We start from the raw sequence: 144,179 nt of genomic DNA, 5'->3' as shown, positions 1-144,179 counted from the left end.
CTACAGGGGTCAGAGGTCAGACAGAGAGAACGAAGGGTGAGAATGTTGGATAGCAGGAAGAAATGTATAGAAATGTACCCACTGTATCTAAGCATTTATATTTAGGTCAGTATTGCATGTCAGTGTTGTGAATTTGTGGCTTGCACACAATGTTGGTCATATGCTCATTAAGGCTGGCTGTTGGCCTGTACAGGATGCCATACAGCACAGCAACCGGAAACTATTCAGTATGGACATAAATCATTCTTTCAAAAGAGGGAAACAGTAATTTCCAACGCACGGCAGCACTGGAAGTTCTGGAAAGTCATGGTCTGTCTGTTTCCCTCCTCTAAAAGCATAATGACTTATGTTGGATATCAAATGAAGCGCTGGCTCAAGATGTTTGCTTGGGCCAACTTATGCGGTTAGCAGCAATCATTTTCGGAAGAGTGAAGCAGGGTGTGTTTTTGACTGAAGTGGCCAGGCCAGCAAAGAACATTTTGCTCTTGGAGCAGCTTATATACGAGACATAAACAAAAACATTTTTGCCTAATAGTGGTAAAACCCGCCAACAAACAGAACAAAAAGAATATTTAACATTGTGTTCCTTTATAGTGACTTAGTATAACTTTGTGTTTTTTACTCACATAGCCACATAAATTAAAATATGTGTGTTGTTTTGTAAGATGCTACAAGTTTCCCACTGAGTTGTAATATAAAAGCTATTGGTTTAAAAAGATTGGTGTACAGCAAATATCTAAGGATTTATTCTAAACATTTTAAAATGCTATTTAAAGTCTGTGACACACCTGTACGAGGATGTGGCCTGCTATAGTGAAGTTGGTGTCTTCTGCCACGCAGAGCCTCTGGATAAGTTTCTGAGCCACACCAATACAGTTCTTGTCCAGCAGGAGTCTGAGTATTGCACTGTTTCCAGAGAGAAATTTCAGAGTCCCAACACAGTACAACAGAGCTTCTCCAGATGTAGACACATCCTCATTGCTCAAAATTCCCAGAAGCGAGTCTAGATACAGACAGAAATTGAATGTTAACATCCATATGAGGCACATACTGCAATCTGTAATGACCTAGCAAAGGGGTTCAAGTAGAGCCAGACAGCTAAAATTCATTCCAGGCTTGACTGAAGAGGCCAGGCCAGCAGAGAACATTATGCTCTTGGAGCAGCTTATAAACCGGACATAAAAACATTTTTAATAATAGTGGGAACATTTACTTAAGCCAACATGAAGAAGAATATTGAACATTGTGTTCCTTTAAACTGACTTTATGTAACTTCCATGAAACCTAGTGTTCACCTATGATAGAGTTGTTCTGGAAGAGGATGTCGTTGCTTTCACTGCGGCTGATCTGGAAGATGAGCTTACAGATGTTGAGCAGGTTGTTTCCACTGACAGACAGCTGGAGAGAAAAATGTAAAAAACTTTCTTTTTCAACCTTTGTATCAAATGCCCAAGTGCCCGCGATACCTTTTTGATAGGGATAGGCAGACATGCTGACACCCACATAGACACAGATGACTCACAACGAGGCACAGCTTGCCGATGTGCAGGTTGAGCTGGGCAGAGTTGAGGTCGATGAGGCGGAACAGTGTTCGAAGTATCCCTGACCTCCTCTTACAGCGTCGGCCGAGCATGTCCGCTTCTGCCAAGGTGCCATGGAGACCGTCACACAAATCACAGAGGCGGTCCACCGAGCCCTCAGAACTGCCTGGCATTGCAGCAAAGCAGATATTGCAAAAAAAGAAAAAAGATGTCAAGTTCAGGGCAACATGTCAAACATTCACAAAGAAAGCAAACATCCCAAAATGAAAACACTCACTTGTGTGTGTTGGCAAGTGTGCATCCATATAAATACAGATGAGTGATACTTTGTGTGTGTTACGGTATGTGCAATATACTTGGGCTCTACTGCATGGTGTGCATTTATCATTTGCATGAGGAACTTGAGGTTAAATCCTCAACATCAATAATACATTGGTCAGCAGTAAAATAACATTCTCCTCTCTTTTCTAAGAACCAGTTCTTAGTTTCTATGGTCAGATGCAGGGGAACACTTTCTGCAACAGGCAGCTACAATCTTTAGGCAGAGGAAGACAAAGGGTGGAGTCTTTTCCTTGTTTTTGAGGTAAAATAAATGTTTTCCTTGCATAAATAACTGGGTTTGGCCATTTCTAAAAAAGGTTGGCTGCAGTCTCACACTCAACACTTCACTGCAATTTCCCACTGAATCTGAAAGGTGTTTTATGCATGAGCCAGAAGGCACTTGGTACAATAAATATTTAATATTTATCTTTCAAATGAATTTTCCATTAAATTTGTAGAGTGTTAAAATATTTACAGCCATAGATTTCATTTCATGGCTGCCAGACTGCAGTTTCAGACTAAGACAATTCTGTATGGATGCCAAACATAACACTATTTTGTTTGCCTTTCTTCAGTGGCTGAAATGACAGTGCTTTTTCATTTTGTGAGACTTCATGCATGACTATCTGACTAATTCTAAGAATCTGTTTGCCCGTCTGCTGGTTGAAAATGAAATGTAGTAAGGAAACAGAGAAATGAGGCACTATAAAAAACCTACTGTAACCACATTACATTTTAGATTAGCTCCAGAGACAGTCTTCAACCCAACATGCCAAATGAAATATGTGATGTGGTGAGTGGAGTAGGTGATAGAAACTATATACTCTTTAGGTCAAATGAATGCATCCGGTCAAGACTAATATATGTCCCATGTTTGCACTTTCTTATTGAGTTATTGCATTGCTCACACTACCTGCAGCCACACTTTCTAGTTGTTGGAGAAGAGGAGCAATGGCATTATTCCACACCAGTGACTCTGCATCCTCCTCCTCTGTGCTTGTGGTGTTTTCTCCATTCCCCAGCTCTGAAATGCGAAGAGAGAATTGCAGTTAGCCAATTACCACCGCCAAACCCAGACGGTGAACATGAGCGGCAGGCATGGTTCACAAGTTCAGTGTCTTAAAATAAAACAGCAGGAAGTTTGATGCCACAATGAAAGGTCACCATCCTCAACTTCACTTCCTCTGATATCTGTTTGTGCTGATGTGAAATAGTCTGTGTATCAGCATGTGACGTGCATGTGTGATGAAAACACGTGTGCATATGTTTGTGCACGCAAATGTCTGCAGCCTCTCACAGACCATGCATCTCTTTTTGCTGAACATTTGCATACCCCTTTGCTTGGTGTGATGCAGGAAACTGTGGTTGCTCAAACCAACAGCTCTCTCAGCTATTGGCTGGCTGCCTCTCATGGTGGAAATTAAGTCCCTTAGCAACAACACCCCAATCAAAGTTTGACACTCAGAAAGGGGTGTTCATTTACTGGGAGAAATGTGTGTCTATGTTGTTGGCGAAACATTTATGGGCTCATTTCTTATTATATTTAGGCATATTTGTGGATTTCAGTTTGGCTTTAGGCATCTTAGAAAATAAGCTACATTTGAAGTAAAAACTGTGGTTGAATGGTATGTTAGGAAGAAGTTGCAACAACATTTTTCTTTTACATGGTGTACAAAATGCACCATTCATGTTTAATATGTAAAAAAATAGCAATGAGGTTCATTTAGTACATCTGGACAAACCTGTTCTCCATCCTACTCTGCACTCTGTGGGTCCAACACCTGAGTCATCACCAGGCTGCATTATTCTACTGTTGACACAAAGAAACACAAAAACACAAAGAGCCTGGTTACATCAGATTTTGGAGATGAGACATACAGTATGGGACTATTGACTAGTTTACTTTAATTTAATTGACTTTGGGAGATTTGGCTCATTTGGGCATTAAAATAATAGTACATACTATTTTTTGGCCTTTATTTGATAGAGAGAGATAGACAGGAAAGGGGGGCAGAGAGAGGGGATGACATGCAGCAAAGGGCGCAGGTCGGATTCCAACCCACACTGCTGCGTAGATGGGTCACCAGCTCTACCGACTGAGCTAACCAGACACCCGTAAATACTATTTAAAAAAAAACCTTAACTGAAAGAAACAAAAAAGGTTTAAAAGATGAGTTTTTGTGTCAAAGAACAAATCTCCATGAAAAGTTGCTGACTTTATACTCTGTCAAGGCCACAGGTGTATTTTCATAAACTGCCACTAGGTGTCTCTCTTGCAGCAGAGGTTGAGACTTGTGCGCAGGTGCTGGTATCTGTAGTGTGTGCATGCATCTGTGTATGTACATTTAAGCTCATGCAGATACATATGTGTGCGTGTGTGTGTGTGTGTGTGTGTGTGTGTGTGTCTGTATCTGTGTGTCTGTGTGTGTGTGTGTGTGTGTGTGTGTCTGTTTGTGCGTGACTGTTTGTAAGTTTTTGTGTGTGTGCCGTTGTGCATCACAAACTGCAATCCCCAACAGACAGGAACTAAGATCTTAGCTTTGTGGGCAGTCTGGTTAAAGCTGTTCATGCTTTGTCACTGTGAGCTGTCTCCACAGTCTCACCGCCTGTGCAGTAACCGTATAGTTCTTCCAAAAACACGCCCCTTGTCATGCTATGCTCTGTGTTGTGGCTTGCCCTCTCCATGTCACTGCTAAATCTTACTCTCTGCACGTCTCTGTCAAGTCTGCACTATTCCTCTCACACCCAAAGAGATTGACTACATGCTCCAATAATTTCTGTGAAACATGACAGGTAGTGTCTCTAATGACTAACTGCTATGTGAACAGCTGAAATAATAATTATTAATGAGCAGAGATAAATACAAGCAGTATATTGAGTCATCAAATCAGTCAGGTCACCTCTATAACTGCAAGATTATGCCACAAATCTCACACAAAAGAGTGAATCAAACTTACATGGAAAAGTGTAATCACTCATGTTAAAGACAAACATTATTATGTTATCAGGATCATCTGAAGCTTTTGCCATGACATTAATACAAAAGCTCTCAGTTTGGAATATTTCTTTAAGCTTTTACTCTCAAGTGGGAGTAAAAGCTTTATTTCATGGTCTTGCTGACAGTTATAAGACAGAAAATGGCACTCAGTATTGTAAAAGAAATTCTCTTTTCCATTTTACTGGAGCCAGAAGGCATTGTGACATTGACATTAATATACAACATGTGGGTGCTACTATAGAGTGCACTTTTACTTTGATGGAGATTTAGTGATTGGTGTAAGCTGGCACACAGGGCATATGCAGCAGGGAGTGCTGGCCAATGCATGTTGCAGTGAATGTCAGAGAGGGGGCTTTGGCTCTGTATGATAGGATTAAGAGCCTGATAATAAGGCCTCTTTGTGTGATACTGCATTCTCTGAGACATGACCTCATCCCTGTCTTAGGCCTGGCCAGTGCACTGCAGTCACAACACACGCTGCTGCCAGCCTTGCCCAGATGGGCACCCAAATCTAATAGAGAGCCATTTGGAGCTATAAAGCTCCGGCTTATTGGAGAAAAAGAACCTAGTGGATGTCTAATCTCCCCTATCTTTATATCTCATCCAACTCATCACATTAATCTGTCGTGCTGTGTCTATTTCCACTTGCAGTCAGTGTACTTCTGGCTTGACTAGCTCTGTGATTTTCACTCTGTTTGTCTCTATCTAATGCACCTTTTATGTAGTTCCTTGCAACACTAGAGAAGAGTACTTCAAAAACTCTGACCTAACACTAATCAGGAGGGGATTTCTTTGATCTTATCCTCTTAAATCAAAACTTGACCACAGTCTCATCTCTTGGGACCTTTCTTTGTCAGCAACAAGTTATACAAACATTGTGTGTTAACTTGAGTTGCGAGGGAGGAGGTGAGGGGGCTTTGCTGCCAGCAATACCCAGATTTCTGTGTTTTATGGTCTGTCCCCCCTCTACAGTCCCAGCTGCCCCACCCAATCAATAGGCGGATGGATTGTAACGACAGCCCCCAACCTCACGCGCAGAATTATACCCCTCGTGCTAACACACAGCTGATGAGGTCGGCAGAAAAAATCAGAGCTTTTAGCCTTTCTGCACTGTGAAGGTGTAAAAGCTGACACATGATTGTAAAGACGGATAGAGGCAGTTTCATTACGAATGAAACTTGCCAAGAAGCTGGATGTAACTGTGACCAAGATATAGTGTATAGTAAAGTATATGAGGGTTTAAAATGGGGTCGAGTGTCTCAAGTTGAAGAATTCGTTCTATCTATTACTTAGTGATACCTTTGCTGGTCTAACTGACATCATATGTTCAGCTGTCAGTGCTGGTAGCTGAATGTATCTAAAAGGTTCAGGCCCTGGATCAAGTAAATCATGGCTTTAAAAGCTGCTTGCTTTGGGAAATGTTTATGGGTAATACAGTTTTAATTAAAGGTACGTACAATATGTAATTTCTGCCACTAGGGGGCTTCTTACATTAAAACAATAACAAAAGATAAAGTTTGGTGATGTTGTGAAGTCCTGTGGGATCATGGGAGTTGTTGCAGTCAGCTTCTCCCTGCAGAGATCTCTTTAAAAAACGGTAGAAACACTGAATAAAGCAGAATATATGTAGTATACAAGACATGTCAGTCAATTTGAGTTTCTAGGCCTGTGTTTTCATTAAAGGACCAGTTTCTAGGATTTAATGGCATCAAGTGGTGAGACTGCAGATTGCAACCAACTGAGTCGCAACCAAACACGAAGGAGAAACAGATACAGTGGCTGTGAAACTCAAAAGGCCCTATATACAGCCAGTGTTTGGATTGTCTGTTCCGGGCTACTGTAGAAATATGGTGGGTCAACATGGCCAAGATAAAAAACGGCTCATTTTAAGGTAACGAAAACAACAACAACTATTGTATTCAGGTGATTATACATTAATGAAAACATACCTATGAATATTATATTCTATTTCTGCCAAAAGATCCTCCTAAATGTTAAACACCGGATGTTTAACATTTAAATCATGGGCATTTAAGCGCAAAACACAAACAATAACAGTAATGTTATCAGCCTTACTAAGGTATTAGTAATTAATTATTAATTAATTTTCTGTTCCCTGTAGTCTAAATAGGTTATGGACCAAAACAGGGGCACAAAAAGACATTAGAAACTCAATGAATTTGTCATACTGGGGCAAAGAGAGAGGCAAAAAAGCAAGGAGCAGGCTGAGAAGGATTTCATGAAAGGCGAAAATGGGAGGCACAATCACCTCCATCTCGAAATGGCAACCACTGCAACCTTTGTGTGCCTATAAATCTTCAACTCATTGTCGCATTGTCACTTTGGTCAAAAAGAGGGAGCTGGAGAGGGGTGGGGGGGCAGATGAGAGAGAAGGACAGATCTTGCAAGTCAAACAGAGGGATAGAAAGCGTACCTTTCACTTGCTGTTCTGCGTGGGCCAGCTTTGTGGGGACCACTTGGGACCACAGTGTGATCTGTACTGGGGAGTCGTTTAGCTGACGGCTGCTTTTGTCCTGGGCCTAGATTCAATCTCTCTTTCACTGCACACACAGAAAGGATGTGGCAAGAAGTTATATACAGGTTTCTGTTGTATGCTGCAGTAACATTTCTACTTGTCCTGCACTTGTTCTGTACACAGTCACATACCGTATACATACATATACGTATTCAGATCCAAATTGAGTTTTTTTTAACATCCATGTCATGTATTTTATTGCTCCACATAGCAGATTCACAAGAAAGGGTTTGAGAAAGAGTGTACTAATTTTCCACTCAAAACAGCAGCAGTAAATTCACCAAGCCCAACAACAGAGAATGTAAATCAGGTGTAATGTCAGCATGTGAATGGCTCCATTCATTTCCCTTTGAGAAAACTGCTCCTGCACTAGTGCCTACACAGAAGATTTACGGCAATGCAACAGGAAATGAATGGACTACTGGGTTTCTTTTTTAAATTTTTTTTTTTTAAAACCTGTTTCACAAATGCACAAATGTCTGACGAATCACCATTTTACTGAAAGCACAACGTGGATTACCTAATCATAATTACTCTACTATATGTCACACATTCAGCACACTTTTAGTTTTTTCTTTTATCTACCGTCTTTTCTGCCTTGATCCAGGCTTGCAGTTTTTTCTTCCTTACCATCTGTGTGTCCCTCTACAGAAGGCAACATGGTGAGAGATCCAGCCCTGAGCAGGCGTGCCCGTGTCCTTGCCAAGCCCCTCTTCACTTCCAGTGGGTCAGTGGGGGGTTTGGGAAAGGCCTTGAATGAATCCTCAGCCTCGCAGGGGACTGGAAACTTTGGCTTCTGGTACCACAAAAACATATTAGTGGCATACGATGGTGTTAACATTGAGCCAGAACTCAAATCCACCAATGAAACTACTTATGTACACAAAGAGATTCCATTATTTTGGTGATTATTCATATTTTTGATCTCATATATTAACATTATAATCCTATTTATTAAAACCAGATAAGCTTTTATGGTGGCGTACAGAGGCGTGTATATTCCTTATCCTATTTTTCAGCTTTCATGGTAATATAACATCATAATATGCAAATATGTATTTGAGCTTACAACAAATAATACCATAATTCAAAACTGAAATACCTTTTTTAACTACAGTATATAGGTGTGTGTTAGGGAACATACGTGGTCCAGAGGAGAGAGGCGAGTCCCTGAACCTGGCCTGGAGTCAGGAGCATCAAAATTTTGAGCATGAAGACTGAAAAGTAAAAAAAAAATGTCTCATTACTTCTACAAGTTACAGTTGATCTCAGAACCTGAAGGACATTCAAGTGGAGTTTGTGACTAACCTAAAGGTCGATGGAGGCCTGTTGTCACGGTCTGCACGAGCAGAGCTCTTTCCAAAAAGTTGCCTGTGTCCATCTCTGGGGGTAAATGGTCGCTGGGTGGACTGGACTCGCAGGGACTGTCTGGCTTCACTGACAATTTCTGCACTCGTTTTCCTCAAAGGGCTTCGCCGTGGAACGAACGGGCTGCAAATCTCATGTTTTCTCTCCATAGAGGCCACTTAGGCCTATGTGACATTTGCCAAGACAGTCTGCAAATTACTTCAGTGGTTTGATTTCATAATGCGAGTGGTTACAGGATGTCTCACTGACGAGAAGCAGCTAGAAAAAAAACCAAACAGAAAATAAACTGTAGGTGTAAAATACTTCTGAGGCTGCAGGGAATAACATTTAAAGCATGGCGAGCAGTGGTGAAAGAAGTATCCAGATCCCTTACATAAGTACCAATACTACAATATAAAGATGACTCTATCACAAGTAAAAGTCATTCATTTTACTTAAGTAAAAGCATGTCAGTATTCAAAATGTACCTTAAGTCTGAAAAGTAAAGGCTGTCAGTGGTAGAATATATACTAAATGATTGCATTTAGAGCCAAGAACTAACTAAATATTATTTTCTCCATAAATCCATTAATCTTTAAGTTTATAAAATGTTGGAAAATAGTGAACAATGTCCATCACAATTTCCCAAAGTTTACAAATCCATATGTAAAATCTTAATCTGCAAAGTAACTATCAACTATAACTTTTAAATGAATATGCACAAATAAAAGTAAAGTTTATTGAAATTGTTATTGAGCTTACATCTCACCACTGATGGCAAGATAGTGTTTTGTCTTTCATGCACTGGTCACACACTGTGTGTAGGATGCTACACTCAGTCCAACAGTGGGACAGTTCAAATACACTGTTTCTATTGCAGATTGCAAGAAAACCATCCTAATAATAGTTAATCACTTTAGATTTAAAGTGCGAAAAACGACCAGCATGTGGCTAAATTGTTGTTTGTGTCTCTGTGGTTGAAAAAACACAATAAAATTTAAGCAGTAATGTTTTTCTAGCACAACTTCTCCATGTTATATATTTGGTGGATTTGAAGACTTTTATGTGCGAGTGAACGAGGAGTCCCTCTGCGCGTTCACGCTCCGTCTCCATGGTGACCAAATGCCGCCGCGGTAGCTCCAACAACAAACCCAAGAAACAAAAAAATACCCTTATAATAGCATTAAAGAAACAAAAATAACGAGTTTATTAGCACTGTTCCCTGCAAGAGCAGTAGAAGTTGTTCTGTAGTAAGTGTACCCAGCTTTTACCGGGACCACACGCAGAGGTGATGAGAAACAGGAAGGTATGAATGACAGTTAACCCCCCCATCAACGGTTATTAAAAAGGAGAAAAAACTCACCGTTAACCCGGGTAAAATCCTCTGTGTGTGTGACAGCGGGGACGGTCCTCATTCCAACTCTCACACCCGGCTTCAGAGGACACAACAAAACAAGCATGACACCTGAAATTTGTTGAAAGCTGTGAAGTTTTTGCAGCCTGCAGCAAAGTGGCCAAAGAGGGAGACCACGTGCACGAGCTTCACTTAAGGGCAGTCTCGCGGGAGACGGTGACGCGCGTGTATCCGGTGGATGAGGGTGCACACTGATTGTCCTCATAAAGTAAAGCGCTGCATCCAGGGATGGAAGAGGTGTTAAGGTGAGTGAAAATTAGATTAGTTGTCATTAGGATGCCATATTAGATAAAGCAGAACATCAGCTACTCGGTCTGGGGTCCACACACAACATTAAAAAACAAAACAAAAACATGACAATAGATAAGACACTTACATAGGCCTACAAAACACCACATATTTAAATGCAGCAGAAAAAGTCCTGCATTAAACAGTAGTATTAGCATCAAAATGTACTTTAAGTACCGACATAATAATACTCGTTTTGCAGAATGACCAATTTCAGAATCCTAAATGTAATATGCTGTTATTAAAATATAATTAGTAATGCATTAATGTGTTCATAATGCTACAGCTGGTGAAGGTGGGTCTAGTTTTAATTAGGCTTCTTTATGTCCTGCTGGCTAGCTTGACTTATAATACATCATAATTGATTAGTTGATTTGTTTTGAGTTAATGATCGGATCTGCAAAGTAGCTTGTAAGTAAAGCCATTAAATAAAGATAGTGAAGTAAAAAGTACTGTATTTCCTCCGAAAATGTATCATAAAATGGAAATATTCAGGGAGAGGACCTCAAAACAGTATGAGTAAATTTACTTAGTTACATTCTACCACTGCCTATACATAATGGATAATTAAGTTAGTTGAAACTTGAATTCATTTAAATGATTTTGAAGGAGTTTAAAAAGGGCGTTTCCAAAGTATTTTGTATTTTATGGAAGTCCTTGATAAGCTGGAGGGATGTGGAAATCTAGATAGAAGTCCTGGTCCTGGATGTGGAGTACACTGGAGGACATTAAATAACACACAACCACAAAAAGGTCATGGGTGACACAATATTATAATATTTCCACTGTGGTTCTTGGTGTATGAATAGTAAAGATGCATATATCCATTAATAGTCAAGCAAAGAAATTATTGTTGTTGTATTATAAAAATGTCAAATAATAACTACAATGCTAAGATTACACTTCCAAGATATAAAACATTTGACATCTTAAATTATATCCAACTTCGAGTCCATGAAAACACAAAAAAAAAAACTCAAATCAAGGGGGAAAAACTGTTACCTGACGGTTAACAGAAATTACACAATGTTGAACAGTGAATTATGCATCATAATGTGCCTCCTACACTCATAAACTAAACTGAGTACAAAAAACATCAATACCACAAATACAGATAAGTGCATTACTCAACCACACACCCACACACACACAAATACAGCACGCACACACACACACACACACACACACACACACACACACACACACACACACACACACACATATCTAATGTCTCCTTATATGAACCTTTATTTTTTATAACAGCATATGGATTTATATTGCTATACTGAGGTAAAAGTTAGTAAAATAAGTTGGTATGATGTAAAAAAACAATCTATAAATAATAATTATCTCTGACATAATCAAAAGGAAAAGATGTGAGAAACTGGAAAGCTTATTTTTTATTGTCATTGTCATATGTTTTTTTCACAATGTCATATATTTAAAACATTTCTAAGACACATTTTCAAAGGTTACAGTAACCAGCAGAGAAGAGTATAACAGATGTTTATTGTGATGGGTGAAAGCTAGTGAAACACATTCAGTGTCACAATGTGGGAAGAAAACAAAACAGTTTCAATGACTGAAAACAAAAGTGAGAAATTAAAGTTAAGCGTTACTAGTTAAAAACATTGCTTACCATTACATTTTTATTCAGTAGCAACATAAAAACCGAGTGTAACTGAGATTACAAATTACTTTACAGAGAAAAGGTGTGACTTGAATATCAAGATAATTATTTATTTGCTTAAATGAGGTTTATTAAATTCACAAAAAAACAAACAAAACATCTTTATTTACTACTTTTTGACCAACATTCGGACGCCTCCAGTCAGTGTGGTTCTGCTGTTTTCATGGTCACGCTGTAGTTGGGAGCAGCGGTCATAGCTGTAGCCTACTTTCACCTCTCCTCTCATTCATGTTAAAGCCACACAGGTCATTCTCTATAATCCTGTAAGCCCTATCTGGCGTGCTCTATTGACATGTCCGCTCTCTGACACAGACGGATGTATGGGAAAATAAGTGTAAGTGTAAATAAAAAGCAATATGTAAAAGCCTTCATGTCAGTTCTAGACAAATGTAATGCATCAAAACATACAGAGAAATCATATATTAGCAGTACACACAAAATTATAATCTACAATCGGAAAATGTTAAATATTAATTTACAGCAAAACTGTTAAAATTTGGTTTTGAAAATAATTTGCCAGCCCGGCATTCGGATTCGTCCGCCATTTTGTTGTCACAGAAAGTATGACGTTTCAAAAAATGAGTGGACACAAAATGGCCACGGACTTACGCTGCGTTCGTCAGCGCGAGTTTCACTCTGTAGTTGTTGTCCACCGCAAGTTGGTCTTGGATGCAACATTCCTGCTCCGGGTTGCACCATGAAAGACCAATAGCTGGCTGCCCCCACTGACAGATAGTTGTAGAGGAGAAAAGATCTCCAGGTTTTTTTTTACTTCCACTGTCCATTTGGTTTTAACCATGCCATTTCCCCGCTCTCTTCAAGCTTCACATACTGCAACTCAAGCATCAGTGCAGAGGAGTTGTAGGATTTGATCGATATTCATAGATAAACTCAGGGTTCAGGAGGAGTACATGATGCAGAAGTTCATTCATTCAACTCACGCTTCGCTCTGGGTCTCTTTAACCCGTCTAGATAGGCCGACCACTCTAAACACCAATCAGGTCTGTCTGGATTTGCACATTCGTCCACTCGTAAACCTTTTCCCCCTAGCTTTTTATTTTTTACACTGTGAAATATACATCTGAACAATCTTGTGAGTCTCTGGTTGGATTTAAATAGCCTTACATGCTTCAGTCTCTTGGATACAGTGAACCTGATTGGCCGAGAGTGCATGCTGGGTATGCCCAATCACAGGGCATCACCATGGAGCTTACCAGCCAATGGGAGCAGGAAGATGGTCTCTGTGATTTCATTGTCACTAAGGGAGGAGGAAACATACTGCCAGGACAGTTGGCACTAACATGCCAAGCAGTGGACTCTATTATAGTGAGAGCATATATGTTTGAGATAACCTGTGGAGCCAGATCCAGGGTGTTGCTAAGGAGGGGAAAGCACAAGGCGGGTCTAAAGACGAAGCTCCTCTCACCAGGAGCAACACGGTCCCATAGCACACAAGCTCATAGTACACTCACGTCACTGTTATCGGTGCCGCTCACGTCACAGGAATGAATGGGTTGATTTGTGAGAGCCATCGTCCTGCTTGAAGGTGGTGTGTCTCCTTGGCAACCAGCTCCATCTCTGGCCAGAAGCTTAGACTGACAGAGAGCACTCAGCTCACAGGACAGGGGCTTCTTTGCTCTCCCTCGATCGCCTTTCAGTCCTGGTTTGACCCCTGAAGAGTGGTATCTCTCCATCTCTCCGTCTGTCCTTTTGTTTTTTTCCTGTCCTTTGACCTGTTTTTGCCTTAGTATTTCATTTTTTGACAGTCATCCCTCTCAAACCCCTTCATCTCTGTTTATAGTGGGGATGCAGTTGATTGTTGACTATTTGTTTTAGCTTTAGCTTATACTTTACAATTAGTGTGCAAAACATACACAGATCTTTTTTTGTCCAAGAACTCGTGCTTACTTTTTATTTTATTTTTTATTACATTAGAAAAAGTAAATTGTGTTTCAAGCTAAAATTGGCTATATGTCAGGTACACTGAAAGTGTAATTAATAGCACCCATCCTCTTAAAGCATTTGATATCTATCTTTAAGTCTCTAAGTCGATGTCTATTTTTTTTTGTCAGTCCCAAAACAGTACATAATTGCAAAGTGGCTATTAAGGAATGGAAAAATCTTAGACATTGTTACTTAATGTATTACATATGATGAGTTTTCTCTTTCATATAAGCAAATAGGACATTTATTTTTAAAATAAAGTCATCACTTCCCGTTTTGTCCGTTGACTCATAAGGTCGTAGCACTCCTAATGAAACAGAGGTTATTCTGCTTAACTACAGATCTCTACTTATCTTTTAGCCTTTTTATAACTCTTTTAGTTACTCGTCAGCTTTTCCAGAAGTGATGATAGTTACCGCCTGAGTGAAGTTTTTATGAGCCAGCAGGTTGACGTTGGAACATGACAGAAATTAGTAGTGAGTCGTTCCTGGGTTTTGCTCTTAGTCAGCAGCTTGTTTCTGACAGATGTGGTGAGTGTGCTGTGACACACAAAAAACTACTCCTAACTTTTCAGCTCTGTGGCTTGTTGAAGATTACAGATTCAGCTTTTGTACTTAGACAATCTAAGATGAATTAGGTTCTTAAAGGGAAGTTTGTAATAAGGAGAGCTGTCTCATACCGGAAGAACAGGGCAGAACAGTGTGTATTCTGCATATTTTGTGGAGATAAAAGGATCCTACAGTAACTTTTCTTACATGACAGCAAGCACTTTCTTTTAACTTTATCAATGCTGGCTGTCAGTTTTATTAGGCAAGGAGAGGTAAAAAGAAATACAGGAAATAATCCTGTACAGTCAGTACATTTTATCCATGCAATAATTTTCCTTGGCACTATACATATATTCGTGTAAATGTCATGTCATGAGACTGGAGCGTCTTTCCACACTAAGAGCCAGACGCTGTAAAGACAGACACTGTACACAGACATTCAAATAAAGCAGACATGCCGGGCAGACAGTCGCCGTCTTATCACTCATCTCTCTTTGTGTGCATGGAAAATAAAATATCTCACACGCACAGCTTCATATTACGCATAGATGAGCTTTTTAAGAGCGTCACCCAGGCATAAAGTCGACACGCACACAAACACTTGAACATATGGGCATGCAGGTGTACAGTACAGCGAGAGACACCGTAAAATAGATATAAAAATGTCAAGATATCACTCTATAACAACTTAACTGTTTTATAATAAGCCAGAGCTTCACTGGAGGTGGGTTTGGTTGAGTGGAAGAAGACAGATGAAGTAGATAGTAAGACAATCTACACTCACTATGACGGTATGGTCTAAATATTTACACCAAAGGGAAAAACACCAGAGAAATGGTTAAATCATCACCAAAGATGTGTCCTAAATCCAAGAAAAATTGCAGATTATCTCTTTATTATCTGATGTTAGTATATCTGACAGTATCATTTGCTTCCATGTTTCTAATGCTCAAAATGTTTTAAAGCTTAAAGGAATTGTTGACATTTTGGGTCAGTAGTTGACAGTTAAATTGCTTTCTTGCCAGTGCTACTCTCATGTATGTCTGTTAAATACAAGGCTAAAGCTATAGCAGCCAGTTAGCTTAGTTTAGCATAAAAGACTGGAAACCGTTTGTAACAGCTTGCCTGGTTCTGTCCAAAGATAATAAAACCTACCCATCATGTCTAAAGCTCACTAATTAACTCTTTATGTCTCGTCTGTTAAAGGACCAGTGTGTAGGATTTAGTGGCATCTGGTGGTGAAGTTGCAGATTGGAACTAACTGAACACTACTCGCGTCTGTATTTGACTGTATTTGAACTGTGAAGTGTACAGTGGCAAAAAAAAAAAAAAAAAAAACTTAAGGCCCTATCTACAGTCATTGTTTGGTTTGTCCATTCTGGGCTACTATAGAAACATGGTGGTTCAACATGGCTCAATTGAAGGCGACCCACAGTGTCTGTAGATAAAAATCTCTCATTCTAAGGAAAGAAAAACGCAACAGTTCCAATATTCAGATGATTATACACTAATAAAAACATACCTATGAATATTAGATTCCATTTCTGCCGATAAATCCTCCGATAAAGCTGAGCTAACCAGCTGCTAGCTGCAGCTTCACATTTATCCTATTGCACCAAAACGCTCTTAGTGAGGAGTAAAAATTCATATAGGACCAGGAGGAACTGGTTTTTGTTTCCCCCTGAGATTGCCATCACCCTGACAGATCCCAGTGAGGCATATCCATCTCATTTTGTATGCAAATCAAAATGCAGGTGACTCAGCCCTATCTTATGCTGGTTTCTATGAATAGATATGCGGGTGCGGGTGCTGACCTGTCTGCGTGTGCTTCACCATGTTCCTCCCCTGCATCTGTCCTCGCAGCACTTTTCACCAAGGCCATCTGACCACATTTAAACATCCTAAAACACACATATCCATTGACGCACTCTAACATGGCAGGCCTAATTCCTTTCAGTATTTATCTATTTGTGAAGAATTTACAGATGCTGAAATGCTAATGTGTTTGTTCCCTCCTCGTGATGTTAGGCCTGGGAAAAAAAAAAAAAATTCAGTTTATAAAGTGAGCATCAAGGTCTGTGTTCGGCGCTCTCACAATAGGCTTTTCTCAACAAGTACACACGGGGGCTGGTGAAGGCCATCGGTGCCTGCCTCGCTCTTTTACAGATTCTGTTCTTTTTCAGGCTTTGGTGTGTTTATCAGGGTCACACTTTTCTAAGTGCATGTGTGTGTCTTTTTGCATATGAGTGACAATAACTAACCCTCTCCCTTTACCTGAATGTCTTTTGCTCATTTATGTTGCACAACCAATGGTGTAATCATGCTTATTTGGAGCAAAGAAAAAAGCTCACAAACCATTTCTTGGTTAGCTTTCATAATTCCATGGCCATTCATCAGATTATGGGAAAAAACATTTCTGATCTGCTGTTTTCGTTTTTTTGTTTGTCACGGAGCAGTTGCCTTGATGATGTAAAAAATCCCCCAGTTGAGTTTGAGTACTGTGATTTACTCTAAAACTGTTAATTTTTCTTATCCTATGGTTCTGTTTGAGGATCTGGAGAACCTTCTCTTTAACAGCTCAAAAAAATACATATGATGTTTTATCACCTTGATACTTCATGACTTTTCCTAATATTACGAGAAATTCCTAAAAACATTAATTTGAAATAATTAATTTGATTGTTTCAGATGTCTATGACAAAATTACACTTTTGTTTAAGGTCTTTATATCTGTGATTATCTGTGATACAGGTTTTTTTTAAATTACTTTTTGGCACACAAAACAAACATATATTTTTTCATGGACAGCCTATATAGCATATAAAATGTGTAATATTTCCACATTTGGTTTAATAATAATTTGGTGCGCTTTATGGTTACTATTTTGTCACCTTTATTAAATGTGCTGCCTAGTTCGGAAGAGTTCAAACTTCATCACTATGTTACATAATTTGTTTTAAAAATGTTAAATAGATTTAAAGGAAAACACTTTTTTTTACATAAACAGCAGTGGGGTCTATTGGACCCTAGACAATGAAGAAGTATAGGAAATTTCAGCCAAACACAAGGGTTTAATTCCTTTAAATGTACTAGGTCAAAGGCAACTTGATTTGCTATTTTAGTTTGAAGCTGCTGTTTCTCTCTTGAAATACTTGAACAAGAATTCTCTTTTTAAAGAAAAAAACAAACATTTGAAGTATTGCAATTTGGAAAACTATGCATTTTAGGTGCAACATACTTTTAGTTAAACAATAAAAGCAACTGTTATGGTTACATGGAAATTGGCCTGTGAGATGCACCATGCATGCTTGGTCACTGTTGTGAGTGAAATATATTCGGTACATAGGTGCATACAAACCTTAGGGAAACAAATGCCAATATAGAGTCTTCTTTCAAAGTGTACTGCAGCAGGCTGACAGGAGTGTCTCACATCGTTTCTCTGCTCATTATGTAGGAAAACATTCCCTTTGACCCCTGCTGTACTGGCAGATACACACAGAAAGGCTGAGCCAAGTGGAACACAAAACAGGAAAAAATACAGGACACAACATTCCCTTCTAAACCACATGTGTCGGGCCCAAACCACATTTTTTAACCCAAAACTAAACATCCAGTAAACACTGTCAACAAATTCCAAAATATTGCATATCTAACAAACAAAAAAAAAAAGACTGAACCCACATGCACTAGATGACCTCCTGTAGGACATTCTGCAGAGCTCTTTATGGAGCTCTATAGTAACCTGCACTATATTAACTGCCACACACACTCTATATAACCATCATCGGTGAGGTCTTTTCGTCCTGCTGTCACCCCTCCCCCAGACCTGATGTCCTTTGTTCCACTGTGAGGATCATCCATCCCTCTTGGGTGATATCTGCCAGTGAACGACCACGGCCATAGCTGGCCTTCTTCTAGCACTGCAATAAAACCTTCTTTCTTTCCCTGCCTCTGTTTTTTTTCCCCTGCTGTATATCTCTCTCCCCTAAATCCTGTCATGATCTCCCTGTGATTAATGGTGATTGACTTTTCTGTGTCTGGACTTGCTTGGATCTTGCACGCACATGTAGACGCAAACAAACAAAAACACAACGTTAGAATCAAACATTTAATCAGTTAACAATCTGGTAAGATCTCCTAATGAAAGACAACAAAGCACAGAGTGGAACTGATCATTATGTGTGTGTGTGAGTGTGTCTGTGTGTGTGTGCAGGTTTGCATCTTTTGCTCTCATGCAAGGGGTTCTGCTGCAGTCCTAATAAACAAAGTCACAAGGCAAAGCCACAAGTTTTACTGTACATGGACTGACACATGCACAAGCAAACACACAAACACACAGATGTACACGCCAAAGCCAGAACATACACTCATAAACACATATGTAACACAGATGAGAAAGAGGCCTTCAAGAGAAGGGTGGGGGAATTTTTCACTGTCACATAAGCATAAACACACAAACATGACAATGACACACACAGATGCAAGACAGACATGAAAAGAGACACAAGAAGCAAATTAAAGTCATCAGAGATCATTTTTCCATATTTGACCAGGCTGATTAGAGCCAGGCAGCGCCTGGTCTGTAAAGTGGCGTGCTGGTCACATGTGGCGTGTTAGCATTAGCCATCTTGGTGCAGTACTCATGTAGGAGTACTGCTTCTTGAATCATTTGGACATTCTGGAGATATATTAATGATAAATAAGAATCTACAGTGTTAGATTTATGTCTGATCGGACTGCTGACTTCACCTCCCTATCGGCTCATTCTTTATGGTAGATTAGCTCCTCTTTGTCTCGCAAACCAACACACCACCATCACTATTACTTAACGCGTGGAGAAAACAGGGGACGGACCGAGGGAGGAAGGGAAAGATGGAGAAAGGGAGTAATGAAGCTATGTATGCGCTTTCCCTGGTGGTTTTAATGGTGAGTGCAGGCCATAATTCACTCCAACGCACACGCATGAAGGCACAAATGAATGCACATACACAGACGCCCAGAGCAATACTTTTGACTCTCTCTTTGTGTCTTTGTGTGTGTCCTAGCCTCCATTTAGGCCAGTGCAGAGAAGATAAATTGATGTGTGGAACACAGTGACCTTGACATTCTGTGTGTGTGTGTGTGTGTGTGTGTGTGTGTGTAGGATGGGAGTGGGTGAGGGTCTACACTGACTGTGCACCAAAATCTATGAATTATAATGGCACAAAATAAATCCACAATTATACCAAAACATTTAGTATATGCAGTAACATGCCTGCCACAGCAAGTCATATTTTTATTACTAAGAATTATTTGAACTTATATTTCAATTATTGTTATTATAAATTAGGAGATTTATATAATTGTGTCAGTTTCTTTATGTGTTAAGTCATTTGTTTTGTAACTACCTTTGAGGTTGATCTTAAATATAGAATTAAACACTTCTATCCATCAATTATCTATAAACGCTTAGCCTGCTTCAGTTCAGAAACATTCAGCTCAGTTTAACAAGCTTAATGTCAAAAAAAGTTGAAGCCCTAATATTTGCATTGTGGATTAATCTGTTTGATTGATAACTTAGGATCCAGACATCTATCTATCTATCAATCTGCGGCCAGCACCTAATGAAGTTTAACACTTATCAACACATCTCTTCCGCTGTCAATATTTAAACATACTGTATATATTCTTCTCTCTGACCATGTAGAAGAACGTCATGAATCTCATGAGGGCGTTCATATGGAGGACAACAGCTCGGGCATTTTAGTCACTGGAGACTAACCAACCAAGAGGAGTAACGTGTAAAATTTCTGCCACACACACACACACACACACACACACACACACACACACACACACACACACCCACCCACCAGAACAACATGTGTTAGTTATTAATCTAGAGTAATGAACATGCACTATGCAAGATAACACATTTCCATGTAGGTCAGTGGTGGATGACGCAAGATGTTCACACACCTTTACAGTATGACACAGACACTTCTCACTGCCTCTTCATCTTCAGACACTTGGATTGAACTGTTCCATAAAGGGACTTTTCAGGGAAGAATCCTCCAACATAAAAAAAAGGCAGCATGTAGACTACATTATAATATACTGCGCCCTATGACCCAGTGCACACACGTAAAGCAGTCACATGCAGCCACATGCTACAGTGGGAGGTAATGCTCTCAACCCAGAGGGTGGTGGGGGATGGGAACACATGGGGTTAGTGGGCTTATACAGCAACAGGATTGAAAAGCAAGCCGAGCATGATGCCCCCTCACATGAGGAAATAACACAGACTAGGTACTGTGTGTGTGTGTGTGTGTGTGTGTGTGTGTGTGTGTGAGGAAGAGATGAACTCTATATCTACTGGCCTGATAAAGGAGGAGGAGATGAGGGTCGGACAGGCAGCTTTTCTGTTTCCTGCATGATTATTCCACCTCAGCTCCCTCCCTGCATCCAGCCCAGCATCATCCTCTCTGTTTCTCTGTGTGCAGCTGTTAATTGAAGAAAAGTGGGGTTGACAGTGGAGAAACGAGAAAAAAAACATACTGAGAATATATATAAGAGGTGTGAGAAAGAATGAAGGGAAGGTGAGAAAAAAGAGCAGGAGGGGGAGCAGAAGCTGAGGAAACAACTGTGAGGGGAAGAGATTTTAACCAGATTTTATTGTGTGATATACGTGTGCTTGTTTTGCATTTGCTTGAATTACTGAATAAATCAACAGATAAACAATAAAACAAAACAGGTTTGTCGCATGTAACTCAGATTACATCACATGCTCACAAGTCCAAAACAAATCAATGTGACAAATGAAAAGCATCAGTCAAAACAATGATTTCCCCTCTTCTAACAGTTCACTCCCGCACTGCTGGTGCGTGAGGTTATCCAGTTCAGTCCCATCAATGGTCAAGCCCCCATCGATTGAGACAGAAAGAAAAAAATCATTTTGAATCCATATCGATGCTTCACCGAGGTGGATAACAAGAAAGGGAGGGAACATCCATCAGCCTCTACTGCTCCCCCCCTCTAAACATCTTATCCTATTTTCAGTTTCATACACACTTCTTTTCTCCTCACGTGTGATTCTTTCCCACCTCTACCTTCATATATCAGGCTCTTTTATGTTGGGAGAGAGAGTGGAAAACTACAGAGAGATCAGCGAGTGATTCAACAAAGCAAGCTACAGAAGAAATATGCAGAGAGCATTGCAAGGGAGACATCATCCACTTACACGGGCTGGAAAGACATTTTCTGTATTTGATGTTACATTCCATGATGAGACATTAAAAACACTGAAAATATTGCTTCCTTTGTGAAACTAATTAATGAAAGTAAAACTCACGTTGGAAAGACCTTTCAGTCATTCTGAGACTTTCACCTGCCGAGGGGAAAAAAACGATTGCATTAATATTCTCAAAGCACTCTACTAGTGTTCAACATGTGGCTACTTAAGGAATAATGAGTTTAAATAATTGCCAAAATCAGACAGTTTTAAGTTCTGCTTGAGGTGTATCAAAGGAATGACCCTGTTTGGTACCTGCTGGTAATGCTGCATATATATTAGTGTCGTTAATCCTTATCCCTCTTGATTTTGTACCTACGTTAACTCTTATCTAAAAGCTAATACATGTGAACAGAGGGAGGAAACACTTCTCCACTTCACTTTTCTATCAGTATTTTTGATATTTAGACAATATTTTGTGGCTGTTTAAACACCTGGGTGCATAACTGTTTTCAGTAATAATTTATCATTTGTTTTCTAACTAAGACCAAAATTAAGATAAATTCAAATTAACCAATTTTCTACTTGGGTTATTTTTTATTATCTTTTCTGAAAAGTTATAATGTAGGGTGGTAATAAATGGATTTAATTGCTTTGACACTTCACCCACTAGAGCTGAGGTCAAATTTTGAAAGTTCATGTGTTACCTTGGAAATAGTGATTTGAACAAAAAACAAAACATAACTCAAAGCCTGTTTACTAGCCTGTTTCAGAGCTTTTAGCCACCTCTTATGGTCTCCATCAGTGGATGGAGTTTGCTCAGTTGTTCAGTTACCATGATGTATCCTAACCTCTGTCTTTGTTCAAGCCACACATGGGTTTGTTGTGTTAAACATACAAACATATATTTTTTTATTGAAGCTCTATTATGTAATGTTCAGAAAGTTAGTTCACTTGAACAGTTTTGATGTTCTATAACTTATAACCATTACAAGAAAGCACAAAACATTATGAACCCACAAGGGCACTAAATTAACACAGTGGAGGGTATACAAGCCCCCAAAACAACCAAACAATCAAAAGAAAGAAAAGAAAGTTTAAATCATCAGAGAGAAATTAAACATAAGAGAATCACAGAAGTAAGTGAAGATGAAAGATAAGTTTTGAAATGACGCCACAGACTGCAGTGATGCTGCTGTCCTTCTAAAGTCTCTCTCTGATGTTGTGTTGTGGGTTTTTTGTTGTATGACTAAGGGCAGCCAGACAAGGCTCAGGTGTTCCTTTATACTAATGTACATATTTGACTACAGCACTTAAGTTGTAGATTTTATTATTTCAAAATATGTCGGTTTCAACACCTGCCACATCTGACTCTCTCTTTCTGCTAACCCAACCATTTCTTCTCACTTCCTCTCCTCTATTTGTGTCATTTCATTGCACCTCACCTCACCTCAATCACTGTGCATCACATCATCACACGTTTGTACTTGTGATGATGTGATGCGCCCATATGGAGCCACACGCTATAAATCTCAGAGGAAGAGAAGGAACTGAAAATCCTGTGATTATGTCGGTATACATTCGTCCCACATTACAGCAAGCAATATGTGTGAATCCATGATGAGGATGATGATTGTTTTTCTGTCTTTCGGTACATGTACATTGTGTATGTGTCTGTGTGTGTGTGTGTGTGTGTGTGTGTGTGTGTGTGTGTGTGAATCTGCAATTACAAAACGTCTGTGCAGTGTGAAGCGATCTGTCGTCCCACCACAGGCTGTGATTCTGAGCTATAATCTGCCTCGATGACGCTGATCACAGCCTGTGAATGGAGGTGCTGCGGGACAATGCTCAACCGCTCTCTGCCGGTGTGCCATTACAGAGATGACATCATTCCACTGCAGCACTTAGCGCGCGCATGTACACACACACACACACACACACACACACACACACACACACACACACACTCTATCACACCAGCACACACACAGAAGTATCATTTACGACTGCTCAGTTCTCAGATCCCCCCCCCCCCTTGCCCCAGTCTTGGATCCGTCCTTGTGTGGGCAGCAGCAATTAGTATGTGTGTTTGTGCATGTTTGTGTGTATGTGTGCAGAGTTCAGATAAGGTATAGAGATCAGGCGAGCTATTGAGATTAAGAGGAGCCCTATACCACATCCATCAACAGAGCAGTGTCAATGCTGGGGGAATGAGAAGCCCACTAATGGCCATATCTCAACAGATCCATCACATCTCCATCGTGTTTACACTTTGAACCCCACACCACATATTGATGACTCACTTCTCATTAGCCAGTCAGTGCATTTGTGCATGGCATCGTGTGTCTCCACTCGTGTGTGTGTCTGGAGAGAAAAGATTAACATGCAGATAAATAGATAGTGGAAAAACACAACAGTACTACAGGGTGTGAAGGCATGGCACGAGTACACACACACACACAGACACTTATTACGCTTTGTTGTTTTATCTTCATATAAGAACCAACTTGTCGCTCAACCTGTCATTATGACTAATATCACTGGAAGCCAGAAGCCACAGTGACTCCTCCGGTCTGGCCAGGCAGTGCTCTGTCTTTTTCCGTGTTTAAATTGCAAAGTTATTAATGCTTTAGCCTTTTGTTATGGTTCAAACAGAGTTTGACCACATCTAACAGTCAGCTTGGTCACACAGCCAGGTTGGCCGATTATAAATGGCTAAACTCAAAGGTGGGGTGAGGAACTGTCCATCATTAAGCGGACTGGGATTAGAAGAACTTAGTCATAGGTCATGAGGTTTGAGAGAGGATTAGAGGTGAACATATTACAAGAAATTATGATGATTAATATGGCTGTATACTAGCTTAGAGGTTAAAATGTATTTAATGTTTTTTCTTCCTTTCTCATAGTAAATTATGTTTAATTGTATGTGCTGTGTAGAGTATTTATACTGTCAGTGTTGCTATTATAATGAAGTGACCGACAAAAGTCCACCTCAGTACAATAAAGTTGTATTCTGTTGTCTTATTGTGTCTAGAAAATACATTTGCCATTGTTAACATTACATTTTCTGTTGACAAAAAGTTGCACACATCTGAATGCGGAACAAATACAATTGAGTGAGCCACAAAAGAAGTTTCATATTTCCAATGTCAACCCACCCACTAGTGGTGGCGAAGAGTGTCAAGGTATCAGAAAAGCAGTATTTTCAAAATATTACTTCCTCAACTGTCATATACCACCTTCTGTATACTGTGACTTCTTTTGTCAGGTCTCTTCTCTTCTTCTGTGGTCTTGTAGCTCTTACAATGGATGAAGCTATGAGTCACAGTCCCGGCTCTATAAAGATAACATTACGTAATACATTACCTGGTGAGCCATAGCTGAGGACATTGTTCACTGCCTGAATCACTGCCTGTTTGTCAGATGTGTTCAGCGATTCAAATAGGCCTGGTGTTTTTCTACAGGTTACAGAAACAATTGACCAAACAGAGCTTAAAGGTCCAGTGTGTAACATTTAGGAGGATCTATTGGCAGAAATAAAATATAATGGGAGGTGTTTTCATCAATGTATAATCACCTGAAAATAAGAATTGCTTTTGTTACCTTAGAATGAGACGCTTTTATCCACCATGTTTTTACAGTAGCCCAGAATGGACACACTAAACACTGGCTCTAGATAGGGTCTCTGCCCACACATAGTTTCTCCTTCATGCTTGGAAGGCTGAGCTGTATTCTGTTGTGACTTCGCCGCTAGATCCCTCTGAACCCTACACCCTGGCCCTTTAATATTGGTGCGACCATCTTCTTAAATGGCTAAATTCATGAAAAAAAGTCACAGAAAAATGGCAACAATCCTGGATGAAAATGACGCAGCTGTGTACAAGGTGTTGTAGATCGACTTACAGAAACAGGTATTTCTTAAATCATGAATATTCTTGGATAAATGTGGCAAACATTAAATGAATTGCTCCTGCCAAACAGATTCTGTGTCAACTAAAAATTAGATTAGCAGGACAAATATGTCACTCGCTACTGACTGGCTGGAGCAAGACAAAATAACCCCTCTCTCAATAAGAAATTGACTAACATGAACACAGACTGAATGAATTATCAGCGTAGGAGACAGGTAAGAAATCTAATGAAATAACACATAAAAGACAATAAATCCAAATCACTTTATGTCACATAATATAAGATATGATTTATGGCATCAGTTGTGTGTTAAACGTTGTTTGGCAAACACTACATGCCCTTCATGGTTTCAATGGTTTAAAGGCTTTTAGTGTGAAACAGCTGCAGGAATGTTATGTACAGTACGTAGAATGCTGACTCACGATATAATACACTGCACACTATGAACAATAAATAAACACAAAGACACATGTGTCTATGGAAAGAGTCACATGACACACCACTCCCTCTCAGGTAGAATTACATCCCAGTCTGACACACAAAAAAAAGTTTAAAAGCACCACCTGTGTCACAGACTATCATCCTAATCTGCACAGTCACAGGTTTATATAGGTTAGAGTTACTTTACACATATGAAATATGAATAACTTTTAAAACACAATGCTTTGTTAAAAATAAATGTACCACTACAGTATATACATTTTCAACTATTTTCATAACTGGTTAGCCTAATTATTTGTAATTTTCTATGCAGAGATTTCATTCTTCAGCTGTCACTGTCAATTAAAAGCAATAAAAGCCCAATATTTATATATGTATATAAAAAGGTCATGGTTCAGGGTTTCAGTTTCCTGAAATGTGACAATTTGATACACGCTTTTCTTTATTATGGCTTTTCCCCTTTATTAGATGCGACAGGTGAAGGTAGACAGGAAAGGGGGAAGAGAGAAAGTGGTTAAAGGTTGAATTCAAACCCACGGCCGCTGCCGCAATGAATCAACACGGTCAATGTGATGTAATAAAGAAATTGGCTAGTTTAACTTAAAATAATTTGTAACCTGGCTGCCTTAACATTTTAAGTTGGACAAAATTGTTGAGTTTTGCAAACTAAGTAACTTAAGTTGTTTTAACATGTATCTGAGTTTCTTAAACTAAAATAGTTGGGGTGACAAAGGTGAAGCTGTCAAATTAGTCCCATCAACTTTAGATTTTAAGTTTAATCAAGTTTTTTTTAGTGATAAAAACAAGATATTTCAAGTTGTACAAACCTAAATCCCAGTTTAGACAACATAAAATGACCAGTAAAACCAACAAACCTGGAACGATATCTTGAGTTGTACAAACATAAAATAAAGTTGTTCAAACTAAGCATGTTGTACAATTAACTTAAATTAAATTAACAAGAATGTCTTGTTGTGTAAACATAGTAAATCTGACATACCTTTAACGTGGTAATATCAATGTTTGTTGTTGTTTTTCACCATAATTAGAGTTTCCTATGCCAATGAAATTAATTCACACACCTCACAGACACAGACGAAACTTGAAGGATCCTCCTTCAGGTATTATGGAAGTCCAAGCAAAGCAACTGCTCTTCTCTTCTGATTTGAAGTCTCAACACACAACAACAACAAAAGAAGAAAAATTGTAATCAAGCATGCCCATGTCAATTCTGACAACATTGGGGTTGCTGCTGTGTCACTTAGCGACAAATTAAACTGTGGTTTAGAACAGATTTACAATCTGGTACATGCTAAATGGGACATGGCAGCTCTGTCAAAATGACACTTTAAGATTTTTAACTGTTTACGTGACATTGTAGCATTATAAAGCCTCATATGTCATAACACAATGCTGCTACTTAGCACTCTGTTCATTTCCAGCAGTCTCAGGACATATTTGTCCAGTCCATCAAAGAAAGACTGGTGGAGTTCAGTCGAAACCAGTCGCAAAAACTCTGCACTGATCTGTAAGGACAAAAACAATTATTAGTCTTATCAGTGGTTTCCTTACAACATAAAGTACATTGAGAGCAAAGAGGTCAGCTTTGTCTCTCACAGGCCAAAAACTCAAATCTAGCAAATCCTGATTATTTAAAAAAAAAAAAAAAAAAAAGAGTGAGACATCATCTTTCTAGTGTATCTCATTTGTCTTTAGCACTGATACTGGACAACTGAATAAGCCTAATGATTAAGAATTGGACATACATTTTGTACTGTAAACTCATTCAACCATACCAGGCTGAAAAACAATGATGTGCACTGTCTAGCTATAACATGGCTCATGACTTATTTAGCTACTTGCAAAAAAAAAATTCCGTTCTTAAAATCATACATTCATACATTTTATTTTCTTCCGTTTTCTTGTGATTGTTAGTTAATTTAATTTGTTTTCTCGAGATAACGGGATAATTGTCCAGCGATCTTGGGATAATAAGACTTTGCTTTTCTGGTGTTAAACTTTGCTGCTTGGCTGCCAGACTTTGAATCACTGTAGCCTTTTATTTAACTGTGTATTGCAACATACTGTACATTTCTTTCCAACCGAACTCCTACTGCTAACCTGCTTTGTTGCTTCGCCATACACACACATTCACTCCACACTCTCAGGCCTATTATATCTGATTTGTTATCTCAAGATCTCGAATTAATTATCTTGTTATTTTAGGAAAACAAAGTCAAATTAACTTGTTATCAATCGAAATAAAATGTATGAATGCACAACCACTTACGGCCTCCCTAACACACTCATATATGGTGCACAAATATAAATCCATAGTTGAGCTACTGTTACTACTACTGTTCATGTTACTAACTACAGCAACTAAAAATTACACAAATTCTAAAATTCAAAAAATGTTACTAAAAACTGCTGCTGCCAGGTTTAATTTGACAATCCAGTGTAACATTTATCTAATTTATCTATCTAACAATACTTAACCAAGCATTAAACAAGCATTTTGATAAATACAAGCAGGCTAAAAGTGTGTTCTTACCTTGATCCTCCTCATCCTGATCCAAAAAGGAAGTTTATTGAGGCACATGGAGGTGTATAGCCCTTGTGGCTGTGTGGGGTTGCATATGCACTTTTGCAGGGGCCACACGTACATAAGTTGAGTCAACTAAGAAATGTATGTTGCCTGAACGACTGTGATTGAACTGATTAGTCAGTCGCAGAAAAACTTGATATTTCAAGTACACCACACATTTTAGTTGAACTGACTGAAGGAAATGAGCTGAGGTAACTAAAACCTCATATCCTTTTTTACAGTGTCCTTTTTACTTGTCTTAAATTAAAGTAAACCGTTGTCTGATATAAAGATACACACGATGAAGATTTCCCTTTAAGCTTAGGGTAATTGTGATGGATAGTTCTCATACTCAGACAATAAATGAATTGATCAAGAAAACAATCTGCAGATGAATCCATAATGAAACATAAACCATATAAAATAATGACAAATTAGCTCCACTTCAGCATTCAAAAGCAGCAACATGCTGCTTAAACATCAGTGTAATGTAATAATCACCATACATACTTTTACTTGTAATAGTGTATTTTTATTGTGTGGTATTGGTACCTATTAAAGTAAAGGATTTCAATACTTCCTCCACCTCTGAACCCAGAGCACACATACAGCATGTTGCTGCACGTGAAAATGTAGATTAACAGTACATTATTGCACACTCCACACTCAGTCACTTGTTTACATGACGAACTCTGCTCAGTTGAATCAACCATGAGCTGATTTCTGGTGGTACACAGTTAGCTCTGAGTACATGGGTTAATTGCTTCCTGTATTAAAACAAAGATGACATTTACAAAGTAGGAGCCCACTGACATGGAACAAAGCAGAGGCGAATAAAACACCAAAATGTGGGTGGAGATGAAGACGGCGGGCAAACAAATAGACACAGTGAGTGAGCTGACATGACATGAAACCAGACAGCGAGGCAACGAGCAAAAACAAGAAAAAAACAGATGGGTGCTTATTTTGCTGTGCATGAAATGACATGAGCATATAGCTTTGGAATGTTTTAACTATACAAAAGTGAAAATCTTAGAGCCAGATTTAGTTTTTATGTCAAGTTAAAGCTAAAAATAATGCCGATCATCATGCTAGGGTAAGGATGAGACACATAGTTTGGCTCAAAATCACTAAATCTTAACTCTAGTTTGTAGTTGCTCTAAAAATAATTGAGAAAATATGAAAAAAACTTCAGAAGAGTTTCCAGCCAAACAATAACCCCAGTGACCTCGTGCAGACTGGTGTGACTGCAGCCAGGCCAGACATGTAGTCAGTCAGGTGACCAGCTGACTGTGAACTGCTATTGAAATGTGGGTTTGGTATTTAGAGTTGTGGTGAGCCTGCTCTCTCAGTCATAAAGCATGTTTGAGTATTTGAGAGTTTGCAGTCAACCCTGAGCTTTGCAATGACTGTTTGGGGGAGCACAGTGTATTTCTTTTTCTTTCATCCCTTCTAAAATGTCCCCTCGTCATGAAAGAGGAGCTTGAAGATACCAAGCAGACAGAAAGGACTTTGTGTTTGTTTGAGGTTCTTTTGTATATTTGAGTACAAATGAAAGGGCCACATTGGTAGACCTAAAGTACCTGATGCATGTCTTGGGTTTGGCAACGATGACAAACAGTGTGGTTATGAGTGTACCATACTGTATATGACAACACAGCTCGGGTTTCATAAATCATTCAGACTGGTTTTTACTCTGACAAGGACTGAAGTCAGTGCAGTGCTGAGAATATACAGTACTTTGACTGTAATTGTATGTTCACAATATAGAGGATACTATAAATGTGGGTGGTGGCAGAGTCTCTAAAGCTTTAAAGAGCAAATGTGTTTTTGCCACTTCGGTGTTAATGTTTATAATGTTGTGTAAAGTTTGGTGACGTACAATCACTTTGTTAACAGTAATTATTAGCTAGCAAGTCTTGATTAGAAACATTGAACATATTCTTCCAGTGCAGCCCCAGAAAACCCTGTAAAAGTTATAAAATAATAATAAATGTTAACCTTTTTCATGTACAGTACGGAGATATTTTATCTTTCTACATGAGGACCCAAATGCAAAATTTCAAAGGATTCTTTACGCTGCCAGGAATATCATTGTGTTGGAAAAAACACTAATTAAAGATACTGACTATAAGCCTTAAAAAAAACCCACCATGTGGAAGTTTTCTGTAACTGAAGGATGTGAACTCCAGGTTGTAATAATCCCAAATTCCCAGAAACAATACCACAACATGACATCAGTGCTCTAAATAAAAGCTGTGTTCCTTCTGATTATTGCACCATTAGAAAATTACTAAAATCCACAGTGATGTATTTCTGTGTTCACACCTTTAGCATTTCCAGCAAAAGCTGCTAAAAACCTGGAAGTAATGACTAAAACAGATCAACTTCTTGCCCATGTTACACTGTTGAAATTACAAACACAAAAATCTGCTTTATAATAACTGGTCTACATTGTAGTACTGGTCAGGAAGTTCTCTGGTTTAACTTTTAATGATGTGTTGATGATCTTATTTACATTATGATCATTGTTATACATTGTTAGTAAAGATGTAAGTGAAAAAAGGTGAAGTCATTTTGTAATTTATCTCTTTTGTGGTAGTGTATTCACCATATCTGTGCACTTGTCTCTGTAAACGTCAGATGAGATAGTGGGACGGGATGTTTTAGACATTCGCTAGACGTCCTTTGCTCTCATGATAATCAGATGTTATTACTTATGGTCATTTAAGTCCTCTCATGTGCAATCAGTAATTGATTGGAATTAATTGAATGAAAGGCTAAGCTTTCATTAGTACTGTCAAGATCAATACAATTTCTCTAAGAAGATAAAAAATACATTAAAGTTCTCATAAATGGCGGAGCATTCTTTAAAAGGTTCCTAGAGAATCTTTCAGCTTTGTGGACGAGGAACCCATAGAGTGAACCCGTAAAACAAACTCCACGCACAGACATACATTTAAATTACAGGATAATCTGAAATAATCTTTTTATGATAACAGGCTTGACCTCTGGTAGAGGGGGGAAGTGGTCTATTGGCTGTTCTTAACAGGGGAGGAAACAAGGGGGAATAAGGAGAGTATCAGCAGAGCAGCCCAGCCAGGGTCTGTGTTAACATTTGGCGCAGAGGCCTGGGGGAAATTTCCGACATGCAAGTGACCCCCATCTCTCACGGTTCCCCCTTTCCCTTTATGTTTCGCAACAACCGAGGAAAGGTACCCAGCCCAGTGGTATCAGAGGGGTGCTGTACGTCTGCTCTCGTTTAATGCAGCTTTACACAAAACAAACATTGTGCAAGAGGACTTCCAGGAACTTGAGAAGAACATGGAGTTGTTTTGCTGTTCCCTCCAGACTGACATGAGAAAGAGATTTATCTTCTGGAGGGAGTGTGAGGTTAAATTTGTTCATGCACAAGCGCTCAGACACACACTGTTTTGGAAAACAGTTGGCAAGTTAACTTGTGAATTAACATCACATGTAAGGCAGGCGAGGGCTGTAACAATTTCCTCGCTGGGCTGGAAATTCCTCTCGTGGCAACATGAGCTGTTAACAGCGGCCCTGTGCTTCCACAGCACTCATGAAATTGCAGTACTTGTAATACTTTCATATTTTTACAGCAATAAAATGAGCTAAGACAAGGAGACAGAAAGGGTGTGGAGCCTCACCAAGCTTTATTTACATGCGCACCATTTCTTATACAAACTAGATTACAATTCAAAATGGAATACACAGGAAAAATACCCACTAACATCAAGTCGAGAAGAAGCAAGATTAATAAAGGGAGAAGTTCAAAGGGCAAAGTTCAGAGGGCGTATGGAGGGAAGCTGGCCTGGGCCTCTAAACAAGGATGGAAAAGGTTTGAGAGAAGATAATGAAAAGGAAATATCCAAGAGGTGATTAAGGTATCTAGTGGTATGTCTCTTCTATTTTTTTTGCTTCTCTTAGCTTTAAATTTGCACGTGTTGTGCTGCAAGTGTGTGTGTGTGTGTGTGTGTGTGTGTGTTGGACACAAGAAGAGAAAATCTGTGCCTGAATGAAGCAGTAGCACTGAGTGGTTGTGTGGAAGGCCTGCTCCACTATGACTAAGTGTAAACTATCTCCCCGAATAGCCAAAACATTTTACACTGAATGTACAAAATGTAAGGAACACTTTCCTGCGATTGAGATTTGCAGTTTATCAAGGATCAGTAACCCCTCTTTAAATAGAGAGGATTACACAGCTCCCTGGATTCACCTTGTCGGCCTTCTTCACAGGAGGAGTAAAGCACCCCTTAAAAGTCCGTACAGTCAGTGTGGATGAATTTAAATGCTTAGCAGTTCAGGTGATGGCTCAGGATTCCCCCTGCCAAAAGACATGTGATAATGCTCTGGAAATTTTGACACGGTGTAGGAAATTCCAGCTTGTTGTCAGGTGACGCTTTGACCACATCAACGTTAAAACCAAACGCTCACTGAGAGCACCAGGACGTGAACCTACTGTACTCCACATGGAATAAACGAGTGTGAAGCCGAGGAACGTCCGTTTAAAGAGGCTTTCCCTGTGTCTGCAACGATGTACACACACACACACTCGTAATAATAAACCCATTAATATGGGAGGATGGTGCAAGTGCTGCACTGCGAGCCCTGATTTTAAAAATAGAAAGTGTGTGTTTGAGTGCTAAAGACACAGGGTTCCTCTCTGTATTACAATTTCTGTCGCAGGACGGCACCATTGGAAGGGTCGAGGGGGGTACAGCTAGGTCATGCACTAAACCTCAGATAGCACAGTAGATCATTTTAGCCAACCATGCACACACACTCCTCTGCCTTGGCCTCAAAATGATATACACACATCTGTACACTATTATACACAGCGGGGCATACACTCCATACACAGAGAAGGGATACCAGGGTGTCCAGATGCTACAACAATGGTGCTTTCTACCATTTTTAAAAATCTGGTTCAGTTAAATCGCTGGTAACAGTGTTCCCTCCCACCTGGCGTGTAACGTTGTTCATTATTTCTTCAACTTTACCTTCAGAGGTATCACAAAATCCAAGGGTCAAGTACTACATGAGTATATAAGGACATACAGCGAGTATATATGCATTTCACACAATTCATAATGCATAAATACATACATGCATACAGTCGTCTGTGCTGTATGCGCCATGAGGGATAGTGAGGGATTTACACATCCTCGTGAGATTAATTCAACAGAAATAAACTCCACAGATAAACACATACACACACACAGACACACACACACATTAACATGTACTCAGGAGATACAGGAAGTCACCTGCAGGAGCACCAGGCGTGTCCATGAGGGGGTGTGTGTATGTGTGTCACGAGTCCGAACAAGAGGAAAAAAAGCTATGAAAGCAAAAACCAAAAATAACAGACCGCATGAAGTCTTAATCCTGACGTTTATCTTCCTTCTTCCTCTTCATCTTGACGACCAAAAGTTCACAGGTTACAAGTTCACAAACACAAAGCATTACTGTTTTTATCAGAAATGTTAAAATACCATTAGAATGTGACTTGATGTTATTCAAATTCCCCCCTGAGTGATTCTATATATGCATAACAAGCCCCACAAGCTCATGACAAGAAAACAGCAGAGCTTAACACAGATCCCTGGTATTATTTTTTCTTTCTTTTTGTGTGTGTGTTATGTGTGTGTTCATGTGTGTGTACTGTATGTGTGCTGTGATTTGGCTGCCAGCATATCCTACTGTTTGTTTCAAGTAATTTGGCAATATACAGAGATAGCTTATTGTTTTACTCAAGAAACAAATGGCTTCTAGAGGAATGAGCCTACAACCCTGATCCCACCCAAACCCCACTGTCCGCCCACCCACCCACCCCTCTGCTGTCTACAGGTTCAACCTCGCCGTGCTACAAGTTGCTGCAGCTTTGGGCTTCTGCAGGTGGTTGAGTAAAAACAGAAACAAAACGAACACACAAAATGCACGGCTTGCTCTCAGGGCAGGATTCAACACTGTTTACATAGCACCTGTTATGGTGTGGAAATGTTCACAACCCTAGGACACAGGTATTCATTTTGGCTACATCATATGCAGTGATAAACAACCTTAACAGAACTCACTAGAAGTTAAGAAATCTAAGAACACACAGACAAGATCTTTCCCCCGGTTTCTTGACCTTTCCACTGCCCTGCACTGTACAAATACCCATGATAAAGATTTTCTTCCTCTAGTCTTTTTTCTTCTTTTTTTACAGTTAGATATACACAAAAGATAACAAATATTTTTTTCGTAATATTCAGCTAATTGTAATGAAACACCTCAGTATACGGCATTTCATTTAATTCAAGCAATTCATTAGAACAAAACTGGAAGTGCATGGCATTAAGATGGGAATCTTAACTTCGAATGGTGTGTTCAGACCGAACGCATAATCTGATTAAAATGTTAAAATGAGTTGAAAAGGTTTCAACTTGAGTGTAAAATTCATGTGATGCTGTCTATCGTGAGAGCCTATCAGTGTTGAGATTCTCCTGACGTCACAGAGAATCACAAGTTGATTATTGTCACTGTCTGTGGGCAGTTGGAGTTCTATGATTCAACGTCTTTACTGTGTAGAGACAGAACTACAAGGTAAGTTCTTAGAATATATATTTGTTACTTGATACAAGCTATTGGTTGTACTAAACTAATACTCCCATTGGCTGTTCGGGAGATTATTCGCAGGTTGTGAAACACTCCAGCTGCCATAATCGCGCAGGTAACGGCTGGTGAAATTTTGCTTCGTTTTCAGTCTGAACACACCATAAGGGTTCGGAGGTTTTGCAAAACTGGGGTGAAGTGTAAGTTTGTCTGTTTGTGTGTTTGCATGTACTGTATGCATGGCCAAGATACTCCATTTCCATCTCTCCATTTCATCAATAAACCAATTCTTTCTGTACATACATGTATGAGGCAGAAACAGTTATGATAAAACAGAAAATCCAAAAAACAAACACTGAACATTTAAAATCACTAAGTGAAAACAGAGGGAAATTCTTTTTTCAACATAACACATCCCAAGAAACCACTGGATCAGATTTACATCACATCACTTCTTGATTTTTTCACTTTACACTTTTGTCTTTTTTGTCTTCAACTGGAACAACTGCACCGTGCACTCCTTCAATCCTCGCTTGATATTTAGTCCTTGTATTCCACCTGAAACCCCCTCTGATAAGCAGTGTCTCTTTGATATCAACAGACTGAATGTCAAAGGAAAATTGCATAATTCTAAGATTTGTGAGTTTGACATAGCTTTCTTTTTGTTGTTGTTGTTGTTGTTTCACAGGAGGCTTTAAGGGCTGATGTGCAGCATCTCTAGAGTCTGTCAGTTCGTTCATGGTTCACCAGTGTGGGAGCGAAGGTAAAGCTCTCAAGAGGAAGTCTTCTTCTGTAAACACAGGGTTTGTATTTTACGTTGTGCTGATGGCAGGTTTGGCAAAAAGGATGTTGTGTGTCTGATCTTCTCTTGCACTACATAGTTCAGACCTGGAAAGATAAAGGGGCGAGATAATTATGTCTGAGTAATAGTAAGTAAAAAAGAAAGTATTTATTTTAATGTAAAGGTAGTGGTCGGCTTTTTATGGTGAAACCAGAAGTGTTTACAGGAACATTATGTTTCTACTCACCAGTAGATAAAGACTTTTTTATGACTAGGACATCATTTTAAAACTTTGCTTGGATGTAAAACATTCTATCACATGCTGAACAAATCTTGATAAATGAGAATGGCCCAGGAAACGAGGACTGACAAACAAACAAACTTTCAGCAACTGGAGAATAAACTATTGGGGCAGCTACTTTTTTTAGCATCATTGGGAAAAATGATGAAGCGATGCACAGTTGAAGTGGTTTGGTGAAGAGACACAGCAGCATGTAATTACGTTGAGAGAATCTTTACCATATGGATTCAGATGTGGGGATTAGAGCATGGACTCCGATTATGGTTTATAACAGCATCTCAGTGTTTTTTTCAGATCTGTTCTAACCTTCTAAGCAGTATATATATAAAATCACAAACCTAGAAAGCATGATGGTATATGAACGTTTCCACCAATAGTTAAGAAGTGATCTTGCACACTTCTTCCATATTTTTATATTTTGAAAAAGAAAGATCTGATCTGATTTTAGGTGTCAGAATCAGTATTGGGGGAGAAAAAGTTCTAAATAAGATAACATAAAATAATCCTTTATTATCCCACAATGGGGAAATTTAGTTTGTATATGCTCACCTTTGCTCAAATACCACATGATATACACCTCTACACACTCAAACATACACACCTGCTCTGCTCCTTCCCGGCCTGACCCTCTCAGCCGGGTACCCAGCTTTGAGAGGTCTGCTTGGTGTTCGTGAAGTTGCCGACTCCGTTCATGTTGGCCAGAGAGTCAAAGTTAAAGTCCAGACCATCTGCGTCCATCAGCTCGCTCCTGATGATGGAGTCCATATCACACTCCAAGCTGCTGTTGAACATGTCCAGGTCCAGATCTGTGGGGAAACGGTCCTGGCAGATCCCTCCACTGCTGCTAACGGTTCCATTTAGAAAGATCGAGGTGTCAATCTGCATGGAAGAGGAACCATTTCCCCCCAAAGGTGAGAGCAGGAGCTGCTGCTTGGCATTAGCCAGAACGTTAGCCTCGTTGGCTAGGTTCAGGCCCCCGTTTAAAGACCTCAGGGAGCTCTGGTTGTGGTTGTTACTTTGCAACATCTCCCCTTGGCTGCCCTGAAGTCCTCCAGTGGTCCCAAAGGTCATTACGGGATCATTACGGAGCATGAGGCCACGTCGAGAGTTCTGGGAAATGACGGCGGCAGCGCTGGCCTGTGACATGAGTGGGTCAGACTGGGTCATCATGACATCACTGTGGCTGTGGCTGTCAGAATTGAGCAGGTCTTGTAGTGTCTGACTGCCAAAGCGAGACAGGCTGATGCTGGAGAAGGAGGTCTGCTTGTTCTCCTGGATGGTCTGCATGGGGGACGGACGCAAAGAGGATCCCGTCGTGTGGGGGCCAAAGATAGAGTTACTGTAACCATTAACTCCACCATTAGGAGAAGGGTTGGATGCGGGAGAGGAAGTGGAGGAAGGTGTGCCTAGCACGTTGGGTTTAGACCCAAAGTTGAATCCTGAGGAACCATTTGTAGCTGGCTGTCCTGTAACGGTTGGCACCAGATTGATGTTATCCAGCAACTCATCCATCAGGTCGTCTGTGAGTCCGTCATTCAGGTTCATTGTACCTGCAAGGTCTGCCAGGCGGGGCAGCTCAGTCGGCACAGGCTTCCCGTTGGTCGTGGCATTGCCGGGAGACAGTGCTCTGCCAGGGCTGGAGTAGAGCATCGGCGAGAGAGGAGGCTCGTCATCTGGCACCTCGTCTAGCTCAGGGTTGGCCAGAATGGGTGAAAGGCGACCGCTCAGTGTGCTGGCGTTGGAATTTGTGCGTGAGCGGAAGTCTGTCCAGGCGTCTAGGTCCTCACTGCTGCGTGACGTTGGGCTTCCAGGCCACTTGGAGAGACCTGAAGGACTATCTCCACCCCCTTCGCCGGCAGCAGCTGCTGCAGCTTGCAGGGCTGCCTTCTTCTTGGCAGCACGGCCACGGGCGGACTTGGTGTACTTGTTGCTATTGTCCATGGAGACAGCACGGCGGCGAGGGGCCTTTCCACCCTTCCCTCCCTCTGGGTTGATCATCCACCAGGAACTCTTCCCTGTTCCCTCGTTCTGAACGCGGATGAAACGGCTGTGGAGGGAAAGGTTGTGCCGGATGGAGTTCTGTAACACAAAAGAGAAAAAGAGACTATGTTAAGTGATGTGTGTAAAATCCAATTACCCAAACAATGACTGTCATCAATATTGATTTGTTGCATTCTTTCTTTCCTTTTACCAATACAACTTTCAATGAATACCTCTCATTAAGTCCAACACTGATCCATAAACCACCCACAACTGCTGATTCTGCAGCGATGTAAACAGTTGCTCTTGGTGACTAGACACACAAACAAAGCCAAAATCTTGTTGTCTCAATTGTTCAGAAAATATAGACAAGAAGACATTAACGTGCAGCAGCAGCACTTAGTACTGATGTCTGTATTGTTCCCACTGTAGCTTTTGTGTCATGGGTATAAAAGAGAAAAGAGAGACAGTGGTCTATAATCAAGCGTCTCCTCGATTATGAATGACACATACAAAGAGCCCCTGTGTTGCTTGAGGAGCGCATTCTGTGTCTGATCATGTGTGTTGGTGCATGCCTGTGTGTGAGTCTTGGCTGGTGCGTATTGATCAACTCCTTCCTTGTGCGAGCCCCAGAGTCTAATAGTGAGGGAATTGGTGCACATGACAGCCCCTGGTAATGATCAAGAGTTTTATTCACGACACAGAGATGCATGTATACATTAAAAGCCCAAACGGCTGCAAGACTGTTGAATCACATGTTGCCTCACTGCTTGCTTTGTTTACATCTACGCTTATCAGACAGGCATTCTTTCTTTTATACACTGATGCCGTAGCAGTTGTACACACGTTTTTAGTTGCTAGTGGCATGACTCTAGAGATGGCAATGTCTATTCGCTGGTCTACCACTTTGGTCCAAACTGAGACAACATCTACTGGATTGATTTCCCTGAAATTTTGTAACAAGATTCATTGTCCCCAGAGGATGAACGTACTGACTTAGAGTCAGCCACCATTCAAATTGTCTAGTACTTTGTTTTATGACTAAATGCTTCCAAAAGATTGATGTCTCAATGTTGGGTTACATTTAAACCACAAGAAGAAAGACAAAGGCCAGAAAAACATTTTGTTTTCATAAAACCCAAGCACCATTTAAATAACAGTAGCTTTTAAACGTTTATAAAACAGCATTTTAAGGAAACTGTTCCATTCTGGATAATTAGTATATATGGTTAAGACCTTTTTGACTTGACTTTTGTCCTTTTACTCCTCTTTTTGTGCCCCACAACCTACCAAAGGTCTTGTTCAATTCATTATTTTGCCTCAGTCTCCTTCTCTTTCCATACCCTTTTCCTCTTCCGCAGGTTCTGTTGTTTCACAAACACACAGCTCTTATGGGCCCTGAGGGACTCTGGGGCTATGCTATATCCTCTCATATAAACAACCCAACCGCCATCCACAACATGCACGCATTTTTCCCTCTCTGTTTTCCTCCCATGTATATTTTTACTCCCTAAAACAGAACAGATTTCTCTGTTCCAAACTACGAGGGCCAACATTTTCGAGTTTTGTGGGAATCACAATATTGTTTTCCATGAAGCAGTCCCGTCTGTCCTGGGCAACAGTTTACAGACAATTTGGTCTGGATTGTTTTTCTGGTCAAAGGCGGTTCAATCAGAGAGGAGAAAAAGCAGGCTTAAGTTACGAATTCTGAATGCTACATTGGCAGAGTAAGAAAGTTTGATGTCTGGAGGCCAAACTGAACCTATGACCCTCTGTGAGTGAGTGTGTGTGTATTTGAGCATGTAGGTGTTTTCAGAAGTTATACAGAAATGCCCAGTTTTGCATTTGCAGGCTCTTGAGTGTTTTGCAATTGTAAATGTTTTTGCAACACTGTGTGCTTTTTGTGACCGCTGCTGTGCATTAGCAAATCCATAAAAAGTTGCATTTAATCATGAATGGTGTGTGTATGTGAATGCACGTTCCCAGTGTGTGTGTGTGTGTGTGTGTGTGTGTGTGTGCTTGTGTGTGTATTCTGTGAAATGAGGTAAGATGAGAAGAGATACCAGTGAGACCAGTGTTTATCCTCTGCCAGCATCTCTTGAGGCATGACGTAATGCTGCTTTATTACAGAACATTTTACAAACACACACACACACACACACACACACACACACACACACACACACACACACAATACACAAACACACACGCACACACACACACACACACACACACACACACACACACACACACACACACACTAGCTGAATGCTTCCAGCTGCCAGGGAGATGTAAATAATGGCAGAAGATGGACTTTGTAAAGGAAAAAGAGAACTTTAGGAGGGACGAATGAGAGCAGAATGAATGGAATCTCCCGCTGCTGTAAACATTTACCTGCCAGCAGCTGACACTTCATCAATCCTTCTCCCTCACTTCATCCTACACCACCTTTATCCCCGCACCTCCAAACTCCCTCCTCCAAACGGAGCCACTTGTTTAATGTTTCTCTTTTCCGTGCCACTGCTCGTATCCTTCAAATGTCAGGTGAGATATTTCTAACTCGGTGTGATGGAGCAGCAATAAAAGGAAAAGGGACATCTGCAACCGAAGCACGGACAGTGATAAAAAGAAGGAGAAAAAAATAAAAAGTTGGGTGCCGTGTAAAAATGTGTGAGTGATGGTGAGAAAGAGGGTGAGAAGATGATGACTGCAGAATAAAGAAAGAATAAATGAGCCTGCTATGTATCAGTATTACGTGTGATGTATGCGTGTAGTACATCGTAGTAGTAGATCCTCCCACACACTGTCCAGCTTATACATGTTAGTCTGGATAATTCATAGATTTATTATATTAGAGATATATTTATATACTTTATTCACCTCCATTTTACTGGGATGGAGCAGAAGCCTCAGTTACAAAGATCTTGGCAGATAAAACTAAAACTATCTGCTGATACACTTGTGGTTCTGTGAGTGGAAAATATGTTTTTTTATTATTTCAGTGGACTGACCTTTTAACCATTTATGTCTGGTTATTTTCTTTGCTTCACATTTCATGTAGACATTCAGTCTCTCCTGCACACCACAACATCTTATTTCTGGCTACCATGAGTCTTAATGTATTTTTCATATAATTTAACTTCCCAGGAGTTTATTAAACTGCTCTTAAATCACACCTGAGTTTGGTAACAGCATTTCACTAAACCTGACAGACTTTTTGGGGCAAACAAGCCTCAGATGTGGAAAAAGAGTCTCCGAAGGCTCTCTGCGTACAAAGCATTAAGAAAATCTTCATAATACACAGAGGGAGTTTCTTCTTCCGTGCAATGAAAATCCCAAGTCCTGTATTTTAAATTCAACATCCATCATTAACCCGTTTCCTCCTCCTTCATAACTGAAATAGATGTAATAGCTGAAATCAATACTGCATTACAGCTCTTTCTTGGAATCCTTTGTTCTATTTCATTTACTGTTGTGCTTTTATTACAAAATATCGCCATTGTGAAGCCCTTTAAGGCAGCAAGTGTGATTGAATAAGCATTTTATGGTTTGTTATTTGCAGCACTCCATGGGTTTGTGTGTGTACATGGCACATCGCTGTGTGAGTGGGATACTGTATGCTTACTACCGTACAGTTCCTCTAGGGTATTCCCAAAGTCCATTAATAAAAACAGCTCACTGAGACAGCAGCTCTGATTCATAACTCCTGCTATGCAGCCACAAGAGCTAAATAACACACATACACTAACACAGCATGCAACAACAACCTTCCAAGCGATAATGATGCTCTTGACACTACCCGGGTAATTTTAGGGATTTTTGGGGATTTCTCTCTCGACTAATTATTCCCTCCATTTTTCTGTTTTGTACCCTCCTCATTCTCTCTAATTCTTCTCTGACAAATGTCTTTACTTTGAAGGAATAGTTTGACATTTGGGAAACATTCTTTTGAAGATTGATTATATGAAGTTACAGCCAGCGGCCGGTTAGCTTAGCTGAGCATTTAGCCTGGAATCACCAGACTAATTGGTAAATGCACAGCAAATGAAACATCATGAGCTTGGCAGATTTGTCTGGTTCCTAGGCTAATAAAGACTGGAAACTGGTTGCCTGGCAACCTTACGGTAACAGCAAGACTCCAGGAAGTAACTGCGCCTGGCCAATAAATATTTTTTTTGTGTGAAACAAAACATTCAAGATATAATGAGTTAATTAGTGAGCTTTAGACGTACTGGTAGGTGGATTTTAAGGTTCATATTTAGTTTACAGACATGAGAGTGGTATCGATCTTCTCATCAAGCTTTGGGCAAGAAAGCAAATATTTCCCAAAATATTGAACTATTCCTTTTGATCATCATGAAAACCTGCTTTGGGGCTGGATATCCCACTGTAGATATATGAAAGTATTTATAACTAATATCTGGTAGCTGTTAGAGTGTAGTTTTTAATTATGAGTAACATTTATTGTTTTATATCTGTATATCTGTTTATATTCTAACTTAATTACTTCTTTTATTGTAAACATTTATTCCTTATGACAGAAGAATACAAATTACCCACTTTTAGAGCAGACTACTGGGCAAGGGTTGTCAATTTATTTTATAATTGAATCTTACCATTATCTATGATTGGTCTGACATTATAGACTCCCCCTGAGCCAATCTTGAAAGCTGCTAGATCGACGGAGTAAACTGTCCAAGAGGTCGATTATCCAAGTTCAACAGTGTTACATTTCTGAAGCAAACTAACTCAAAGATAGCCTGACGAAGCTGAACTTGCTTCGTGAGACAGGCCCCAGCTGTGTGTGTGCGTGCACCAGCTGCAGCCAGAGCTCAGGAACACAGAGGCCTTTTTGTCCGTCAGCAACATGTGGGAACAATTAATCACTGTCAGCAACCACGCTAGGAATCTCTCTCTCTCTCTCTCTGTCTCTCTCTCTCTCTCTCTCTCTCTCTCTCTCTCTCTCTCTCTCCTTTTTCTCATTATTCAGATTTTTTAAGGTGCGTAGGTGGGGACTCATATATTTGTATTTATGTAAATCTGAATGTAGAAGGTGTGTGTGCATTGAATTTGCATTTTTTAGTTGATTTTCAGTCTACTGTGTGGGAATTAGATCAATTTATTACATAGATGCTTGTTTTAAATGTATATAAATGAATACCTCAGTCCAGTGAGTTACCCAGAAAGCAGGTTCCTCTGATTGGTGCAGATGATTCTAAGAGTGCTTTCTAATTGGTTGTAGCCTCAGCAGTGGTGATTGGTGGAGTGAAATTGGCTTGCGTAGCCAGGCAGTACAGAAAAGGGAGGGTCTGCATGGTATTGCAAGTGTATTTCATCACCCAGCTACAGCACATATCTGAACTCAAATGTATGAACTGGGTCAGTTCCACTTTGCTGGGTTCCTGTACTCTGTGTGAGTCTGAGAGAAACATTCTAATGGTCAGCCCAACCCAGATACAACCTGCACACAAAACCCCCCACAACACACACACACACACACACACACACACACACACACACACACACACACACACACACACACACACACACACTCCAAGCTCTTCTCGTATTGTGCTGCAGGAAAGCATTGGGTCAGAGGGTTACAGTGTCATACAGCCTGGAGACAGGACTGTGTCAAAGTTCAAAGTGCCTCATACATGTTAGCCCCGCCCCCTCAACCCTGCTGCCACTGCTGTGATTGGACCAACTCTGTGACCTGAGCCTCACACCTCTGGTGTACTTAACCACCCACTGACAAAGTGTGTATGTGTGTGTGTGTGTGAGTCCTGGCCAAACATAACCACACGTTATCGGCCATTATGTAAACCAGCAATAATCTGAGTCTAATGTCAACAGTGACCACTGCTGGGTCAAGCCAAACAACTTGCTCAACATAAGTTACCATTTAAGACGAGGAACTGACAATGGGCTGTGGTTAAAATAATGCTTGTCTTTCCCTGAAGTGTTCTTTCTTCAGAGAATGCAAACAAAATTAACTTTGTCCAAACAAGCGACAGGTAGCGTCCTAGCAAATGAACGACAGACAAATGACGACTATAAAAAGTTAGCAAAGCAAACATAATAACTAGAACGAGACGGAGCTCATTGTTTGTTTTGTTTCAAGGAGAAAGAGCTAATGAAAGCAAGAAAGTCTGTCTGACTCTGGCACATGTAGAGGTATGTGTATTCATTTTCAAGAAACAAACAAGAGCCTAGGCCTAAGGGTTTGTAGCCACAAATACTATTATTTGTTACTAAATACAAGTTTGAGTCATATTTTAGACATGTGTAACATGTATGTGGAAAACAGCAAATGACAAAATGGTATGAATTTGATCATCTTTAAAAAATAATTTAAAAAACAGCTTATTAAGAACAGCAATGTATTTCTGGAGAAAAGGGGAATGACAGAAAACAAAATAAACATTTTGATGGCACATCATCTCACACCCGCTTAAAAAATCAATAATCCCATCAATAAATTTATTAAGCTTAATTTTATGTAATCTTTTAAATACTAAGTATAATAATAATGATTTAATACTTTACAAGTACATAAGGTGCAGTGTTTATAAAGATATGTAACTATTCTGTATTGGACATACACTCACTTCTGGAGATGGGCTTTTTTATGGTATAAATACTATACTAATTGTATTGTACAAACATAAAAATATACAGGACGGACTGATACAACTATAATAAGGGTTGTGCGTACGCAGACACACACACACACACACACACGTACACTAGAAAACCTGATGGTGACCACCTGACAGTGTGAGGAAAAGCTTCCTTGTTTGTGGTATTTGGCTGAACAAGCGTCCAGTTCACTCATCACGCTTGTTGTATGGACAGCCACAAATTTTGGGCTGACCCTCACGGACTTCACAAAATATACTTTATGCAGAGGTTTCACAGCCACACACTCACAGAAACCACGAACTGGTAAAAAGTAGTAGAGGAGAGCAGTGAGAGTGTTGCAAGGTAGTGCGAGGTGGAGGCGTAGACAACATGCAGGTCCTTGACACGTATAAGACGGTTTATAAATAAACAGCAAGGCTGGTCTGCGCTAACACTGCCGAGAGAGGACGGTTATTTATACTGTGACCCTACAATAACACACACACACACACACACACACACACACATTGGGTCCAGGTTCCAGCTGCCCTGAGCTCTGGACTGCAGACAGAACATTCCATTCTCTTCAATCATATGTGCGTTTCCCGGCCAGCGGCTGGGTGTCTCTCTCAGCTTGTGTGTGTTTTAAGTTGTATTTTGTGTGTGTGTGTGTGTGTGTGTGTGTGTGTGTGTGTGTGTGTGTGTGTGTGTGTGTGTGTGTGTGTGTGTGTGTGTACACTGGACAGGGATCTGGAGCTTGGCAGAAGGAATCCTGTTATACCTCATTCTTTTTACTTCTGCTCTAACTCCCTCCTCCACTCCTCTTTTTGTGAATAGATTAAGGTCTTCACGAAGACACACACACACACTCACTTTAAATGTCAACTCAATTCAGGAAATAGATTTTAATTTTTTTTTGTCATGAAAAGGGTCTATCCAATCTATAATACCTTATTCAGACTGACAAATCCCTTATTATGGTGTGAACAGCAATATCAAGTTCCTCTTAGAATTAAACTGCAGTTAAAGCGAACACACACACACACACACACACACACACATCCACACACACTGCTTTCTGAGATTTGTGACCTTGTTAAATCACCAAAAAGCTTGCTCTTGTCATCACCGAGACCTTACGGCTGCAATGTCAACCCCTTGCTCTCTTTCTAGCACTCCCATCTGTCTGCCTCTCCCTCTCTGCTCCCCTTCTCTGTCTTCATGTGTATCCAGTGTTGTGTAAGGCCACATGCTCAAAGAATTACTTGTTTACTCCTACATTCCCTCCAATCAGTTAGCCTGAGGTGGGAGAGGTGGCTGACCCATCCCACCTCAAACAGCCAATCAGAGCGGGCCGATGTGGAGGCATGGTTGGTCACGTTACCCTAGTAAGGCCTCATTGGGTCAGTGTGTTTTGATCGGCACTGGAGGGTCACCTCAGTTCCTATGGAGCATTGGCAGGAAAGTTATGTACACACACACTAAGAAGAATTTTGGATATGAAGAGCGAAAAAGCAGAAGGGAAATCAATCACTAGATATTTTCATGATTTGGGTCCTGAAAACAATAAAATTGTGAGAATCAAATTTCATGTCATCCATGCAAAAAGAAGAAGAAAAGTATGAGTTTAGAAGAAATAGACAACCAGTATACGTTCACAACCACACACTGTTCATTACAGCCCCAGTATGGGACGTGTATGCTTTGCTTTGGGACAACACAGGACATCCCTGCTGGGCTTTATCAACCCGAGTTCCAGGACATAGCGTCCTTAAGCTACGGAGCAACTGCGCCTGCCAAGAACACACACACACACACACACACACACACACACACACACACACACACACACACACACACACACACACACACACACACATGCACACACACACTGAAACACAGACACACACACTGACACACAGACACACACAGACACAAACACACGAGTACACTGACAACAGAAACATCTCAGTAAAGACAAAGACGGCTCATTGAGACAGAAGGAGAAACAGACTCGCAGGAGAGTAAAACAGCAGCGAGCAGAAGAACTAAACACCTCCACAACAATAATTTTCTCATCTTTATGTATTTTACTTTTTATTTTCACACAGTTCAAACCTGAATTCTGCTCATGCAAATAGCCATACACATGGGGGTTGTTGAGATGAGTCAACTGTTTAACCAAATTGGATTGTGGGTTTTCTAGCAATCTAGAAAATTGAATACCTGGCAAATTAAGGTACTTTGTCACATTGATTCTGTAAAACCCTGAAAATATGCAACATTGAGCACAATGGCCTACACTATAATTAGAGTAAAAAGGGGTGAACAAGGGGCTGCTTTGTTACACACCCTGAATACTCTGTAAATACATTGCCATTACAGTAAAAGGGTAAACAGGGGAGGGCTTTATTCTATAGCCCACATACCACAGACTAACACTGTAAAAAAAAGGAGCTTTCAGATGATAGTGCAACCAGAGATATTAAAGGGATAGCTACCTTGGTATAGATGTTAATGCAAATACTCTACTTTGTGGTAGAGAAATCTTTATTGTTTCATGGTACTGTATATATCATTATAATCCAACATCTGTCGCACATGTATAAATCTTAACAGGAGCACCTCTGACAGAAAAATGTCAATTTAATCTGTCAAACTCTTTCGATATGCTATGAAAATAAAGAATACATTCAAGGCATGACTGAAGGGAACTGTAATTCAGCTGCCAGTCAATAAATACAACCAGAGGGAACATGCTCTTAATATATTTGGTGATAAACTGCTGGTGGATTTAAAATAATTCATTTGCTGTGTGAGATGAATGTTGTTTGGGTTTGTCCGTGGGGTTGGGTTGACAGATCCTCTGCCCCGGCTTTATGACGATGGGGTGGTGACTCGCAGCCTGCCCTTTTTAAGAACTTGAACTATTTCAACATCTGACATCTAAAAATAGAGAGGGACCAGAGGGCAAGTCTGCTAGCAACGATTATCGTATTTATCCTGGCATATGAGTGTGCCGATGACAGACGCACTCTAATACACACAAAAAAACACACTCTGAGGATTGAAGCACAGTGGAGTGTACATGAGTGTATAGAGACAAGGGTAAAAAAGACAGGAGCAGCCAAGAACCAAATGATCCCACTGGTATGCATTACAGAGTTTTCTATGTGAACAGGTTGATTAATGAGACCTTCAAACTGTGTGTGAGAGAGATTGAGAGGCATTGAAGGAGACAGAGCTAGATAAAGAGTATAAGGGGAAGACAGAGAGATAGAGAAAAAGAGGGCACCCTTAGTATTAAGACTAGCAGGGTGTCTACATGATTAATTACATCTCTGTGCGATACGAGCAGCACCGAGGAGAGGAGGGATAGGGGGAATAGTGGGGGAAGGGCAGAATCATTCATAATTATCAGGAAGGGGAATGTTGCTATTCCTGTGGGAAGATACGGAGCGGGCGACAAGGAATACTTTTGGGAAATGAGCCTGCCATCGACGCCTCAACCCACAGACCTATTTCAAGGGCAATGGAGTAGAGAAGGGGAGGGATTTATTTTTAGCTTGCAGGGTTTGAAAGTAAGAGTCCTACTCATTTTCTACATAGACAAGGTGACTGGAAGTTAGAAGCTTGAATGTTCAACCACTGAGCAATTGTCGTGAACGAATTCTGGTTCAATTATAAAAAAGTGCAAAGATATACAACAGGGAGCCTCCACTAAACACGAGAAACATTTGAGTTATTTCTGTAGAACTTGCACAGCTGTATCGATCTCATCCACAATTGTCACCATTTATCTGTCAGTGTTTTACATGAATGTACCTGGGTATCTATGTCTATGTCATTCTTACTCCTGCCTATAAAGCTCTGATTGGTTAACTGTTCCACCAATCAGCGGACATATCCATCATATTTGAATTGCTGAATATGTTGGAGATGTGGGTGGTGATGCAGAGATTTGGAACCAGGTTCACCTATATGATTAATTTACTTTTGGATTCTGCATCAGTTCTGGATCAAAAACGTAACAACAGCCACTGAGGCTCCTGGGTAATGTAGTACTATACTCTAGCTGATGTATTGTAGTGTAGTTGATGTGCCACACTGGTTATGCCCAAAACAAAACCAAGACAACCAAAATATTCAGTGATGCATCAAAGAGCATTTTTGTGTTTCTATGTGGAGGAAAATTGAGGATATCATCAAAAGGAAAAGTTTCAAAACGGATTTCCCACTTTGTGACTCGAATGGATGGGAAGCAAACGGAAAAACGTCCACGGAGAGTAAGACGGTTCATTTTAATAGTAGATAGAAAAGCGAAAGAAGAAGAGAGGGCAGAAAGAGAAGTGGGCGGAAAGAGTGAGGAAGTGAGGGAGGGGAGGACGACATGCTGATTTTATGTGCGTGGCTTGGGTGAGGGGTTGACTGAGGTTTATTGCCTCCTTTAACACCACTCGGCTCTGTGTGCATACTTGTATTTCCACTGAGGACCAGCTTAAGCTCCGCACAGAACAAAATGGTAGCTTTTTCGGTGAACTGAGGACACTGATTAGGTTATGGATTTCTCTTGGAATATGTGATAGATTTATGGAAGATCAGTACTACTGTGGAGATACAGGTATTAGCCTTAATTACAAAGTAGAGCAAAAGAGAGAAGTATGCTATCATTCTGGAAATGAGGATGTGGATTTTTCTTAGTAACCCAAATTAATTTCTGGTATCTAGACACTGGCCGTAAGCCTTCTGCACACACGGGAAATTACAAATCTGACTGTTTTCTCCCCATTTAGCTAAGAACTGTCTGTTAAATGTTATCAATATATTATTTCTGTCTATATATAACATTATATTTATGTTTTATATCTCTATATATATAAACATAAATTCTCAAAACTAAACTTTTGCAAAAATGGAAAAAGACATTTAGAATTCACCTTACATTACTGGTAACCAAACTACCCCCTTAAGGAGTCTTAAAATAAATCTGTGGACTCATAACATCATAACATGGTGATTAAAGGAATAATAAAAGACACAAGAGACGTGATTTATCAGTCATATATTTCATTATTTCTTCTGTCTTTTCTCGATAATTTTCCCTAAAAAGTCTGACAAGGAAAAACTTCTCACAACTCATGTTGACACTACACCCCTAACCTGTGACAAGGGGGTCATAAAGTAGACTTTGCACAAGCCAGAAATTGTCGGGGACCACTGCGTTTCATGTTGTGATCTCTAGGGAGATTACCTTGTGTTGACATCTGGGGTCGCCAATGTGCACAACAGCCTATTGGTGTTAATATCAGGCATGAAGTCACAGTTAATGATAAAATGGAAGAAAAAAAAAAAGTTATGTAACACAAACATGTGCATGTGTCCTGCAGCGTATGGTGCCCCACTGTCTCCTGTGGCCATAAATTACACAAAAACTATACACTCACAACTGAAACATGAGCCACAAGCAGTATTTTCTCTCGTCGCTGTTTGTGTTCAAGTCTTCATTAAGTTTTCTATGTTTTTTTTCTTCTGTGTATTCATTAAGTTACAGAAAAGGACATTAAAAGACACACACACACCTTTGCCCCTGAGTTTCCCTCTGTGGATTCCAGTGTGTCCACATGTCATTTATCATTACACTTGTCCGCTTCCTCTACCTTTGCTCTGGTGCGTGTGACAGTGGGGTGTGCCGTCTCTTTTGACCCGATGTTTCCACAACACAGCCTGCTTAATGCCTCGAAGCTGTATCCAGGTCACGCCAACAGGACTTAGTTTGGGTTGAAGATGGGTCGCCTCATTTTCTATCTGTTGACGTACGCGGTTTCATGACCTCTCAAACCTCTAATTAACTCCGCTGAAGGTGAGCTATGATCTCATTCAGACAGATTATGGCGATAATAGCATTACGTATAATCATGCTGGCTAACTAAACAGCTCGATTATTTGGAACTGGTGACGTGCCGGCTCTTGTATGTAATGTGTGTATTCGTGCATGGGTGTTGTGTATATTTTGAGTTTTGGTGCAGCAGTGGAGTTCACATCTGGTCCGGATTAGTGTCGGGGCCCCGCTGGTGTTCATGGGGCTCTTCACTCTAATGGTGCTAAAAACAGATACAGTACACACTCACACACACACACGCATACACCAGACCACAAGCCACTGATTCTTACCGTATGTTGTACCATGACACACACTAAAAGGATAATTTCTGTTTATTAGAACTTGGGTTTTATTTTCCTTAGTTTTGGCCATCACCTAGCTGTAATATCTCACCGGGTTCATTTTTTAAGCTCTGGGAACGACATTCCTGAAAAGAGACAACGAAGGGAGAATCATAAATTGTAAACATCCATCTCAGTTTAGAGACAGACTTCCTGGTTCAACTTTGACCCCACACACCCATTGTAGGAGGGTATATAGCTTCAAACTATGTATTTTGCTAAATCATCCTGTATTTATTGGTCTAGTATTTTTTTCTCTCAAAGGTCCAGAGTGTAACATTGAGGAGGATCAATTGGCAGAAACTGAATATCATATTCATAGGTATGTTTTCATTAGTGTATTAAAAAAATAAGAATCATGTTTTTCCTGTTGCAGCTGTTTTATTTATATTATCTGGTTTTAAAACCTGTCCAGTCACTTGACAGTTTGTGCTTCTGCCCCATGTAACTTGCAGAATAGTCACCTTATTTCCAGATCTCAGTAGTTACTTTGGTGAGTACAGCATTAGCAAAACTGATAAGCCAAAACTTAAAACCTGAATTTCCCCTTTTTTGAAAACTAAAACCTAAGGTGCTGCTCTTTTAACTGATAATGATAAATCATGCTGCAGACTCAGCTTGGAGCTGTCTTTGCGTTTTTTTTCAACTATCAAGATTCATACCAGTTTGACCTCTGAGCCTGCTGGTTTTATACTGAGCTACTAGAGCCACTGAGAGCAATTATGATGAAAATTGGACTTTGTTTTCTTTCAATCTATCTCCGTTCCTCTCAGGCTCAGAATCTGTAGGTCAGTTAAACTTGCCTGACCCGATCTACCAGCACCTCTGAACTAGAAAGTGTTTCTATTTGACCGTGTGTATATTTGTGTGTGTGTGTGTGTGTGTGTGTGTGTGTGTGTGCCTCATTCTCTGCTGATGTCAGCACTTCCAGGCCAGTCAGCCCTCTTCCTCCTACACACCAGCTGAGCAGCTGGAGAAAGGGAAGGAGGTGGTGGAGGAGGTTTTTGACACACAAACGCTCACACACTGTATCTGTGTCTTTTTTTTTCTGTGTGTTTTAACACAGGACGAGATCTTAACCTTTGCAAGGCAAAACCCAATGGCCGACACACACACACACACACACACACACACACACACACACACACACACACACACACACACACACACACACACACACAAACAAACTGTTAAAACACAGACACACTTGCACAAACACACACACCTTGGGAGAGTTTTCTCCCAGCAACAGTGAGCCTCCTCCTCTGTCCCTCTTGGTTCTGCCCCTCCGAGGAATCACATGACTTCCTGCTTTGAGACAAAAAGGAAGGAGAGCAGCAGCTTTGCTTTAACTCTCTTCTTCTCTCTCGTGAGTTTAGGTCCCTGAAGTTTGAAAAATTATGAGTTTACCTTACATTATTGGTAACCAAACTACCCCCTCAAGGAGTTTTAAAATGAATCTGTGGACTCACATTAAAGGGATGATAACTCATGTGAAAGACAAAAATTATCAATCATATTTTTCTGTTGTTGATGTTTATTTCTTCTGTCTGTTTTTGTGAAATACTGGATAATTCGAGGCCCGAAATGAAACAGTCTGAGAAGGAAAACTTCTCACAACTCATGTCCATGTAGACTTTACTTTGTACAAGCCAGAAATGTTTGGAACCACTGCGTTTCATACTCTCAGGGAGATTACTTTGTGCTGACATGTGGGGTAACCAGTGTGCACATTATGTATTTGATAGTTTGTCTCAGGACTAGTGTGAATTTTATGGAAAAGTTTGTCTGTCAGCATCCAGAACTTCAGGCAAAATCCAAGCAGTCTCAGGTCTCCTCCCATCACCCCTTTTCTCTCTTCCTCCCCCTTACAGCCCTTCCACTCCCTCTCTACTCTCATTATTGCATCACTTCCAGTCTAACTGACCACTCAGAGGAGCCTTTGAAACCCCAGTTTCTTCAGCAAAGCTATTGTTTTGTGACCGCAATAACCCACTTCACTGTTCTCTGTGCATGTGTTTGTCCAGTATGATTATGCCTGATTACAAGTGTGCATCATTGGAGCTGTGTGTGTGTGTGTGTGTGTGTGTGTGTGTGTGTGTGTGTGTGCATGAGCAAACGTGAACGCCCAAGCTTTTGTTTATATAGGTCTACTTGCGTGTGTGGTGCACGTTTCTGTTAAGCTTATTAATCATCGCCAAAGAAGATGATGATGACGTAGTCGTGGCGCCAAACTCCACTTCGCTGTGTCAGCTAAAATCTGCACGTCCTCCTCGTCTTAATTCGGCCATTGTTGTCTGTCTGTATGCAGTTTTGTTTACAAATTCTCTGCTCAAGATTTATGACTTTTGTCTTATTACAATCAGTTCACTCTTGATGTAATTTTTTACCTATCTGAAAACTTAACCAAGAATTGAATCTCAATCTCATGCATTGACTGAAATGGTGAGTGACTCAAAACTCTGATATCATCTGTGTGTGTGGTTGTTTGACACAGCACATGAACTCTTAACAGAGACAGCTGTAGGAGGGTGCGCTGAGCAGCACATAACAGAGGCCCACTTTCTTTTGTGCTTCTTGGCTGTTGTTCTACTTTATGTTTTCTCTGAGATTTACCTGTTTAAGAATAGGAAGATCAAGTTTTTTGTATGGCACCTTCTGCTCTTTTAGATTGATTACTGCAAACAACAAAAGAAATCTTGCACACTGTCTGTTGTTTTTGATCTGCCTGCACTTGTCATTTAGACTTTCTCATGTCTGTTTACTGCAGAAAGAGACAAAGCTTGTGGTGATGGTTACAAACAGTGCTGCCAGAAAACTTAATTCTCCTCAGTTATGCTACTCTTTTATGGCATTTTGTTTTGTTCTTTTTAATCAAAAAGTAGGCTACATAAAGGAGAGTGACAGAAAGTCTGGGGGAGACAGAGGACATGCTGGAAAGGTTATGAGCCAGACTCAAATGAATTTTCAAATATGCATCTTTATCCAAAGGGACCCACCACTCCTCTAATTTCTCAATCGCCCACTCTTTAAGCTTTCTTTCTTCCACTTTGCAGAATGGACAGCCAGTGCAATCTTCACCGGTTGCAACCCAAGCTGTTTCTTTCAAGAAACAAGCAATGAAGAAAATTAGATTCCATATTTATATTCATATACTGACGGTTATCATTATTTCTAATTGTCTTTAAATCAAAACTCTGCACACACATACCTCCTGCCTGTCCTCGCTGCTTGAAGTGAACTTCAATGCCATGGTGATGGAATTTCATTAGCAGAGTCCAAGCAGACTGTATATTGTTATCAGGTCTCAGTATTTATTTTGGGCCCAAGGGCAACGTGAACTTAAATACCCCCATGCTATATGGGCCAGTTATTTGGGGTACGAGTATGGGCATCAGGGCCCCAGTTTACCCCGAGCAGAGAGGGTTCAATGGGGACAAAAGAGGCCCTCCTGTGCCTTCCTTCATCCTTCTCTTTGTCCTGGCTCTCTCAGGCACTCACAGCTTAGTGCTCATACATGACAATACGCACACACAAACACACTTACTACTGTTCACGAGTCAGGCTGGTATTTCTTTACACCCACAAGCATGTTGTACACATCCATGAGAACGCACACACACACACACACACACACACGATCAGGTGAACAGTGGCCTCTATTGAATCACAGTGTCCCCTCCCCACCACGTCACTTCACCCTCCCTCCAGTCGAGCTCTTTTCCCCACACGCAGCACTTTGTATTTATATTACCCCACTATTAATAGACCACTGGCAACTGCACAGCTACCCCTTCTGTCCTCTCTGTGTGTTTATATTGTGTATTTTTGCATGTGTAGCCATCTAAAGTCTTTTTTCAGCCACTGAGTCTATGTTTAAGTGTTAGACTGGAAGGTTCCTCATTCTGAAATGTGCATAAATTTGTGTTGGTATGACAGCAAACAATGCCCTCACAGAAACAGGTAATTCCCTCATCCAAGCTGCGGATGGTGGCGTTACCCAAAATCCCCAATTACTGACAAAGTGACATCAGTGCACTTCCCCTGACCTCACCTGGGTAAAAAAATAACCTGCACAGTTCGCCTACGTAGGTGCATGAATGAAAATTTAAGTGTTACAGTTTATTTGTGACCTTTGAGAAGCTAAACAGAGTTTGGGGGGAGGGTAAAAAGGGATGGGTGGTTTAAACCCTCCTCCTACTCCTCATTTTTCTCCCTTCTCATTATTTATCTGTCCTCTCCCTTACAGCTGCCTTTTGTGATTATTTACACTCCTATTTTTCCCGTTCTCCTCTTGCTCTGACGTCCTCTCATTGCCCGTTTTTCTGTATTTTTCTGTCATCTCCATCTCTTTTCTCTCCCTCTCTGAAAGGTCCTTTCTAAGTCAACTCTCTGCACAAAAGCTGTATGGTGGCACTAGTTGGCGGCAGGCCAAAACTCTGCTCTCTGACTCTTTCTCCCTCTCTGTGTTGGCGAGCAGCAATCACTCAATCTGCCCCCCCCCAACTCTCCTCTATCCACCTCTCTTTTTGTTTTTCCTCCTCCACTTTCTTTTCTCTGAGGAGGCAGAGTGGATAGAAAGTGTGAGATCTCGAATGCTCTTGCTCAAATGTTCGCTTTCACACACACATGCACACTGTGAGGTGACTGAGAAGCTGTAGGGCTCAGTGCTTCTGAAAGGGGTGTGTCTGGTAATCCTTTGGAGCTTGTGTGCGAAGGCCTTGTAAACCGGAGAGGGGGGGGAAAAAAGGGGAAGAAGAAAGGAAGAGTGGAGGAAAAAAATGAGAGAGAAAGAAAGCGCTGACAGTCTTTTCAGTCGAGCGGGCCTCTTTCTGATAGTAGGCTCAACAACACAGCTTCCACATGCTAATAAAGTAAGCACACAGACGCACACATGTGTTCACGTACCACGCCGACCTTAGAGTGCGTGAACCTTTCAAGGAGGACTCTTCAGAAATTCTCACCTCAAAGTTGATTGACAGTGCTTTGACCTAAACACACACAAGCTCACAGTAATGAAAGGCCTGTTCATGAATGCTAGTCACGTAACAAGTTCACATTGCTTTTGACAACGAGTCTACTAGGAAATAAATGAAGAAAAACTGTGAAAAAGGTAACGATAAGGACAAAAACTTAGAAAGGAATAACTGAAGTCATAAGCAACACAGAGCATACTGCAGCCTGTACATGAAAATGATTTTAGGTCCAAAATCCAACTTGTGACTTTTACCCCCCTGAACTCACGTGCTGACCTCGCCCAAGTCACTGCAGTGTGGCACGAGCAGTCAGCAGCCGCCAGCCTCAAACTGACTGAAATAACCAGAGGAAAAAGGAAGTGGTGGTGTTGCATTAGTTGGTGGGTCTGTCGCTCAGTTGTCTGCTCACGAGATTGAGGTGGAAGAAAGAGCTGAACTGGCTGTAGCTGTGCTGTAACACAAAGAACTCCTGTTGGAGGATGTGTGTGTGTTTTGCAGTCTGTGGAATCACAAAATAAACAGTGCGATTTCTATTGTGCACGGTGTACATCTGGGCTGCATCGTCCTCAGTGTGCTACATGATGAACAGAGTGTGTGTTTAAGTTTCAAGGTGTGGTCACAGTCTATATATATTGCATGCTTTGTGGGCTGTGTGTGTTTCTATGACTGTTGCTACATACTGAACTATATACTCAATACTTTTGAGGATGAAAGAAGTAGCTAAGTGGCTAAATGAGAAGATCAATACCACTCTCACAGCTGTCTTTTCAATACAGAGCTGGAGCCAGCAGCCGGTTAGCTTAGCATAAAGACTGGAAACAGGGGGAAGCAGCTACCCTGTCTCTGTCCAAAAGGTTACTAAAAGGTTAAGTCTGCCTGTCAGAATTTGTAAAATTCACAAAGTAACATGTTATTTCTCGCTTGTTTAATCCGTGCAAAAACCAAAGGGCAAGAATAATTTGTGGTTTTGTGCCAAACTTTTTTTTGGCTGGGAGCAGTGACTTCCTGGAGAATCCTTTGGTTGCCTGGTAACAGCCCAGTACATAAACCCCAATCAAAACACCAATTGTTGTTTTTACACTCGCTTTTATACACAAACAAGATATATTTTTAGTTAACTTTAGAATTATTTGTATCCTTTGACAGAGCTGGGCTACCTGTTTTCCCCCTATTCCCTGTCTTTATGCTAAGCTAAGCTAACTGGCTGCTGGCTCCAGCTTCATAACGAACACAGTGAATGAGAATGTCTTCTCATCTAACTCCAACTATTCCTTTAAAGGAAGGCACATAGCAGAAACCAGAGACTAGGGTATTTGTCCGATGAGCGTCCTCACAAACCTATTAATACAGATGTGACCGTCTGAGTTTCTAGGTATGCTGATATTCCAAGCGATTACATCAGTGGACCAACCAGTATGAGACTACTTGATGGCAACAAAGCAGACTGTGCGTTCCAGCGTCTGCATGATCAGACTCTGAGTAAGCTTGCCCACTGTATGTATGTGTGTGTGTGTGTATGTGAGTGTGTATGCATGTGCATCTTTTGTTGTTTTTAGCTTAGTTTTCCCAGAGTGCCCTGGAGTAAAAAGCCTGCCGCCCGTCTGGTGTGCTATTCCACACTAAGTGGGTCAGTGGCTGGCTGAGTAAGAGGGTAAAGTCAGGCTAAAGTCACCCCAGTGTATGTGTGTGTGTGTGTGTGTGTGTGTGTGTGTGTGTGTGTGTGTGTGTGTGTGTGTGTGTGTGTATAATTGTGGGTGGGTGGGGAAGAGTTGCCTACTTCCACCATAATAAGTTCAAAGCTAGGGCAGAGTGAGAAGAAGAAGACAGAGACATGAGAGATGAGATTTAAAAAAGGAAATGGAGAAAGCCAGACAGACAGGAATGTAGTTCACCTCATGTCGGCAGAGCTACATCTAAAATGCAATGAGTGCTACTGTACGAAATGACGGGTTCCTAATATAAGAAAACGCAGACGGGTGTAAAAGGGCAAGATGTGTAGATAGAGAGACAGACAGACATGGGAAGGGAGGGCTGCAGAGAACACAAACTGCTGCGGGGTGCTTTTAATGTGAAGTATGCAGACAGACATGGCTGCAGAGGGAGTAGTAAAGTGAAGTGTACAAGACTTTATTTTGTCTGCTTTTCACAGTCTGCTTGTCTGGGTTAGACTACTATGGGCAACGCCTAGGGACCACCACTTACGGGGGGTGCGAGTGTGTGTGTGTGTGTGTGTGTGTGTGTGTTTCTGTGTCTGTGTGGGAGCACTTAGGGGTAGAGTAAGCACTGTAGAAGAATTTGGGTTAGCGTGAATTATTCACTGGTGTAGCCGTGTACAGCAACGCCAAGCAGGCTTCTCCTCGGGCGGCACACTCACTTAAATAGCTGGAATAGGACAAGTAGGGTAGCAATGGCAGGATTGCTGTGTGTACCAATGAGTTTACTGTGTCCACATAGTCACAACCTGGCAGATTAGATAACTGAACGATCCTCTAAGTAGTGGTCTACGGCTATGTGAGGACGCCCTGTGATCAGTGTCTGGGTGGTGAGCCAGCAGCTGGGAAACTGAAAGGGTAAACTCTGTAGCATGAAATGTTTGAAATAGTAGAAAATCAAGCCAACGTCCCAATCTGTTCCCCTTTTTTTCCTTTTTTCATGCCACCCTTTATTCATATCCTCCCTTTCCCTTCTCCTACATGTCTTCCCACATTCAAACAGAGAGAGAATAAATACCCTGCGCTGCTATATTTGCCAGGAGCTGTCTGTTTGGATAGCGTGTGTGTTTGACTGACTAACACACTGTACTATTGCACTGTTGAGTGCAACAGGGCACCCCATGTTAAATCATTCCCACCCCCCACCTACGCTCCTCTGCCCTCTTCCTTCTCCTCCCCCCTCGCCTCTTCAACTTCCCTTCCTCTTTTAACCTCCCTACTTTATTCCCCCTTTTCTCTCTTGCCTTAAGTCTCTCTGGGTTTGAAAGTTGGAACGTGGCCAATTAACACAACAGCCGGTTCACCAAACCGAGGTGGTGGAGGAGGGGAATAGAGAGGGAGAGAAGGCTCACATCGCTACACACTGACCTACATACACTTCCACCCAGCTGATTGAATCTTACGTTGAGGCCTGCGGCCAATCACGAGTGGGGGTGGAGTGCCAGCCAGCCAATGGCATCGGCCGCTCTCCACGGAGCTCTTGCACTGTCTCCATACAGTTTTCAGTAATCATACAGGGGCAGAGAGAATGAGAGAGACAGAGAGAGAAAGGGTGAGCTTGACAGATGAGAGTCACAGAAAATGAGTGAAAGAAAGAGACAGAAGGGGGTGAGGCCGAAGGAGAGAGAGAGAGAGGAGAGAGAGAGAGAGAGAAAAAAAAGGCAAAGCATGGAGACAAGATATGGCTCAGACAGACAAAAATAAATGGTTGCTCGTTCCTTGTTTGCTCTCGGCCTCAGTGTCTTATGGCGCTACAACCGCAGACAGAAGAAGGCTAATACTGGCTAATGTTAAAGAGTGGATTAGTGGCCCATATTTGTCCTCGCTCCTTTCTCGGCCCGAGGCCCCGACTAGCCTTTTCTGAGCTTGTGAAGTCTGTGCTCCACCACCTCGATTTAAAATAGTCCCTTAAGATCTTTAAGAGCCACTCGAAAATATCACAAGTGGCAGAATTTATGGCTGCAGTTTCCCAAACACCTTGTGGTTTTGGTGATTTTAATGTTTTTACTTGAAATTGAGTTTCCTCTTCATTTGTATGAAAGTCAGTCCTGTAATTAAACTTTAAAAATGTCAAATTCCTCAGTAACCTCATAGTACCTGCTAAATCTCATAATCCAATGATAAAGATGGGAGCTAGTACTGCATCATATTTTCTTTTATTATCTGTACTTGGATGTTATTCTTGTAAAAGTAAGGGAAAAAAAGTGGACTTTGTGCCAGATAAAATAATCAATAAAAGTGTACAAGATTTACTGTAGATGTCTGCGACTGAGACTGACAAGAGAAACACTCATCTAAACACCGCCTAACGACAGAGACACTGAGATAACTCTCGCCCACAAACACACACACAAACACACCAAACTACACACAATGTGCACTTAGACACACACACAAACACACACACCTTTGACAGCATGATGTTACCACAGAGAGGATGAGGGCATCCCTGGCAAGTGAAATGGAAAGTTCAACCTGCAGCCAACTAACTGCAGGCAAGAGAAAACCTTACATAAGTGCTTATATTTAAGTCCAACATAGGTAATGCATTTCTATTCTATTCTACGCTGTTCTATGCGCCATTGTTTTGCTGTGGTGGCAAAAAAAAAAAAAAAACGGGAAGGAAGGAAAAAGAATCTCAAAAGCGAGATAATAAAAAAGCCAAGAAAGGCAAACTGAAGGAAAAAGCGGGAGGCAGCGGTGGGGAGGTGCAGTGAGGCAGCGTGAGGCACACTAACCCATATTTAAAGAGATGGAGGCTTATATGGCTCCCACAACAGAGTCAACACTCTGGAAATGATGGATTATGGGAAGGAGCGGGAAGACAAAAAAGCTATAATATAGTACCCAGGGACAAGATGGGATTTGAATCATTGGGTGTACGTAGACAAACACATTTAAACATGCACACACATGCATGCACTGAGTTAAACCACATACAGGATGGTTACATATACTCACATGCAGAAATGCTCTCGCACACCAGATCTGTATCTGGTTCAGGCGTCCTGCTGCCCACACATACACACATGCAAACAGACACTGTACATTAATCAGACTAAAAGCCTTTCAACCACACAGTGATGTCACTGCACAGCAATAATCCATCCCCGAGGATACAGTGGTCAGCACAGGTCTGTCTCACACTGGCGGTCTATACAAGGTCCCCTGCGTGTCTCCCTCTTTTTCAGTGGACAGCTGAGCCAATCTGGGGTGATGGGTCTTCATGAATAATGCACACATTGACTCAAGTGCTCATATGAAAATGGATTCCTGACCAATATTGACCCGTCTACTTGAAGCAAACAACAACAACAAAAAAAACAAAAACGAGCAGCACTCAACCTGGAGTGAGGTGTTCAGGGTAATTATACTGTATTGTGAAAGTGAGAGGGGTGGAGGGTTGGTGTGAGCTTCCATTCTGAACACTGCACCATTACAGAACGCTCTTGTGGTAAAACAAGGGGCTGGGACCATAGGGCATTTTATAGTGTTAAGTGTTAGTGTGAAGGCATTAGTATGTTTCAAAAGAAATGGTTGTTGTAATAGCGAACCACAGCTTCAACCCCCTCCCACTAAACCTTTCTAACATCGGAATCGGGGGCGGCTGTTTTCTGAATTCTCAATTTATGTAACTTCTTGACAATCCAACATTCCCACACACTTCACGCAGCAATCGGTGAGGTGTTCAAAGGCAAAAAAAAAAGATGTCTATGTAGCAGACTCTTCACCTGGCTGACGACGCTTCGTACAACACCTTGGCCTAAAAGGTGGGGTCAGTTATTCAGGTCGTCAAATACTGACAGTTTGCACCTTTAACCGATGGTGCTAAGAATTTATCTGGGAAAATGCACCCTGCATATCAGAGTGGCAGCTACTGACAGTGCATTCACCAATAACTCAGCCAGGCCAATACAACAGCTGATAACAGCTTATTACAGATATGTCAGTATCAGTGTATATATGTAACAAGAAATGTCCAACTGTAAAATGTCCCATTTGATATGTATATTGCTCACAATTAAAAAACAAAACAAATCTAAGCGATCTGTATCAGGATTTTTGGTGTTCATGTAAAATATTACTATCGGCCAATATATATGATCAGATTTTAAAACCTGTATTATACTGCACACTTAGATTGTCAGTGTCAAGTGTTATTTACATGGAGGTTAGTGATTGGTTGGCCAGCAGTATTGATAGTGATGCAGCAAAGAGTTTAAGGGAAGGTGACCTTCTCTCAAAGTGCAAGATGTCTTCTGGCTGTTCTTCTGCAATTGATCTCCCTCTGTATGATTGTTAAACATACAACTCAAGATAACAAAGCAATGATATTTTAATTCTGAAGGGCCATGATGCATATTTTAGATCAGTCAAATGTTATCTGCCTCCTACAGGATCAAGAAAGAAAAAAAAAAACCCCCACAACACTAAAAGATGAAATGCTCCCAGAGATGTAAGGTATATCACAGATAGTGACAATTTCTCCTTTTTCCTTTAACTATTCTCTCTTACAGTCGCCTATAGTATGTAGGGTCTTATATAGTAACAGTGTAATAGGGTAGGACTGCACATACTGTCTGCTCGCTTGACTCTCCAAGCCAGATCACATGAGCTCCAACACTGTACGTACCCCTCCCCCACCACCAATATGCTGAGGGAATGACAGGAGAAATGGAGGGAGATAGTGGAGGAGGAGAAGGCAGGGGACGCACTTTCTTTTTCTCAACTCTGTTGCTTTAAGTCCTACGGTGACCTGAAGGCTTCCTCCAGAAAGGAAAGCAGGACAGAAAGTTGGCTGTGCAGGGAAAGTGAGGATCTCTCTGGGGGAAAATGTACAACAACAGCTGAGGCCAGGGCTTTCCCCTGCATTAGCTCAGCCCCCTCTGCGTATAGTACTACACACACGTGCCTATATATTCATAGTGAACACAAAGCCTTCACTGTATCAGGGTCCCTGCATATTCAAATGCCTGGAGCAGAGCATGGAAATAAGAAATGTGCACTAAAGAATGTCTCCTTGACTGGATGCTACTTGCATTGTGTATTAATCCAGTTTTATGTGTATCCACATGTTACGTATGTATACTAGTGCGTGCTTGTTTCACTCCAAATGTGTGTGTTTCTGTGTGTATTCGGCATTCTGTCCTTGCCGTGGAGCCATTTTGAGACCCTCCAGGTCTTGAGGTCAGTGTCTCTGGGTATCGTTTACTCTCCTCAGCAGCACAGAGGGACTAAGTGATTGATGGACAGATGGCTTACTGGTTGGGATGAAGGTCGCCGTGGGAACAGAGGGATGAGCTACAAGTTGAGAGGAATCACACATGCATGCACACATAAACAAGCCTACAAACACACCACACCACACGGGGTGAAGTTGAAGGAAGGGCTGAGGGTAAAACAGGGAGGAAGGCTCTGTGTCTGGGTAGAGCGGTGCCCAGTGTGCCTTGGGGCTTTGGAGCGATTTCATGCCCCCATAAGCAATGAAACGCACAGACACACACAAACACACACTCACTGCTGGGCATTCTCTCTGCCCAGCTACCCACATCAGATGAAAAAAACCATGGCACGTGGTGAGGGACAGAAGAACAAAGATAAGCAAAGAGAGAAATCTGCTACAACATGCACTCACTAATGGTTGCAGGCAGAGCACTTTAACTATTTGCACAGCATTTTGTGCATATTCAGCATCACGATGAAGACAAAATATGAATATTGCCCCCCAATTTCTCTCATATGTGCCCAGCTGGTCCCATGATTTGACCCGGTAACCTTGGTTGCATATCCTAAGTGTCCCATCTATGTTTTAGACCTAGACATCAAATGCAACAGTCTCATGTTGAATTTCAACAGAACAGAATATGTGGGAGAAGGTAGAAGAAGTTCATTGCTTTCAGCTGTAGGTTTGTGGGTGAGAGGTCCTACAGAAACCTTTCTCTCTGGGTTACTGGGCCAGCAGTCAAGTTCTGACCTTTCCCTTCGTCAGCTTAAGGTAGACATGCCCCTGCACACGACCCTGGAGTCGGATTTCACTCACTCCACAGTCTCTCTCTCAGCCTTAAAAGAGCTGAATTCATTTGCAAGATTCTCCTGTCAGCTCTTGAGCTCTCAAGTCTTTTCCCAATAAAACAAACTTGTCCAAAAATTATTTGGCTAAGTCAGTTTGTGCACTGTCAGCAAACATAGGGCCATGCTTATTAGATCGACCCGTATCTGCTGCTGCTGTTGTGCTCTGCAGGCATATCTGCTGACCCTTATCAGCCCCCCCACCTCCACCCCCACCCCACCCTCCCCCACTCTCTCTTATAAAACCCAGGTGTGCAAACACAAAGGTTTACCTAGGCCTCATAAACGATAACAGATAAGACGAGAAATGAAAAGGAATGAGGCCCAGCTCCTCAGATCCACGGTGACCTCCTAATCTGGATTGTGACTTGGCATAGTTTTTTCTTCCCAAGATGACAAGAGGCATAAAAACTGGAAGTTCTTGCACAGATACAAGGTCATCCTCTCATGAGTTGAAGATATGATTACAGTGACAGAAACCTAATCAGTTAAAAGAGGGAACTGCCATCTGGTATCTCCTTTGTAATGAGAAGGTCACAGGCTGGAATACTGATATGAGACATCTACAAATCTGAGGAAGGGAACTCAAGGCATCAGTTTGTCTATAAAGACAACACAAGTGGCAAATGAATGAATCATTGGGATCACTTTCAGAATAATCAAACGTTCTTGTGGTATACAACGTATTAAACGCTATAGCGTAATTTTACAGTCTTAAGCGCTGAGGTGGTGTCTGAAATATATAATGATGTCCTCTTTTTTTTACCAAAATATGAACAAAAATTTGTCTTCAAAAGATGACAACTCTTGTATGAAAATCGTAACACTCCTCTAGTCTTTGAATAACTTCGCTGACCGTATCCTTTTTGTTTCTCTGTGCAACGTACAGCAGTAACAGGTCATCAATACACATTTTCCTTAACTGCTGACACAGCTGGAGTGCACAGTGTGTGCTTGGGGCCACGGTTTACACAACGCTATCATTCATCAGTGTGGATGCTCACATCATTACAGTTACTGTTATAGTCTTGTTTTTGATGGCGCTTAAGAGTCTACGACCATGCTAGCAGCTCTGTGAGGCCAAAACCACAAATGTGAACCTCATGGTGAGTCTAGAGAAGAAGTCAGGCTATCACCAAAATCATTAGGATCCATCATCTGGAAAAGATGAGTGTTTGGTCAAAAAACTGTACCAATCTATTTATTAAGTACATGTTAAGATGTGTTACAGGATAAGTGAAAAGTATGAAAAGTGTATGGCATGACCAAACTATGAGAGATGGCCAGTGGATGCAATTCATCTCAGCTTGCAGCGCCCCAGAGCAGATGGATTCCAGCTTTTAAAGAGCGACTTGAGAAAGAAAAATTGTCTAATTGAAATTCTATCCCTCGCATGTTTTCTCTGCACCCTTGCAGTTAGCATCTCTTGCGTTTGCAAGAGAGGCTAATAAAAGGCAAATAAAACACTGACAACGCTAACATTTTCACATTTGATACATGTGGAAAACATACATTGCACAAAACAAACAGACAAAAGTTTTTTTTTTCTCTTTTGTGGGTCGCGTAAACCTTTCAACGCGTTTAGATGAATACATGAACAAGCACTCTTTGATGTAACTTCAGCTGCTGCAATGAGCCTCGTCTTTCTGTATCAGTGTTCAGTGGCTGAAGCAGGCTCAACAATGGCTCGCCTTCATCCAACAGTAACCGGCCTCCACACACACACACACACACACACACACACACACACACACACGCACATGTACACACATAATCTCTGAAGTCCATGGCCATAGTTGTGACTTCATGAAGAGTGGGATTAATGCTGGCTGGTGTGTGTGGGACCTTGAGGCTGACTGACACAATGGACTGTGAACTGCCAGCTACATGCAAACATCTGAGTAGGCTTACACACACACCCACACATACACACACGTATGCACACACACATACATATACACACACAAAAAGAGATTGTATTTTGTGCAAAGAAATCACCACAGGGACATTATGTGAACTATTATCAGATGCCCAGAAGAACTGAAAACATAATTCCCTTGCTTTAATGATGCATGGACGATGTGGAACATTGGAGCCCAGCATGTGTACAACAACACATCTCAAACTGTGTAATTCATACCAGAAACTGACACACTTTGCATGTGTGACTCTGACCTATAGGATTTCACAGAGACAAGAGAATCCTGTGTGTCCAGATAGAAAGCCTGTGGGTTGAACAGGTGGCTGGCAAGCTGGCTATTTGATGGCACTCTCAATCTTTGCTTAGCAAATCTGGGAGTGCCGTCTCTGTGGTTGGAGAGCATCCACTCACAAATCTGGGAACCACAGAGAATGCAAAACTGCACACTTGCTACACTAAAAATGTATGAACTGATTTCTCAGAAAGTGATAACTTCCTGCAACGACTTTCATCAATTGAATGGTTTAAGCAGGCTAAGTTTTCAAGGAAAAATTCACTGGTTCTGGTCTCTCAAATGTGAAGACTTCCCTTCTTTGTCTCTTGTGATAGCAAAATAATAGCATAAACTAATTAAACAAAACAATAATCAACAGATTAATGGATAATGAAACATACGTTGAAGCTCTAAATTCTGTGTCTGTGTTGGAGAAATCTTTGATGTGAAGCAGTCAGCTTTTAAAGTGCATTTCCCAGAAAGAGTATTGTGTCATCCATTTTCTCAGATTTTCCATTGATGAAACACGTAAGTGGTGCCATTTTTCTTTTGCCATTATGCACATCATCTCTCATGCACATGACCAAGTTCTTTGTGTTTTCCAAACATCCTCCTATGTCTGACAGAAACATGAATGCACAACTTCCTGTGTGGTACAGGAGGGTTAACCCTAACCCTAACCCTGGGAAAGACCAACCTGACACTGGGGGTTTAGAGGAGCTGCTTTAAAACTTTTATGATTTGAGATAAGCCTGATTGCCTCGTGGTTAAGACGCTAATCATGTGACCTTTACGTCCCCGGTTTGATTTTGGCAGTGGACCTTTGTTTGCATGTTCTGTCTCTGTCTCTCACACTTTGTTTCCTGTCTTTATTTCTACTTTTAACTGCCTAATAAAGGCAAAAACATTTGGCATTCGGGTTTAATTGTAATTGTGTTATACATGGCAGGAGAAGCAAGCTAAATCAAATCTTATTTTTGTAGTAATGAAGCGTATTACTGTTTTAAAATGAGTGAAAAGGGCAAGTTGATCACAAAAAGCAACTAATCTCTGCTTTTTTCACACAACACACCAACATGAAACTACAATATTTTAAACAATATCTAACTGATCTTTGCTCAAGATACAAGTTAAGATATTTTTTGAGATATATTTTCTGAGATATAGATAGATATAGCCTCTGATATACACAATATGGCTTTCCTACATACACAATTAATTCAGTGGCTTTTGAAAGGAAAGTATCTGAACTATGGTGTGGTTAAATGTGGTTATAAAAGCAGATAATATTGGCTCTAAGAGCAAGTGTGAGCAACACAGAAAGACTTGTGAAAGTGATTTTTTCCCGAAGATATGTCAGCAGCACATCGCTTTCACCCCCACTCCGCATTTGCCACCTCTCTTCTTCTGTCTCTCTCCTCTCTTTGACACAGAAAGCTTTATTGTAGTCAATTAAATCTTAATCAGGAACAGTAGCGCAGCCCGTCTTTTGCAGACTCAGTAATGCCAGATAGGTGGAGTGGTGTAATTGAAAGAGACAGGCTCAGAAGAAAACAAATTAAAGTTTAAAAGCCAAGAGTCGCATTGGCGAGCCAAATTCAGAGATGATCACTTCAAATCAACTACGCGCAAATGACTGTTGACAGAGTTCAAACGGTCACCGGGGACAGAGAGGAAATACTCTGACATTCACCTGCTTCTTAATGCCCCGAAATACAGAAAAACATTGCTCTTAATTTAAACTTCTGCTCAAAAAATATACACACTATTAATGACATATGAAAATATGGCTGAGAGGGTGTGCTTATGGTATGGTGGTGTGTGTATGTGTGGTGGAGAGAGTTGATTACAGAGGAGGAGGCAGCGGAGAGGCAAGGGGCCCACTTCAGCAATGTGGTTATCGGAGAAACTGAGAAGCAAGGCCAGAATGGGAGGTATGTGCAGTCTGAGAGTGTGTGTGTGTGTGTGTGTGTGTGTGTGTGTGTGTGTGTGTGTGTGTATAAGCAAAGGGGGAGGGGAGATGTGTTCAGTGGGTCACTCTGTTATCAGCTGTCACCCAAACTGTGAGTCGTTCCCCCACCTGGTTGACAAGTTATCAGTTGCTATGGAGACAAACACGGAAACAACTCCACCTCCCCATTGCCGTGACGACACATGCATGCATGCACACGTGTGCACACACACATGCACATGCACATATAGCACTTGAGGGGACAGGAGTCATTAACTGTATTCTCCTAAAGACTCTTTTCTGCCTATTGAGACTTCCTGTGCCCCATTTCCTGTACGATATAAACAAAATATTTCCTTTACTGTATTCAAGCTCACTGCTCTGTTTGCTGCATCAATACATAAATGAGCTGGATAACAACTGGTAGAGGAGGAAGGAGGCAAAAAAGAAGTCTTCTGTCAGTGTCCCACCAGATAGACACATTTGGAGATTACTTAAAGGAATAGTTTGACATTTTGGACATATGCTTATTTGTATGGTAAATATGTAGCTTAGCTTATCAAACAGCTATGGGGCTGTCCATAAATGTTTAGTAGGGGAAGTGGGGGTGAAAAGATAACCTTCAACTCAATACATAATAGATAAATATATTATTTTGAGTTGGGGGGTGGGGTTTCACCAAGAGGAGGGTCCAAAGAAAATATTGATAACACTACGGAGGATGTTGCATTTTATTAAAATGAATAAGATTCAGCCCCCCTCCCCACATTAATTATCTTAATAAAATCCCTAGCATGGCAAAAAAAAGTGCAAAAGTTTTAAGGGGTTTATCTTGGTTCTCAGACAGGACCAGTAACTTCCTGGAGTCTTTGATAGTAATCTCCCATAAAACCACAACTTCTCATTTTTATTTTTCAGTTTTTGAACAGTTTAAGCAAATTAGATATAACATGTTAAATAGTAAGCTTCAGAGGCACTGGTTGGCGGTTTTTGTTATCTTTGGACAGAGCTAAGATAACAGTTTCCCCCTGTTTCCAGTCGTCATGCTAAGCTAAGCTATCTGCTGCTGGCTCCAACCACATATTTATAGTAGACATGAGAATGGCATCTATCTTCTCATCCAATTCTTGACAGGAAAACACTGAACTATTCTTGCAAGACTTACACATGTACTATAGAAGAAAGTCCACAGCACTGAATGCTGACCACCCTTCAGTCCCATCACAGTTAAAGCTGCTTGTAACTTACATACAGCAGTGTTGTTGCATCAATGAACTGCTCAGCAAATTCACTTTTCACAAATATCTCTGTAAATGTGAAAAGTGGCCACAGATGCTTGCTTAACTGACTCAATTTAACTCAACTGACTGGCACACTTCTGCAAACACTGTGTGCAGACATGTTGGAAGGGTTTTTCTGCCCATCAGCACTTTTGTTTAGCATATTGTGTATTTGCAGACACATCTTATTTAGACAGAACAAACTGAGAGCTGAGAGTGAGGTGTAATTGTTGGTTTCCTAGATGTTTTATTTAGGCTATTCTGTTGCAGACACACAGTATGTGTGAGCGACATGTCCACAGCATGATTTTCCAGTCAGACCGGTGTTTCTCATAGTAACTAAAATGTTTCTGCTACTTTTGAACCTGCTAGAGAAACTTGTCCTTAGTTCAACCCTTTTCCTCTAGAGAGGTCAAAGATCAAGCTCAACTACAGAACAGCAAGTCTGAAGTCTGGGAAGAATTCAATGACTTGTTTTGAAGAACATTTCACTGACAGGCAGAGGTTTAACACTGGTGCTCCAGTTAAATACTAGTCTTTAACCACTAGACAAACCACTACAGTCCTCTGTTCTACCATACTGAGCTGGTACAGTAATGTTGTTTGTTGTGCAAGATGTTAAAAAGAGATCTCTACCTCTATATACCCTTTCTGTTTTATGTTTCTAGGGAATTTCTGTCATTACAATGCATTTCTTGCCTACTGTACCTTACAGTTTCCATTCACCACCTCTTGATGATTTCTTGCAACTTCAGCTGTGTGCTTTGCCACAGTTATCTGGCAGGAACACTAGTTTTTTATGCTCCAACAGTTAGAAAAGATCAGTGTAATCTGATGTTGTATAAACTGCTGAGCGATTGTTTTGCAGTGTGAGGGTGCTTTGATAGCAGGATCAGAAATGTTGGTGATTCAACAGGCCCTGGAAAGATACTGAAACATGATAGTTCTTCAAGCTGTAGTTTTGTACAGCAATGAACAAGTTTAAGTTAGTCTTCTGGGAAAATTCCACCAACGATTTGTTATCAAGACGGCTGTGGAACTTTACAGCCTCAGCATATAACCAGTCAGGCTCACTAGGGATTTATTGCTTACTAACAGAGTTTGAACTAAAGCAGGATGACTAATAAAGTAGCTATTATACCTCTATACTGCTGCCTTAAAATACAAAAGGGAAAGAACAGTTAAACATTTTGAAAAATACATAAAAAGTTAGGTGATAAGACTGATACCACTTGCATGTCTGCACAGTAAATATGAAGTTTCTGCCAGCAGCCAGTTAGTTTAGCTTAACAAAGAGACTGGAGAAAGCTCTGTTGAAAGAAGCTGCTCTCCTAAAAACATGTCAATTTTGTTACCTAGCTTTTCCCCTTTGTTTCCAGTCTTTATGCTAAGCTAAGTTAACTGGCTGTTGGCTGTAGCATATTGGCCGTACAATCTTCTCATCTAACGCCCAGCAATAAAGCATATATCCCAAACATTTCAACCTATTCCTTTAAGTTACTGTATGTCCTGCAAGAACTCACACTTACTGTACATGAGGCAAAAAGTCTGTTTAATCCCAGCCCCCACCTTTAACATGTAATCAGTATGTGAGACACAAGTGTTGGTATTTTAGATGCTATCAAGGACTGAGTATATGCAGGCAGCTGGTTTCTCTTTTGCTGTGTGTGTGTGTGTGTGTGTGTGTGTGTCTGTTCACATTCAGATACATACAAAACACACAACATATAAATCCTATGACCTGTCTGCCCTTAGGTCATGTTTAAAATCTGCCTTGAACTCTGGGATTTCTGCAAACAGCTCAGCCCAGCTGGGCCACATCGAGGTTTTAAGACCATTCATTTCTTTTACAATCTGCATATTTCACAGCAGCAACAACAGTGTGGCCATAATGTCTCAAGGGACTCAAAAGAAAACGCTGCAGAGTTACCACGATGGCCACAAAAAGACAAGAAGGAGTCAAGGTGCTATGGAGTGTAACGAGAGCAGAGGCCCAAGATTTATCTCCATTCATTAGAGCCCACAACAGATTTCAAGAGTTGTGCTTCAGAGGAGCTACAGGGGGACGGCTTGTTTTTGCTCACCACAGTGTTTTACATCCAGACAAATGAGGGAGCTGGCAGGAAAATAATGAGGGATGGCATGGGAGAAAGAGAGTGGAGTGAAAATGAGGAGTTGGAGCAATGAAAGAGAGACAGAAACTGTGAGAGAGGGTTAGCCTTTAGCCAAGAACAGGCTCTTAAAAATTAATACAGTGATCTGAATTCATCCCGAGCGCATTGAATAATTGAGAAGTGTCTTTGAGGAGAACAGATCATGCCGAGTGTGACAGAGTTGGGATGGTGAGGACGCAGAAAATGATGAGAAAACCAACGAGAGAGACAAAAATCTGATTTTCTTTCTGGCAGATACAAATACATCCACCAACACTCAGGAGGCTTCAAAACAGAGAAGTCAACTAGATTATTGTATAGCTGCAAGTTTCAAAGCCTGGACTCATAATGAAATAATGAAAATTTGACAAATCATCCGTGAGTTTTTTACCTAAGGTTAGCTGTTCCCTGGTTCCAGTCTTTGTGCTAAGCTAAGCTTAATGGCTGCTGGCGGTAGCTTCATATTTACCATACAGATAGGAAAGTAGTATTGATCTTTTTGCTAACTCTTGGCAAGAAAGCCAGTAGGTGGATTTCCCAAAAGCCTATTCCTTTAAGGATAGTTTTAATGTTACAGCATACAATCAGATAGTGTGTTTCCAATATTTTAGTAACAGTTTGGTGAAGATCCTTTCCTGTTTCTACATGGCAATGCCCCTGTGCAAAAGGAGAGGTTCATGCAGAAATTGTTTTCTACATTTGGCATTGAGAACCTTGACTGGCCTGCACACCGCCCTGACCTCAACCCCATCTAACATCTTCAGGAACAACTGGAACCGTGACTACAAGCCAGACCTTATCACCCAATACCGTGACCAGCCTCACTAAATCTCTTGTGGCTGAATGGGAGAAAATCTTGTGGAAAGCCTTCAAATAAAAGTGGAGGTTGTTATAGCTGCAGATGAACGTAAATTGTTTTGGAATGAGACGTTCAGCAATCACATGTGGGTGTATTGCTCATGTATCTGCACACTTTGGGCCAAATAGGGTAATTTTCCGATGAAAAATCTTGATGCATTCAAACTCCTCAGGCATCTAAAGAAAAAAAAGTGTCCATTGATTGGAAATGGAACTAGAACAGAGCCTGGGGGTTCTCCTCCACGCAGAGGTTGACTGCTCAGGGTGACACTATTCAGACTTGGAGGGGTAGAGCTGGTGGGTTCCCATAACCCATCGCCCCCTTTAGCCTCACCCACCCACAAACCCCTCCATTGGGAATCACAGCCAGAGGGCAGTTGTAATACACCAATTTAGAGCAAAGCTTGTTAATTTACTCCCTCAGCCCTCCTCCCTTTCCTCCTTCTACTGTCTTCATGCCCACTCCCCACCACCAACCCCCTCAACTCCCCTTTTTATTGCCTTTTTTGCTTCAGTTCCTTCACCTTGGCACAGTGCCAGCTCCATCTGAGAGGCCTCAAGATTTCATTCTGACGACCTGAGTGCACACACACACACACACACACACACACACACACACACACACACACACACACACACACACACACACACACACACACACACACAGACAAACCCTCTTTCTAGTAGTATTATAAGAATTTCCTTACTAGCCAGTCTTCTCATATAGACCTCAGATAATCCTTTCAAGTTTAAATTCCAGCCACTAGTAGCCATGTCTTGCAGGGATATTCATGGCTGACTCCAGGATCTTAACACACACATAAAGCTCACCCCACTCTGCATTGATGGACAGCCAATGAGAGGCTTAATGTTGTTTTCTTTTCTTTTTTGGCAGCCCCTTTCCTTTTGTCAACCCCGTCCTGCTCTGATAGGAACAATAAATAATTTCAGCCCTAAAGAATTAACACTTTCAGCGCGCTAGGCCATTAAAATGATAATCGACATGCCCGGCGGGCTTATGAGCACCTGTTTTCCATACGCCTCCAGACAAAGTCAGATGGGGGAATGTGTGGAGGTTTAGCACGGTAGCCTCTGTGTATCTGTCTCTGTGTGTGACGGTGGCACCATGGATGAACCTGTTCTTTTTGGTCTCTTTGTAAAGTATGAGATCAAATGAGAAAAGGTGTCTTTAACACCTGTGTTCATGACTCACTGGTTTGAGCTGAACATGAAATAAATAGCCATAAATTAAACAAGGACACTAAAACAAATCTACGTGTTAAAAACAGCCTCATGTTGACAATGATCACTACTCCATGTGACCCTAGGGGTCTTGAACATTAAAATAATCTCATTAATTAATTCTAATGAGTTGAACTAATTTCAGACCCCTGTTTAAATTAAGACCTGCAGCAGACACTCACAGTGAACTCTGGTGATAAGCCTGAACATGACCAGGCAAATGCACTGTGTATGTCTGAGCATGTCTGTCAGTGCGGGAATGTATAGCAGGTTTAAAAACACACAAGCACAAGTAGAAAAGAACTGTATGTACCATGAATTTGAATCTGTGTGGACGTTACAACCTGCATGTGTTTGTGTGGAGTGTCACTGTGACATAAGTAGGTCTTGGCCTGTGATGGGCAGCTGCTGGGAACAGGGAGCCTGTTACAGCAGGGTTAAGTAACACTAGAGCACAAGGTTCACTGCAGCCAGGAATACTTGCACACACATGCACGCACACGCTCTGATACATACACCCGCCTGTGTACTTGCACACAAATACACACAGGTGCACCTAATCTTTCGATTATGCAAAGACACACAGGTGAAAGACACACACAGTCAGAGCGTAACAGGCGTGTTTACAGGTGCTATTTTGAGATGCAGCCCATCACTCCCCCTCCATACCAAAGCTTCTCTAAGCACAAATTTCAGCAGCCCTGAACCAGACATGGCCCTCCAGGACAGAACTCCTGCTGGAAACCTCACCGGCTGTGTTGGTATGATGTGTGTTACTAAAAAAAGGCTCCACTATTTAAGCTGACAAAGTCTAAACAGCAAGCAAGAATTATTTTGATTTGTTGATCATGAATGATTTATTTCAAAATGTATCACTAAAAAGACTACGGTTGGGTATCATTTCAAATGTGTCTAACAAAAGTGCAGGGTTTCCCCCAAACTGTGAAATTTTGATTTAAATATGGAATTTTCTGATTTAAGAATAAGTCCTTATGATTATGAATCTGAGCAGACATTCGATGCCAGTTGACAGTACTGAGATCAGGGTTAAATCACAGTCGGCACTGTATGTACTTTTGCTTCTTCATTGAGTAAGAACAAGTAAATGACTAAGCATTGTGTTACTATTTAAAGCCTGTGCGGTGGTGTCTTATGGTTAAAGACAATCTAAGGTGATAAAAGATTTCCTAGTGTTATGCTTGGCTGTCTTAATCTACTTTTACCAGGGCTAATGGTTAACTGACAAAGATATGAAATAGAGTGACGTAAGTGGGAACCTGGGAGAGAAACCCAGGGGGATTACTAGGATTTGCTCAGCAAATCTCCTCAACAAAGGTGCCCTGGCTGCATGAAACTGTAGGTGTTCAAACCCTGCTCTGTGTGGAGGTGAAACCTAAGAGTCTCTGAGAGTGAAATGGAGAGCGGGGGGGCTCTGAAAAAAGGTTCTTGTGCAGAGGTAGTCCTCTGAACACCTGGCTCTGCAGACCATCTCTGGTTTCATGGGCTTTTTACTAAAAACCTAACAGCAGCTTGTGGCATGCTCGGCCTTCATGCTGAGTTATCTGCTTGGAGTTGCAGAGATCTGTCATATTAAAGAAGTCTATGTAAACATGCTCCATCTAAACTGTACTCATTTGTGATACTGTGTGTTTCCACAACTGTGTTTGCAGAAGAAAACAACTAGAGTCTGTAATGAAAAGAGTCTCTTATATGAAAACTAAAATAAGGCACAGGTTGTGAGCTGCAGGCGAGATTTATTGACAGACCATGTGTAACACTAAACCACCAACAGCCTGGCCCTCATGCCCGAAATTCCAGGAGTAACAGCCCTGCATGGTGACGGTGAACCCGGCCTTGACTTGGTGGGGCTACACACACACACACACACACACACACACACACACACACACACACACACACACACACCCTCAACCTCCCTCTTTGCTCTTCACTGAAGCATATCACATAGCAAAACTTGAGAAGCCCTGACAAAATATGGCCTATAGGCTCCACACCCCCACGGGCCTGGTCCTCCAGCCTCTGATGGGTGTTATTCTCTGCTCTGTCTTTTGGGTGACTGCATAGCTGCCTTTAAAAAACATTTACCCTTAACAGCACACCCAAACTCCCGGCAACCCAGTGGTTATGTAATTCCCCCATGGCAGGATCAGCCACCTTGGCAGTAGCCTACCTGACCCAAGAGACTTACAGATTCCTGCCAAGGTTTACATAACAAATGGCAAACAGGGCCACTGTGGTTACAGTGCAGAAATGTAGCCTCTAAATATAAAAGCTAAAACATGAAGTGATAAAACCATAATGGCACTATAATCTCACTATTCACAACCACACAAAAAAATCCTCAATGACTGCAAGAGGACCTCATGCATTCTTCACAGTGGAGAGGTCTTCTCAGGATTTACACTTTTCCATGCAGCATTATTGTTGAACCGTTTTGTTTACATCCAGCTCCTTGTCCTATTAATGGATTAGCTGCTGTTCAGTAAACTGCCTTATGTAATTGTGTCATACTCGCAGTCTTAAACGGGGTTGCATCACTCAAAATAGGCTACTGTGTTTCCAGACAAACCGGTTACAACGTTTCTGTTTGCTCTAATTCCAGCCATGTGACTGTGACTGTGGCCTCGGAGGAATATCATGGACATCACTCATCAGAAACGTCAAATGAAAAAGACAAAGGGGATGCTTCTAGTGCGGTTTCATTCAAAACACCGCAACCTTTTTTTTTTTTTTTTTCATCTATTAAATATCTGTGAATGAGAGCAAAATATCACGTTTGGGTCAATTTAAAAAATAACTATGTGTAGGTCACCAAACCACGCGCTGCTTAGAAAGATTAATGATCTTAAATGCCTCCCCGATGTGATTTTTTTCGACGTTTTCGGACTGATCTGTAATTTCCATTAGAATGATAATGAGAGGAATAATGAGTGCCAGACTTTCCAAATAGACGCTCGTAAAAACTCGACTGCGCTGGCATAATTGTGTGCGTGTGTCTGTGTGTGTGTGTGTGTGCGTCAGTGGGTTTACAAGCCACATGCTTTTTGTTTTTGTTTTGATGGAGGAAGGAGGGGGGCTGGGTGGGTGAGTGGGACGACTCCGACTCTTACCTTCCATCCTGCAGAGCTGTTGCTGTCGCCTTTGTCTTTGAAGTAGGGGATGGATCTCACCATCCAGTCATAAATTTGGGACAATGTCAGTCTCTTGTCCGGCGTGCTCTCAATGGCTTTGGTTATTAGGTCGGCGTAGGAGAGATTCCCCCACGCGTTACGGCGAGATGATGCTTTCCTCGGGGTCTGCTGGGCGGCCAAGCTGCTGGGGGTCAGCGCGCCAGAGGTGGCCGCCGGAGAGTGCGCGGAGAGCGGGGAGCCTCCGCTCTCCTGGCCGGGGGAGGAGAGCGCTCCATCGGCCACGGGGCTGTTGCTGCTCTGGTCCTCTGTCGCCAAACCAGAGCCATTGACACTGATGTTCGTAGGGGTGGCATTATCCTCATCATCATCCTCTTCCTCCGGTATAATATCTGTGTCATGGCTCTCCGGTTTTACCGCGTTTGAGTCCGGTCGTGGCAGCGGCCAGGTGCAAGACCTGGGCCGTTTCTGGGGCTCGAAGTCCGGGTCGATGGCCACGTCTAAGTCCGGGAGTGGGTCGGGGAGCGGAGCCTCGGCCATGATCTCCTGCTCCAGTCACAATCTCGCCCCCGCTGCCAGGTAATAAAGTTACAAGACAAGAAATGAAGAGCTGTCAAAGTCGCGTCCCATGAATGCGCGCTCCCGTCCTTTGTTGCTATTCCACACCAGCGAAGTCCCAACAGGGCCAGGAGCAACTTAGTTATTAACGCCTGTTGAGGAGATAAAGCCACATAAAATGAACCCAACACATTCAGCTAGAGCCAAGCAAAAAAATATACAATCAACCTATGTGTGCCAATGAAGCTACAATAAACTACTTATTTAAAAGAAAAATAACAAAAACGGGATTTAAATGTAGCGATTCGCCTCTCTGAGCTTCACTTCATTATAAAGCACTACTTGCTCATGAATTGGAACTCTACACAAATTCCCGTCCTGGTGCGAGGGGTCTGAATCCACCCACCGGAGATCAATGGCTGAGGAGAAAGTGCTCAAACCTCATCTCTCTGGGAAATAAATCCGCTCTTTAACACTTTAAATGAAATACCTTGCACGGCCACTCACTTGCGCTCCGTGGTACAAAAAAAAAAAAGAAAATCCAGAAGAGACTAGATCCCGGATTGTCCGCGACCACTTCCAGATGCCATATTGACTCTCTCCTCTTTCACCCCTCAAGTGCGCTCTGCGATATAGAGACAGATAGGATGCGTGCAGGGCAAGTCAGTGTCGATGTGGAATAAGGCTGCCACCTCACTCTGGGTTACTACTGTATCTCGATTTGCTCTCTCCACACAGCGCTGCACGTACACACACACACACACACACACACACACACACACACACACACACACACACACACACACATTTACGTACACACAGACAGACACGCGCATGCAAGTCGATCAAGGGCCAGCCCCCTGGATCCTGTGCATGGGATCGCCTTTTAAAGAGACACTGCAGTCCAACAGGACGCAGCGCTCTGTGCGCAGGTGGAGGCTGAAACACGTCCTGACATGTTAGTGAAAGGCACAGAAATAGAGGCACACGACAGGGAAAGATAAGGACTGTAAAGAACAGACATTTAAGTCGAGCAATGTGTAGATGTGTAATGTGCAAAGGTTTTTGTTTACTGTCACAGCCCACAACTTGTGCTGTTAAAAAAAGGGTTGTTTACATGTCTTACTTTAGTGTGCAGGATACATCTTGGTGTCACTGGCACTACAGATGTGCTACAGGTTTCTATTTTGTTAACATCCATTTATTTAGATTTTTAAAACAGTTGTTTATGGCTGCAAATGATAATTGTTTTTATTAGCAACTGTTATGTTATGTGTGTTGTTCCAGATTCACTGATTGTTTGGTTCATAAAAGTATGGGAAAAAGTTTATTACAGTTTTTCAGAGCCAGAGTTGAAATATGTAAATGGTCATAAATGGCTTGTTTTGTTCGACCAATAGTCCAAATTTCAAACATATTTAGTTTATTATCATAGACAAGACACATATTCATATTTGAGTGGCAGCAACCAGTAAACTCTGGACATTTTTGCTTAAGAATGACTTAAAATAATGCTGATTTTCTGTCATTTGATTAATTGACGAATTGTTTAACCTCCAACAGATTAATACTGTATTACAGTGTTGGAATAGAAACTGTTCTTTCAAAAAGACCAACAGTCATCATCCAAAACATCTGAAGAAATAGCTGTTTGCAAGAGTGTTTTGTGCAGATTTTATTAATGGTGCCACCTCAGCAATTCAAATATTATATATATTACAACAATTCTATAAGAGATGAATCACAACATTAATGTAAGAAACAAGATTTTATCTTGGAATATTATAAAAAACTTACTAAGTAAATATTTCATATTCTAAAACATCCTGATCCTATTCATATACGGTCTTCCAGATGTAATGTAATATACTATTGCTGTATGTTTCACAGTATGAGTTTAATTTGTACTGTATGTATGTTACTATGTACATAAAGAAGCGTTGTATCATATGACATTGTTACATGTTACTGACATGATGGTGCTTCATAATAAAAGCATTTGAAATGTCATACCCTTTCATTTTCATGCACACCGCTCTCTCCCTGCAGTGACTGATTGTGCCTTTAATCAGCGGACCAGGTTGTCAATCACGTCTGTCACGGCGCTGAGGCCACGCCCCCTTTCTGGAGCCCGTTCCACCTCGTTCAGGATGACGTCATCCAGTTTATTAGCCAGAGAGATAAGGGGAGAAATCCTAGATGGTTCTCCATCCTGTAAGTGATGCTCTGGACCTTCCTCCTCCCCCTCCTCCTCCTCTTCCTCCTCCTCCACCTCCTCCAGGATCAAAACAGCCTCGTCCACATCTTCTTTGTTCCACCGAGGGCTGCCTGACGTGCAAGGTGCGCGTCCACCTGCGTGTGCATGTGCGGTTTCTGTGCAGGAATGCGCATTCACAGCTGATCATAACAAGATATCACTTCAGTATTACTGCATGGAGTCATGGTGTGTCTGTGATACTTATATGTGTATTTTATTATGATTTTTACATCACAATAATATGTGATTTTTGGGTAAGTGCATTTCTTACATTGCAGTATATTCAACATTAAAACATTCCTCTAAATAAACAGCATATTACCCACGTGCCTGTGTTTTGTCTTCATCAAAGTATTCCCCATCAGCAAGCAGACAGAGATGCTCTCACAAAAGGTTGGACATTATTGTCATAACTATGTGACATACATGTTAACCAGGCAGGTTAGTACAGCACACACATTCATTTGCAGCAGCAGTCTGGAGTCTGTACTGTACAGGATTACAGGAGATAGTCGGTCTACACGTACACACATTGTGATGTGATGGTTTTTGTTCCCTTCACATCAAAGAGAATTCCTGATGCAGCACTTTGGCTCCTGCAGAGAACTATAGAGTTAACAGAGAGAGGTTAGGGTGTCTGAGTGTGCGTTTGTGTGAGTGTAGAAATACTGTAGGTAGTCAACTATCAGACGGAGATATTTGTTCATCTTTTAAATGCTTTATGTAAAGCTGAACCAGTACATTTAAAGATGATTTTAAGTATGACTTGTATTTGCTATTGGTCGTTGAAAAAGCATAGCATCTGTTTTGTCTCCTTACAGCTTTCCACGATGAGCTAGCCAGCAAAGGATGAAACCTTGATGAAAAATGTAATTCCACATTGCTACTGCCTGTGAATGGGCTGGCCTAATGTTCTTCAAGAGCCCCAGCATTTGGTATTGCAAGTGACTGGCTGTGCAAGGTATTACAGCACCAGTATTTTCTTAACCTTTTCGACTGTTAAGATGTTTCTGATGTGTCTTTGTATAGACCACAACACTGGCTTTCATTTGCTTTTTTATCTGGGTACAGATGTGTACCTGCACATGAAATTGTTTTCCCCAAAACTTTCCAAACAAGCTTAATTAAACATGTTGATCTATGTCACATGGAACAAAATAAGTGTCAGACATGTCCCTTCAGTACCCTGCTGCAGTGTCTCTAGCCAATTTATGCTGCACCAGGATAAGCCAGCTTTACCCTAGATGCCAATTTGAGGACCATATTAGTGTTGCACAGGGGCACATTAATGCATGCACACACACAAACACAACACCAACACATTTGTATTATCACCCTTTTTCTTTAGATAGGACACACTTCACTCTGCACTTCATTACGTCTTCCAGGTTGGAGCCATGTAACATAATGCAGCCTGTTCGTATCAGGACAATATTGGAGCTCCATTCAGTATTTAACATTTTGGTATTGTCAACTCTTTTCTTTCAAAACTTGATTTTATCCATGTTTACCAGACCTCCTCACCTTAAAGTCTTATAACTGTATAAATCTAAATCTTCCTATTTCAGCTGAGAAAGATACAAAAGATGAAGCCATCCCTCCGTCAGTATGGTGTATCAAAACTGTGGTCCTGAGAGGAAGGGGAGTCTAGGACCACCTATCTAAGCCAGCGTGAATCATCCAATTAAGACAATCACAAAGCACTGCGGCCATCTCTGTTTGTGTCTGATGTTTCCCCCAAACAGCATAATGCTCTGATTGGATTAGGGCCTCAGCATAGGGCATGATTGATTTTTCTTTAATTGAGAGTTATAGTGGGATTGACTTGGGGCCTTGCTACTGACTCAAGCTCTTTTTAATGATACACGTCACCAGCATGCATCTGTGCATGCACGCGTGAGCGCGCACACACACACACACACACACACACACACACACACACACACACACACACACACACACAGTCATTTGGATCTTATGAGATTATACATTTGTTGTTTCATCATACTGGCTGCTTGGACACTTGGTGCAAACACAGTATTTATATAACGCTCTCGGTTTGGATACTGTACGTGCTGCTCACTGTTCTGACTGTAGCTGTCAGGGCGGGCTGGTCCAGGCTGGAGTGGTGCACTAGGATGACCTCATCCTTACATGGACGCAATAACAAACCCTGTACGATTGGTTGCCCGCTGCTGCCACCTACAGGCACATAGGAAGAAGTTCCAAAATACCACAGAGAGTAAAAAAAATGACGTTTGCCTTTTAATTACAACTACAATGTAGATGAAAAAAGAGAAATGTGATTATCCTCTAAAATATATTATAGCTTTACAGATCATTTTGAAGGACAAAATGTTATTTTTTAATTTTATGTTACAAACTTCAGTTTGGAGTGACAGTCATAAGACAACTACTATCAATGTCAATGTAACCTCATCAAATTGTGCAATATAAAATATTTTTGCATGGCTCTAGGGTTTATTTTGTCTCATCTTATAGAAAAGAAATGCCTGCACATTGTCAAAAAAGTAGAAGATGCAAAATTACATGTGCAAAAACTGACAATTTTATTATACTGATGTGTTTTACTGCAGTTTACAGCTTACAGCTTACAGCTTACAGTTGCATATGTCTATCCTATAATTATGCAAGACAAATCTCTCAGATAGTAACAAAGTGTTACAGTGTTAGAAACAGCAACTGTAGTCAAACCCCTTCAGTGAAGTCGAAGTCAAAATTATATTAGTTCCATTTGATTAAGGATCCACACCTGGAATACATCAATACCAATCTAACAGCCAATGAGCAACATGCTTCAACATTTCCCTGAATTCGAGTTTCACTCATCAAACACACTTAATTAATATTGTGCATTATATTTTTTTATTTACACCAGGTTTTGTTTTATACAGTTGAGGTTTTGTTCAAAACTGCCCAGAGACTGATACAGTTTCATAAAAACAGGAACAGCCTGAGAATATTTGACCCATCTCACATTCACCCACTAGAGGGCGGCAGACAATTACTCTGGGGGACACTTGGCCCTCTTTCTCTCTGTGAAGTGAGCACCTGTCTGCCTTGTGATTCTCTCATGTTGGAGAGGTTTCCATATTCTTTAAATAAAAAATAGTCCACAAGGGGGAGAGAGCACACCTCACAGAGGAGGATCAGACAGTAAAACAGTATAACACACATGCTGAAAAAAAACAAAAAACAGGTATCTAGTTTTGTATAGTTATATATTTACTGTGGATATCAGGTCTTACTCGGATATACTGAGGTACTGTGTTGTCTGGAGGTATATGCTTATCAGGCAGTGGATGTTAGGTGTTCATGTGTTTCTTGCTGTGACTGCGGTCCCCCTCCATCCAGTATGACTCCGTTTGCATCTCCATCAGTCTGGAAATGGTCCTCTGGAAAGCAAAGATCTCCTCCTCAGCTGTGAACAGAGTCAGTTGCTCTGCAGCCTTCTAAAGAGAGGACACAACAGCAGGGTTAACCAGAAAGTTGACCTGCAGGATAGAAGTGTGTCTTAACTGTCAGTGTGAGAAAGACATTTCTGAAAAAGATGCTCCTGAAAAAGTAAAATTGAAAAAAAATTAATAAAATATAACTTCAAAATATGCAGTTTAGAGAAAATATGTCAAGGAAACTGTTTTTTGGATGAAAATGTTCAGCAGATAACCAAATAAGCAAATGCCATATCGCCCTATTATACAACATGAACTGTACATTAGAATTTCAGTTGGTTTATTCCAATTAGTAGGCTTAAAGTTAAAATTATGAATACCTAACAATAAAATTGTTTACTAACCACCTGCAGACCTGTGTCAATCTTATCATGATTCTGTAAAGGCCCTTTAATAAGTTCGAATCCACAAACTACTAAACAATCGGATTATGGGAACACACAGCATCTATTCATTGCTGACAGGATGATGATGATGATGATGGTGGTTTTGCTGCTGTTTCAACTTGTCATATTCTTTCGGAGCAGATTTTTTTTACCCCGCTGAGGCCCAGGTCATCCAGTAGTTGTCGGTCCCTGTCATCTTCCCCTCCACTGTGGACAAACAGCCGATCTAAAGGAGCCGCCGCCAGGAGCACCACTCTCACCTGGGAGGAAAAAACAGAGGGATCAGACACAGGAGGAATGTCCCGTTTATTTATGGAGGTTACTTCTATTTTATTAATGATTAAGTGTTCTGTTTCCTGTGATCAATATTAAATAACAGCGGTTAACCATTCATTCATTCCCTCCTTAAAACAATAGTACTTGTATTTCGGGTCAATTTGAGGTGATTCATTGCATCCCTGAGACGAGATCTAAGTGCATATTGACTTTTTTTTTTTTTTTTTTTTTTACAGAATCAAATTTCCTCTACGATGCAATAAAAAATTGATTGATAAAATTACAGTTCATAGGAAGCGCGCTGACATGAGGTTGGCACTCAAATTAGGACTACTGAATGCAGTGCAATGCAGTGATACTACAGTAATATTACTTTTTGCAGTAGCAAATAGTGTATATACTATTTTAATTCACTGGGTAAACCAATAGTCCCTTCTGTCACCAAGCGCTTTGCTTTTTATTTTTTGGGGCATTTTATTCCTTTATCGTCAAATAGATACCTTTTTGTCGTAGAAGTTGTCTATGAGGGTGGTGAAGCGTCTGGCCTGGTCCTTCAGAGTCAGTGTCAGCATGGGAACATGGCGAATGAACACGGTGTCAAAGAGCTGTGCCATTTCCAGGTAATCACTGGCACCCAGGGGCTGGAAAACAATTCAGCAGGTTTACATGCTGGTACAAAGTCATACTTAAACTTCCAATCTACAGCAGCACATCAGAGGTTCAGTGCAGCACATGTGCACAGCGATCTCATAAACACACACAGCCCCAATTTGCACAATGAATGTTGCAGTCTGTATGTTTGGCTCAGACTGATGTCATTTCAGTCATCGTCCTTGGTTCTTTGCCATTCAGGATGATTGCTCTCAAAATCAATGTGGACTTGCCAACATATGTCTGCTGGAAGAAGAATCCTTGAAGCCCAGATGCCTGCAAAAGCTCACCTCTGTCCATCAGGCACATACACACTGCAGAATACGCTACCATACTGCTTTATTTGCGGGCTCAACTATTCACAAAATTGTCAATAGACTTGCTTTTTGACATTGAGCAGAAAATAGGACTGAGATGGAGGGAAGGTGATTCAGTTTGAGAGCAAAGGCTTAGACAATAAGTACACAGAGCAGGGAAGAAACAGAACGCAGAGGCAATAAAGAGAAGTGCTTTGAATTTGAGCAGTTTTGATTAGTGGTGAGTGGATGTTGTGTAAGAGTGTACTGTATGTCTGTGTGTGAGTCAGAGAGAGATTGGGAGCGTTCCAGTGCTCAGGTGGTCTACAATGCACACTAACTGCCAATGTAACCGGGATATCTGTGGTTTATCAATTCTCATGTTGCCCTCTACACTGTAAAAACACAGTAAAAAAGGGAGAAACTCTCTCCTCCATTCCTGTATTTTAAATATAACTTTGGAAGAAACAGCTAAGGTGAGTGTTATTTTTCTACACCATGTTTTTCTTTAAATGTTACTTGATACACATAGCTAAAGATGGTGATTATCTACAGCAATGAGTATTATTAAGACTATATGTTATTGTGAAACTCTTTCGATTACAGAATGCTGGCAATGAAGCAAATTGAGTTTTAGGTGTACTATTTTAAGAAAAAACAAACCAGGATGAAAACACTCACTCTGCCACAGAGCTCATCAAAAGTACAGTCGGCGATGGAGCCACAGGTCTTTTCCAGAGTCACGTCTCTGCCCAGCACTGTGAGCAACCGAGGACCTGTAACTATGGAAACACACACCCAACAATTTAACTGATCTTTATATCGTACAGTTTTGATCATCACATTTACAGTTGAATTATTACTTAAAAAACAAATCTATGAAGGAATGAAAGTTAGCCAACTTAAATACAGCCAGCTTCTAAACTAGAGACAACTTGGACCCTCTCCACTTAAAAATGTACTTTTCTTCTGTTCCCGAAAATGTCAGATCTTGACTTTACTGACTTGAATCTGTGGAAAGTTTGTCACTAGAGAGGTGTTTTCACATTCCTCTAGTGAAGGGGGAGATGTCTGTACACTTCCCTAAAATCTGAGATTCAAAAGTACCCCGGTCAAGCTTGATTTGGTACAAATTCGAAAGCCAATTGCTGTCTAGCAAAGGCCACCAGTAAAGAAACCCGAAACCTGAAACCAGAGCGTACTTGTCAGTAGAGAGAGCGAGATTTTGCACCACCAAAAAGTGAAAGTATTACAGAAACATGTAAGACAGAAAACATGGTAAAGTGTGCAGTTTTTGGATGTAAAGCAGACCCTGGAGCTTCCTTCCTGTAATATCAGAGCAGATACTACATGTTTCACAACCATAATGCTGTGTCAGCTCACTCTTTGTTACTTGGATTATGCTATTTGTCTACTATCGCTAAGTGTTACCACGCTGCAGATTAAATGATTTACTGGTGACATACAGAATGTATAATGTTGATGTCTGTTTAATGGAGCAAGCTGACTGGTGGACAAATCTCCCCAAAAGTTGGTGATTCCCTTTAATTTCCTTACCACTCTTTTGTCGTAAAGCCAGCTCCTCAAACAGCGCATCCAAGTAGGCCTCGGCACCAGGCTCCCCTGTGCTGAACAACACACACACACAGACACACAAATTCACACACGCACACACACACAGGCAATGAAACAGAGAAGAAAAAAATAGGATATGAATTAATAATAGTGAAGTGGCCACATCAAACGGTGGTAGCAAGGAGAGCATAGGAGGGGGGGTACTTAGCTTTTCACTCCATCAGTAAAAGACAGGATGTTAGGCTGTAAACACAAGCATTAGCCTGTGAATGCACGTCAAAATGAGCGTGTGTGTTTGTGTCCGTATGTGTGCTTGTGTTTTAACTCCAGGTAAAAGGGTGTGATGCGCTCTATTTACATACAGTGAAAAGACGAAAGCACTTGAAAGCTCCAATACAGCGATGAGCAACAGCAGTGTCATTCATACCTTGTTTGTCTGCGTGTGTGTTCCTAACAGCGTATATGTAATGAGGAAAATAGAAAACTAGCTTTTAAAGCTCTGCCATTTTCTCATATTCTATTGATTCCTTTTTCACTCTTTTCACGGATCTCTCAAGGTTATGTTGGTCTTTATAAATCTCCAAGTCTGCTTCTCCCCCATTTATCCATCTGTTTGCCTTCTCTTTCTATCCCTAAAAAAAAAGAAAAATCTAACTCGATGATATGCACAAACATTTCCTGTGTGTGTTTGTGTGCAAATGTTGTGGTTAATCTCAATTCTTTACAGCTTCTAATCCAGGGACTTTTTATTTATTTTTCATATTGACGTAAAGTACCCCTCGCTTACAATTAAAATAAAAACACAATTCTATTATAGAAAATGTATTTCGCTTGTTGAAAAATAATAGCAAAGGTTGTGCAAAAGGTTTCTGACAACAAAGATGATATAAAATGTTTAGAAACTGTTGCTTCTGTTTTTTTTTGTTAAGTATGAATAGTTAAGTCAGAATATTGCTCTGTCTGGTACCTGAATGTTGAATCGGCCCTCACATGAGATGACAGCCAGCAGCCCCAAGACAATTTGAGTTTGAGACCCCTGTTCCTAAGCCGAGGTAGACAGTAAACAGAGGAGCAAATGGGACCAATATTAGTGTGCGACTTACAGGTAGTAGAGCTTCCCTGCTGCAGCCTTGTCCAGCCTCCTGTAGTCAATTCCAGAGTCCAAGCAGATGGTGTGGCAGTACTCCTGCAGACACAAACACAAAGATACAGAGGAATGAAAAGTTGGTCAAAATAAAATAATAAAAAAGTAGGCAGGTCTACGTTTAAAAGCAATGCTAGAAAGGAAAAGCAAGTACTTTCTAAGTAATATACAAATTAGAACTATAAAATATAAATTATATAATTTTCAGTATACACATAGCCAGGCTTTGGTTAAATAGACAAATAGGATCAACTCACTGTTTTGGTTGTTTTTTTATGGAATCACTGTTATTTCATATAAAGTATGGCACCAAATTTGTGATCAAATATCCCAAAAAGCTGGAACACAATCTATGCAAATCTGTCAGGCTTGGTCGAGTATCTTTCAAAGTCATACATCATTTAGCCCTAGAGCTAAACCTACAGGTTGTTTAAACCTGCATCTGGATTTTTAAAGGATTTTCACATTTAGGAGCTTTAAAAGCTTAGATTAGGGTTTCTAGTTTTGCTGTTGCTGTCAGCCACCAGGCTTTCTATGTAAAAACATGTAGTTCCACTGTATAGACATATAGCATGAGCATCCAATGAGAAAAATAAGGAATATCACCACACCTGTCCTTTATATCAGATTCTAGTATAAAAATAAATAAATATGGAAGGGAAATACTAAAAATGTGCCACATATAAATGAATAAACCTTAGGAAGCTCAGATCAGAGGCTATCTTTTAGGATTAGATTGATCGTCTTGTGGAAATCTTTGAAATAACTGAGTTTGTGCCAAGGAATCTGTTTTTGTACTTAAATTCCTGTGTTACTTCATTATACATTATTTTGGATTCTAATCGTAAAATGCTATAGTATGTGCCAACATTATCAAAACAGCTTCTATGTGAAAAGTAGACAATAAGAGCTTTGTGTCACTGCTTCCCTCTCAGTACAATATACAGTATATGAGGGAACAAATTCAACGACAGGGCGACACAGAAGGTAGGAGACATCTTACTCTCCTCTGACAGTGCTGGGATTTTGTGTCACGTCTTCATAGTTTATTGAGCTGATCTTTTGTTCCACCAGCTATTCAAGTGTGTTACAGCAGGGGTGAACTTGTGATGCAGAGTTCAAACTTTTCCAGATAGTGTAAAACGTCAACAGGATTCATGTCAGGGAGTACAGCACAAACTATAATCATCATCTCCACCATTCTATCAAAGAAAAGAAAGGAATTGCATATCATCCCATCTAAGCCATCGCCGGCTGACTGAGTATTCGACGACAGCTCCAGTAAATTATGAAATCAGTGAATTTCTGCCACTGGCCTCCTTAAGCTGCAGGATAATTAGTAATCATCACAAAGCAAGGGGACGGAAATACTCTATTCTTCTCCGCTGTCAACTTTTTATCTCCATGTCCGCTCACACAAACGGGGTTCCCACTCTGAGCCAATTGGCTGAATCAGGCTTAATAACAACCTGACAAACTCGCCCTCCCCCACGCACAAAAGGGAGGTGTCATTTCATCAACCTACTGTGACCCCACCAACGGGTAAATAGTCCCTCCAAAATGGGAAAAAAAAAGAAGAAAAAAAACTTGTCACTATCGCCGCCACATCATTAGAATCTCAGTTTGTCTTTTCTCTCCTGCCATCTTCTACTCCCTCCCTTTATGAACCTACGGTAAAGAGGGTTGATGCGTTTCTTGACGGAGAAGCGAGGTACAAATAAGAGAGGGGAAAAAAGGAGGAATGGAAACACAATCAGTGATGATGATTCCATTGGTTATTTATAATCAGATGAGGCTGAGGCCTTGCGGGTCATTACTTGATTATCCATCTTGAGAGGATTGTCAAGTTCTCACTCCTCCAAGATTTCATCCGCCTACACATTGTGGTCTTGTCTCCCCCCCCCTCCCCCCCACGCTCTTCTCACTGCAATCCTAGTCAGTTACTTTGCAACTTACACTTTTATCTCCGACTGTCCATTTAGCTTATTCTATATATATATATTGCTGTACTATTGAACTGCTTTTGTCAGGTGTACTGTTGAAGTAATTTTTGCACTTTATTAAACACTTAATCAACAATTTTGATTATAGATTAGTCGTTTTTGAGCAAAAATGACAAACATTTGCTTCGTCCGGCTTCTCAAACGTGAACATTTGCTGCGTTTCTTTGTTTTATATCATGCCAATTGATCAAATCTTTAGGTTTTGCACAGTTTGTTGGAAAAAACAAGGAATTCAAAAGGCATCATATTGGGCTCTTCTTTTACATCCTCAGACATTTTATAGGTTGATAAATTCATCAATTAATCAAGAAATATAGGAACAGATTAATAAATAATGAAGATATTCTGCACTTTCAGAACTAGCTTGGAGTAAAACTCACTATTAGTTTACTGTGTCACTCTGTTCATCCTACAATACCTAAAATACTATATGCACTAAAACTAAATGACTGTACTTAATGGGCAAAATATCTGGGGTATTCTTCATTAAGTACACTGAGGGGTCTTGCTGCAGATTAAAACCCCAATACCGGGATTATAGTAAGGCAGAAATTACTTTCCATATTGTATTTTTTTTATGTTACAATGCTCAAATTTGTTATAACTTCAATATGTGATTGCATGTCTGTCATTCCTTTGTGTTTACTTCTGTCGTTCTATGAAGATATTTCTAAATCATTAATGGCTCAAAAGAATAATAAAAGTTGAACTAAAGGCCAACAACCTGAGGGTCTTAATCTGAAATGATTAGATAATTAATCGATGAGTTGATTAACAAAACATTGATTGGCAACAACTTTAATAATTGACTAATTGTCATTTATGAAGTAAAAATGCAAAACCATGAAATGAGTCCTGGGCTAATGGAAGTGAAGTGTGGTGGAAACTGGCTGATTCACTGGTTTCAGCTTCTCAAATGTGAGGATTTGCTGCTTTGCTCTGTTTTATGATTGTAAATCAAATATATTTGGGTTTTCAATGGTTAGTTTGACAAAACAAGACGTCTGAAGATGCCGCTTTGGGAAATTGTGAGCATCATTTTTCATTATTATCTGACATTTTAAAGACTTAACTCTTAATCAAAAAAATAATTGACGGATTAAATTGATGACGGAAAATAATCAGTTGTTGCAGGCCTGGTTTATTATCATCATGAGTCATGCTACAATATTAACTTTTTGTACTTGTGAAGTAAAAACTAGTCCTATGTGTGGCTGACTAACAGAAAAGCAGCATGGGAGCAATGCCACTGCAAATTAAGAGTTTCACTACTTGCACGGATGCATTCACGAGCTCAGACACAAGAGGGGAGGGAAAGACAGAAGAGAGAGAGATGACAGACATGAGAATCAGAGTCTCTTTAGAAGAAAGTCATCCAAACACATGTAGCTCCAATCATGTCATTGTCCAAGCTGTCCACTGCTTTCTCTGGACAGCCGTTTAGCATAAAAAGAGAGTGGCTTTTTTTTTTTTTTTTTAGTGGCTGCCTCTGCTCCCCTCTGCGCCCGCTCCCTCTATGCCATATCTTTCTCTATCCTTTACTCCTCAAAAAGTTGCTTTTGAGTTTTTCAAAGAGCGCGGTGCCATTGAGCTGCAACAAAAGCCAAGGATAGCTGACTATTGGGCCCTGATGAGGTCCACTCCCTCATTACCCAGCAGCAGAAAACATTTGATGCTTTTTTTGTTTGGCCCGGAGAATTGACCAGGCCTCAAAGAAATGCGGGGTGGGAAGGCTGAAAAAGAGACGAAGGGGGGAGAGAGGGGGAGAGAGAGAGGGAGAGGGGAGGAGGGGAAAGGTTGTCGTTCATTCAACCATGTGTGTCTTACAGCCTTGTGTGGAGGGAGAGAAGAAAAGAGGGAGGGAGGGATAGAGGGGTTGAGAGAGAGAGACGGGGGAGAAAAGAGAGAAAGCTTAAAACACTGCCTTTATGCTGGCAAGTTCTGGACGACTCTTCTGACATCAAAGTGTTTTCACTAACTGGGGAGCTGCTGTGTGTGTGTGTGAGTGTGAGTGGGGGGTGTATCTGGTGATTTTATTCATTCTTGGGCAGCCGGGGGGGTACATGACAATGTGAACACCCTAATTACACCTAATGATCTATTCCCTTAAAGTGTGACCGCCTTGGGCCAGCGATGGTTTGTTCTGAGAGGTCGTTCTCACAACCTCCCCCTGCCTCGGCTGCTCCTCTTGGGGAAACATCTTTTGAGTTGGAGGCCCCACCTTTCGTGATCCAGGACCCCACTGGACCCCCCACCCTCAACCCCTCTCGAGCTCTGTTGAGGCCCAAAAACCGAACCGCTCCACAACTCGGTGGAGTCTGTGCTACCTGCACCTGGCCAACAGAGGCTCCACATATTGGTAGCAACACAGACATAAGAAATAAAGCGGGCTACAGAGGTTTGGTAGGCTCACTTCTACCTAACTTCACAGCCTCAGAAATTTAAAAATTAAATTCAAATTTTAACCTCAGCTGACTTAAATGACATCACTTGAGGAAATTTAGCAGGCTTCATGCAAGCTCCCTCTTGGAGCCACAAAAGTCTTTACACACCTTTTTTCAAACATTATTTAGTAGTGCTCGCAGAGACTTATAAAGTCAGTGGGTTCTCAACCCAAATATGAGGAAGCTATTATTAGCTACTATATTTGCAGGGATGGGCTTACTGATACCTTGCTTTGAGTATCAATACTAGTGTCAAAAGGATCAATACCAAAACAAAAAAAAGGAACCAGTCTCCGATTAAATCACGTTCTGGGCTCATGAGCGCTCGTTAGTGATGATCTCTCAGCTTCTTTTCTGCTGCTGTTGTCTTGTCAATGCGTGCTGCATGCTCTCGTTATTTCCAAGAATTTACAAAATAAACATTATATTTTTCACCAGCCTCATGATCTACACAATAAATTAGATTTTTGTTTTAGTTTTAGTCTGCTACTTTACACGTTTAATGTAATTCATTCTGGCATGTTAGTCTCAATGTGTTATGTGAACACTTAAAGCATCAATGTATTACTGACAGATAAAAAACTATTTTTTCTCAGGTAAACAAGTTAGTAACTCCCAATATCGTCCATAAAAGAAGATATTAGGAAAAAATATATATTTCATAACATTTAGAACCAACCTCTTTTCAGTTTCAACAGGGCAGAGCATCAAGAGGCGAGTAGGTTGATCATGAGTGTATCAGAAGCAGACAGATTAAAAAGCGTAAAAAGGAGCTTTAAATGTACACGTTAGTGAAGTTAGTTTCTGAATTAAGCACTGGCTTCAGATTGCAGGTGGCCTGCTTTACAAATGAATACATACAGCTCAGTATAAAGCACCTGTGCGCATGCATGTATGCTTGATCAAACACATCTGACACATGCACACAACTATAATAAAACACTGGAAAACATCAGTTAGGCAGCAGAACACAACAAGCCAAGGTGACTACATCAATTAAAAAGTTAGCTGATAAATACAGAGCCAGGATTCGTTCTTCATTTTCAAAAGGAGCACAATCGATTTGTCCTTTATTAATTGTTCAGTTTTGTAGAAGCGAGACACTGATATGAAAGAAGTGAGGTACGCCCTCGAGGAATACACTGCCCTGCCATTTAATGCTCTGGAAGACAATGACAGTCATCAAACATCAACATGTATTTGATTTGAACAGGCAGGCTGCCAGCTCTTCACAGGCAGTCCTTCTCACCAAGGTCTTCACTGGAGGACCACATCTCTCTCATTCCTCAGTTTTTCTTTCTCTATATCCTGTTTTTATTTATATATTTTTTTCTCTCATTACCAACTGCACAGCACACAGCAAATTATTAACAATGACACAAAAAAGAGAAGGAGAGAGGATCAAAAGAAGGGTTAAAAACAGCAGGAAACCCATAGATACTCAAAGTTGCCTCAGGGTTGTTGTCATGTCCCCCTCCCTTCGGCAGCATTGTGCACAACTGCAATCGAACAAGCGGAGGGAAAATAAAGTCACTATTCTGCTACTAAAATACAGGGACCTGACCTTGGGTGAGTAAAGCCAGCGAGCAGAACAGGATAGTAATAGAATAAAGAGCGGGGATATAGGGGTAGAGAGAGGATGGGTGATGAAAAGATGAGTGGAGAGGGAGGACAGTTTGTGAGAGAGAGTGTCTTAGTAAAGAGTGTCTTAGTTACAATACTGGCAGTGTCCATTAAAAAAGCCCTTAAACCCTGTATTTTACAGAACTCTGAGCTTTGCCATGGCTACAAAGAAAAAAAAAAGCCTAAACAGCTGAATAGATTCCCCAATGGATTCTACAAAGATACTAAAAAGGACAAGAAATTGCAAATGACTGAGTTAATGAAAAAAAAAAAAAAATAGTAAACAAACTAAAATGTGAAAAGCAGTCAGGGACTTTTAAGTTCAGTGGAGTTGTATGCTTTCCACGTCTGGCAAGTCTATCTACTTAAAAGTTTGTACTTGATCTAATGATTTCTTATTTGTAAGATTAGGAAGCTGGATGATTTGGGGAGGGGGTGGGGCGCTGAGGAAAAAGGGGGTCCAAACTAATCAGAAGTCAATAGTTAAATAAAGACGTCAACCCAGGCGGACAGAGGCGGTGGATTAACCTCTACCACTCCAGCTCAGGTGATAGGGAGGAGAGGTCAGGGGCTATTTTTTCACTTTTTAACACCCTCATTCACTCCCTCGCTCGCTATAGAAACACACTCAGTCGCGCATATACTAGAGCGAACGGCATCAGGGAGGGCCCGCACCAGTGGTCGCTGCAAGCATTAATTCAATCTATTAAGGGTCAGCTAGTTAGCAGCGTGACCCCGCTAAAACACGCTTTAACTTTACAGAACAGGCTGCTATAGAGAATGCCTTGCACCCCTAAAAAAAAAAAAAAACCCGACCCTGAAAACCAGATGGCCTCACAAAGGGGAACATGGGACCCTGAAAGAGAAGAGGTAGTGCGGGGCAGAGAGGGACAACAGGCATTCAGGACCTTGATGAGGTTGGATTAGAGAGGGCAAGGGTGCTGCTGGGAGAGTGGGTGAGGAGCAGGGTGACTCCAAGGCCTCCCCGGTTGTAGTGCGTTTACATTTGTGCGTGTGTGCCTCTGTGTATGTGCGTGTGAAGATACAGTGGAGCTGTGATGACCCTAGGCGCTGCAGATCAACCACGCTGCCCTTGTGAAAGCACATGAGTTGCAAATTACTTATTTAGTATGCAACGGTACTCGCATTGAGGTTTGTGATGTAACATGTAATGGGATCATGATTATCTTGCAACAACATACTAATTATCATATGTAGAACCTGTGCAGTAGAGGGGTTATGAGGCCAATCAGATTAAACTATCAACTCATGTTACAGAGTAGAAGCTGATGTTTTTCTAAGAGTTCTAAATTTGGTTTGCAAAGGGTTAGCCTATGAGAACAATATGTAGCTGAAACATATTATTCTTAACAGATGTACTTAAATCTGCTCAGGTGTGATGCAATGTTTAAGTCAATTTATTATTTATTGAACAGCTATAAAAATATCTATTTAGAAAAAAAAATTCAGCATACTTTGGAGGAAAGACTATTATTAAAAAATAGCTCAAACTTGTCAAATAACACCACTGAATTTGTGTATCTGTTTATATTCAAATGTTCACTGTATTCTGTCATTAAGGAAATTTCCATCATCCTGGTAATGGTGCTTAGTCAGAAAACATTTGGGAATCGCTCTCAGAAGTTGTGAAGCCAAGGAAATTATACTTTGCCCGGGTAACCAAACAATCAAAATTTACCGTATTTATTGCATCAACAGTTATACATTATAAGCAGCTGTGTATAGTCACAGTATGTAAAATGTACGACCTATTGATTACTGTACTTCACATCCACTTAATCATGACTGTGTCTGAGTTCATATGTTTAAGATATAGACAGAATGAGTAGTCCTGTGTGTAAAATTAAAACACTTTCTGTTAGTTGTTGTTTGCCTCTACCACTGCAGTGTGGCCTCTACTGAGTATCTGTCATTATTTCTTATGAATAGTGAGGAATTAGCAGTGCATTTGTGGCCTAATACGCTGCAGTTGGATATCGCTTGGCTTTACTATTTGGACTAAATACCAATAAAAAGTGCAAGAATGCTGCCCTCCTCTGTTGCAAAATGCATGACAACAAATTATTATGCAATTATTTATGATCATGATCACTCCAAACACATCAATGATCATCTGAGATGCAGGCAGGATAATGGTGCTACCTGCTTAAATTGCAAAGTAGATTTTTCGCTGGAAATGCTAACCACCGCATCGCTTCTCTCCTCTCCTCTCCTCTCCTCTCCTCTCCTCCACCACTCGCCCACCCCCCTTACTTTTGAAATGCAAGCAGTCTGGGTCAGTCACTCAGCTCGTCCGCCCATCTCTCATTCACATTACCTGTACTCACACACGCTCTTTTCCATCTCTCCCTACCTTTCACTCCCTCTCTCTGTGAGTCTTTCACCGTGCCCTGGTATGATCAAAGACAGCTTTGTGACACTGTGCGAGGCATCCAGGAAGCAGAAAACATCAAACCACTAAAGAGCAACTTGCAAAAAAGAGAGGCACAGGGACAGAAGCGGACATGCAAGTGTGTGCATGTGCGTTATGATGTGTGTGTGATAAACAAATGAATAAATTAACAAGACAAGAGAGAGGGATGACTTTGTCTCTACCTTCAGCACGTCGATGAAAGGTAGGAAGGTGTCCCTCTGAAGTCCGTTTTTGTACAGATCTGAAAGAGGAGGGGAGGGCCTGTATTAGAGCTGCTGTTTAGCCTCCTAATAATGTCATTCCCCCGCCGCAGATTGGCAGATAAAGTGGCTATTGATGAACTGAAGGATGGGTGGGGAGGCACGACAAAAGGACTGGGACCAGGAGAGAAAAATGGATTTCTCTACCGGCAGCGGCAGCAACATAAAATTCATTACATTCCCAAACAATGGTGGCGGGAGAAAGGACTGTCGCCTTTTCAGCGCGGACAATGTCCACAGCAGCTCGCTGAATAGAGGTTTCAATTAGCTCGGCTGGAACAAATTACATCTGAAGTAGCATCCCTGATAGACAGATAAAACAGATAGGGACACACACAAACATGGACAAAGACACACACGCACAAACACACATAGAGGCTTAAGCTCACTCCAGCTGCAAACAAGTGGTTGTTGTTGATGTTTGGGCCTAAGCTTACTACAGTAGGACACACAAATAATACTCGCTTCATAACTCCTATACTGTAATAGACTGCACCGTGTATAGGACATGACTATTGCCAAGGTTAAAGGAATAGTTCAATATTTTGCAACATGCCCTTATTCGCTTTCTTGACGGGAGTTTTTTCAGGAAATCAACACCACTCGGATGTCAGTACAACACATATGACGCTGGAGACAGGAGGCACAAAGACTGGACGTTAAAAAAAATAATTAGTCTGGCTCTGTCCAAAAGTTAGAAAGCCACCCAGCACCTCCGAAGTTAACTAGTTATCACGTTATATATTTTGTGTTTAATTTGTACATAAGCTGAAGTATAAACAACAACGTGTTGCAGTTTTACGCAGGTTGCGTTACGGACTGTTTGTTGTTAGGGAGAATTTCTGGAAATAGTCCGCAATACAATGTCCCGTAAAACCAACATTTATATACTTCAGTTCTTGTACAGATTGACAAAAACAGGATATAACATGTTGATGAGTGAATTTTAGAGGCATTCATAGGGAGGATCTGCTACCCTTGGAAAAACCAGGCTAGCAATTTCCCCATTTCCAGTCTTAGTGCTAAGTCAAACTAACTGGCTGATAATGGTACCTTTATATTTAGTGTACAGATAAGAGAGTGGCATCAATCCGCTCACCTAACTCTCAGCAAGAAGGCAAATAAGCGTAAATGTCAAACTTCTTCCTAAGACAGCAAAGGGTATCACGTCTGATTTGAAAATTGTGCTTTCCATGATATACTGTTGATTGCTATGTATAGACAGAGGTAACCCATGCCGCTGTGAAGGAAACCTATTACTCAAACTGGAATAAAAAAGGCTCACACCGAGGATGTCCCACTCCAAAAAGACACAATTAATCCGCCTAAACCTCCTCAATCTCATTACTCCATCAGTGTATAAAGACAACAAAACGCTACTTTAGCCTTTCTAGTAAAAACCTATCTCTAAACTCCCCCTCCAAACACATCTAGGGCTTTTTGATAGCAGCATCTCCACATCAATAAAGATGGAAAATGTATGCCTTTCATGTCCAGTTGTCTGTTATGGCTTTCAGTGTTCCATTAACCATGTAATTAATACCAAGTAGGCTCTCTATCAAGTTTGCATGGTTTGGTGCTTTGTTGTTAATAGCTAGTAAATATCAGAGATGTGCGTCTTTGTCTACGAGAGCCATCTTGCTGCCATCCACTTCGTACCCACTCGAGACTTTGAGACATCAACATCTTCCCCGGGAAAGAAAGACGTCAGATAGCACATCATGCATTTATCTCCACCTTGATCACCGCCTTGCTCATTCTTTCGCCAACCTTACTCCACTGGCACTAAATGCAACATCAAAGCCCGTTTAAAGGTTGTATTACTGCTGGAGCCGAGCACTTGTGGATAAAAGTATTAAGTGAATAATGTAGATATATGTAAAGTAACTGAGAAATTTGCTGGTTCAAGAGGAGGAGAAGAAAACATTGTGATATTTGTCATTTTACCTGCAGGCCAATGATCTACAGTTTGCTGGATAATTAAGTGGACATTCAGAGCTTCAGGGATTGTTTGACAATATTTTACTGTCAGCCTTTTGCCTCCTCCTTCCTTCTGAGCTGAGCTGGCAATAAAAGCTACTCCTTGCATTCCTGCAAGTGGTAAGAGCTGACAATTATTGACAGTTTGTAATTTTGACCATGCACTCACAGCAAAGTGCAGACCACTGTGAGCTTCAGTATACATATATCAAAACTAAACATGTTGTGAAACTCATCTCCCACCTACATACCTTGCTCTATTCCCCAAACACCACTCAAATTACTATGATTAAGTCACATACTTAACTGATGTAATGTCAATCAAGAAACAACTTCAGATACCACCCTGATGAAGGTGAGACATCCACATTTATTTGGGGAAAATAACGTGGCATTTTGGAGACGAGTTATCTGATGTGTTTAATTTTGATTAACAGTTAGACATTAAACGTTAAAAGGATTATGTGCTTTCAAAAGTTAAATCATTTTTACTTCTGTGGAGCATCCGGAAACTGGGTGAGAACATTTTGTTGGTTTAATTTTCTGCCATGGATAAATCTGTTCTCTTGTGCAAGGCACTTGTAACATTTAGGAGGATCTATTGGCAGAACTGGAATATAATATTCATAGATATGTTTTCAAAATTTATAGGCGGGTCCTCTTACAGAGAGGTGGCCATGTTTCTACTGTAGCCCAGAATGAACAAACCAAACACTGGCTCGAGAAAGGGTCTTTCATGTTTCGTCTTCACTTTAGTTTCTCCTGCAGACTCGGAAGGCTGAGCTGTACTCAAAAGGCTGAAACTTCCCCCCTAGATGCCACTAAATCCTACAAACTGGTTCTTTAATTATTGTGTGGAGCGAGAGACTATACTATGGATCTGTAACTTCTGTTACAGTTAATGTTTTTTTGAGGATTTATTTGACTCATTGCTTTACGTTAAAGAGTGCTACTACAGTGTTACAGATTAGAAATTAGATTGTGTTGTTCTAATTAGTAACAACAATAATGAATCATTAACCAGCAACAGCTTAAAACACACATAAGTTCATTATATGTCTTTCATTTGTGTTCAGACACTGGTCGTCGTACCATCAGGGGGTCTGTTGGAGGTAGCCACCACAACCACTCCGGTCTTGAACAGCGTCTCGAACAGCTGCTTCAGTATCATGGCATCAGCAATGTCGGTCACCTGACAGAACAGAACCAGAGAAGAAGAGAGACACATATTAATGTACTGTATAATTTACCTTTTTCCTGCCACATCGCACGTGTTTGTCTGAGGTCAAACCATACCATCAACACTCCATGTTGATTAGTGTCATTCAGGTGTGTTCATTCAATCCTTTGTGTCTGGTCACAGCCATTTTCACACACACACACACACACACACACACCTAAACCACTTGAACTGACTGCAAATGGTCACGAAGCGGCTTTTTGCTGAGGACAAGTAGCTGAGGCAAGGCAGTCGGTCCCGAGCTAATCAACTGAGCAGACGTGAGAATGACTGAACGCGAGCAAGAACACAAGAGGAAGAAAAGAATAATAAAAATGGAGCAATGTGAATCAAGCCTGGGGTCACGATGGCAGACAAAGCATCTATCCAAGATGGCCATATAAAGGCATATAAAGGTGTGCATGTGTGTTGTGTGATCTAGACACAAGGCTATGAGGTTATAATACACAAATCCAATACAACTATTGAGTTGAGTCCACAATAAACAAAGGTTAATGACAACACTGAAGCAAGGACGTTTATGACTCGCTGGCCGATAAATGAAGAGCTCTGACCTTTCTATTAGTAATCCAGTGCTCTCACTTTTGTTCTTATTCTCTCATCTCATCTCATCTCGCTCTCTCCCTCTCTCTTTCAACTCTGTTGTTCTTTTGAACATCCATGAAGGGAGACATCATGTTACCCTGTGATGCACAGTAGTCAAATCAGCATGTATATAACACGCCTGATTAAAACATGATGACTGATACGAGGATATTGTCAAAGAAACTGAATTATTTCAGGATTCTGCTGTTGCTCAAAGTCACCAGTCTCGTGTTAATTGTCATTTACATACACACACATATTCATGTATTTATTCACACACATAAATACATACATAAATTAGGTTTTCTTATAATAGGACAACTAGAAACCTTCACTTGCAAAATGATTGGTGTAAAGAAAGAATCCAATTTGGGGAGAGACGTCATCTCTCAGTACACCATCCATTTGGTTAATTGAGAGATACATTTAAAGTTACTTTGCTATCATCTTTTTAACAACTAGGATGTCTTGAATAAAAGACTTCTGTCCCGCCCTCTCCTCTTACTCCCTCTTACCTACTTTCCTGTATATAACAGGCACTTCTGATGGCCATACCCACAGCATATGCCTCCTTTCATACTCTGGAGAGTCTTCTGCTTTTGCATATTAGCCCCACTGCCCTTGCCAATACTTGATTAACATTTGTGTTTAAGCCTTGATTTTGCTAAGGAGAGGTGGCTAGGGGCATCAAATTAGAGTGTGTGTGACTGTGTGTGTGAGTGTGTGATTGTGTGTGCACGTAATGAGAATCAACAGAAAGCCAAGGCTCTGTGTCTCTCTGAAGGGGCCCCCATTTCCTCCGACCGCAGGATTTTATTTTCATTTCAAAAGAATCATTTAAAAATGACCTTTTATACAACCTGGATTTGTTTATTCATGTGCCCTCAACATGGGCATAGTATGAGGGGCAATATTGATTGCTGAATGAGTAGGGGGAGAGGGAAAGAGAATGGGTACCCACAGAATGAGAAAGGTGGAGGGGGACTGATGTAGCACTTGTGGAACACAAAAATAATGGCGCAATCTCCGTCAGCCAATGCCGATATTTAAATGAGCATCCAATTACTCAAGCGGCTGTCAGTTTACAGCGAGGCACACGGGTGCCAAATTAAACCTCTTTTGATGTTACACCTCTTTATGTACACAACCTATGAGCAATTTCACAGAGGCTGCACAGTGACTGAGGCCCTGAGACAATGACGCTCAAGCGTTTTCTTCTCACTCTTCTTCCTTTCTCGCTCTCTTCCCATCTTTCCATCTCAGACCTCTCAATGGCGAGTATTCATTAGGGGAGCCGGGTGGGGGCTGTAAAAGGAGGGAAGGGGGCTACAAATTACTGATAATGGCACGGCGCTAATGAAGAGAATGGAGAAATGTCATTAGCATTTAAGAGGATAAGATCCATCTGACCCGCCGCCGCCAGTCGCTTTCTAGCTCCACTCACTTAAGGAAGCAGGAGAGTGCGACTGATACCCAGAGCCTTATTTGCATGGCTGAGTGGAGGAGGATGCTGATTGGTACAGACCCCCCCTGCCCCCCCTCCATCCCCAAGTCTCGCAACCTCGCAACCTCTTGTTTATGCATCACAAACAACACGCACATGTCTACTTGTTTCCCCTCCATTCACCGGTAGCAACAGTCGACAAGCGAAAACAGCAAAGCTGGCGACAGCAAACAAAACAAATCAATGAGAATGCACAAACAGCGCCGCAGTTTAAAATGTGAAAGACGGGCGGATGAAAGGAGCAGCTCTTGATCCTCACAGATGCATAGAGAGTGATTAGAGGGAGTAAGCGCACCTTCTGTGACCTTTGACCTCCTGGCATTAACTGTAATGATATCAGTAAGAGGAACAACATTGTGCTGCTAACAGATGTGTTTGGTCGGCTAATTATAAAAAAAGGCGTCTTTCTCTACTGCAGTGAATGACTAACTACCTTACAGAGAGTAGAGAGGGCTCCAGTAGTGGCTCTCTCCTTTAACACCAAAGGGTGAAATAATGAGAGGTTCATCAGCACTAATGGCTGAAGGTGCCTTTTAGTTGTGTAAATCCAATGTACAAAAACTATGCATGACTTGGTTGCAGTGGGTTGGGAGCAGAAGGAACAGGAGAAGTGCATAAGGAACAGATCACTGACTCAACCGACTGCTGTAGTTTCAAGCTAATGACAATTAAATGTTATGCCTTGATACATGCGAGATTACACCTGTATTTAATGCTACTGTATCAGTATTAATAAATGACTACATGATGTTTCATCGCTACTGGAAGTCATTTTACAATTATGCTATATTCAAAAAAGGCCACTAGGTGTCCCCAGTCCTGTTTTTGTGGGAATATCAAGATCAGCAGCGTCCAGTTGACCAGACAGGAAAGACACCGGCTGTGACTGAACACTAATAGTGATCACAGACTGAACACTCAACTCTGAACTCATAATACACAGAGTGCCACATTTAACATGTTTTTTCCCCCCTTGTTCCAAAACTAATACGAAATAAATGTAAACCATAGAGCAGTTACCGCTCAAGCACACATAATAATCAAAACATTAAAATATCATTTTGTTTCCTAATTTCTTTTTTTAGATTTCAAGATCTATGAGTTACTGTATGTGACAAAGTCTCATGTCCTGTGTGCTTCTACTGGCTTTAATATATAACATATATGCTGTTGGCTTGAATATTAAATAGCTACACATATAAAAAAAATATATATATTCAGCATGAGTTAGAATAATTTATGTACTGAAACTGGAATATGACTACCTATTGTCAAACTTCTGCTATCAGTAGATCGACTGTATGTCAGACTGACTGCGGCTTATACAACATGTAAAATTAGCTTTATCTGTAACACTATTTGACATATTAAGTTTTAAACAAACATTTTACAGCATCCTGGTCATGTTATTTTTTTTACTTTGCAAAATAGTTTGAACCTTTAACATGTCTTAAGAACAACAGACATAGATATGATTTATACTATATACACAATATACCCCAAAAGACTTTATGGGTATTTACTTAATCTTCCCAGCTAACAGGTTATTTTTATTTTTTACAATAACTTACCTAAGCATGAGCATACATTTATTATATAGAGTTGTACTAGCAGAATATTTAACAGTATCACAGATGATTAAGTACTAGTATTTACTGTTTTAAGCAAATTTATGCAGCTGATATTATAAACACATAACATGTCTGTAACTTTTTTGCTGTATTGCTGCTGTGTTTTAACCAGGTCTCTCTCGAAAATGTCTAAATACAGTATTGAGAATTCTTATTGTCTAGTTTTCTACTTGTAGCCAATATTAAAGCAGGTTTTAAGAACAGACAAACAAACACACGCAGCCTACAACGCACCGGCTCACCTGAAACTCGTCAAAACACAGGAGGCAGGTTTCATTGCTGATCTCCATGGCAACCGGTGATATGGGGTCATAGGTGAACATTTTCCCTAGCCTTCGTTTTGGCAGGCTTTGTTTCCTCCGATGGATCCCTTTAAGCAATACACAAACGTCAGGCACATCTTAAAGCACACCTGCATCGGCAAACCCAACGACAATACTGAATAAAGCGGTAATTTCACCTGTATGCATAATGGTAGACAATTAGCAGGAGGGCTTCAGGACAAACAGAGAGATAAATATAGGATTCTCCAGCGCATGAGGAGTCAGTAAACTTCCATAAAGTCATGAAAGCCAACCTTCAGCAGTTAGTGCCGTGGAGTGGGAGGATAATACTAACTTTTGTGGATGTCCAACATGAAGCCATTGAAGTGGACCCGCTTTTTACGAGTGTTTTCCACGCTGGAGTAAAACATATCCATAATCATGGTCTTCCCTGTGCCTGAGAGGGAGGGGGATTAAGGATTGGGGTTAGGGTTGGAGGATTTAGCACCACAGAAAATGCCACAGTGATACAGTATTTAATTCTATGATAAGAAAGACATTTCCCATGTGTGATCTTACCAACGTCTCCATAGATATAGAAGCCTTTGGGTGGTGGTGGTGGAGGGGGTTTCTCCTTTGGGGGGTAGAGAGAAAAAAATTAGGAAATGCCTTTAGTATCCTTGTTTTATATTAAATCTTTTAACAGCTGCTTGCCTTCATAAACAATAATACAAAACAATTAACCATAAACTAATAGGGTTATTGAAAATGAACGCATAGATGAAATCCCTATTAAAATCACCAAACACTATATCTGGTGACCTAAATAAACTTCGTTATATTCATTACCATATAAGACTGAATCATCATTTAATAAACAAAGTATGCTGAGGCATTAAGCCACCACTACAGTGTGAGGTTTCACATTCTCCAGACTAGCCCACTGCAGGGGAGGAAGACAAAGGGGATCTAATCAACAAGACAAGCCAGGGTTCCCACGAAAGAAAAGCATCATCAGAGGAACAATGGGGGGATTTGTCAGACAAAACGGAGAGGACTGGATGAGGCTCCATACGAGATGGAGTGGACTTGTCTGTGCAGCCTGTTTAGCGCTGCTAATTGTGATACGGTACTGTTGCATTGAGGTGCTGCTGGAAGTCATTGTGCTGCCTGCCTCCTATCATCAAAAGGTCTTTGCTTCAAAAAAACGTCTTCTGTGTGACCAAGCTGAGAATATCAAGTAAAGCCAAATATCTCTAAAGAGGGGACCAAGCCATGTGAATGCATATGTCATCAGTTTAATCACGACACGTAGTGATAACGTGAACATATTTGTATACAGGAGGACTGATGATAGATGTTTTATAAGGTTTTAACAACAGTGTGGTTGAGGATTGTCCATCTCTGTAACCGGGCAACGGCAAATAGCTTTGGAATTAACTCAGCACTAAATAGGAAGGTCTGTCCTCTTAAAATTTAATTTAGCAACTATTTCATGGAGACGGTACTCAGTGTCCACTGCACTTGGTGTCCACCTCACAAGGAGCACTTGACTCTGGTAAATGCAGACAATGGCCAATTGAAAACTAAATGAAAAAACAAACTTGTTACCCATCCTCTCTCCCTGCCCTCTCCCCACTCCTCCCCTGTACCCCCTTCATCCCTCCATTCCTCCATCCCCGCCTGTCCTGTGCTGGAGCGAAATACTGGAAGAGCAACAAGCCTTTCCTGTCTGCTCTGGCAAAACAGTGTGTGACTTCGCCCTGACTTCCCAAGCTGCCCTCTGGCATGGTGGGGTAATTGTCAGTGGCTGCTGGAAGCCATTCTGCCACGGCAGAGTGGAGAAGGACAAGGATGTCCCTCAACCACTCTGTCTAGCTGAGCTCTGTGGCCTTGTCTCACCTCCCATCGGAGGATATAGAATGGCACATGAGTGTAAAGTTCACATGCAGGACATGGCCACTTTGACTCTGAAATGACTTCAGGAAAACTGCGTTTGAACATGTTTATCTGCAGCCAGAGATGTCATGTCTCTCACTAACAAGGTTAATGGAGTGATTGTGGGAGTCTCAGTTTGGTTTAACTGGTACAACTGTTGTGCTGGAGACCTACAATGTACAGGAGGACTCTATGATGCAGGTCTGACTTGAAGAGGGTGGCCCTCTAAACAATGGCCCATTGTTAGCCGACCATCCGCAAAACCACGCCACATTGGGTCAATATTAAGTCAAGTGTACTCTCCTCACAGACTTGGTCAGTTAGTGAGGACAATGGCGGCACTTTCACAGAGAGAACAGACACCGAAAGGACAGTGGTATGACCTGATTCAAACCAGAATAATTGCATAAGTACTCCAGTCAGTGTCTATGTGTGTGTGAGAGAGAGAGCAAGAAATAAGGTGCAAAAGGAGAGGGGGGCGGTGGTGTTGATAGCCTAACACCAAAGTATTTGTCAGAGTCCCGAATCAAAAGCAAAAAGGACAAGAATGGCCCAAACAATGGGGATCCCCTCATTACTGCATGGGGACGGTGAGAGAGTGAGAGGGGTGCCGGGACGGGCCCAGCGGGAGGTCTGCCCTGCTGCCTTCCAAAATCTCTGCCTAACCCTATGTGTCTGTGCCAGCTAACCAACAAAAAAAAACTCCCACCACCAAATACTAGACAGTCAGCTCCCCTGACCTAAAAACAACAACAGCCCCCTACATCACGCCGTTCCAAAACTCACATGCACAATACTCTTCCCAGACCCCTACCCTCCCCTTTGACCAAAGCCCAATGGCCACCATCAGTGATACAACTGGAGTACAGTGCAGTGGACTCTGTGAAGTAAGCTCCATATGTTAGACGTCATTGGGGGCTTTATAAAAGAAATGAGAGTCCAGATGCCAAACTGTAAAAGGCTTTAAACAGATCCATGCAGCCATTTGAAGTGTACACTATTTTCTACTGAGTGCATGATTTTGACTTTCGACTGTTTATTTGAGTTTGAATTCTCTGAAACTACACTGCAGCATGTACACTACTAACCCTTAAACCTAACCCTTTTGTTTCAAGTCCAAACAATGTAAAACTACCCCTCAGTTCTGGTTCAAAATGACAATGATTCAGAAGCATCCTAAACTCAACTGACTCCTCGTTATTGATTGTTTATTACCATATGTAGAGCAGTGGTTCTCAAACTTTTTGGTGTCCCCAATTGGAAACACATCAGGCCGCGGACCCATAACATGTATTCTCTGGGATCCCTGTCTGATAAGATTTGGTTAATCCATATCAGGTTTCCCATTCTTTTCACAAATCCTTTCCCAGGACCTTTCCAGGAGTTTTTTTTTGACAATCCAGGACAGCACATGCTTACCAACTAACAGTCATATAAGCTGCGGTTTCGGGCAAATTGACCGCATTAATTTGGCCACAACCTTTAAGTAACAGTTCTATTCAACATCAATCTTTGAGAAAGTTAAAGTACTAATTACACGTACAGTTAACATCACTGTGTATTTGTCACAGCAATAAGAAATGTGGTCATTAATAGGCTGTATGCATGTACATATTGAGTTTATGCACCCAAGTTTACGTAGGCAATCTGAGTGAGGGGATAAAAAAACAAACATTTCCATGACAACATGGATTATTTCCAGGATATTTGGTCATTTTAATCAATTTCCAGGTGTTTCCATGACCGGAAATCTAGACGTTTTCCAGGATGCGTGGGAACTCTGTTCTATAGATTGGCAGATTAACATCTAAAAACAGTCGTTCTTACACATTCTCTCACTGGACTAACTTCTACAGTTCAATTAAAATATTTACCATTTTTCTATTGCATTGTCTTCATCACTAGATGGAGCTTGCTTTAACATACAGGTACAGTAGCTAATATAATATCACCCATAGGGCCACGAAAACTAAGACACCTCCACCCTCTGATGAAGACCAAATCATATGGAGGAGTTGAGTTTGGATTCAATCAATAATCTTGATTATAGAGTCCTGCTGGTAGTCTTGTATTCACAGTCTGCAACAACATGCAAATACTCTCTCTCCTACACAAACTGTGCAATGGAAGGGGTGGGAGCTTATTGGAGTTTCTGTTTCGTGTTTGTAACATGCAATATATCTACTTTACAAGTCAGAGAGAAGTCATGCACCTGGCAGACAGGGAGAGCTTTGAACATGTAGCATGTTTAATCCTGTTCCTTGCTGGAAATGTGGTTAAATCTGAGTGAAACATCAAGAAACTGGTTGCTTTTGGTGTCATTGTTGATCAACTGTGTAAAAAAATCCATCAATGAGGAATAATCTAAATCACAAGGATACTTCAAAATCAATCTAAATGTTCATATATATTTTTATTATTCGTTGGTATTATATCTCAGAGTATTGAGGGTTTGATTATCAGATCATGCATTACTGTGTTATGACTCCTTTACCTCAGCAGCAGATGCACCACTCTTACTCTCAGCTGTTGCAGTGTGCTGGTTTTGATCTCCTGGAAGCTGACCGCTGTCATCTTTTGAGTCTAGCCTCGGTGGAGGCGGGTTCAAGTAGATGTTGTTACTGTAGTCCCTCAGAGTGAACTGCAGCTGAGCCAGCCGCTGAACAACATCTCTCTGCTGAGCATCTTTCCTCAAGGAGCCACGCTGAACGAGGCGATCATAGTGTCCGACAGAGGCACAGATATCTGCTGCTGGAGATGAACTGCATGTCCTCCAGCTAGTGTACACTTTAAGCATTAAAACACAAGTAATCTGTGTTAATCGCCACCCAACGATTGCAGATATTACACTGATTCCTTTAGATGCAACAGTCAACGTAATGCAGAGGTTGTGTGTTATGCAGCCAGCAAGGTGACCAAACATGCATCACGTAAGAAGACAGCTTGTAAACACACTCGCACAACCTTATACTAAAACACTATTAACTTCAACATGACGGGAAGACGCGTACCTTTTCCAGTGCAAATGGCCGACAGACGGCAGACTGTCTTTGAGGTCAGGACAGAGTCTTTGAGTAAACATTTTATTGGGCATCTGACAGCAGCACGCACCGTGTAAGCCGCCATGATGCTTCAAAACGCGAAAACTTTATTGAGATTCATTTGACACATAGAGGCCACATGACACAAGCGTGAAGGGGATTTAAATATGAAGTTCTGAATAGATTTAATCAGATGTAACACTAGTCTTGAACATTTCTTTACATTCAAGCTTGTAAACAACGCAAACCGCTGCACAGTTTAGGCCTATAAACACCCTTGTTGTTGTATATGACTGGATGGTATGATTATTATTAAAAAGATTAAACATACCGCTTTTTTTCTAAGTAAAGTTTAAAATAATAATAATAACATTTTAAGTATTAAATCCTAAACACGTGAAGAATGCTGAACGTCGGATTTGCCTGTTTTTTTACACTTTTCAGCAGCCATTACTTTATTTTAAAGCGCACTTCATCCGGATTATACGAATACAAATATTAAAACTATGTAGACATATCGTTAAAAGAGACGTCAGTGTGCCCGGTGGCGGGTTGTAAACAAACCGAGCAGCAGGTGGCCGAGCGGTGTCAGCTGAACCTCAGCTGATCGGAAGTGCAGCGCGCTGGCCTTTAAAGTTGGCGGGAGTTAGAGACAGAGCAACACCGGAACTCGGGGGGTTTGCCTTCAACATAAAAGCTACAATTACAATTTCTAGGCGTGTAAAAGAGACAATCGGGTGGGGAAGTGTGAATATAAATATGCGGTGTAATAAAATAAACACACTCCCTTAAACGAGTGTCCCCTTTTCACCACATCTGTTATTACGCCGATACAACAGTCGCCAAATGTTTTATTTTGAAGGGTAGCAAAAGAACGTACGCGTTCGTCTTCTCGCTAACTTCACACTATCACTGGCTGCTAGAGGACAGGAGAGAAATGGCTGACACCATAGCTGATACAAGAAGGCTTTTCAGTAAGCCTCAGAACTTAAATGACGCCTACGGACCCCCGAGTAATTTTCTAGAGATTGACGTGAGCAACCCTGAGACCATCGGGGTCGGCAGGGGCAGATACACCACGTATGAAGTCAGACTGAAGGTGAGCCTGCTGTAACAAGTGTGCTAATGACGTTAGCTTTCACGCTAGCTGTACCCAAGCTAAGAAACGTCTTTCTCGTAGTCCAAGGTATGACTCCTTGACACCAAGACTGCCACAAGCAAAAAGACAAACATGCACTCGTAGAGTCGGTATTTAAACGCGTGAATGACCGTCTAAGAAACGCAAAGCTGAAACGAGTTAGCCAACGCTACCTAGCAGGCTAATAACGATAACATCCGTCCACAGTGGCTAACACTGGCTGTCTGTCTGACTCCAAACCCAACGAGATAAACGTCAATCAATAAGTCAACCGAGAGACAACAATGTGATAGTGAACCTGCTACCTGCTGCCAGAGAAGGGAACTTGTTTACATTAACCTCAAGTGTCCCCCCCCCACACACACACACTGTTGTTTCCACAGCTGTCATTTGTCCGCAAATAATTTGGAGTTTCTATAACCTCTGTAGTAAGCTGAATCAAAGATGAGCAAATAATAGCTCCTTTCAAAAATCCTCCCTGAACAGTTGGTAGTTAAACTCCAGCCACACCCCGTTTCCTGACTGCACAGAGTAGATAACAGCATTGGTCACACTTAATGACCAGCCTAACATAAGAGAAGGCTCAGCTTTGTCCTTCTAGGTACACATCATGTTATAATATGGTGGATGTCGGCGGGCGTTTTAATGCTTCAGGTTATAGCTGTCCTGTGTGACTTGGCTGATTACTCATCAAAGTCCATCCACGGTAGTATTCTCCAGTGCTCGGCCAAAGGGGAACACAACTCAGCAAGTCAGCTTCTCTGGAAGTGTAGACAGGATGCACCACGCTGCCTGATCCTCTCCTGTCTCACCCACCCCCCTCTGCAACACATTTCCTTCCTCCACTGAAGAGAACTTGAAGAGGAGAACAAAGGCTATTCTTAGATAAGTTCCTGTCCGCAATAGGTGAACTGGTTTGTCGCTGTGGTGTTAATGCATGTGCAGAGAAACATTTAGGATTGTTGTTTAGACTATTTGCTTGTTCCTTGCAGAGATTTGGGATTGTTGAGCAATCTTTGAGGAGAGTGACAGTTAGACTGACTATTGCAAAACACAGATCGGTCGTCATCATCAAGCTGAATCAGCTTAAAAAAAATATTCTCCACCATTTTCAGAACAACACTATACATAACACTTTAATGAATGAACACATAGCGGACGATGATCAAACAAAATTATTCGGGGGGGAGGCGCAACTTACCCATTTGTTCTGGAACTGTCTGCCATATTATACGGCCTTCATCAACAGATGAGAAATCCTAGAGGTGCTCAGAGGAACAATGGAAAGTTTGAATATCTAAAGCAGCCAACTCCATGCGCCGTGTGATACGGTTGAAAGCACCAGCTCAACCTTGGACTTCTTTTTAGTTGCTTTAGTTTCTAAGCTCAAAAATAAAATAGGAATTGTTTCAGTGCTCAATTAAAACATGATCAGGTATAAAAGTCCTTCTGCAATATGAGGTCGACACAAACATTAGAGAAACTTGTATTATTCTTCTTTAAAATGGCACCATATTCAGGATTTGACAAAAAAAAGTTTGAAAGTTTGAATGTTTCATTTTTCGTCAGGTCTTGTCACCACATACAATTCAGCATAAATTGAGCCATTCCAAGACTCTGCTGTATGCGTTTTTAATGTGCAGGCTGTATTGAGAGTCTCACATTGTCAGGCAGTCACTAGGCTCATCTGATTGCCTCATCTCTTATCTTTAAATTGTCATTTCAGTTGACTGACACCCCTGTAGTTAGTGTCCTGGAGTATTTAGATTGGTGAGCGGCCCTAAAGTATTTATAGTTTCCCTTTACCTTAAAGAAATGGGTTGAGGGGAGAGAAGCCGTCTCCAGGCATTAGCGTTGAATATAAGGCTACTGTACTTGATTAGCGTGTAATAATTAGCATATGCGTGTAATCAGCATTATTGTGCACCTCATAGCCCTGTGTGACCCTGCTTTGCATAAGACCACAGAATAAGTGGCGCATCCCTCACTTCTCAACAAACGTGGTGTCAACTTTGCTTTGCTTCTCTCCTTCTCCTTTCTTCAGCTTTCTTTAGAAGCATTTTACTCCATCTCCAGCATGTTAAGAGTGTTAGCCACAATGCCTCAGTCTGGAATGCATAGCCTACGCTTTGCCCTTTTTGTTTTTCGGTCTTACTTCCAATATTTACAGCTACTTTTAATTTTGCCATCTTATGTTATAGAGTTTCTGTTTATAACTCGTTCCCGTTGCTTGTCCCTTCTAACTGTTGTCCTGCTATCCATCTGAAATCGAGAGAGCCCTTGTGGCTGCGCTGAGAGAGTCTGCCTAATCCCTTCATTGAGAGAAGAGAAGAATGAAACAGGCCAGGGTGTGGGGGAGCTGGAGCGTTTATTCCCCATCCTTACCCCCCACCCCCCACCCCCCCATCCATGGGAGGGCAGAAAGCCACCCCCTCACCAGCCTTCACCCCGTTGCCCACTTATCCCATTTCACTCCCAGCTGTGTGCAGTCAGTTAGTTCATAGCGTGGTTATTGAAGTCCCTGTGATAACTATATATGTTTAACTTCAGTGAAACACCAGAGCCCTTATTCTTCTTATCAAAGTATCAAAGTTTGCCTGGACTCTTTTTAAATGTACGTCAGCTTTTATGCGTTTGGCCTGTGACTCAGTGGTAGTGTCTGAACGGTCATCAAGTTTATGGTTAAACAAATCGTATAAAGATCGGATTATCATTTGTGACGCCAACCGGTTGCAGTGGCTGCGAGGCAGGTTACACAGTCACTTGTTCACACCCAGTCCTGCATTTTGTGCTTAAAATCAATGGGATCAATCTACTTCTTTCAGTCAGGTTTTTAAAGAGGTGGAAGCTAAGTTCATAGTGAAAGGAGGCGGATATCTCATTTTGCCTGAGCAGACTTGTAATGTCCAGGGTCGTGTTGAAACAATGGATTTTTGTTCTCATCTAAATCCCTTCGTTTTAAGTGTAGCTTCTGTAAAGGCTTATAGACCACAGGAAGCTGGTAGGTTTGGCGTTTTTCTTTTCTGCCTCTACACACGTTTTTTATATTCTTAATGGAGTTATTCTACAGAATCATATCATCTTAATGTTTTTTTGTGGTTGTTCCTTGTTTGAGATGATCCCCTCAAGCTGTGTGTGTGTGTGTGTGTGTGTGTGTGTGTGTGTGTGTGTGTGTGTGTGTGTGTGTGTGTGTGTGTGTGTGTGTGTGTGTGTGTGTGTGTGTGTGGGGAGGGGGGAGGGGGGTTTTGGGTATTATCAAAATTTCTTGTCTTTAGTTGGTTCCCATCTCATCCAGAGAGCACATTCAAGGGAGCGAACTTTGGGATCTCACTTTGTTTATGGATAGGAGTACATAAAAGGCCTCTTATAGCTCTGTCGCTCACTCTCACTCAGTCTTCTACCCCTCCTCTTCTCTACTCCCATAGCTTCTCCCTCTCTCTTTCTTTCTCTTTTCCATTTGGGCATTGGGGCGGGGGCCTTTGGTCATTAATAAAATGGGGAGAGATGGGGAGTGGGTGTGTGTGTGGGGGGGGTGCTTGTCAGGCACAGTCAAGTGTAATCCAAAGTCTACAGCATCCTCTTGGACAACTATTTTAATGGAAATAGGGAACATATTGTATCAAGGCTACCATATCCTACTTGAAATGACAGTATCAAAAGTGGGAGTTGATACTATGGCAACAAAGCAGCTTTTTGCCAGCTAGACGAGTCGGAGAGAGGGTAGGCTGTCAGGCCGCAGGGGCCGGCAAGCGAGAGAACGAGTGTGAGAGTACATGGAGAGAGCGAGAGCAAAAGACCTATAGCCCCAACGCTTTTGTTCCCTGTCTTTTTTCCCCCCATTTTGGAATATGATGCAATGAGATGGTATTATGTTGCCATTTTTTTATGCTATTATTCTGAAAGGAGAGCGTATGGGAGGGGTAAGAAGGGGGCATGGGGGAGGTTTAGGATGCACACTCTCAAACTTGACTTGATCCATCCTGCTAAAAGCTAATGCATGGTGGCCTTGAACTGTTCTTTCAGGAGATGAGTGATCTTTGTCCCCTCTCTCTCTTTCTCGCTGTTTTTAAGGGTTCTGCCTCTTTTCAACCCATTTTCTATTAGCACAAGGTATTGTGTCCTGCACATTATGAATCACATGCTCTTCCTATGGAGCGTAGATTGCACCTTGCAAACTCATAATGGAAAGTGAAGCTAGGAGGTCTTCTTTGAAGGAGGTATAGCTAGCTTTATGCTCCTTTTTTTTAAAGATTCTGAATTTTCTCTTTTTCACCTGCTTTTAGTATCCCCATTAATTCCTTATTTGTATGTTTATTTGGCTTCCTCCAACTTTGGAGATTTCATTTTTGTCCTTTTTTTTGACAACTTAAGTTTCTTTCACCTGCCTGTCCTTTCTCTCTTATCTTCTATTATATTCCTTAGAAAGCGAGAGAGGCAAAGTGTGCCTTTTTAGACAATTAATGAAATGCTAAGACCCGGCTGGTTGTAGGCTGGTCCCATGTCCCAATCACTGCAGGGGCCAGTAAGTTGAGACACCCAGGACCTAACCTCTAACCAGCCGTGAAGAGAACAGAGGCCAGAGAAACCTGATCTTTGACTCGTAGAGCTCTCACGCACCGCCTCCTTCTGTTTGTGTGTGTGTGTGAGAGAGAGGGAAGGAGTGAGTGAGACCTCTCATTTTTCAGTTCTGTCGTTTTCGGTCCTCCCCTTGTCCTGCAAGGCCAATCTCTTAATCACAGGGTTTGAGAGGGAGAGAGGACTGAAAGGCCAGGTGACTTCCTTTTCTACACTCTCACTGCTAGCTTCATTGTGTGGAGATGAGTGGTCCGGGTTCGACTGTGTGTGTACAAACAGGCTTGAATGCTTTGGGCTATTATATTTACATTGTTAACTGTGTGACTGGTCAAATCCTTCTACTTAACACCTGTGCATGCATACTTCATGTACGTCAGTGTGTGCTTGCGCGTGGTTAAGTGTTTTCTGTGTGCACATGATGGGATTAGAGTCACGGCGGTGGCAGATTACCTGTAACTGTGATCTGTTGTGGTGGGGGATTAACTTTGCGGCGCTCCATGCTGTGAGGTAACATGACGCAGCAGGGACGGACCACGGTGAGGGAAGAGTGGAGTTAATGCTAGAGCACTGGGGGTGATAAAGCTAAGATAATCCACTTCTCCTGTGACCTGAGAAAGAGGAGGAGTGAGGGGCTCATTGACAACTTCACCTGGAGAGAACTTGAAATAAGTGGGAAAGGGAAGTTTTCAGGGCTGGTGAGTGACATACAAACACAGTGGGAAAGAAGGAGTGCCAGTGTGTTTACAGGCACCCATTTGATTGTAACTATAGTAAGGAAATACTCCTATTATTGCAACTGTCATCTCAACCAGGTTATTTCACCGACGTTAAGGTTCTAATCACAGGAAACGTGACCTCATTAAAAAGGAGCCGTGTTGGCCGGCTATCTCTTTTGAATAATTTTTTTGCATCTCTTTAGCAAAATCAGTTTTTTGTTTGTGTTTTGATTCTGTGCACGCTCCACAAAGGTCGCAGAGAGAACTGGATACGAAATGGTTTGTTTGTTTTTAGAAAAAGGGCTGCGAGGCTACTGGTTGTGTCAAAAACAAAACTTGTGTCATGACACAGCTTTCCCGTTATAGCTAACACTGAAGTTGGGGACTAATTAACTAAGGGGTTTTAAAAACCTGAACAGATTTTGAAATCAGGTAGTATCATGTACAAAGTTAACATAATTATCAGCTGTTTATCAGATCACAAGAAAAGACGATTAGAAGAGAAATGATTAAGGTCTGCAAGATAATAACAGAATCTTTCAGTTGGTAAACTATGCCTCATTTACAGTATTGGACATTTCTGTGTTACACACACCTCTTTCTGTCTTTCTCTGGTGCTGACACACACTCCTAGGAATATATATAGTACTTTCTGTCTTACCTTTCCGTTTTACCTGCCTCTCTCTTTAGATGAAGATATGGCTGTCTGAGCAGTTTTGGCCACATTTTCAGCCAAGCAGATGCCCTGTAAACGTGTACGCGACTCCAGCGTCTTGGTGGCCACTTAGAGAAGTCTCCTCATCATCCACTTTGTCAGTTACACATCCACTCTGTTCCTCCCATAAAGCAGCAATGTTTGGTCAAGGTACTTACAAAATATCAAACAGACTTGAATTATTAGGGTGTCCTTGATCCTCCCTTGAAGCAGTTCCTGTTGTGAAAATACAATTTTATTCACTTGTAAGGAGTTATTTTAAACCTAATTACTTCTTCCAGGTCTGTTTTTATACTGCCATTGACTTTTGACTCTTCGCTCTCTTTAACTGGCCAGTAGGGGCGAAGTATTCATCATTTTATGACGTGTGTTACAACAAAGCAAAAAGGCATTCGGTTAGGCTAAAAAACAAGGCTTACCTAGTCTGTTACAGGCCACATTTTGGCCTTTGTTGTGGCTCAAAAACAGACTGAATAGAAACACCTATCACTACTTTATTGTACATTTCAACAGTGCCACAAGCTGCGTCCTCAAAAATAGCCATACAGTTAAATCAGCACCTCTCTAAAACAGTCTCAACAAAAAATGGAAGATTATAACCATCGCAAATTTATTGCATTGACTGTTGCATGAGACTGCGTTAGACTGTTAGAACTAGTTGTGCCAAATAAACTGACAACTGATTATATTTTGACATAAACCCAGTTTCTCTTTTAGTAATTTCTCTAGGTGAGATTTGTTTTTCAGTCACATATTAAAATCAAAGGCATGTTGGTTGACGGGCAGCTCTCATTGTCATGATAAACAATTTTTTATCAAACCAGTTTGCTCTTTCCCTCCAAATCTGTGCAAGATCCATAATTTTAAGGACTAAGGAGAGTAGAGAGCAAAGGGAGAAGAAAACGCATGCCTGTTTTCCCCCATTCTAACAGCATAAGAGGAGTCTCAAGGGCAGAAAATCTGACTTATTATCGCAGAGCAAGGGAAATAAAGAGGAAAAAGACTGAAAGGGAGAGACCATGAGAGCGAAAAGACCACTCCTGCTCTCCCTCCTCCTCAATTAGTCCTGCACAGACCAGATGAAGCTCCCAACCTCTCCAGTTTTTCTGCTCTTCCTTTATGACCACCTACACCCACTCCTTTCTCTTTTGTTCAGCCATTTACTCAGCCTTCTAGTTAACTCTGCATCCCCACTACTGCACACAGTCGCCTGCTTATCGATCGGTCTGCTGCTCACACTGTATTCATGCTACACCTTACTTGCTCAATTGCTTTGCTCTTGTGATTCCTTCTTCCATGAATTCTGACCTTCTGTGAATGTGGCCTGCCAATGAAATGCTCATTCACTCCCTCCTTGTTTGTACATTGTCATGGGATGGCCATGTGCTGTCAGGACTGGTGAAGAGGTTTGGCATTGTGCTGTAATGTGCTGTTTGCTCAGTGTTCTCTGTCAATGTCGAAACATCTCCCCTTTTTAATATGAAATTCACTCTCAAGTGCTTGTCAACAGCAACTTAGAATTACGCACACATCTGTGCATTGGCATACACAGAAACGCACACAAAATAAAATGGCAAAACATTCTGAGTGCGATAGACCTTGGTGAGCAAAACATAAGTGAACTTTTTTTTGCCTGGAGGCCAGTTTGAATTTTTCTATTCAGTTTGGTTCAATTTGAAGGAGTCTTTGTTTTTTTTGTTCTTTCTCCTCCTTTTTTCCTTCAATAAAGTCAGAGTAGATAACGCAAGGCTATGCCCAAAACCAATGTAATAAAACCTTTCACTCTGAAGTTGGCACTGTCTCTACCAATTTCTAGTGATAATTTTTTTGCTATTTATACCATTCCCACAGGAAGTATAACCCTTAATTGTTTGGTAGTTGTAGCCACTTGTAGTAGTCTGTTAAAAGTCTATATTTTGGCATTTCAAAAATGAGGTCCAGTGTGTAATGTTTACAAGGATCTATATTTATTATATGGAATATAATATTCATAGGTATGTTTTCGTACAATCACCTGAAAATAAGAATCGCTGTGTTTATGTTACCTTAGAATGAGCCGTTTTGTCTACAGGGAGCGGTTCCTCCTTTAAATTGAACCACATAGTCTCTACAGTAGCCCAGAATGGACAAACCAAATAATAGCTTTTAGGGCCTTTTGCATTTTTCATGAGTCTCTCAGCCATCCATAGTGTCTTCCGACATGGAAAGTGACAGTGAGGTGAGGTGGTTGTGATCTGTTGTAATCTAGATGCCACTAAATCCTACATACTGGTCCTTCATGGTGTATATTGTGCTGTGTAGTCCATCAGGTAGCTATAGCAACTATACTGAAACATTACCAGTGAAGTCTCAGGTGAAACTAACCATCCAGTGTGTGTTTGAAATAATGGAGTCAGTTCCCATGATTCAAAGGGAAATAGGGATGTAACTAATGATCTTTCATTATCGATTAAGCTGGCAATTATTTTCTCAAGCAAACAATTAATCGTTCAGTCTATAAAATGTCAGAAAATGGTGCCCATCACAATTTCCCAAAACACAATGTTATGTGTTGTTATGTTACTGATTAATTTATGAGGGATTGAATAATTAGTTGTGTCAGCTCTAAAGGGAAGTATGAGTTATTTTACTGCAATGAATTGTGATTTAGTCACGGAACAAATAAAATAATGGCTAGATTAATTATTTTAGTCATTTGTCAAGCAAAAATGCCCCAAATTTTCTGTTTTCAGCTTTTCATATGTGAGGATTTGCCACATTTCTCTTTGGTACGCCATTGAAATGAACTTTATTTGTCTTTAAGACATTTGGTTTGACAAAACCCAACAGACAAAACAATCAGAAAAGTATAGTTAGATTAATCAATAATGAAAAATCTAAATAGTTGAAGCTCAACATTATTGCACTACAGGAGATGAACATTGAACACTTTGTGTTACTGACTGAGATTTAAAGCACAGGCTAAACATGGGTCCACAGAAAGAAAGACAATCTCAGTAATTTCTTGAAAAAATATTTTTTCATTTGTGTAACAACTGTAAGAGTTTTCCTGAGTAAACCAAGGCAGCACCTAAAAAAAGACACATTTAAAAGTTTCCCTCCTATGTGTGTGTTTGTGTATGTATCCACAGACCAACCTACCCATCTTCAAGCTGAAGGAGTCTTCTGTACGGAGGCGGTACAGCGACTTTGAGTGGCTCAGAGCGGAGCTGGAGAGGGAGAGCAAGGTGAGCCATTGAGGTGAACTCAACACAAAGGCTCTTGAGTACTTGGCTTAAAAAAATCAGAGTACAACATTGGCCACATCTGCAATGTTTTTGTATGTGAGAGAAAGTTGTTAAAAATATATTTTAATCCTTTGCACTTTGTTAAGAGAGATTCCACCTGGACATGGTTTGTGTTCTTTGTCCTGCAATTAATGAGGACCATAAACTATCTGGTTATTAGCCTCAGAAATGACGTATAAACATTTTGTTACCAGATCGTACAATACACTTAATTGTAAGCGCTAAAATCTTGTTTATCTGCTGCTGTGTGATTTTTTTTGTGGATGCTCTTTCATCTCAGGTGGTCGTCCCTCCTCTCCCAGGAAAAGCTCTTTTCCGACAGCTTCCGTTTCGAGGGGACGATGGGATATTTGATGACTCTTTCATCGAGGAGCGGAGACAGGGTCTGGAGCAGTTTCTTAACAAGTAAGCCATTCCACATCTTCTCCGTCTGTCTCCGTTCTTCCACTACTCTGCCATGGGGTTAAAACAATTTATTCTTTACAATTTTTTTCTTTGTCGTCGCAGTCGTTTGCAGCTTCTGCCTTAGCGTGGTATTATTTTAACTCTCAAGAACAATGAGACACTTTGTGCAATAAGTAGATTCAACTTTTTCACTTCTCTTCACATTGTTAACAAACTGAACCCGCAGAGACAGACAGGTCTTTTTCTCACTATCCTTCTTAATTCTCTTTCATAATTACCTTGCAAAGGACAAGAACAACCAAGGAGGACTCAAGTGGGCACCCCCACAACATAATTTTTCCCACATTTGTTTTATTGTTGATGTGTAATTTATGATAATTGCAGCTCAAATTACAGCGCGTGGTTCTGTGGGATGGTGTGTGCACCTCTGCTTATTTTTGATCCAGCATGTCCCCATTTTCAGCTGCTGAACAATAAAAGTTACAGTGTGATTGTAATTATTTGCTTTGATTGCAGACTTGGCCATTATCTTTGTTTCATGTGCAAATGCATCAATGTTTCCTGTTGGAATATTAAGTGTGCAAAGACAGTTGGGAAAATTAAAATCCATAAATATGTTTTTTAAAGAAGATGAGAATGTGTTAGTAATTAAGATTTTATTTCCCCCCCTTGCTTCCTATGAATGAAACACTGCTGTTGATCATATCATTGTTCAGACTTAATCCTGGCCGAGGTGGCTGGCAGTATTGTTTAATCTGTGATTGAGAGCATTGTGAAGAGCAAATCTTTTGGAATGGTAAACATGATTGTCGCTGCGAAACAAGTGAGAAGGAGGAGAGGAGATAACCATTACTTTTTGATTAGGCTAGTCAAACATAATTCATGCTTGAGGTAGAAAAAAGAAGGGCTTACATCCCCACTTCAGAAATCAAGCAAGGCCTTGAGATTTGAACATGCTTCTGCTGCACCTTGTCCTCAATGTCAACATTTCCAAAAACCTATTAAACTGGGTTTGTTGGGGGCAAGCTTGATCTCTCCAGTGATTGTCCTGGTAGTTGACCTGTGAATGCCTCTCCCGGGCGGCTTAATTTGTCCAAAATATTTCCCATTAGAGGTTAAGATGCTTGCATAGGTTCAATGTCATCATGTTGATCTGGTCTGACAACAACAAACGTTTTGAAAAATGAGATGTTTAGGGGTCTCAGGTGCGCTGGCTTATTCTCGTTAAGCTGCTTTGCGTCATCTGAAGGGACATTCGGGGAAGCCTGATGTCAGAGTGGCTTTAACAGAGGAAAACACAGTCCTAGATACAGATTCATTTAGGTAAATCATACCAGGATATAAAGACATATGTTGAGGGGGGGAAAACACAATCACCAAAACCCCAAGAAAAACCTGATCTACCTTAACTCACGGTAAGTAACACACTTGGTTTTGCAAAATGTTAGGTGAGACATGTCATCTTTTACTAATTTAGTGGTTGTTGAAGCTCTTACAGCTCTTATATGTGTCTTTTATTCTTAAGACTTTGAGGTGAGAGAAAGAAAAATCATTACTACTGCTAGAAAGTAATAAGAGCTTATGACTACAACCACATCCATAAACTAATGTGTGTAAAGGTTATATTAAATGCGCAGTAATTATGTGGTTATGTGGCTGATGTAAACAGTTAATAGTCATCACTGTACAGTTGTCCCTCTACTGCCAGTCAGTATATGTCATCAGTTTTCAAAATGTCATTAAACCTCTTATTCACATTTGTATGGTTGTAGCCGAGTAGTTAAGAAATGAATAACATTTAATCGCAACATAGCGGTTTTGTGCCTTTAATTTTAGAGACAGTAGAGAGATGACAGGAAGTGAGAGATGACTTACAACAATGGTCCCCAGCTTGACTCCGACAGCTGACGTTGCAGTTCAGTCTTGGAATTGGGACAAAGCATATATGTACACTGTCAGCTATGAAATAAAGGCCAAAGAAGAAGTATGTGAGGGGTGAAGAGTGTCATGTTTTCCATAATGTTTGCTTGATATGACAGACGGGCACTGGGCTAAAAAACTTGTTGCTTCCACCAGAGCTAATGTGAATTAGGTATGTAGTGTGAAGGATTAAAACATTGCAAGATGTTTTTTAAGATTTTGGACATTAAGAAATTAAACATTTATAGAGTGTGACATTTTGTTATTACTGCTTTCCATTTCTTTTGTCTCTTTTTTTTTTTAACTTCAGTATTTAAACTCACGTTCAGAGGTGGTAACTCCTACATGTTCACACTTCAACACTGGAAATGTTATCTGACCTCTTGCGTCACTTCCAGCACGTTACAAATGATTCCTTACTCAGTTTTTTTTCCACTTTGGTCATTCATGCCAAATCCATTCCAGGTTTCTTACCTCAAAGTTACACCAATACTCCCGTCAGTCTCTGCCCTTTCTGTCCGTCTATGTGCGTCTTTGTGTCCAAAGGTGCGTTCATGTCTGTTATCTCCACGTCATCAAGCCTCGTCTTTTTGCTCTTGTGTGTTTCAGAGTGGCCGGTCACCCTCTAGCTCAGAACGAACGATGCCTGCACATGTTTCTACAGGACGAGTCTGTGGACAAGAGCTACACCCCATCCAAAATCAGACAAGCCTGAAAGAAAAGACGGCTCTGCTTGGCCTGGTCTAGCTCGGCCCTGCCCAGCTCGGCCCGACAACCCAAAGCTTTCTTCACTGCTCCAGGTTTCTCTCAGACAATAAACATTTCAATGAAAACTTCCCTCCCCCACGCCCCCCCCAAAGTAATATTGTTCACTGCCTCTTTTAGTTCAATTAGTGACCCTGATCTGTGTTTGTTTTCACCTTCTAATTGGAGTCAAGAATGTTCGACACATAACTGTGGTTCAAAGTAATTTATAGTAATTTCTCTTTATGTCTGGAAATGCCACTAACATGGATATATTATGTATTTATCTTTAACTTGTCTTGAATATATTCATTTATATAGTAACATTGGATGAGCGTTTTATGTATGCAAAGCTCTCGTAAAGACCCACAGCGTTTTCCATCATATATATATATATATATCCAATACTGGCATGTTGCTCACCATAACTATGTTGCAACTAAGCACACACACATCCACACACACACACACACACACACACACGCACACAGGCACACACACGTACACACACGCACATATATTTGATGGGCCTTGACTTACAAATCACACTTAGTTGATCCTGTCTTCAAAAGGAAAGACGTGTGTGTGTGTATATCAACCAGCACCTGCCCAATTAACGCAATGATTTTCTAGCAAGAAAGAAGTAATTTACACAGAGGGAACTGCAGTATTTCTACTGGCTTTATGCATTTCGAGATTTGTATACTGCTGTGCCATTTTTGTTTATTTTGAAGATTTTCCAATAAAATAGGTGAAATGTCTCCACGCATAATTACATTTAATGATTTGGACTGTTGACCTGTCAAGCTGCACCAACCATTACTATTTATTATTACATTTATGATTCAATAAATACCTAATCTATCAGCTTCATTACATAAACATTTAGACCTATGGCTAATCAGAGAGGTTTTTTTTAAACAGTCCTGAGTTTTATTTAGATTAGAGCAGGCTACTTCTACAGGGAAATGGATAGCACTTCATAGTAAGGGTGAAAAACACATGCTTAAGTAATGCATTACCAATGTATGACTTGTGATCAGTTAATGCATGAATTAATACAGGATGTATCATGAAGATAAAGTCACTGAGAGTTTATTTAATTAGTTAAAGCTTAATAGCGCATCAATAAATTATTTATTCACAGTTAGCTCATACATTTAATTATAAGTCACCAAATGACCTTGAATCCAGTTAAATAGAAACTGGTATTTTGGATCTATGCATTCAATAAGCCTCCAAGTACCTCTTCATACCTGTACTCATAATTATTTTCAAATTAGTATCACAACACGACTTTACTTGAAGGGACACATGTCAACAAGGCAACTTGTAATAATAGCTGTGGTTGCTTTATTTGGGAGGCCAGTGGCCATTCTGTTATATTAAACATGTCAGTCTGTTTAGGTGCCATCTCAAACTTAAGAATGTGACATAAATTAGGACTTTTAATGTAACTGAATTCCTGCAAATATAATGGCATTAAAATTAATGTAGAAATGATTCTTTAAATGAACAATTAATGATCCATAAAGTGGTAACAAATCACATAAACTCACAGTGATTTCATGTCTTAATGGTGAGCAACATGAATTCCTGCTATAGCCAGCATTAAATCATCATGAGTCGTACATTAGTTACTTAAGCACGTGTTCTTTATCCTTCGGTTATTGAGAAATCTTTTGAAATTGAACTTTACATTGATAATAAAATCAGATCTGAGAAGAGCATCACCATTATTTGCAATGATGTGTATTATAAACAAGTTTCAAAACTGCAGCAGGTAGTTTTATATCTACTGTAGGTTATTTGAATACAGATTAATTCAGTGTCTTTTATTCTCTCGGTTACAACTCTAAATAGTTATAACTCCAAATATTTACAACAGAATAAAAACATCACAGGCCACAAAAAACATTTCCAAGTGCTGAATATTTTATCCAGTGTTAGTGTCTAACTTCACAAAGTCGACCTAAACATTTTTAATGCTGCGCCTCAAACAGGACACACCAACACAAACAGGACAGTAACCACTTAAATACAAACACCATCTTCAGATGAATGTAGTTTTACAGTGAGGAGGCAGTGCAAGCGTATGCTTTGAAAGTCTTTCCCCCCCACCCCCTAATTCTTCATAGAGTTGGCACCTCTTCTTCGTTGCCCCGTGCGTTTGGTTTCAGCACCGGATCGAGGGACAGCGATTCACATCCCCCATTACGCATGCATCATCTTTTTTGGTTTCCTCCATTGGGATTGAACACAGCAATAAAAGACTGAATTGGTCGTCAAGCTCATTGGTCTCACAGACACTCGAAAAAAACTTCTTAATATATAACATTTCTTTGTCAGACATACTTGGCGGGTGTTCTACAGAGTCTTTAGGCGATTTTTAAACATTGTAGGCTGTCTGTGCCCACACCAGAGATTGCAGTTTTTCAGAATCATACAGGTAATTCTATAATGAAAGTTACAGGCTATTCCTTAACTAGAGCAACTGTTAACTGACTACTTGGTGAATTCCTGCTGTGTTGCAGTCTTTGTTTCAAGGGAGCCTAGGCCTAAATAGGCTATTTTAAGAAGGCCTAAAAGATTTTGTGCTCAGAAAAAAAGATTCATCCCATGGTTACACCTGCTATGATTTGACATTCTGTCAACTGCTGGGTGGGTCTCTGGGCCTTCAGCTCAAGTCTTTTCCATGCGCCTGGACAGATGATGAGAACTCATATATCGCTGGACTTGTACATGTCGGAGAGGAGCCTGGTGATGGGCACGTTGCCGATGGTCTTCTTGAAGAACACCTCCTCTATGGTGGACGGGCCGACCGAGCGGAGTGCCGGCAGGAGCAAGAGCAGCTTTCCGAAGCGACAGGGCTGAGTCGGGTACCTGAAAAGAAATCACTGGGAGTCAAAAACAACATCTTTCTGCATTTCTATATGCAGACGCTCTGCTGCAACCTATTCAATTAACACACACCTGTGACAAGTAGCTGCTAATTAAAAATAAGGTTCAACTGTTGCACCTGTGAACAATTACAGGAGACTACAGTGGCTTATTGCCTCATTAACTTTATAATGAATCTGGCTGCTAATTACCTGCAGGAGATGGTGCAAAATGCATGAGCTTATGGTAGATAGACTGACTGAGTTGAATCTTACCTGGTGTGTATGTAACTGTTGAGAGTGAGCTGTGCCTCGTCTTGTAGTGCAGCAATGGCGCTGGCATTGCGGAAACTTCTTAACTCAGTGTTGCCATGTGTAGGAACTGTAAAACAAAGACAGGGTTTTAACAGTTAAAAAAGGTGGTGTGATGTATAAATGATGACATACTAGTAATTGAGCTGCTGAAATCTCTTTTTTTTTTAATTCCCCTTCCCTTTCCAGAAATGGGTTTAGGCCGCAGGGAAGCTTGAGTTTGCGCAAATAATGGCTTTTGGTACTTAGAACTCCTTTTTGGTTAAATGAGAATACTGTGAAGTACCCAGTGAGATAATAATACTAACCAGCTTTGAATGTCACGATGCATTTCAAACAGGCAAACTCTGTTGCATCTAGGCGCATCTGTCTGAATCTGGTGACCACCTCTTGAAGTGCTTGTATCTCAGACATGATCTTATTCATCCGCTGAGACTCTGTGTTTTCAGTGTTCATTCCTGTGAAGAAATGTGGAGAAAATGTCTTAACACTGCAGCAGTATGCAGACATCGACTGGACTGTGCTAACACATTTACATCTGCAGCTCATGAGGCCTGTTAGTGGCCTGTATTCAGATAAGCTCTCTCATGCCTTGTTACATACCAGAAACAGCAAGAAGAGTAGTGGAGTCCACAGGAATGGCCCATTGTGCGATGCCCAGAACAAATAATTCCCTCCAGGCGTCCTCCAGCAGAATCAGCTGCAAAGAGCAATTGTTTCAGTGTTAAACTGTGCACCACAATGCACCAATGATTTATTCTATTTGAAGCCCTTTTGACTCTTATTAAACAGAAGTACATTAGTAACATCACCAGCATAAAACATAAGCATAAAATTCCTCTCCTAACAGTTTCCCTTGACTGCTGCTCATTTTCAAAAGGCCCCTGCGGGATAATATTTGGACTCCTTGTTTAAAACTCTTAAACTTCAGCCCATCAATCCAAGTACCTGGTCAGATAAAGGGAGGGTGGAGAATGCGGGAACACTTTTTGCCCACTTGATGCTCATGAAAAGGAGGCGCGCCGCTGACTCGCACACAGACTCCGTCGCCACCTCATAGAGGTACATGGGGGTGCCGCTTACTTCATGGGGATACTGGAGGGAGAGAAAGAGATCATCGCCGTCATGTATCAGTCTGTGTTATAATGAAACCGTTCAGAGAATGGTGAACAACAAAGGTCAAATTCCAAGCCCCAGCACCTGATTTTATAATCATTAGTGTTGCTTGTGGTGGATTTACAGTGAGAAATCTAATAGGCGGATTTGTGGCTCCAAATAGGGACAAGAATTTCAACTTCTAACCCTTACGAAAAAAAAAAAAAAAAATGTAATCCTATAATAACATTTAGAAAGGCTATAATACAAATATCCACGGAAAATCGTAAACTATTAAAAGAAGTGTATATTCTGATCATTCTATTTTTTTAAAAATGACATGAAATGCTATAAATGGCCAGTAAAGAACAAACAGACTATAGAGTGATCAGTAAAAAAAAACAATTTATAATCCAAGTAAGTCAAATCCTAGGCTTTAAAGAAATATATAATTTTAAATACATCCCAAGATATACCTTAGGGGTGGGCTGTGCCAGACCCACGATGGCTTGTCTCTCCGGTGTGGTGGCTACTGTGCCCATCTCCAGGTTGTGAGGCTCCAGTTGCGTGACCGTGGTAAAGAAGGGAGGGCCGGGCAGGGAGGATCCCGGGAAATGGGTCGATGATCCGTTCACCTCTTTGTGGCCCCGGAAATATAGGGCAACCTGTTTGCGGATGGTGGACGTCCGCGGCCCCCGCTCGTGTTGAACGGCTGTGAAACGGGACAGGAGGGACACAGAGTTAGGGGACAGGAGGGAGTTATTTATCTCACTACCAGTTTATTTTTTTATTGCGCTGAACTAACTGGTCCCAAAATTAAGGACTCAAAGAGCACATTTTGTTTGTGCGACAGACAAAATAATTGGCTTCAATGAGCTGTAATCTATGAATGCTCCCACACAGTATAAATAATTTCCCCTTTAAAATAAATAAAGAGTAGATAATTATCAACCCGTTTCATCTTTTGAGGGTCGATTAACAGCCTCAATACAGTTTCCCATCCGAGCTGCCCACCTCGAACCCAAACCCCACTGCATGGCGTGCCTATGGCCAAAGTGATAATTCAATTAAGCCCATTTACCGTCTTTATTCATGTTCACTTCCAGACACTTTTTCAAACGGCACGCTCGGCATTGGTTTCTGTGAGTTTTGTCGACGGGACAGCCGCCCTGCACAGAGAGAAAGACGGGGAGAGAAAGACAGTTACAGCCTTCAGTTGAATTTATCTCAGTTTGCACGGCAGGGGCTTGTTGCTTTTATCTTCCTGGGAGGCCAATCCCCAGGTGAGAGATCGTGCTATTATCGTGTAGTTATCGACCTGCTCCCCTGCGGCTCTAGTGCGGCCTCATCCCGGAGGATAAGTACTCTATCCCGCCCTCTGCTGCCTAAATCCTCGCCTTGGAGTCATCACATTAGATTGGATTACACCTGCTACATTATAGCAGCGCGGTGTTTAGCCCAATACTTAATGGTAGAGGCATGACACAATTAGGCTCATCAAGGGAGACTTAACATAGCGCCAACAGGGAAAAGCAAATCTGCGCGTAAAAAGCGCACTCCGTGCGTAAAGCTGTTAATGGTTTTTGGATGAGGACCAGGTACGTCGTGTCACTTAAATCCCGCTTCTAATAACACTAAGAGCACAAATCTCTCTTGGGACAAGTGCTGTAACTGTAGTTTGCTGATGAGACATTATTGAGAGCACGTGACAGATTATTAGGCTCAGATGACTGTGAATGGAAAAGCTTCCCATTCCTTTTTCTGATTGCTTGTGTCTCTAACTTCTCCACAAAATAAATGATACAAATACGACACTAGAGGCCTGCGTGAAAACAAGCATATAGGACTTAAACGTGGATATATAAGAAATAAGGAGGAAGCCTCACCTGAGAGCCAGATTTACAGACGTAGGTCCTGTTTCTGCGGATGCTCCTCTTGAAGAATCCCGAACAGCCGTCACAGGCGTAAACACCATAATGCTTCCCTGAGCTGCGGTCGCCGCACACTTTGCATGGAATGTCCAGAATCCGACCTGAGAAAGGTCCATGTTTCAGTAAGACACCGCTCACAGAATCACTAGAGAGCCACTCGACTCAATTTTAAATGAATAAAAAGACATGGCAAATTGTGACTATTGCTTATCGTTTCTCATGAATATTGAAGAAGTGGCTAAATTCCAAGAACTAGTTCCAAAGTTGACACAAACTTGGAAAATATGCTCATAGCTTTTTAAAAAATTATTTGCAGTTTAGTTCTGTATTTCAGTTAAATGAGTTTTAGGTTGTCTGCTTGAGTTGGCACTGTGTTCATACAGTAAATGCCAAAAATGAACTCATTTTGGACATTTTGCACTGTGGACAAATCGTCTTACAAATTACTTGTTTTTTTTTGTCCGCAACCCCACAAAACACACACACACACACACACACACACACACACACACACACACACACACACACTGGACAGCGCCCCGCACCTCGACCGTCCATGGGAATTCACGGCGCACATTTCAAGAATAAAGTCCGGTGGGAAGCGTCATATCTGAGCTCTCTAAGACAATGGCCTGAGGGCGCACAATGGAGACATTAGGGGAAAGTGTTAACTTAATGATTTTCCCCCATTGAACCTCGTCTGACTGCCTGGATCTCGACAAGCTGCCAACTCCCCTTCATAATGGGACTCGACAGCTGCTTTATCCCGCAGGTCTATAGGCCCCAGGATTAGGGAGTGACACTGCACCATGAGAATAATGCGCACCAACTCGTTTCACCAACTCAAATGAAGTGTATGTAAATCGACCCCGGTGTAGATGAAAAAAATTTGATTTTTTTTTGTGGAGATTTTGTATTCAAATCTATAGAGGTATATTTGTATGCATATGAGGGAGTCTTTTTTTTTATTCTGGAGGGAAAAGCCGTCTATGTAATTACACTGACGTTTTGCCACCTGCTCATTGATTCTCCACTGACCCGTCAAAAAGGGTAGCATGGGAATAACCACTGAGCAGCAAAAACAATGACTCCAGGAGAGAGTTATAGAGCTTCAATTGCCAGATTATTAAGAATCAGAAGGACATGTTGGCTATTTAACTGTTGGCCACAGCCGTGTAATTGCGATAAAATAGAGAGAACCAACGTTTTATGTAGCATTTATATCTGCTAAGAGTTTCTCTATAAGGCCTGTTGAAAGTCATCTTCTGATCACGGGAGTAATTTAAAAAACAACAACAACCTGCTGTATAAGAAGTTATATCCCCATTTCTAATTATCTATAGTCCAGGTAGAATCTAGATTTTTTAAATTTGTTTTTACTTATAAAAAAATGTTGACTGTATTCATTGGAGTCACTCACTGATTAACAGATATTTAATAAACCGAATTTAAGCAAGTCAAGTTCATTTACACTCCTGAAATAAAAGTTTTGAGTGATTTAAGTGCGCAGAATTTCAACAAGATAAGCTCAAACAAATATAAAATTGTATATTGCTGAGAGTCAATTAAATAAAATGACGAACAATTTTGTTGTGAATGGGGGAAATGTATTTAACTTCCCGCTGTGGGGGTCCAATTCGTCTCCATTGTGTGCAGTAATTGCTTGAGGATATATGGCATATTCTATTAACGTAATCACCATCAAGGCAAAAACCTGCTAAAAGAACTGGAAATGAAGTTTTGCAGGAAATGTCTCTGCTGACCACCCATAATGTGAACTTGAATGACAGAAGTTGTTCTGTTTGTTGCTTTATTCTAATTTAAAACAGGTCGGTTGTGTACAGCAATTTAAATACATTTGAGGCACCTGAGGTACTACACACAACAGAAGCAACAGTTTGACATGAATAACTCATATTCGGAAATGGTGAACGATACTTAAAGAAACACACAGGCGAAATGTAAATTTAACAGAAGTGTTATGTGTTTTGAAACAGAGCAATAACACACTTTGTGCCAATATTATAACTGTGATTTAATTTCTATTGATTATGAGGCCTGTGTATATGAGGAAAAAACTACACACCCATTCCAATTTAATCTAAAAACCTTAAACCACGAGAAAATCTCCAACACCAAAAGAAAAATACTCGACAATTTAATTTAAATAGACTGACTACATTCACGATTAATAATATAAATTAACGTTTTTCTGCAGTAGTACAGAAACGCGCGCCCGCAGGCACATAAAACCGATATTAAAGGGCTGGAATAATTTGTCTAAAAGGGCAGAACAATAAGAGAAGAGTCTCTTACACGAGCTTTAAAAATCATATCATTGCTAGATAAATATCTCGCTCTTCGTTTAAAGCATTATCACTCTTTTAAGGACATTGCTGAAAAGGAAATTACAGGCAACAAGTGGCACCAAGTGGGACGCAGGAGGATTATTCGGAGCGTGGATGGTCACTTCTTTACCTCTCAACTTTACAAAAAATATATATATTTCTTAAGAGATGTCTTTCCAATCAGGCCGAGGACGTGATAATTATCAGCCACGGACACAAGTTTACGCAGCCAACTGTGTGTGTGTGTGTGTGTGTGTGTGTAGGTGTGCGTGTGTGTGTGTGTGTGTGTCTGTGTGTACTCGGAAAAAGGACACGGACGACAGCTATTCCCCACGGATCACTACTCACATTTTTGTAAGACCACGAGGAATCAACTGACTTAATTATTGTATTGAAGCTCCGATGACATGCACAAGCCGTGGAAGTAACCATACAACAGTTCTTTTTTTTTTTACACTCTCCATGCCAGAGAAAGGCCAAATATAGACGACTTATTCTAACTTACTTGATTTGACATTCAGAATATCCAGACAGCCACTTGTTGAGCCGGCGGGTTTGCTCATCATGGATACTTGACTTAATAATAAAGTTCAGAACGAAAATAAAACGGGGGGTCCTCTTTATCTTCTTATTCTTGCTGACAAAAACAATGAAAAAAAAGCGTGAAACCACAGCACTTTCCTTTGGGGGTCTTTACCAGCAGCGATGAGATCGGCAAGTCAACGTCCCGAGTTGCCCAACTTGACAGATCTCCGATCGACGAAGCCCAAATTTAAGACACAGTACGGTTGTACATTGTATCAGACAAATCTTCGCCTCCGATGTGCACGGTCGGAGAGCCGGACTTGCAGCCCCCCCCGGGACAGCGACCGGTTAGCGGCTACAGCAACCCTCCAGGCGGTGCATAAAGTTGGAGTTGGAAAAACGCTGCCTGGAGCGCATCCGACTGTGTCAGCCCGGTGGGAAAGAAGAAACGAAAAAAGACACCAAAAAAAAATCAATTTTCGTCTATTCTGACAGGTGAACGCTTGTTAAAACCAGGACACGATGTGACTTTGTGGTGCGAGTTCCTCAAATAAGCCTTGGTAATATTTATGAGAAGTGTCAGGGGAGGCTGGAGGGTGGAGATCTCCACTTCCTTCATCCACTTGGCTTTCTACTCCAAACTCCAGCCTGACGTCACTGGCGTGTGAGGGAGTGTGTGTGCGTGTGTGTGTGTGTATGTGAGAGAGAGAGAGAGAGAGAGAGAGAGAGAGAGAGAGAGAGAGAGTGACTGATCGTGTGAATGTGTGTGCAAGCGATGTGAAGTGCCTTGCTCATGGATCAAGAGGCATTGCAAACAAAAAACACGTGTTGCATACATGTTTTCTGCATAATTTACATTTGTTTTAGCTCTGGATTCGTTTATTTTAGGTTTATCATTGGACTACTTCTCTTGTAGTCCCACGATACACCTGAGAACATGATTCAACATGTAATCATATTCGAAAAATAAAAGAATATACAACAAAATCTCACCTTACTCTCTGCATGGAGCGGAATTTGAGACGGTGCTGCAGGAAACTTGCAGTTATGTAAAGAATATCAGAACTGCTGAAGTAGGCTGTGTTGTTCGACCACTGAGAGGTTACTATATGGGGGAGGGGAGGGGAGTTTTAAGGGGCTCAGACATAAAACAGTGTCATGCTCCTCATTTCCTACACACACAAGCACAAAAACAATTGTGTCTGGTTACACATGCAGTCCTTATGATTCAGTGATAAGTGCTTGGGGCCCACTGTAGATATTGATCAGTCAGAGCAACTGTTACACAGCTGAGCTAGAAATTGTACTGATTTACTTTCAGTTTAGTTTTAATATTTGTTATAGAAACGTCAAAGAAGAAAAGCATTCAAACTTATTGCAATATTCTAGAAATAATGTTAAAATAAGGGTTTTTTTTATGTTGTTGCACATAAGTGAGTTGTCTCTCTTTTGTTAAAGGCTTATTTTAATGTCACGTTGAGCCTCCCCCACTGATCACAGGGGGTTTTTATCCTGTTGCAGGTGTTTTTAACTAGGTTGTTATTTGGGTTTATTTATCGGTGCTCATTCAAAGGGTTTGCCATCGATTGATTAATGTGGTCAATCTGAAGTTAGAGCTCGTTAGCTGGAGAGTATACAGACAGAGTATTGGCACCCTGCACTGTGAAGCCAAAACAAGTCTGCTGGATTTTGATATAATGATGAATACTTGACTAATTTGAACCAATGCAGTTTTTAGAAACAACGCATAGATACATACAAACAAACATAAATTATATATAATATGATATAAATTATATTATATATATATAAAACATATTTCATTTAATCTGAGTTCTTACTTTTCAAACATTTGGGCGCCTTATTATTCACTACTATCCTGCACTTATACTATAATCCCACACTGTTGTTTCCCCTCACACTCACTTTCACACCAGATAAAAACTACAGTTACACCAAATCTTGTCCTGAAAACTCACTTTAATAATAAACTGAAATTATAAAAATTCGATACAATATGTCTTTCACTCTCTTATGCCCTCAAATTTGGCTAATTAATTAATTTACCATCTTCAACTAGTGGGTAAGCTGGTTTAAAGTTCCTCCTGTCACCCCCTGCAGTCAGTGATCAGAATTTGGACACCGGGGCGCGAACCGTGCCCGGTCGTCCGGAGGGTCTTGGTCTGGCTGCAGGCCCCCAACTCACTGACACCCTGACCTTGACAGCTTGCTGTGCTTTCGCCGGGTAACTCCAGAAATCCATATTCTGTTTTTAATTGTGTTCATTCCCACGGTACACTGAAGGCCATATGGACTCACAAAGTGTCGATTTAAGCGGACAGGGGCGAGGCGGAGAGGCGTAGTTAATTGCAATCAGCCATTGTTGTGTCTTTCAACCTGCCCTTTAGCTGCACAGCCAAGGCTGGAGACTAACAAGCCTGTGGTGAAATCACTATAATATTCCTTTGATTTTTTCCTGCAGGGACACACAGAAAGCCTCAATAGGAAGTTTATAGCCACATATTGTGTTTTATTCTCCCTCTTATAAATGGTTCACATAAAAGCTACAATGCACCTTAATTATGAGGACCATTTTACTGACTCATTTATTTTTACATTTTTAAAGGATTACAAATTCTTTGCCATAGGTAATGAAAACGTGTCTTATTGGTGAGAATTTACGAAATGAAACCTACAAAAAGCTGATTTGGAAATCACGTTAGATCAATAACATTTGCAGTTATTTCGTGTGTGTGTGTGTGTGTGTGTGTGTGTGTGTGTGTGTGTGTGTGTGTGTGTGCGCGCGTGAGTGTGTGTGTGTGCGCGCATGTGTGTGGGTGGCTGCCGGGGTGGGTGAATGGTGAATGTGTGACATAATCTCCTTAACTCGTCCTAATCCTCGTCATTCACTGATAGCCTTTACACAAATATAACCAACATCATGGTTGCCGGGGTTGCCTTCTTTCACTTTTTTTTTGTATTAGTGACTCTCTTCTCCTCCAGCAGTCAATGAAATGACGCTAACAAAGGGGCCAGTGGATTGTGTATCTGTTTTTTCGGGAGCTCAGCATCAGTATGCGGATACTTGACATACTATAGGATAGACTTTAACAACGAGAAACGAGTGAGAGTCCTACAGAAGTCACTGCAAAACAATGCAGAGACACGTTGTTGCGTGTGTTGTGAATGTCTTGACATCCTTTATGATTTTTTTTTGAACGACGAGGAAACACCAGAGACAACAGGTCAGGTGTATTTGGATGTGTTGTCATTTACACCTGTTGATTTATGTTATTTTCCAGCTCAGGATGACATTTTAATGAGGTGGAAGTTATAACACTGGCTCAATACAATATTTAAATATTATAAAAATAACTTATTTAGCTATTTACAGCATTTCTGAGAGGTATACCTATAGACAATGACCGGCTGGAGGCCATAGTTTAACCATCTTTTTACGCACTGCTATCACTGTGCAGGCCCCTAACCGACCAGGCGTAAGGCAATCGGATTTAGGGAGAAGTCACAAAGCTCCAGAGAGCAAATAATGAGGAGAATTCAAGCCGAACAAAGACCCACGCAGCCGTGCATCCCTTAAAACTAACCGGGGAGATCATCATCTTCAGCCCACAGACACTGCTGGTAAAGAATAATTCCGTTAACTGGTGACAGGTACAGTCATTAAACTGTGATTGGGAGTTGGTGTTTGTAAAAGGCGCGTTCAATAAAGTCTGATAGTCTTAAATTATGATTCAACTTTCCAAATAAGTGAGAAATATGCGGCCAGATTTCAGCACCACGGACAGTTCAACCACAGGAGTCACTGAGTAGATGCATCTCACCTGTCCGCGCGCTTATTCCAAATTTAAAGGGGCCTGTAACCTGTCTTGATTTTTATGTAATTAAAGACATTTAATTAAGACACAGTTCAAATATGTTTTAAAATATTAAATAATAGTTTTTCTTTGATTGAATCTGTCTTTATTTTACTGTAAGGCTCTTCCTCCCTGCAGTCAGCATTAACTGAGTGTGATCTTGACTCCACTAATCCAGTAATTGCTCTGATCCTGACAATCAGACACGCTGGTGAATTCAGCCAATCAGGATCCAGTATTGTGACTGTTCTCCCATGAGGCATGCTAAGCATTTAACTTACCTTCATACAAACATCAAATAGTCAAACAACAGGCTTCTTACCAAGAGCTAATGGAGCCTTTATATTGAAAGCTAAATCATGATAAAATCTGGACACCTGCACATTTGACCAAGAAACGTTTTAATGTTGATTGTTTTACTATATGTTCCCGGGACTCAGGAAATCAGTGTTGACTTGTGAAATAAAGTGAAATGACTGAATGAACAGAAGACAGAGAGAAAAACTTATCAATATATGTTTATTTTTCATTCATGCCACTGAGTCTGTTTTGTCTTCTGCATCTTCCTCCTGTTAGATAAGGACAAGTGGACATTTTGTAGAAGCATTTTCGCCTGTATTTTATCTCTACGCCAAGGATTCAGTAAATGAAGTTGCTCTTTATTTCACCCAACACAATAACAAACCCATTTCAAGACAACACAAGTTGTATTGAGTCAACTAATAAAAGAGCCTCAAGTATAAACATTGCGATTGGATCCTATCAAAAGCTGCAAAAGTTGCAATATTTCATGACTCTAGTTTCTTAAATGTAAATAAATATTTGAAAAATTTAATTCAATTGAAATAAAAAACTAATTTTGTACTGTTGGTTGGAGTTGTGAAGGTGTCACTTTGGGTTTTGCTCTGCTGGGCAGACTTTTTACAAACTAAAAATGTCATCATCACTTTATTAGGAAGATTATCAGCAGATAAATGTATAATGAAAATAATATCATCAATTGCTGTCCAACTCCAGCAGTAACAACCTGCATAAATGTATGTATGTAGGCCTATGTATAAAAATCTTATGATATAATATATTATAATATTTTTTCAATAATTTTAGTACAATTTTCCTAATTATACTTTTTTCAAGTAAGATTTTGAATGTGGTATTAATACTATTATTAAAAGATCCCCACAAGATATGTATTAAGACATATATGAATACTCTACCTGGAACAATAATTAATATTTTTCTAAAAAAAAGGGGATAAAACGTATAATTTCCACATTAAAATCATTAAAAAGGCATCTTCTCATTCTTCCTACATAAAAATATCAAAATATATGAATATATGAAGTTTTCCTGCTGAACACAAGATGTCTCCCACTAACTGTAAAGTCCATCCTCAGTGTATCTGCACTGCTGGCTCACTCTATATCAAATAATCTGCATATTGGACCAGGTTTGACTTCCAGACTAGTTGTGATGTCACAAATTATGCTTGTAGGCTCCGCCCCTTAAAAAAAAACAGATTCTCAATGAGCTCAGAGAAACTTTCCACTTTCAGCAGATGAATGTGAAAACATCCTTCTAGTGTCTCTGCACATACATCATTCAGCACAGTGACGCTCAAACATCTAACAGTAGGATCAAGAAGAAAAACATATTCCTGAGTGGAGGGGGGAGTAAGTAAAGGATCTGATTATTTCTTCCATCTACTGCTGCAGTGGGTGTTGTGGGAGTGTGCATGCAGGAGTTTATTTATCAAGAAACACAAGTGAGGTTTAAGGTTGTGTGTCAGTAGTCCAACCTACAGCACTTGGTTTCCTAAGGTGAGATCTCCTTTATCCACACATGCAAACTCATACAGACATTTACACACAAGCCAAGGCCTCACCATGGACCAAGACCCCCCCCAAAAAAAAAAACCCCTCAGACCCAGAACCCAAACCCAGAAACCCACAAAGTTGGTGCGGTGCAGTTGGACGCTCTGACAAATCTATTTGGGGCAAATTGTCAGTGAGAAACTTCCGCTCGAACTGCCGTGGACAAAACTGGCTGTTGGGGAGAGCAAATCCCGCTGCATGAGGGTGGGGGACAATGGGGGGCGAATGTGTTGATGTGCGGCCGGTGGCTGGGGAGGGACAATGGACGGATTAGTCAGTCCTCTGGCTGACTGATTTGAGATGGCTCCTCTCAGCCTCTCACCGTGGGGAGTCCCATTGTCCCGCTTCTGATTCCCACTTCTCACAAACTCCAAACAAAAGTCAATCTCTTTCTCAAGGGAGGGGGGGAATATCGACCCGTGTTTCAGCTGGGGGAAAGTGACTCAAAAACTTATGTGCGAGAGATGGCTGACTCTCTAACTCCCCTTCCACTCTTTATGTCTTTTCCCCCCTTCTCCTCTTCGCCTTCATCCTCCTCATTTGCAGTCTTTATTGCCTGGTGGTGCTGGTGGATGGTGTGGATGTTGAATGATCCCGGTTTTTCAGACTCGAGTGGGGCTGGGGCACCTGTTGGAGGCTTAGAGGCGGCTTTGCGGCCGGGGTCATTAATATTAAAATATACAGAGATGCCATCACGGGCTGGTCTGAAATCGGTCTGATGTCGCCCCTGGGTTCCCTCTCTGGATGGACCTCTGCTTTCAGTCACTCGTGAAGAGCCTTCTTTTCTTTTTTTCTGTCTTCTCTTTTTCTTTTTTCCCTCCCTGAAAAGACTCGTTAACAAATTATGACAGCTGAGTAGAGGGGCTTAGTCTGTTCACACTGCAAAGACAAACATGTGAGAGCCAAGGAGCCCGCGATGTGATCAATGTATCTACAGTTCATTTGATATGTGTGTGAAAGTGCCAGGATTTGACTATGTTGACTAGATTTGTGAGAACATTTAAGATTTCATTTTATAACTTCCTGGGAAATCTTTAAATATGAAGTTGCCTAAACAAGATTTTACTCTCAGGAGTCAGGTTAGTGTCTATTTATGAAGAACAAGGTAACAGGTTATTAATGACATTTTCTTTTGAGCTAATAATCTGTTTTGTTTAACAAAACCCTTTAACGTGTAAACCCCTGGACTGTTGAGGGTTTAAAGAAAAACATATAAATAACAGTTTCCATCACACTTCTCCCATTCAGCCATTCACCAATAATGTTAATAATATTTCAACATAAATTTTTACAACTTGAATAACAATATCAACATACCTTTATTACACTTGTTCTCTCTGTATTGTTATTTAAGTTTATATTTTACAATGAAAGATGGTAACACAATTTACAATAAAATGTAATAGCATCTTAATGTAATTACATTTGACATGGTACTTTATTCAAATGTTTTAATACTTATGTGTGTATGCATGTTATGATACATGATATATAATTTGTACATGTTCAGTAGAAGATGTGCTGAGTTGAATATTAATGCTATAAAGTTTCTACAGTTTCTGATATCAAAACGTTGGCACAAAGGCAACACATCTTAAAGAAACAATCAACTTATTATTGTTTTTCTTTTGACAAATCAACACTCACGTATTCTGGGAGATTTTAAGAACCTAAATATTTTACATTTATTCAACTTTATCCATTGTTTAAAGGGCCAAAAGCTGTTAGTAAGTAATCTTTGATCCTTTGGCTTTTTCAACATGATGAGGAATTCAAGTTTGTAAATGAAATAAAATGATATTTAATACTGATTTCTCTTGTTTTCATTTATATGAGAATTTTGGTTTGTCGATGATTAATATGTCTGACTAATCCCACCAGGAGGATCAGACAACTTAATTACATAATTTAATGTTTTATGATGTATACAAATACTTCATTTGGGACATTTGTCTGATCTACAGAAAAGTTAATTTGCCCTATTAGAAGGTTTTTTAAATGATATCTACTCCTACCTCATTGAAAAAAAATTCAGGATCCATGTGTATGCAAATATTATTTATTTAAATGTTTTTCATTTGAAAAGTCTATGTCCACTGGAGGTTTTAAGTCACAAAGTCATGCTCTGTACACGTCTTAAGCTCTGACTTAAGGTGATCACAGAAACTTTTTCCCTTCAGTGGATAAATGTGTCAAACTCTGCACATACATCATTCTGCGCAGTGACACTCAAACATCCAGCAACAAACACAAACACATTTTTTTTAGTGCAGGGGGCCTTACTATCCGTCAGTGGCATATCACAAGAGAAGAGAGTTTCATTCACGCACACAAATAAGTGACTCTTTAAAAAGCAGTAGCAGTGGGAACAGTGGTCGCGGCTGTCAGGCAGATTAACCGCAGAATGGCTGTCATCAGCAGCGGTTCACCTGGAGTCACTCTGACAGTCATTCTGCTGTTTATCCTGCTCTGTTCAGCAGTCAGTCTTGCTTCTCCTGATGTTATCCTGCTGGCTCCAACAGGTCAGGTTCAACGGTCACGGTCTGGGGTCACAGTTTCCACTCGTCATTAACCCTTGGGGACCCTGCAGCACAGGAGCTGTCATCAGGGGCCTCACGCTCACCTCACGGGTCTTAATACACACCCAGACACGCAGGGGACTGGTGATTCATTGATAGAATCAGGGCATGTGAACCTCCCTGTATTCAGACTGAGGTGTAATGTATTTGATGAGCAGATCTAGGTCAGCGTATGAGTGTGTGTCAGGTGACACGATGAGCATATTGATGAGCATGTGGCATTTGTGGGTTAGCAACCAAAGCATTTGTGTGTATACACCAGATGATAGGCCCTGTATTTTTAGTTAAACCTAACAAAATTTAGGACAACATTGCTGTAATTTTCCTATAAGATGTTTCTAGAGAGAAGTCAAGGGAGATTAGAACTATAAAGCTTCTGGTACCACTTTACATGAAGGTACACATATTCTCCATTAACTAATTAGTATGCATATTAGTAGCACATAGGTTATATCAATATAAAGCACTTATTAATGCTTTATTCTGCATGACCATGTTCTACAACTATTTAGCCATTGACTAAGAGTTTTCCAACTACCGCTTGCAGCCTCCTTAGTTGTTGCACATGAATTACAATATTAAAAGTCCAGTATGTAGCATGTAGGAGGCTCTATTGGCAGAAATCAAATATAATATGTATAACTATGTTTTCCTCATTATTGTATAATCACTTGAATATAGGAATGCTTTTGTTACCTTAGAATGAGCCGTTTATATCTACAGACAGGGGCGTGAGAGCAGGGGTGGCATGAAGTATGTGTCTCAATAATTCCACTACTGTTTAGGGACCCTTAATATGCAGAAATATTCAAATACACTAGGCGAAAATAACACATTTATACCACACGCAAAAAACTGCATGGTTTTTACCCCCAAACTGCCTGAGATTAGTAAGAAGTGGGCATGTCTGTAGGGGGAGAACCTATTTTCATTCAGATATCTTGAGGTCAGAGGTCAATGGATCCCTTTCAAAATGGTCAAGCCAGGTTTTCCATTGCCAAAATTTAGCCCAACCTTGAGCGTTATTTAGGTATTTAGTTAGGTCATCTTCACTCAAGCTTTTAAATGGAGCCCGCTACAGCCTCTAAAGGACAGCGTGGAGGGGAAGAGATGAGCATAATGGGCTGGCACTTGGGTTGGCCAATCAGATTTCAGGGGTGGGCAGTGCCGGGTTCTGCTTCTGGAAACGATCCTGTGTAAAGATGCCGCAGGTCGCCTTCCATGGAGTCCGCCATCTTGAACCACCATGTTTCTATAAAGTAGGTCAGAAAGGACAAACCAAACAATGACTCTAGACAGGGACGTTCAAATTCTTGTAGTACTACGACCTTACAAGGCCCATACTGAGCATATTAAGATTGTAATTCATATACAGCTCTTAATTAATAGCCTTGTAGTTGTTGAATATGGTCATACAAAATAAAGCATTAATGAGTCCTTTATATTGACTAATAAAGAGCCATTATGCTACTAATATGCATGCTAATAAGCAACTAATAGTGAATATGTGTCCCTTAATATAAAGTGTTGCCAAGCTATCATGAGGTTGACTGTGTACACATGCAAACAATGGAAGAAGCTTTACTTGGGTCTGATAGCTTCTGATGTCTGCTAACCTCCTGTCCACAAAAGATGGGTGGTACAAAAGTACAAAAGTTAAACTACATGTTATTTAATGCACATGAGGTAGACAAGTGAGTAGGAAAATGAAATCATGTGAAGGAAAAGGTTCCTGTTCACTGTCGGCACTGACTTTTTTAAAGACAACATTTTGGTAAAGTAGAAAGGTTTAAAAGCTATATTATCATGGCTACATTACAAACAAGACCAAAGCTACTGACTGCACAGTGGGCCAAACAACTTGTGAGTTTGCTCACATAGACAAGTGAAAAAGTGCAATCACATGTGAGAGTGATGCAACTTTTGGCTCCTTAAATACACCTTTAACTGCTTGATGAACCACTAGTCATTGTTTCTTTATTTTTAATTGAATTTAATTAAATTTTTTCCTTTTGTTTTTTTCCCTTTCCATTCATATTTGTCACACATTGCTTTAAAAACGCACATCTAATTGATTTAATGTTTATTATTCTTTCAGTAAAAGAATAAAAGACAGTATATGTTTACGTTATTGGTATCTTTGATAGTGTTTATCCATTGAGAGGTTACAGATGTAATGAGGGAGCCAGATGTTGCTGTGTAGTATTTCTAAATACTGAATATTTTGAGGCATTATCGTCATTAAATATTTATACAGAATATACAGAATATTTCGTTGACCACTATTATTCATGAGCAGAAATATCTACCAGGACATATAATATATAATCAAATATCATTCAAATATCCTTTATTGTCAATTGTAAAAAAAAACCAATCAGAGATTAAAATAATGTAGGTGTGCTTTCCTCTTAGGATAAATGATAACTTTAATTTGTTTTGTTTGCAAAATAATAAAATAAAAATGACACTGCATGTTGGCTCTATCTGAGTCCAGTTTTAAGTCATGAAATTGACATGGTAGTAACAGACAGTGTGTTATGTGAAGGCTTTTAATATGTAGTTCTGTTTCTATAGGACTGTTTTTTTTTTAACTTTAAAAGATAAAGATGAGGAGTGATGAAAGCAGCTGGGAGACATGGGGTCCTTTAGAAACACCCAAACAATGACGAGGGCAAAGAGGCACTTGTTTTTTTTTTTTTCTTCATATTCACCACATTTTCTCAATCATCCACCCCACCACCCAGCAGCTCACTGCTTTCCCATCCTCAAATTCCCTCAAAGTTTCAGATGCTCACAATTCCACAATGCCCAGATGCTGTCCTTTGGCCCTTTACCCCCCTCAACCCAGAGCTATCATTCATAACCTTTCTGTGGAGCTGGGAGTGAAAGAGGTGGGATAAGGGAGAAAGAGGGGGAGCGGAGAGCAACATGGCAGCTTATTTAGAAGACTTCCTTTATTGGAACATGTGCAAGCAGTTCACTCACAAAGGACTTAAATAGGATATTTTCTGTTCCCTATAGTTGCTTTCCCCTTTTAAGTGCCGAGGCAAAAAAAGTAAGTTTACAACTCCCTCCTCAATGGGGGCTCTTCACTCTCAGGTTGCGGGGACCTGAGTGACCTAGGAAAGTTAATTAGGAGGCGAACAAAGAGCGAGCTGGAGCAGAATGCCTAGCCTCTCCTCCAGCCAAAGATGTCATCCATTAATTAGGAAAATCTTTAAGGTGGCCTTATTGAATTTACAGAAAGCCCTGTGGTTGGCGGGCAACAGTTTTTTGATCAAGCCCTGACTCAAACAATGCCTTTCTGGGGGTTAAAAAAGAAGAAGAAGGGAGGAGATTGGTCGTAGAAGAAGAGAGGGAAAAGGGGGGAGTAAAAGAAACGTATGGGTCTGCGGCGCAGTACAGTTTAATGGGGGGGTTGGGGGTTTTGGGGGTTGCTGCCGATTGTGACAGCTCAGATTCACATGGGTATGGGGGGCATAGTTTGGGGATGATGTCATGCAAAGGCAACCTGGGGGCTTGGGAAGTAAGAAGGAGGAGGTACTGAGCTTGAGCCACAGGGGCCACTCAAAGTTAACATCGCTGCCTGCATCTGGGCCAAATCCTTTTCTTCTGGCCCAGGAGAGGCTTTCCTGAACGCCAAGCCCTCCACCACTCCTCCCACTCCCTCGTTCACAAATCAGGGCTTGCTTTAAAGCTAACCTCTTGCTAACTGACTAGCTAACTGCCTTTTCTTTCCAGTCTAACTGCCTATTCATCCCTGGCCCACTATGAATAATATAGCTGGATAAGATGGAGCTGTACTGCAGCTCCTCTGCTTTTAAATACTTTGTCAATTTAACGAGATTTTACGTCGTGTCAACAATATTCTATATTTAAACCTTGATTGTCTTATTTAAAATAAGTAAATAAATAAATAAATAAATAATTTACACAAAACAGTCAATTTTAAGTCACCTGATCAGTCAGTTTATTTCTGCCTTAGGCTAAGTCTTCTTTCTAATTTCATTCTATATTCAATTATATTTATAAAAGCAAACAGTTTATGTATTTTTTAAATTATGTTGTAATATCTTTACACCTATGGGTGCAAATCACTTTTCAGCTTGCATGACCACAGCAACTAATTTCTGTGCTGCATTGAAGTTTTTCCATCCAGTTGTTATTACAAATAAATTACTATTTAAAGAAAGTATGCATACCTATATTTTAAAAATACTGAGGATGGGTTTGGTTTCCAATCACTGTGGGAATCTTGTCCACCAGTGGTGCTGTAGAGCAATGCTTTGTATCTCTCCATGCACATGTAAACACATTTACGCAGAGAGCACAGAGGTGACATAATGCACAATTGTAGAGACTACAAAGGGCGGTTATGCATTTCAACAGTAATTGCTTTACAAAGCAGGAAACAAGCTCAATCACTAATAGTTCCCCCCTTAAGTGACTTGTTAAGATCTTCTAACAGTGTGCTGCACAATATTATAATTGTAAGTAACTGTTTGATTTTAGGGAATGATGTTACCCTTTTTAAGATAAAAGATTTAAAAAATGACTTTATTCATTAATTCATACGACATTCATAACATTAAACTCTAATTTATCATGGAAAACATTCATCAACTCGGCTTTGTTTACATTGGTTGTTGTTTCTGCATCATAATCACCAACTGTGGGTCACAGTCACCCACTTTTAAAGTACTAAATCACTGGAACCAGTAAAGAGCAAAGAAAAACACCCATACAGGCTGGTTAAATGCTGACAGTCACTGGCATGCTCATGCTATATGCTGGCATGCTGTCTTCTCCAT

General features: G+C 40.8%; 5 protein-coding genes across 11 annotated transcripts in view; 1 reads left to right on the top strand and 4 right to left on the bottom strand.

Moving 5' to 3' along the window:
* The window catches only part of armc2 (armadillo repeat containing 2), a 19,084-nt gene extending 8,776 nt beyond the window's left edge, over positions 1-10,308 (bottom strand). For 2 of the 5 annotated variants that reach the window (XR_007885867.1, XM_051409804.1), the window contains exons 1-10: positions 10,107-10,308; positions 8,705-9,022; positions 8,541-8,613; positions 8,027-8,192; positions 7,295-7,421; positions 3,605-3,672; positions 2,776-2,886; positions 1,523-1,707; positions 1,296-1,398; positions 789-1,003 (exon numbers count right to left, since the gene is read on the bottom strand). Coding sequence is in view for 3 of the 5 variants with exons in the window: in XM_051409804.1 (XP_051265764.1) it covers positions 789-1,003; positions 1,296-1,398; positions 1,523-1,707; positions 2,776-2,886; positions 3,605-3,672; positions 7,295-7,421; positions 8,027-8,192; positions 8,541-8,613; positions 8,705-8,913 (1,257 nt within the window). In the remaining 2 variants the exon portion in view is untranslated. The remainder of the gene's footprint in view (positions 1-788; positions 1,004-1,295; positions 1,399-1,522; positions 1,708-2,775; positions 2,887-3,604; positions 3,673-7,294; positions 7,422-8,026; positions 8,193-8,540; positions 8,614-8,704; positions 9,023-10,106) is intronic. The other 3 variants (XR_007885866.1, XM_051409802.1, XM_051409803.1) reach the window with 2 other exon arrangements.
* A 24,444-nt stretch (positions 10,309-34,752) lies between these two features.
* Positions 34,753-78,213, bottom strand: foxo3b (forkhead box O3b). Of its 2 annotated transcripts, none has more exons than XM_051408501.1 (4): positions 77,934-78,213; positions 76,868-77,595; positions 37,076-38,553; positions 34,753-36,280 (listed from the first exon to the last, which is right to left on the bottom strand). In XM_051408501.1, exons 2-3 carry the CDS (start codon positions 77,423-77,425, stop codon positions 37,105-37,107), a joined length of 2,007 nt encoding a protein of 668 aa, XP_051264461.1. In that variant the 5' UTR covers positions 77,426-77,595; positions 77,934-78,213; the 3' UTR covers positions 34,753-36,280; positions 37,076-37,104. The 2 variants fall into 2 exon arrangements, with proteins under 2 accessions (XP_051264461.1, XP_051264460.1); XM_051408500.1 differs by having other exon boundaries at positions 77,951-78,213.
* A 4,033-nt stretch (positions 78,214-82,246) lies between these two features.
* Positions 82,247-109,351, bottom strand: afg1lb (AFG1 like ATPase b). The gene is made up of 13 exons (XM_051408548.1): positions 108,418-109,351; positions 107,901-108,193; positions 104,048-104,102; positions 103,824-103,925; positions 103,448-103,575; positions 99,338-99,437; positions 96,188-96,246; positions 87,461-87,543; positions 86,340-86,410; positions 85,464-85,564; positions 84,336-84,476; positions 83,712-83,819; positions 82,247-83,173 (listed from the first exon to the last, which is right to left on the bottom strand). Exons 1-13 carry the CDS (start codon positions 108,530-108,532, stop codon positions 83,027-83,029), a joined length of 1,503 nt encoding a protein of 500 aa, XP_051264508.1. The 5' UTR covers positions 108,533-109,351; the 3' UTR covers positions 82,247-83,026.
* snx3 (sorting nexin 3) lies at positions 109,345-122,708 on the top strand. Its single transcript, XM_051408552.1, has 4 exons — positions 109,345-109,546; positions 118,723-118,818; positions 119,159-119,283; positions 121,813-122,708. The coding sequence occupies exons 1-4, from the start codon at positions 109,385-109,387 to the stop codon at positions 121,916-121,918; spliced, it is 489 nt and encodes a 162-aa protein (XP_051264512.1). The 5' UTR covers positions 109,345-109,384; the 3' UTR covers positions 121,919-122,708.
* Positions 122,709-123,580: 872 nt separating this feature from the next.
* On the bottom strand, positions 123,581-131,631 carry nr2e1 (nuclear receptor subfamily 2, group E, member 1). Of its 2 annotated transcripts, none has more exons than XM_051408549.1 (9): positions 131,018-131,631; positions 128,120-128,265; positions 127,315-127,402; positions 126,710-126,945; positions 126,087-126,233; positions 125,742-125,838; positions 125,447-125,596; positions 125,103-125,208; positions 123,581-124,830 (listed from the first exon to the last, which is right to left on the bottom strand). In XM_051408549.1, exons 1-9 carry the CDS (start codon positions 131,076-131,078, stop codon positions 124,668-124,670), a joined length of 1,194 nt encoding a protein of 397 aa, XP_051264509.1. In that variant the 5' UTR covers positions 131,079-131,631; the 3' UTR covers positions 123,581-124,667. The 2 variants fall into 2 exon arrangements, with proteins under 2 accessions (XP_051264509.1, XP_051264511.1); XM_051408551.1 differs by lacking the exon at positions 131,018-131,631 and adding an exon at positions 128,710-128,737.
* Positions 131,632-144,179: the final 12,548 nt, after the last annotated feature.

Source organism: Dicentrarchus labrax, unplaced genomic scaffold, assembly GCF_905237075.1.
Source record: "Dicentrarchus labrax unplaced genomic scaffold, dlabrax2021, whole genome shotgun sequence".
Classification (NCBI taxonomy): Eukaryota; Metazoa; Chordata; class Actinopteri; family Moronidae; genus Dicentrarchus; species Dicentrarchus labrax.
Note: the sequence above shows the minus strand (reverse complement) of the source record. Positions and strands in the feature narration are given on the sequence as shown.

Bases quoted from the DNA above. Each gene is read 5' to 3' on its own strand.
- foxo3b (XM_051408501.1), bottom strand. From the start codon at position 77,425: ATGGCCGAGGCTCCGCTCCCCGACCCACTCCCGGACTTAGACGTGGCC. The intron at 38,554-76,867 runs GTAAGAGTCGGA...TTTGTGTTACAG, and splicing joins ACAGCTCTGCAGGATGGAAG to AACTCCATCCGGCACAACCT.
- afg1lb (XM_051408548.1), bottom strand. From the start codon at position 108,532: ATGGCGGCTTACACGGTGCGTGCTGCTGTCAGATGCCCAATAAAATGT. The intron at 104,103-107,900 runs GTAAAGGAGTCA...TACCCCCCAAAG, and splicing joins GTGGTGCATCTGCTGCTGAG to GAGAAACCCCCTCCACCACC. The intron at 96,247-99,337 runs GTACGACGACCA...CTCCTCTTTCAG, and splicing joins CTCCAACAGACCCCCTGATG to ATCTGTACAAAAACGGACTT.
- snx3 (XM_051408552.1), top strand. From the start codon at position 109,385: ATGGCTGACACCATAGCTGATACAAGAAGGCTTTTCAGTAAGCCTCAG. The intron at 118,819-119,158 runs GTGAGCCATTGA...CTTTCATCTCAG, and splicing joins AGCTGGAGAGGGAGAGCAAG to GTGGTCGTCCCTCCTCTCCC. The intron at 119,284-121,812 runs GTAAGCCATTCC...TGTGTGTTTCAG, and splicing joins CTGGAGCAGTTTCTTAACAA to AGTGGCCGGTCACCCTCTAG.
- nr2e1 (XM_051408549.1), bottom strand. From the start codon at position 131,078: ATGATGAGCAAACCCGCCGGCTCAACAAGTGGCTGTCTGGATATTCTG. The intron at 126,234-126,709 runs GTATATCTTGGG...CTCTCCCTCCAG, and splicing joins TGGCACAGCCCACCCCTAAG to TATCCCCATGAAGTAAGCGG. The intron at 125,839-126,086 runs GTACTTGGATTG...TGCTCTTTGCAG, and splicing joins CCCTCCCTTTATCTGACCAG to CTGATTCTGCTGGAGGACGC.